Raw genomic sequence first — 139524 nt, 5'->3', positions numbered from 1 at the left:
CCTCCGAGTCCCAGCTTTGGCTGGCAGGCGCCCGAGGCCCCGAGGGACAGCAACAGTGACCGGAGTTTTTAGCACAACGAAGGAGGGAGTCGGAGCGAGGAGAGGCGGGAGCGGAAGGGGCGCGGGGACCAGGCCCGTGGCCTGGGGCGTGTATGGCACAACTCGAAGTGACTGGGGTTCAAACACCGATGTGGCGCCTCTCGGCCAGCCTTCCACCGGGACCCAGCAGCGTTCAGGAAAGGGCCGATGGAGCGCCGCCTCCCTCCGAGGACTACCCTTCGGAAAGACAAGCTGACTAGAGGTCAGTGACTTCTCAACCCCGCTGGCGCAGATCCTGATAAAGGTGTGGGGTCGAGAGCTTCTCTTAGCTCCCACAACAGAGAAAGCAGCGCTCTCTGTAGGTGGGCAAAGCAGAGGCAAGGGCCTGGGGGCCAGTGCCATGGACAGTGGGATGGGGGTGGGGTCCAAGCACCCATTCCGGGGCTGGGTGGCTTGTCCAGTATATCCAGCCAGAGGAAAAGGGATCTATTTTTTAATGGCTATGGCTTTTGGCTTTATCGCATGAAGCAGGCACCCTTTCGTTTAAAGGCACAGAGTCCTCTCTTCCGTCCCACCTCTCTGGGTCTAGAATACAGTGCTGAGTTCCAAGGGGATAGCTGTAAGGCAGCAGTCTCAGTCCTGGGGCTTGGAAGCGCTGCAGAAGCTAGGTAGGGGGGCTCAGCGTGGCTCTTCTGCAAGCATCAGACACCCAGGGCCAAGACCCAGACTAGCCCCTGCAGCTACAGGGTGTAGGAGGCAGCTCAGATGGTCCCTGAGTGTAGACAGTCCAGGTCCCCCCCCCCTCAAGCAGGCCCCAGGCCCTGCCAGAGCTGGTCAGTGTCCCAGATCCTTGGGCAGTGTGAAGTCCCTGAAGCTGTAGAAGGAGATGTCTCCATGATCCACCACGGCAAAGATCAGAGGAACATCCTGGCTCTGGTAGGACAACCGCTTGAGGGTGCAGAGGTCTGGGACTGGCTCATCAAATCTGCAGGGATAAAGGTTAGACTGAGACCTGGACATAGCCTAACCACAGGCTTTGAGACCCCAGCCCTCTGTGGCACCCAGGGAAGGGAGACTAAGACAGGAGTTGGGAGTGCAGGAAGTCTGGCCCCTGGGCTCTCCTCTCTGCAAACGGCATGGCTCTGATAAGTTCAAGAGAGACCCTGAGGTTGGGTAAGGGGACTAAGAAGAGTGAGATCCTCACTGAGGTCAGGACTAAAATGGTATATGAGACACTACCTGAAAATGCCAAGAATGAGGGCTGAGGACTGGGAAGCTTGGGTTCCCATAGCACAAACTGGCTGTGTGGCCTCACGTCAGTCACATAATCTCTCTGGACCTTTCAGGGACTGGCAAACTGGTCAGGGGTGTGAAGAGGAGGTCTACTTGGTTTACAAAATAACTGGCAGCAGCCAGGGGGCAGTGCTTGCTGGTCTCGTACCCACTGATGCACATCCGGGCATAGGGCTGGCCAGGATTATTCTTTCGGAATGTGGCCACAGCGTCAGCCTGGTAAACATCAAAGCTGATCTCCAAGCCCCCAGACTTCTCCAGCAGCCTGAGAATAGAGTAAGAAACTTTAGGGACTCTCCTGCTCCACCTTTTCTTTGCACACCACCTTTCCTCTCCCTGTTTCAGGAAGCAGCCTGTCCAGGGGAACTGGGGTCCTGCTGTGAGGTACCACTTGAGGGGTAGGGGGAGGCTCAGCTGCTTATCTCAAGGTGGGTAAATCCACCTTGTCTCTCACTTCTCCCTCTCCCCTAGACACATGAATAGTAGCCAGGATAGGGGTCCCTGGAATGATTCCCTCAGCTCATACCCAACTTTAGGAGTCACATCCCAGCTGCCAATTCCTGCTGGCAACCAAAGTACTGTGTAGACAGGCACTACCTGGAAACTCACCGAGCACCTCCATCAACAAGGTGTGTTGTCTGCAGCACAGAGATATGTTGAAGGACTGCGGCTATAAGGATAGTGAAAATAAGTCATTGGGGAGGGCAGTCAGTCATCTACAGACTCCCCTGACATTTCTCAATCTGCTGTCTAGTTTAAGATTCCCAGATTTACATGATTTTCAAAAGTCTAGGTATGTCCATGTTGTTTATCTGAAATATAACTGATTAGGCAACACTAATCTAGTTACTTATAATCTACCATGTTCCTATAAGGCCTGTAAGTAGTTCTGAATCCGTTAATACCATTCTTGCCCTAATACAGTGATTTTCAACCTTTTTCATCTCATGGCATAAATTGCTAAAATTCTGTGGCACACCAAAAAATGTATTTTTTTGATCTGAAAAAAAAATAAGGTGTAATTTTGATTCATTCACACCAGACAGTTATGTTGTGTTGGCTGTTACTTGACATTCTAAGGTAAAAAAGATTAGTGCCCCTGACTAAATAGTCAGGTAGTGCATGTTTTAAAAATTCTTGCCCTGGCTGGGTAGCTCAGTTGGTTAGAGTGTTGTCCCAATACACCAAGATTGCAGGTTCGGTCCCCAGTCAGGGCACATACAAGAATCCACCAACAATGCATAAATAGGTGGAACAACAAATTGATGTTTCTCTCTCTCTAAAATCAATAAATAAAAATTTTATTTTTATTTTTTTAAATGTCTCTTTATTGACTTCAGAGAGGAAGGGAGAGGGGGAGAGAGAGAGAGAGAGAGAGAAACATCAGTGATGAGTCATCATTGATCGGCTGCCTCCTGCATGCCCCTGACTGGGGATCGAGCCCGCAACCCGGCATGTGCCCTGACCAGGAACAGAACCACGATCTCCTGAATCCTCGGTCGATGCTCAAACACTGAGCCAGGCGTGGCCAGGCAATAAATAAAAATTTTTTAAAAATAAAAATTCTTGCGGCACACCAGTTGAAAATCACTGCCCTATTAGTTCCCTGTTGACACTGCAGGGCATACAGTAAACCTTCCTTTTATTTGGCCAACATATCACTTCCTTGTTCCCTCTAACAGATTTGGGAGAACAGGGTCACAGCGAATTGGTGGCAGAGCCATCCACATGCATTTTGTGTATGATGTAAAGGACGTGGTCGTAGTTTTCATTTCTTTTCTCCTCTGGCACTGACTCACTGCCTCTAAACCTTCCCACATGGGTCCTTTTGCTGCTTCCCAGAACAGGCTGTCCCTGAGGGTTTCCACTTCACAGGACAGCTCTCCTCCCTCGTCTTTCGTAAGCCTCAATCAGTCATGGTCAATCGTACCCTGTTCAAAGTCTTGTGATTCCTTACCTGCCAGTGACCTATGGGGCTAAAGCCAGGTGAGGGGGTACCTGGGGAGTCTGCCTGGCCGGGACGCAGCAAGGGGGTGACAGGCTGGTCCCACAGGTGCTGGGGGCGGTTCTGGGTCCTCTGCAGGTGCCTTCTCTGCAGCAGCTGCTTGTACTCCTGCCAGCTGGAGCAACGCTGCACCTCGGGATCTGCGTTTACATCCTCCCTCAAGTGCTGGGCTTCTGCCTGTTGCTCCCGTTCCCGTCTGGAGAGCTTCTCCTTCCGCTGGTTCAGCTTCTGGCACCAGGACTCGGCGTCTGTCTCCCGCCCTGTGACATTGGCTGGGAGCAGCTCTGGGGCTGGGGCAAGCAGGAGGGTGTGGCGGCTATCTGAAGCCATGTTGGGGAAGGAAATCTGCTCAAAGTTCCAGCGTGGCTTACAAGCCCCCTTGACCCCATTCTCTACTTTGCCACCTTCCAGGCTGCATCCCACTACCTCCCTGGCCAGGCCAGGGCAGGGCTCCAGGGACCCCAGAAGCTGGAAGGGGCTTGACTCCTGGGGTTTCTCTGGGCACCGGCTGTTCTGGTTGCAGGGAGGTGGGAGAGAGGAAGGCAGGCTCTCGGGTGTCCCATCCACTCCCTGTAGGGGGTTGTCCAGGGCCTTGGTCTTCTTATTAGTGGACCTGAGGGATGTGGGGAGGAAACACAGCGCATCTGCTCCTGGTTGCTGAGGTGCACAAGTCCTATGTGTGCCCAATGCCTCCCTGAGCCTATGTGGGAGCTGCCCAAGCCCAGCTCTTAAACCTACCGGTGCATTCTCCAAGGCCCCAAACACCAACACTCTCCACAGCTCTGCCCACCCCACCCCAGCTCCCTGGGTGGTGGCATGTGGGGAGCATCACCGAGAGCTCGAGCTCCTCCTCTTCCTCTTGCCGTTCCGATCCTCCAGGTGCTGGGCACTGCTGTCCAAGTTCAGCTGCCTCTCATAAGGGGACAGGACGGAGCTGTGGGGTGAGAATGAAGTGAGCAACAGATCCACCATCTCAGCCTGGTGCTCCCAGGGGAGCCTGTGAGTGACAGGCCCAGCAGACAAGTCAATGGGCCAGGGTCAGAGCCACGCCCAAGGGCTACGGCCCAGGCAGACCTGCCCGCAGGGTACATAGGGGTGGCCACAGGGGCCTGCCCATGCATCTCTGGATCTCACCAATGGCATCTTTGAACAGAGGCTCCCTGGAACCAGGGCTCCTGCAGAGCTAGCAATAAATGATTAATCACTGGTGAGAAAAATCAAGGACCAGAGAATACAGAAAATAAAAATGAAAATAAAACCCATGGATACCACTGTAACATTTTTGTTTCTTATAAATACCATACAGACTGCTTATCTCCGTATTTGGTGTTTTCTAACCAAAATGACATACTGCTATGTAATATTTTTGTTTCAGTCAATAATATATTATGGACATGGCTCCTTATTTCTATAGCATTCTTCCCGGCCATGATTTCTTTTTTATGGCTCTAAGGTTGCACTGCCCAATATGGTAAACCACTAGAAATAAGTAACTAAGTTATATTTAAATCCATTAACATTAAATAAAATTTAAAAATCAGTTGCACACCCTAGCCAGTTTGGCTCAGTGGTTAGAGCATTGGCCTGTGGACTGAACGGTACTGGGTTCAATTCCAGCCAAGGGCATGTACCTCGGTTGCAGGCTCGATCCCCAGCCTGGGTCAGGAGGCAACCAATTGATGTGTCTCTCTCACATCAATGTTTCTCTCTCTCCCCTCCCCTTCCATTCTCTCTGAAAAGCAATGGAAAAAATATTCTCAGGTGAGGATTAAAAAAAATAAAAACTCAGTTGCACAAGCCACAGATACTGGACAGTATAAACAACATTTTCATCATCACAGAAAGTTCTAGTGTGCAGTGCTGCTCTAAAGGATAAACTAATTCGTATGACCATGCCCTCTGTTGGACTCACAGATGTTTCCAAGTTCACTGATTTTGCAAGGTGATGGTATTTTGTATAAGGTCCCCACTAAATGTAAGTTGTGTAGGGCAGTGATTTTGCTCTCTGCTGTTTCTCAGCAATGGGCACAATGCCTGGTACCTGGTAAGTAGTCAACAAATACTGTTGAATGCGTGGATGAATGAGCATTCTCACAGGTGATCATCTGCAGACATCTGTGACTGTTCCCTTAGGATATATTCCAATTCCAGAAGTTAAAGCTCTATTCTAGAGTTTTTGTGACGTACTGAGAAACTACAAAGCCTATACCAGTTTCCACTCTAAGTCTGGAGCTCTCTGTGGCTCTCCCCAATGCTGGATTACTAAGGTGATGACCTTCAGAGGCACCAAACGAAAGAACATCTAACCTAGCAAAAGGAATGCTAAATTCTATTCAACTGCTAATTCCTCACTTGCTCCTTCATTCATGCCTGCACTCAACAAATCTGCTTGTACACCTAAGTGCCAGGCCCTGTCCTGGTACTGCATCTCCATGCTCACAGTGAACTGTAGGTAATCAATCATTATCTGAAGCGAACGGGCTAAAGATGGGGCTCAATTTGACAACCCAGGATAAGCTGAAATGACCCAGATTGTCCCAACATGCCTCTCAATAGGGCATTTCCAGCAAAGGCTCCCAGCCCATCTCCAGGTAACTGCAGCTCCAGCCAAGGACTCCAGGTAAGCAAAGGCCACTTTTTGCTTTGGGGTTAGTCATTCCAGGTCCCAGGACTAGAACAAACGGGAGGGAAATGGGATAGGGATTTACCTTGGTTGGAATCGTCGAACCACATAGCCCAGTCTCTTCAGATGGCTGAAGACCTCAAAAGAAGAAAAAAAGAGTAAAGGTTATATGTCCACTTGTGAAAATACCACATAGTTTCTCCAGACAGAAGCCATACCCCACCCCCCTCCCCTGCCCACTCCCAGACTCTAAACCCCAGAACTGGTTGGACCACACTCCATTATAAACACCCTCCCCAAACTAAGGTCTCAGTATGAATTCCTGTCTCTTGCTTACCTTACATGGCACAACTGACATATAGCAGTTTCTTGATTTAAATGCAAATCTCAAGAAGCTGAAAGCCAATGGGCCAGGCAAAGAACTACACCCTAAAATATTTGACACTAAAGCTGACAAGTGAAGTTCCTGACTACAATGTGGACAAGATGGTGGCAGAAGGTGGGGGACACCCCACTCCATCCCTCCAGGCAGGGGTGGGGTGGGAGTGGTCTTTGGTAAAGACCCACGTTTACTCTCCTGTCCCCATATCCCTATGGGGAGATATGTGCAGGAATGTCTCCCACCTTGCTTGATCTCTCATCCTTCAACATAGCTGACCACTTCCCTGAAAGACCTCTTGGCTTCTGTGATGCCGCCTCTCCTGGTGTTTCTCCTGCGTTGCTAGACTCTTCGGTCTCTGTTTCTGGTGTCTCATCTCCTCCCTGACCTCCTCATATTGGAGTATCCTAGGTCTCAGATGCAGCCGTGCACTCTGGCCACACACCCATACAGCCCACTGGTTTTAAATACCACCCATGTGCTCCTGAAGGCCACACTTATGTCTCTAGCCTTGTGGCCCTCTCCCGTGTTGTTTTGTTCCTAGCACTCAGTTCTGTGAAGTCAATCCTTCTCTTGCTTGCTGATTTATCATTCATTGCCACCACTAGGAATGTAAGCACCATGATAGCAGAGTTCTTGCCTGTCTTGTAGCCCTAGCATATGGCTCTGTGGCTAGCACCTTCTATAGACTTGTAAATACTGACTTGGACAGGAGTGGCTCCTCTCCTGGGAGAGGGTGGCAGATACCTGGTACTGCAGGAAACTCACGGTGTCCTCAGTCAGCAGCAGCTGGTAGGCCTCCTGGATAGACAGCGGCAGGTCTTGGTGGAAGAGTTGGATGGAGCCCTAGAAGTGGGGCCAACAGTTCAACTTGTAAGCCCTCACTGCAGGGGCACAGCCACTGGGGCAACTTCCTGACTTTAATATCTGTGCCCCTCCCACCCAGCCCCCCCGCAAGCGTCACAGCAAGGATACTGTCAACCAGGAAGGGGGGAGCAGCACCAACACCAATATGAACGGGAATCCTGCAAGGCATTCTTGTCTTCTGCTCTACAAGTCAGGTTACAAGCTCCCTGAATACTCAGTTGTGTGTAGTTTTTCTCCAAAAAAAAAAAAACACATGCTCTTCCGGTTCCTGGGTCCCAACCCCCTTCCCCACCCTCCTGGGGCCCCACTCACACACTCCAGCAAATACAACGCCTCCTCGGGGTGAAGCCGCTGCCGGCCCTGCTCTGAGAAGCCCATGGTCTGCCAGAATTTACCCTGTGTGGGACCCCAGAGCAAACGTCTCCAAGAAGCCCGGAGGGGAGAGAAGGCGGCTCCCCTGCCCCCCGAGCCCCGCCGCTCACCGCAGGAGACTTCAACTCCACGAACCCCTCTTCCGGTCTCCACTCGGCGGCCACCAAGCTGCCCCTGGCCAACAGTGGGTTGGGGTCCGTCTCAGTCCACGCGATAAGTCTACCCGGCCCGTCCGCGCGGCTGGTCGCGCCCCCGGCCCCCGCCCCCGGCCCCCGCCCCCGGCCCCCGGCCCGGCCTCCTCACAGGCGCTCCACGCGCTCCTCCGCCAGCAGCTGCCAGAGCTCCACGCGGCACAGGCGCAGCCGCTCGGCCTGCGCGGCCGAGCCGTCGGGGAGGAAGTCCTTGGGGCCATGCGAGCGCTGGGGCAGCTTCTGGGGCCGCGAGCGGGCGGCGACGAGTTCCCGGGCACTGGGGCAGGAGGAGACGCGGGGTCAGAGCCACGCACGCGGGGACGCCCCGCCCAGTCCTGAACCCCGGTCCCCGTCCCCCCCGGGCCCCCCGCCACGGGCCCCGTGACTCCTCCAGGCCGGGCCGCGCCGCACCTGAGCACGCGCCCCGCCGGAACCTCCACAGTTGCGGGCTCCGGTTCGGGATCCATCGGGCCTTCGCCTGCGCCTGCGCGCGCACCGCCCATGCCCCGCCCACCGCCGGGGCGCCGCGTGGCCCTAGCGCCGGCCGGTCGGACCTGCGCTCCGCTGGTCTCCCGACCGACCCGCCGGCTCCCGGCCTTCCCAGATGCCCCGGCTCCTCGCGTAAATTTACCTCAGTCCCGGGGGCAGGGGGTCTGCAGGGTTCTGGATTTGCAAGAGCTTCTCTCCCCTGCCCCTAGCCCTCCTCTGGGCTCCTCTCTGGTAAAACGTGAGGAAACTGGCGTCCGAAAGTGCAGTGTGAACAGTCAAATGCGTGACCCTCCTCTCCGCCGTCCTGGGCTGCTTTGGTCCCCACCATCTGGCTGGACAAGGACGGAAGAAGAGGGGGCTTAGAGAAGGGGGAGCGGTGGGTTCCCCAATTCCAGCTTCGCAAGCTGAAGGCCACCGGGGGCTGTCAGTTGCGGTCTGGGTAGGTTCGGGTTTCTTCAGGGTCTTCCATTAGGTCCCTTTCGAGGGGCCTGGAAGCCGGGTTTGGAGGACCCGGGGGCGGGAGGCGCTGTCCGGCTCACGATGGTGCTGAAGCGCCACCCAGCCTGTCATTCGCACCTCCTCAAGGCTGGGGCCCACCCCGCGGCCGCCGCGGGCCGCTCCCACACATTCCGCTAGGTGGCACCATTGCTCTGACCAGCCTGGGGATCGGCGACTCCGGACCCCGGCGGAGGACGCTGCGGGAGTCCCGGGAAGGACAAGGGGCAAAGAGCACGGGGGACTTCCCCAGAGGGGTCCCCGGGTCTCGGTTCCCAGACTCCTTAACATCACGTCTTCTCTGCCATCCAGTCACACACCCTTCGGTCTAAACTCTAGAGAGCCCCGGGTGGCCGCGGCTCGGCCACTGGAACTCCAGGGGCACGAGCCCTCGCCCCCCGCACCCGCCGCTTCACCTGGGCGCATGCGCTGACCGGCCAGCTTCTCGGGCCCCCGCTGGCGTGACGGGGGTGGGGCCTGGCGCGGATGGGGGCGGGGCCGTAGGCCCTGACTGACAGCTCGACTGCGCGGCCGGGACGGTCCCTCCGCTCCCGATCCGGCGGGAGGGAGGGGGGAGGGGCGGGATTTCCTGCGGGAGGCGCCGAGCCGGCCGTGGAAAAGGCGGAGGAGAAAGGGGGCACGGGGGGCAGCGGAGCCGCCGTCCGAGCGCCAGGGGCCGCGCAGGGCCGACCGGACCCCCGGCGGGGCGGCTGGGAAAGGTGAGGCTGCGTGGCCCGAGGGGGGTCAGCGCGCCGGAGGGCGGGCACAGACTAACTTTTCCTGCGGGACCCGCGGGCGCCTCGGTCGCTTCGCTCCTTCCGTCCTCCTTCGCGCCTCCTCATTCCGTCTTCCCGCATCGGTCCCTCCGGCGCTGGTCCCAGTCGGTCCCTCCCGCCGCTTTGTTCCCCAGGTCGGCCCGGGCCGGGTTGGGGTTGGGGGTTTGCGCGGCGCTGGGCGGGCATTCCGGGGGGCGGGGGAGCCAGCCCGACCCCAGGCACTGCCAGGGGCGCCCTCCCCCACCGTCGGCCGCGGGCCGCGAGAGGGAGTGCCATCTGGGTTGGGCTTGGGACGGTTTGGGGAGTGAGGGGTTCCCAGCCAGAGCCCCAGGCCTGCCCGGGTGTCATGCCACAGGACTCGGGCAACAAATTCGTGGCCAGTGAGGAACTGACGCAGGTTTTTCTGCATGGAAGTGGGGGCTCTGGGCCTCAGGTTCAGGCTTGGGGGGGGCCAGGCAGCCCCATTTGCCAGCAGTGCCCCAGCTCTTGTCTCTGTTCTCTGCCCAGCTGCTTTTCCATCCCGCATAAGGGGTGAGGACAGGTCAGCAACAGGTGCTGTAAAGCCTCCCTGTCCGGCAGGCAGACCCCCGCCAGAAATGGGGGGCCATAAACTCCGCACTCCACTCTGAATTCATGAAGAGCCCTGCAGCTAGAGCATGCAGCTATTATAGCAAAGCGTGGGGAGGGAGGAGTCTGGGGCAGGTACCTTCGACAAGGAATGACCCCTCCTGTCTGCCTGTGCCTGACCCTCCCAGGCCCCACCCCCTGGAACGCCAGTTGTCCGTGGGTGTCAGCCCCTTAGGCTGTGGAGAACAGGCTGCTGCCCAGCCTGCCCCAGGTTGAGATGCTGCCAGGTGCCCTGGGGCCCCAGTGACTCAGCCTCCCCCTCCCAGAATGCCACCTCTCCCCCCTCCAAATATTCCTCTCATGCAGGCAGCTCCCTTCCAGCTCTGAATGCCTTAGCCCCCCCCTTGGCTCATAAGGGCAGCCAGGGTGTTTTGGGGGCTCCCTGGAGGCCCTGCCCTGCTGTTCCTCAGAGCCCTGCTCCTGGGACCCTTGCGGGCTCTGGCCCAGCCCTCAGCGGAGGCACTGCATCTTTTCCAGACCCCTGAGACCTGTCCACTGCTGCTGCACAAGGCCCGAGGGAATGCTGGCTGCTTTCTGGGTGGGTATTGGTGCTCCTGAGCCACGCTGGGAAGATCGGCGTGCCCAGTCCCAGCCCATCCTGGGGCTGTCGGAAGCTGCAAGCTGATATCTGTCCAGATTTCCGAGCAGCCTCCACCCCCTCAGAGATTGGCTTTCCTGCTTGTGGCGATAGCTCACGAAGCACCTTGTTGGAGTACCTGTCAGTGCCTGACAAGAACCTACTGCCTGAGACACCAGACACACCCTGCCAGGACGCCTGGCCCTCCGAAGGGCCAAGGCATGGCACCCTGACGCCTTGGCTTAGACCAGTTTTCCTGCCTTTCTCCTGGACGTCTGAGCCCAGAGCCCAGCCCAGGGATCAGGATGGGTCGTGAACAGGACCTGATCCTTGCCGTCAAGAACGGAGATGTGACTGGTGTGCAGAAGCTGGTGGCTAAAGTCAAGGCTGCAAAGACAAGTGAGTACTTGATGGGGTGACTGTCCAGCTGAGATCTCCTGAGACCCTCCCCTGAGTGCAGAGAGGGCCTGGGGGTCACTGTGACCTTGGGATGTAGGGTGGGAGAACTATCTTGTTCTATACAAGGAGTGCCTCTGTGTGTGAGAGCCAGAGAGGAAGTTGGGTCCCCCTTGCTGTTGTGTCTTAGGCAAATCACTTCACCTCTCTGGGGCTCAGTTTCCTCATCTGTAAAGTAAAAGGGTTGAAGTGCATTCATTCACATTTTTTTGAGTGCCTATCGTGCACCAGCCCGGCTCTGTTCTAAAGCATCAGGTCTCAGCAGTGAATGAAACAACCGGAATTCCTGCCCTTGTGGGGTTTTCTTCCAGCAGGTGGTTTTTCAGATTGTTCTCTGGAGCCATGGGGTTTCTGACAATGGATTGGGAAAGACAACAAATAGAGTTCCATCCCCCACCCCTCCACCACCACTTCAGCCAGGTCATCTCAGCATTTATGTCTTAGTTTAATGGGGATGTCTGTAAAATAGCTTTAAAGAGAGAGTTCTACTGCCTAAAACAAAGTCCAACACTACCCAACCACTTGCTAAAGCCCCTTTCCCCTGACTTACCTGCCTGTCTTCCCTGGTGGGGGTGGCCCAAGCTATTTTTCCGGAGGTTTCTCCTTAGCCTGGGGTCTCTACTCTTGACAGGGTTGTGGGGGGCTTCATGCCCAGGTGGCCATACCTGAGCCCCATCTCTTGGGAACCTCTGCTGTGAGACCCCAAGGAGATTAGACCTCTGGGCTTCAGGGTGAGCTCTCTGGGCCATCCCAGGAGGACACTGGCCTTGTCCCTTTGAGTTTCTATACCAGCAGGGGCAGGAGGTAGCTCTTGCCACCACACTGGGGCTGGAGGAGAGAGGGTCCCCCAAGTACTGAGACTATAGCCCCAAGACACACCTTGGCTAATGAAAAATCTAATTATCCCCACCCACACCTGCTAGTGTGGGTGCCAGAAGGAAGGATTTTAAGGGCCCAGGAACCAGAGGCTCCCACTTGTATACCAGGGCAGGAGACCCAGGGTATAGGGAGGTGGAGCTGTGGGGGGGGTCCCTGTGCACTGGTGAAGTGGGTATAGGGTGAGCACAGTGAGAGGAAGGTGCTAAAGGTCCCTGGAGGCCCAAGAGTAGGAGCCACTCACCTTCTCTCCTTACCTCTGTGTTGTTTTTGGCAACCTGCCCAGTGGGGCTTTGGTTAAGCTGCTGTTGGCCTCATAGCCCTGGGGCCTCAAAATGAGGTCCTAAGGAGGACAAGTGGGTGGGGTCTGGTGGCTGGTGGTGGGAACCTCGCAGCTGGGTTCCTAGGCTCCAGGAGGGTTCCCTGTGCTCAGAGGAAAATGTCTGTGGGGGAAGCAATCCCTTCCCCGAGCCCCCAAAGGGACTTGCACAGAGTATGGTCACAGGCACAGAGTGACAGGGTCCTGGGACTCCTCCTGAGGCCCTGTCACTGTACCTTCCTTCCCAGTCCTCTGAGAAGCTGGGAAAGCTGGTAACCAAAAGGAAATCACAGGGTGACATTTGCAGACCCTGCAGTTCATGAACTGTTGTGATCCGTCTAATTCCCTACCTCTACATCCACTTGACAGATAAGGAAACTGACATTCAAAGAGCCCAAGGTCACCCGGCCATTGTGTGGCAGATCACAGACAAGCCGTGCTCCCACACTTGGCTGCTTATCAGAATTACCTAGGATTGTTCTGAAAGTGCAGGCTCCCTCCTTCCCCCCTACTCCCTTTTCTGAACTGTCTCCTCTGGCCAGCGGAAATGGAGTGGGCTGGGGGTGGCCCGCTGAGCTCACATCCTCTGCCCAAGCCTAAATCAGGAGTGACCCTTCCACCCCTCAGAGCCAGGCCGGGAAAGAAGGTTGTGCTGGAGGGGAAGTGCCTGGAGCCAGGCCAAAACCAGGACCCTACGCCCTCCTGCCAAGGTCCCCAGTCCAGTCACTGTGAGCCTCTCCCCCACCGCCTTTCCGGCCATTGTTCTGCAGAGAACAGAGCCACCCAGCCTGGCCCTGCCCCTGTTCCTGTCTCTCCTGTCACATTGTCTTGGCACTCCCCAGAGGCTGCACCTCACCACCGAGCTGCCCCATCCCTGACAGTCCAGGCTGGCAGCAGGTGGAGGGACTTTCTGTATCTCTTCCATGCTGACCTCATCATCTTTTCTGAGGCTCAGAGAGGTAACACAGCCAGGAAGAATTTGAACCAGGCACTTCCTGGTCCCAGGGCCCCCGTTCTTTCCACTGCCCTGAATGGTTCTGTGTAACAAGGACTTTCCAAGGGGGCTAGAGGAAGACTGGGTGGCCTGCGTTTCTTCTCAGTGGCCCCCACTTCTCACTTCTTAGGCACTCCTTGGTTCTGTATTTACTTTTTCAGCAGAAGCGGAATTCAGCTCAGCCCTCAATGTAACTGTCCCCTCCCTCCCCATCCCATGCTCTGCTTGTCATTTCAGGGTTGGTCCTTCCCTGTTGGAATGAGGCCCTGTCTTGCTGGGGTATTCAGGGGCCCACCAGGGCCTGGGGGCAGGCCTGGACCAGCATGCTTGGCACCCCGCCTGCCTGGGTTGAGCCAGGCCTCCTCCTTCCCTGCAGGGGTGGGTTCCAGCAGGAGGCAGGGGCCGCCTGTGACAGGCATTCCCTCACCCCCTCTGATGCCCTGACTCATGCATGGAACACACCTGCATGAATCCTGTCCCTGTCTCTGAGGGGGATGAACTATCATCCCATGCCTATAGCTTCTCTTGCCACCACCCAGCAGAGAGTCTCCTGCCTGGGGCCTGTGGGTGCAGAGATGGGCCAGTACGGGGACTGTACCAGCTTTTGCTGGAATACAGCCTCTTGGTGATAGTGGCTAACGTGTAAGGGGTGCTAAGTGGTGATAGCTCCCACTTTCTGCATGCTGACAGGGGTATTCAACCCTTGTGAGCAGGTTTTGTGATCAGCCCATTTTTAGAGATGACGACACTGAGCCTAAGAGATTAAGTGACTCGTCCAAGATCACACAGCTAGTTCGTGGCAGAGCCAGGGCATAGTGTAGGTCTGTCTGGCACCACCTTCTCTACTGTGCTCCATTCAGGGATATTGTAGGGCTGGGCACTGTGGCCCTGGCATCTGCCCTTCCACTCTTGAGCCTCTAGTGCCCCTCTCCTTCCTTTCCCAGCCCCCTTGGCCAGCAGGACAATGAGACTCGTTCCCTGGCCCGTTCAGGCAGGAATGCTAACCATGCGCTCGTGGGTTTGTCTGTTGAGGGCATGGCATGCCAGTCCCCCCTCCCCACCTCCTTGGCTCTATAAATGAGCTGGGCTGGGGACCCAGGGAAGCTAGGCCATTGCTGCTGCAGCTCCCTGCACTCGGTGCCCTCGAGCTGATGGGCCAATGGGCCAGGGTGAGGAGCAATAGGGACAGGACATTAGAAGGCCATGGGGCAGGTGCTCTCCTGCACTCCAAAAGGTCAGCTGGATTTGGGAGGTGGATGGAGAGGGAGCACTGGGCCAGGGTGTGGCTAAGGGCAGATCATTCGAGGGTGCCTTATGCCTCCTTCTCTGAATCCCAGAGCTTCTCGGCTCCACAAAGAGACTGAATGTCAACTACCAGGATGCTGACGGGTGAGTGTGTGCCCTGCGCTTCCTGAGGGCTGGGGGGGTGGAGGGCGACGGGGAGACCCAGGCCGAGGGCCCCTTCCCCTCTCAGGCTTGGTCCTTGGAGTGTGCTTGCTGAAAGCTCTGCACCCTGCCTGTATAGGATGGGAGGGAGGGGTCCTGCCCCTGAGAGGGGAGGGGCCCTGGTGCCTCTCTGGGGGCCTCCTTGGGTCAGATTGCTACTGGGCCCCCTTTTCTCCCTAGAGTATAGGAGCCCTCAGGCTCCTGCTCCCACGGCCCCCTCCCCTGGGCCGGCTGGGGGGGGAGGCCAGACAAACAGGCCTCTCAGCCCAGACACTGAGCCCTTTCATTCTGCTGCCCGGCTGCTCTGCGCTCCCACGGCAGGGCTGGTGGGGGCGGGGGCACAGTGGGCAAGTAACCCAGGCCTGCCAGCCCCCAGGATGGGTCTGATGTGAAAGACAAGGATTTGGGGGGTAGGGGCTGCTTATTGACACCCCCACCATGTGTCCCACCACGCCAGATTCTCTGCTCTCCACCATGCCGCCTTGGGGGGCAGCCTGGAGCTCATAGCCTTGCTGCTGGAAGCTCAGGCCACCGTGGACATCAAGGACAGCAATGGTGAGACCCCTGTGTGCCCCCTAGCAGGCCCTGTGGTCAGAGCTTGCTTCTGCTACAGCATAGCAGTGCCGGTAGATGTTGGCGTAGTTTCTCTGGGCTTGTAAATGCTTTACTCTTTAATCTCCATCGCTTACTGGGTAGTGGGTGGTACTGATATCCCAATATCCAGATGAGGTTGAGGTTAGGTTGTTGTTGTGAGTCACCAGATCACCCATGGTGGGCAAGGTGGGATTCTGGCTTCAGCCTCGTACAGCCAGACCTCTTCTTGACCAAACCCAGGTGAAGCCAGCATTGCTTCCGCTGGGTCTGTCTCCCTTCCAGCTGGGGTGGCTCCAGATCCTGCTTGGTTCCCTCCCTTGGCCCCACATCATCTCTCAGAACCACCTTCCCTTCTGCAGGCATGCGCCCGCTGCACTATGCCGCCTGGCAGGGCCGGCTGGAGCCTGTGAGGCTGCTGCTGCGGGCCTCCGCGGCTGTCAATGCCGCCTCGCTAGACGGGCAGATCCCGCTGCACCTGGCTGCCCAGTATGGCCACTACGAAGTGGTACGTGAGCCCTCCCGCCCACAGGGGCGCTGGGGCAGGGGGCCAGGGCTGGCACAGAGGGGCTGGCGAGGCCAGACCCCTCACTCGGTTCCCTCGTCACCCCCAGTCAGAAATGCTCCTCCAGCATCAGTCCAACCCATGCCTGGTCAACAAGGCCAAGAAGACACCCCTGGACCTGGCCTGTGAATTTGGGCGGCTCAAGGTGAGGCCTGCAGCCCTTGGGGCGCTGGGTTCTGGGTGTCTACGGGGGTCTCAAGAGGAGGTTCTATGTGGGTGCTGGTTGCTGCAGGTGGCCCAGCTGCTGCTGAACAGCCACTTATGTGTGGCTCTGCTGGAGGGTGAGGCCAAGGACCCATGTGATCCCAACTACACCACGCCCTTGCACTTGGCTGCCAAGAATGGCCACAGAGAGGTCATCAGGTAGCCACCGCTCCCCCACCTTCATTTCCTCATCCCCTTCCTGTGGGGCCGGCAATGTCCCCTCGGTGCCCTGCCCTGTTGCCCTCTTCACCCTTGCTCTGGGTCACTCTCCCATGCCCCCAGCAATTGGCTTCCTCTCCCGCCCCCACCACCCTTGTGACTCCCCTCCCCTCCACAGGCAACTCCTGAGAGCCGGGATTGAGATCAACCGCCAAACCAAGACAGGCACGGCGCTGCATGAGGCTGCTCTGTACGGCAAGACCGAGGTGGTACGGCTGCTCCTGGAGGTGGGTGTGGGCACCTGGTCATCCTGCAGGTGCACACAGAGCCCCACCGGATGCCGGGTCCGAGACCAGCTGTGGAGGCTCTGAGAGGTGTCCCCCACTAACATGGTGTTTGGCATGGGTGGTGGCCAAGTGGCTGGAAAAAAGATGGACCTGGTTCAAGCCCCAGTTCTGCTTCTTACTAGCTGAGTGACCTTGAGCTCGGCCTTGACCTTATTTCTGAGCTTCCATTTTCTCATCTGTAAAATATGGAAATAGTGCCTACCTCCTGGGTAGTCGGGAGGACTGGGGGAAATGACAAGCAGAGTGATTAGTGCACGCTCACTCTGCCCTGTGTCCCTAGGGCGGGGTGGACGTGAACATTCGGAACACATATAACCAGACGGCACTGGACATCGTGAATCAGTTCACCACCTCCCAGGCCAGCCGGGAAATTAAGCAACTACTGCGGGGTGCGTGTGGCGGGGAGAAGGCCCAGCCCAGGGATCCTCCATCCAGTGGGTATCAGGAAGTGGTGCAGGAGTGGATGTCACTAGTTAGGGCTAGTTAGAGAATGCTGTGGTGGTGATCAGGCAGGGCCCTGGGTGAGGGTCATGGAGGGGACCAAAGGGGTAGGAGGACATCCTAAGGACCCTCAGATGACACTTGTCCTCCCTCTTCTTTTAGAGGCCTCAGGGATCCTGAAGGTTCGAGCGCTCAAGGACTTCTGGAACCTCCATGATCCCACTGCCCTCAATGTCCGGGCGGGGGATGTCATTACGGTGAGGACCCAGTGCAGGTGTTCCTCTGCGGATATAGGTGGTTACTGCCACTTACTAGGGTACCTACTGTGGACTAGGCTCTGTGCTAAGGTCTTTATATGAACTGCGTCATTGATCTTTTTCCCAATCCAGGTAAGGTAGGTGCTATCACCTTTCCCTTTTCAGAGATGACAGAATTGAGGCTTAGAGAAATTAATGTGTCTTCCCAAGGCCACACAGCTAGCAAGCAGTGGTGCTGGGATTTTAATCTGGGCTGACTCCAGGATTCTTTTGTATGTTCTAGAGGCACATGGGGGATTGGGCTGGATGCTGACAGCAGGGGCAGAACTGTGGGCTGACGTGAGCATCAGAGACCAGCTTCTTGGGGATAGGGGACCACAGCTGCAGGGCTGGCCGCCTGCCCTTGCTTGGTACAGGAAGTAATCATTGCCTCCCCTTCCCCCATCTGCCACAGGTGCTTGAGCAGCATCCCGATGGCCGCTGGAAGGGGCACATCCATGAGAGCCAGAGAGGCACAGACCGTGTGGGCTACTTTCCCCCTGGCATTGTCGAGGTGGTCAGCAAGCGGAGCATCCTTACACCCCGCCTCCCCTCTGTGCCCACCCCCCTGCGCCCAAACTTTTCTCGGACACCGCAGCCCCCTGCTGATGACTCCCTGCACCCTCTTGCCTATGGCCAGCTCCCTCGGGTGGGCCTCAGCCCAGACAGCCCAGGTATATCCTTCCAGCGGGCATCACTGGCACCAGGGTGGGCGTCTGGCTGCCAATCAGCTGTTGGCAGGGTCAACTGGGGCTCTGACCCCTTTGCCTCTGCCCCCTGCAGCAGGTGACAGGAATAGCGTGGGCAGTGAGGGCAGCGTGGGCAGTATCCGCAGTGCTGGCAGCGGGCAGAGTTCCGAGGGCACCAACGGCCACAGCACTGGGCTCCTTATTGAGAACGCCCAGGTAGGAGGCAGGGGGCGTTAAGATGGGGCAGGGCTCCCCTCCTGCTGCCACTTCCCTGAGCACTGAGTCGGCTCTATCCCTGTGCGCAGCCCCTTTCCTCTGCTGGAGAGGACCAGTTGCTGCCAGGACTACACCCTCCATCCCTGGCAGGTAGGCAGGGTAAATGGGACCTGGATGGGCTAAGAGAGGTGCAGGGGGGAAGGCTGAGGGCTTGGCACCCCTTCATCCTGCCACCCCTGATTCCATTCCTGTCCCTACTCAAAGACAACCTGAGCCACCGCCCTCTGGCTAACTGTCACTCTGGGGAGCAGCTCTTTACCCAGGATGTGAGGCCGGAGCAGCTACTGGAGGGGAAGGTATGACCTCCACTGGGGGCCCAGGGTTAGATGGGCTTCAGTATGGACTTAAGTCCCTTCTCAGGTCACTCAGGCCAGGCCCCTAGGGGAGGCTGGGCAGATGGCTGGGCTCTGGCCTCGGCTCCTCCTCAGCAGACTGGACTCTGTTAACTTTACCCCCATCCTGACACACCACAGGATGCCCAGGCCATTTATAACTGGCTGAGTGAGTTCCAGCTAGAAGGCTACACTGCCCACTTTCTGCAGGCTGGTTACGATGTGCCAACTATCAGCCGCATGACGCCCGAGGTAGGTGCCCCTGCAGGACAGCAGTGGAGGGTCCAGCGGACAGGGGAGGAGGCCTGATTGCATGACTCTGTGTGGCAGGACCTGACAGCCATTGGGGTGACCAAGCCTGGGCACAGGAAAAAGATTGCCTCAGAGATCGCCCAGCTCAGCATCACAGAGTGGCTGCCCAACTACATCCCGGTGAGTAGGCAGCTGGCTCGGGGTCCCACCCTCTGCTGTGGCTGTGGTGCCTTCCCGGGTTGGGGTGGGGGCTGGGTGGGGAGCCCACTCCAACCAACGGCAGTGCTCTTCCAGGCGGACCTGCTGGAGTGGCTGTGCGCGCTGGGGTTGCCGCAGTACCACAAGCAGCTGCTGAGCAGCGGCTACGACTCCATGGGGCTGGTAGCCGACCTCACCTGGGAGGAGCTGCAGGAGATTGGCGTCAACAAGCTTGGTGAGCCCCAACTGCACTATGGCCTTCTGGCCAGGCACCCACATACCTCCAGGGGTCTCCAAAATATTTTCAGGGTCCAGGCCCAGAAGAGAACGGGGTTCAAGAGAAAAGGGGGGATGCTTTCCAGCCCCAGCTAACCCTGCCACCTATATCCACCTTCTCAGGTCATCAGAAGAAGCTTATGCTGGGTGTGAAGCGTCTGGCCGAGCTTCGGCGGGGCCTGCTGCAGGGGGAGGCCCCAGGCGAGGGCAGCCGCCGACTGGCCCGGGGCCCAGAGCTGATGGCCATTGAGGGGCTGGAGAACGGGGATGGACCTGCTGTGGCTAGCCCACGCCTCCTCACTTTTCAGGGCAGCGAGCTGAGCCCAGAGCTACAGGCAGCCATGGCAGGGGGTGGCCCTGAGCCACTCCCCCTACCCCCTGCCCGGTCCCCAAGCCAGGAGAGCATTGGAGCACGCTCACGAGGGTCTGGGCACTCACAGGAACAGCCTGCCCCCCAGCCCAGTAGTGGAGACCCCAGCACCCCACAGGAAAGGAACCTTCCAGAGGGCACAGAGCGGCCCCCTAAGCTTTGTTCCCCACTTCCTGGCCAAGGGCCTCCCCCTTATGTTTTTATGTACCCACAGGGCTCACCCTCTGGCCCAGCCCCAGGGCCACCTCCGGGTGCACCCCGGGCCTTCTCATACTTGGCTGGCTCCCATGCTGCTCCTCCGGACCCTCCTCGGCCCAAGCGCCGGTCCCACAGCCTGAGCCGGCCTGGCCCGGCCGAGGGGGAGGTAGAGGGGGAGACTGAAGGGCCAGTGGGCAGTGCCTTGGGCAGTTATGCCACCCTCACTCGGCGACCAGGACGTAGTGCCCTAGTCCGAACCAGTCCTAGCCAGACCCCAGCTCGAGGGGCTCCACGTAGCCAGTCCTTTGCCCTTCGGGCCCGACGCAAAGGCCCCCCCCCACCTCCACCAAAGCGCCTTAGCTCTGTCTCTAGCCCCACACCAGAGCCACCTCCACTAGATGGGAGCCTAGGGTCCAAAGAGGGGTGCCCGGGGCCCCGAAGGCGAACACTGAGTGAACCAACTGGCCCATCGGAGCCCCCTGTCCCACCTGCCGCAGCTGGCCCCGCATCAGACACGGAGGAGGAAGAAGATCCAGGGCCCGAGGGGACACCCCCATCCCGGGGCAGCTCAGGGGAAGGGCTCCCATTTGCAGAGGAGGGGAACCTGACAATCAAACAGCGGCCAAAACCAGCTGGTCCCCCACCCCGGGAGACACCGGTGCCCACCGGCCTCGACTTCAACCTCACAGAGTCAGACACTGTTAAGCGGAGACCCAAATGCCGGGAGAGAGAGCCACTGCAGACGGCACTTCTAGCCTTCGGCGTGGCCACTGCCACGCCCAGCCCCTCTGTCCCCCTGCCCTCCCAGACCCCCAGCGAGTCCCCCATAGCTTGTCCCAGCCCTCCTCAGCCTGACCCTAGCAGCCTTCCAACTCAAGGAGCTCCAGCCCCTCTTTATCCCAGCCCCCCGACCCAGCCCCCTGCACCCTCCTGCCCTGGGCTGGCTCTGGAGAACTCAGCAGGCAGCCGGCCGCACGTGGAACCAGAGCCCCCAGCTCCTGCTGCTGCCCTCATCAAGGTGCCTGGAGCAGGTATGAGGCAGGGCGTGCGGGGACCAGGCACTGTTTACAGGGGTTGTGTCTAGTCCAGTTGAGTCACAAGCCAACCTTTTTGTTTCTGCAGGAACAGCTCCTAAGCCTGTGTCTGTGGCCTGCACCCAGCTGGCATTTTCTGGCCCTAAGCTGGCTCCCCGTCTTGGCCCCCGGCCTGTACTGCCGCCTCGGCCAGAGAGCACTGGGGTTGCGGGCTCTGGCCAGGCCCAGCAGAGACTGGAACAGACCAGTTCGTCCCTGGCAGCTGCACTGCGGGCCGCAGAGAAGAGCATTGGCGCTGAGGAGCAAGAGGGGTGAGGGGTGCTAGCTGCTGGGTGTTAGGCAGAGGAGGGAAAGGTGGAGGCTAGGAAAGTCTCCTCCCATATCCTCTTTCCGGGGGTCCTGGGATTGTTGGGGAGCAGGGGTGTCACAGGCAGATCCTCAGTCTGGGACTCCCCTGTTGGAATGGGAGGAGCCCAGGTTTTAGAGTCACTTAGTCATCTGACCTGCAGGGAAGCTGGTGGCACATGAGGTTGGACAAGTCATTTCCCCCCTCTGAACCTCAGTGCACACGTGTAAGGAAGGGACAGTAACTCCTACTGACTCTGGAGGTTGTGAGAATTAAGATTCTTAGAAAGCTCTTGGTACCAACCAGGCACTTAGTAACAGCTCTCTTGCCCTGGGCCTGCGGGGTGATCTGATACTTGGCTGATCTGACCCAGTCCTTCTTTCACGCAGCCCCACCAACACCTCTACCAAGCACATTCTGGATGACATTAGCACCATGTTTGACGCCCTGGCTGACCAGCTGGATGCCATGCTGGACTGAGCTGGACCAACCTGCAGCCTTCAGCACTGCCCACTAGGACTTGCAGTGTCCATTGCCTCTGCCCTAGCACCGAAGAAGCTCTGCTACCATAGCAGGGTCCCTCCTGCTGCTCCAAGCCCGTGGCTGTCAGCACTGCAGTTCTAGGGGGGCCATGGGAATTTGTCAGAACCTGGTAATAGCAAACCCCCCCCCCGGTGTATAATCTGAGCAAAGAGCCCTACCCTTTGGACAGGGACCCTGGTAAGAGCTTCCTCCCCAGGGAGAGAGGTGGTGGCAGAGCATCTAGGGTGCTGCCTCTGCCTCCCCACCCCCCTGCCAAGTGTCTCAAGTTCCTGTGCCAAGGTCTTCTTGCCACCTACTGTGCTGTCCTGGTGCTGAGGCTGGAAGAGGCAGTGTGTCTGGCCGGGTCTCCACAGGTGTACATAGGACATGTAAATAAACCACCAAGGGCCTGCTCAGCGGTGGTGGTAATGCCCAGGCCAGAAGCTGCTTCCTCCCCTGCCTGCCTGAAGTGACACAAAGCTGGTGGGGGTGGGGGCAGTGGGATTAATAGACCCCTGAAGTCCAAACTTTTTCAACTGTAAATGTTATTTTTTAAGCAGAGAGAAATGCATATATTTTAAATGGAATTTATTCTATCTATAACTGCCTGAGAAGATGCAGTGGGGGAGGGTCTTCAGACCACAGCAGGAGTGCCCACTGCCCACCTCAGGGCTGGAAGCCTGAGCTGGTTGGCCAGGCCCCAGCTCTGTAACCATTAACCTCTTACCCCAACTAACGCCAATGAAAGTGTCATTCCACATGATTGGCCTGTGTGTTTGGATCTGTGCTACGGACCTCTGAGCTGGACCCCTGGGCTCCTGTTGGTGTGGAAAGAGGAAGGCTTGGGCCCTCTCTCCTCCCCTTAGTGGCTTCCTCATGGACCAGCCACAAGCTTTTCTTAAGCAATTTATAAGTTTTAATACAAACCAGTCTACATTCCTAAAAGGCTCATTTCCAGTAAAAAATATACACCAGTAAAAACATTCTCACAGGAGAACTATGCAGGGGGCTAAAAGGATCCCTGGGCCGTATCCCCAAGACTGACTCATGCCCAGCTAGACAGCAGGCACAGGAAGAGGCTCTAGGACAAGGTGGGGGCCCTTTTCCACCTTTAGGTCTCTGTGAGGCTCCCCTACAGAGGGAGGGAGGGGAAGTGCCTGACCACATCCAGGTCCCTACCCCAGGAAGACAGGGTGGGAGGACATGGGGAGGATGCACCATCACCTGGCCTTCCACAGCGTCCTAGAGAGTTGACTCAAGCTCCCCACCCCCCAGCTGCTGCCAATGCTCTTCCCAAAAAGGTTGAGGCCCTGGCCCCAGGGTTCATGGCCTGCCCAGAGACCCCAGAGCACAGAGCTGGGTTAAGGGACCCTGAAGAGGGACAGCCCATAGGAGGAGGGGGCTGAGAGCCCCTCTGCTAAATACATGAGGTCATACATTCAAGAATGCCCCTGGTGAGGCCCAGAGAAGGGCCAGGACTGTCTTGACATGGCCTTTGCTCATTAGCTTCACAGTAGCCCCAGGGTTCAAGATGACAGCTGGGTCTGGCCTGGGGATCTGGGCCTCCAATGCCATGGGGCACAAGAGTAAACCCTGAAACATTCATGATACCAACTCCCCAGACTCAGAAATGGGTCTGGTATTAGCCCCAGGGTTCAGGGCCACTATGGCCACTGTGGCCAATGGCTCAGAAGGGAGAGTTCATGCCAAGCTTGGTTTCAAACTGCAGCTTCTGTCGCTTCTGGTAGCGGACCCGGACCCTGGTGGGGCAGGAGATTAAATCAGGGGTCAGGGCAGGACACAAGAGGAGGTAGAGATGGTTAGCAAGAAGACAAGGGAATGGTGCCCAGAGGGTTACAGGCTTAGGGCACGTGCCCGGGCCCAGAGGGAGTGACTCACCGAATCTCATGCAGCTTCACAATCTCGTTGGTGACCACCACAAGGACCAGGGACAAGCAGCCCAGTAGCCACGTCAGCAGAGGCACGTCCTCCAGGCCAAAGTGGACATGGCTGTCCCTATGTGTCCACAGCTGCAGGTCCACCGCCGTCTGGACCACTTGCCCCAGCAGCCTGCAGGAAGGAGGTGGCAGCACTATAAATCTGGGTCTTCTTGCTCCCTTCCCTGCTTTTCTCAGTACAACAGTAGCTCAAGAAGGGCACCCTTCAATCTCTGGCCCAAACCTTACCCTCCAACCATAGCCTCCACTCCCTCCTCCCACCCTCCATCTAAACCATACTCACACCACAGGCACCGTCACGGACCACCAAAGGTTCGTCAGGGGGCTCTTTCTCCACAGGGGCTTGGTGCGATGCACATGGGTGACAGAAATGAACACTGGAGAAAATGGGGTAAGGGGGTGTCACAATTGCCATGGCCCGAGGCCTGGTACCCAGGGTACCCCCACCAGCCACCACTGGCCCCTTTCCAGCGCCCCTCACCAGTGTGCAGGACAATCAGAGCGGCAGCGAGCTTCTGGGCTGGTAGCAGCCCGTTGGCAAAGTCACCAAACCAGGCTGGGGCCGTGTCGGCATGGCTGCCAAAGCAAGGCATGGGCTCAGCCCCTGTGGGCCCCAGGAAAGTGGACTGGGGGTTGGGGTGGGGGCCCGGGGTGGGACCCACCTCGGCAGCATGATGGAGGAGCAGTTGGTGAGGTTGCGGGCCCGGGAACTGTCACAGAAGCTCTGCAGTGTGAAGCCAAAGCAGATGAGGCAGGAGCTGATGGTGAGGCTGAACTTGAGCAAGAAGCAGAGCAGGAAGTAGTGCTGGGTCTGCAGGAGGAAGGAGGCTGTCACTGCAGAGGTGACGGCCCTCAGGACTCGGGACTTGGCACTCGGATTCAACGGGCTCTTCAGAAAATGGGCAGGCCCCGGGTGGGGGGACAGGAGCACAGGCTGCCCGCCCCAGCGAGGATCTTTCCCAGCTCTACCACCACCTCCCCTTTGGTTGGGGACACTGATGGAAGCCCCATCCTGGTGGCACCCTTCCTCAAGGATCAGCCCCTTCCACACTCACATTCCTTGGGAAAGGCCCAGGCTCACAGGCCCCACTTCACTTACCTTCTTAGGAATGGAGTGAAGGTTTTTCCCTGTTGCCATAGACATGATGGAGCTATGGGGGGGCTTCCCCAGCAGAGAGATGCTGAAAAGCAGAGACTGGGTGAAGGGCAGCAACTGTGACCCTCTGGTTCCCAATTCCCATGTGGAGAGCCTTTTGGGAGTCTTGGGAGTGAGGGCAGGGTTGGTGGGCAGGAAGGATAAGACAAGGGGGCCCTCCTGGTGCTCAGAGGAGGTGAGCACTGAGCAGGGCTCCCTGAACAGGTGCTCGGTGACATCCCAACCCTGCCTGCCTGGGACGGAGGGGCGGCCGGCTTCTCACCTGAGCAGAGGATAGCAAAAGCAGGACAGCCACAGGATGTCGGTGGTGCTGAGCAGTGGTGGCAGCTGGACTAGGCAAGAGAGGAACTAGACCAGGAGAGCCAGGAAGCACAATTAGACTCTGACAAACAGCAGGATGCTGGGAGCCCCAAGGCTCCCTCGCCCTGTGCCCAGACACTCACGTCTTAGCCTAGAGGAGCCAGGGCTGGAGGGAACAATATTCTGCTCATGGGGTCATCTCTAAAAGCCCAGAGGTTTCAGAGGGGCTTTGGGAGCCCCCAGACTGTGCTGCAACCTCCCAGCCTCCCAATTGGTCTCACTCAACTGGCCCGAGCGAAGAAGCAGGGAGAGGACAATGTCCCTGCTGGCCTGGCTCACCTGGATGACCACGAGAGACAACTGGCACTGCAGCAGGAAAAGGAAGCACTTGCGAATGCCATAGGTGGCATGCCGAGCCTAGGGACCAGGAGGGACAGATGTGGCCTTGCTCAGACCCTATAGCTGACAAACCTCAGCCAAGAGCCAGATGCCCCACTGCTCCTGCAAACCCAACTGCCTGGGAGAGCTGCACCTGGAGGTGAACAGGCCTTTGGCAGCCCAGATGCGTCCTGTGTCGTGACGCCCCTAACCCAAGCAGGCCCTGTACCCCTGCCCCTGCCACCAGCCCCAGCCCCTACCTGCTCGATGAGGCGGATGATGCTGATGGTCTCCTCCTGGCGGAAGGCCAGGGAGCAGGGCAGGCTGTTGAGCTGCCCTGAGAGCTGCAGGGGAGAAAGGCCATCGGAGGCCTGGGCCATGTTGGTGCTGGTGGCGTAGCCAAAGGTCTCCCAGGAGCAGCGGGATGGATACAGGGGGTCCAGGGCAATGCTGAGCATTGTAGGGGGAAGCAAACCCATCAGTTGTACTAGGCAAGACCCCATCTCCCACGGGACAGGGCGAGCACCTGCTCCCTCTTCTCCTCACCATGCCCAGGTCCTTTGGTCCCCTCAACCAGGGCAAGAATGGCCATAACATATGCCCCCGCCCCATGCAAGCCCAAGTCTGGGGTCCCCAGGAGGAGACGTGGGTCCCCCTGACCTGATGTCGCTCTGGAGGAAGAGGCAGCTATTCCGCAGGTTGGCAGAGCTGCCCAGGCAGCAGGTCACCTCCCCGTACTCCTGCATAATCTTGATCATCTCACACATGGCTGCAGGGCAAGGTCGAGGGCACAGAGTCAGGCAGGGGGAGCCCCATCTGGGGCACTGGGCAGAGACCCATAGGACAGGAGACGGGGAAGTGGGCTCCCCTTTGGGACCATCCTACCCAATCGTATGACACTCTGACTCCCTGGACTGTGCACACCCACAGCTCCAACCCACTAGACTTCCCAGCTCCTCCCAGCCAGGTCTTTTTGCTCCCTGCATGGGAAACCAACATCCCCTCAAGAGCCCATGGGGTGCCCAGGCCTTGGCAGAGCTCAGTGGAAGGGACCAGGCTGCACAGTCACCATGGCCACAGTACTCACTCTCAGGGGTACAGTCGGTGAAGAGGGGCACTAGCAGGGGCACGTTGTCGATGTTCTGCAGGTGGGGCCGCACCTGGTGGATGCCCCGGGGCAGTTTGGCCTGGAGAAAGCAGAGATGCCAGTGGCCTCAGAGTCAGGGACAAGGGTCCCATATGACCCTCCTTTCTCTGTCCTGGACCAGCCATGTACCACTTTCAGGGGACTGGGGGGCAAGCCCTGCTGACGTACTCGGTTGCAGTCCTCCAGGAAGCTGGGGAGGTCACTGTCCGTGGGCTGGAAACTAATGAGGTCTGAGTGACCCTCCTCTTCCATCATCAGGAGTCCTTCTGCATCATCTCGGGACACTATGGAGAGGAAAGCCCGTCCCTCACCATGGAGCCAGCCTTCTGGGGGCCATTCCTTGCCCTGCAGATGGCACAGAACTTCCTGCCTGCAGGTCTCCTCTCCCGTGGACTGCCGTTATTGCACGGAGATTAGAGCCATTTTCCAAGGGAATGTATGTATCAGGAGGGCTCCATGGGGCTCTCTCTAGTATAGCTCCAAGGGGGGAGTCACTCACACCCCCCTCATCCCCACCACAAACCTTTGCCCTCACCCTGATTCAGGTCATCATGCAGGGAGCCAGCGTGGCTGGGGCTGGAGGGAGGGATCTCGGAGCCAGGCATGTCGCCATTTGGTGTGAGGGAGATGTGGCAGTTCCAGCCTGTCTCCAGGCCCATCTTTTCTGCAAACACCTGCAAAAGGCAGATGGCAATGAACAGATGGACCCCAAAAGCCCGGGGGAACAAGGGTCAGTGGCGGCAGAGGGGGTGGCTCTCTCTACCTTGCTTTTGAGCTCATCCTCCAGAGAGAAGTAGACGAAGCGAATGCAGGCATTGACCAGCCCATCAATGAGGCGCACGATGTCCAGCCGGGCCTGGTACTGGGAGGACACCATGCCCATGAAGATCTGGCCGCTCAGGGCCTGCATGCAGTCTTCCTTCTCCAGCACCTCCCCGATCCCTTCTTCAGGTCGGCACAAGGCACAAAGACCAGCCGAGACACAGCCCAGTCAGGACACCCAGGAACCAGCAAATTCCAGGAGGCAGCCCGGGGCCACACACACAGATGCCACACCCAAATCAAAGAGCACAAGGGGCCCAGAGACCACACACAGTCACACACGCACACAGCCGGGACACATGAAGGAGCCAACAGACACATGAAGGAGAAAAGACAATGAGAGGCACTCATCAGTCCAGTGACAATCCTACGAAGTAACAACAGCCCAGCCCTGGTTGGGGCAAGGGGGCTGATCCCACCCTTGACAACGGCTTCAATTCATAGTCTCTTGGGTCAAAGACCCTGTGTGTTTGGTGGATGGGGAGGGGTGGGGGGTCAGGGGAGCTTTGAGTTCCTCTGTTCCAGCAGGGTTTGTGACCTAGCCTTTTGTCTTGATTCAAATAAGCTAATGCTCTACAACTGCTGCTGTTGCATAACTTTCAAAGAAAGTGATGTTCTAAATATCGTCCCACTAGAGCATCACAAGGAACCCGTGAGGAGGGCAGAGCAAGCCCCTAGTTTATACATAAGACAAAGGGACTCAACCACATCACCAGATGGTGAGTGCCACTGCAGTGTTCCGAGCCCAGGGCTGTGCCCACTGACCCCTCTGCTACAATGGGTTCCATGGGCCTCAGGAAGCCCTCCCTGCTCCTGGCCCCCAACAGGGCGGCTACACACGGTACCATCGGAGCTCCAGCTGTTGCGGCGGGTGCTCGGCTTGATGGGGACGGTGCTGGGCAGCTCGCACATGGTGAAGATGCTGCTCTGGCCAGGTGCCTGCACCAGCTCGATGCACTTGCCATTGAGCTGAGAGGACAGGGTGCAGCTCATGGGCTTATAGGCGAAGGCGGAGCAGTAACCCGACAGGCAGGCTCGCTGGTAGAAATCCAGCACTTTCTTTCTGCCAGGGAAGCAGGGCAGAAGTGAGGTGAGTGGTCCTGGGACACCCCAGGCCCATGAGCCGGGAAGGCAGGCAGCCTGAGCGAATGCTCTGGCCACTGGCGTGTGCTTCCTCACTCACCTGTCAGAACCCGAAAGAGGGTAGATGTCAGCTCCATCCCAGAAGTCTGTGCAGGCCTCCAAGACCACGTCCGCTGTGCCATGGGACAGCATCTGTTCTGTGCCTGAGAAGGGGATAAAAAGGCCAGACCATGAGTGCCCCAAGCCACCCTGCCCCTCACTCTGCCCTCACAGGTAACACTGCCACTCTCAAAAACAGCGCTAAAGAGCTCCTGCGGGTGGAGGGAACTATCCAGGCCTCACCATAGCAAGCCTGTGCAGAACACAGCTGGGCTTGCAATGCAGGCACTATGCTGCCCATCCTTCCGAGAGTCCCATCCTCTGCGACTGCCACCATCCCAGCCCTGTCCCTCAATTCAATCCCTGCCATATGTGAGGTCTTAGGAAGCTGTCTAGTGCTCATCTGCCCTAAAAGGGATGAGAAGAGCCCTGCCCAAGCTCCTGGAAGGTGTGGGCCAGGCGCGGGAGGCTCACTGGTGGTGGTGTCCTTGATGAAAAGGCTGATCATGTGGCTGAGCGGGGGGCGCCGCTTGGTGACACAGGACAGCCTCCCCAGGGAGCTCTCCTTCACCATCTCGGCACTGGGGAGCCGGTAGAGCGCCAAGTGGTTCTCCTGCTTAAAGAGCTCCTTGGCTCCAGGGGTGAAGCCTGCAGGAGGAGGGCAGCATCAGGTCCTCTGGGCCTCTGGGAGGAAGCCCACACCACTGCCCCCCTCCCTGACATGGATGAAATCCACGCTGGCTGGCTCCTCCCATCTCTCCATCCCACAGTTCTTTCTCCAGACTAGGAAGACTGTCAGACAGCAGTGCCTGGTTACAGGGGACGACCAGGAGCTAAGAGGGTTCATGGTGATCTGGATAAACATCAGGCCTGGAACTGGTCTGTCTGGGGTCGGTGGCCACACACCGATGAGGCGGGCGAGCTCACAGAGACCCCAGGGCACGTGGACGGGCAGCACGGCGCTGTGGCTCTCCTGCAGGGCGATGTTGCACAGGTGGTCCGAGAACAGGCACAGCCGCTCGGTGATGCTGGCGTTGCACAGGTTCAGCAGCACGTTGAGGCCCAGGGGCTTGAGGGAGGTAAGGTGGAGCTGCCAGTTGGAGTCATCAAACTGGATGCAGGGCGGGTTCTGCTGGTCCTGTGACAGGCTCAGCATCTCCAAGTGGTAGTCACACACAAAGTCCTCGGCTTCATAGGGCTCGCTCTCCAGCCCAGGCTGCATCTGGGGGAAACATGGAGGGGAAAAGGGGCCTCAGACTGGGATGGGTGCAGGGGTGCCCCTGAGAGAAGGCCCCCCCCTTCCCAGCACAGCATGCTCACGCTTCTCCACCCTTCCCAGGAATCCCCACCCTGTCCTTCTTGGGCTTCTGGCTGCTTCTAGACTTTGTGCTCAAGGACATTGGCAATGCCTAAGAAGGGGGTGACCAGACAGGAGGAAACAAGGAAGGACCTTTTTCACCAGGGAAAATATTTTAGAGGGAGCCACTGGCTCTCTGTCTTTAGACGGCAGTGATTAGGAAGAAGGGGCCTCCTCCCACCAATGGCCTTCAGTGAGATCTGGAGAAAGGGCAAGGGCCCACTTCACAGAGAAGCCCCAGGCGAAGCCACAGGAGGCGTCCTGCCTGGCCACGCCTTGAGACCCGAGAAGCTGTGCTTTAGGCACCACCCATGCCACTGGGCTGCACCCCTTGGGCCCCTGCAGTCAGGGAGGCCAGGACGTCCTGAGCCTGACCGTGGGGGCTGCTCTCTGCCCTCTCCTCTCACCTTGCCGGGCTCGTCTTCACCGCCCTCCGTGTCCCTGCTGAAGCTCACGTTAGAGCCGGATGGGTGCTTGCTGCGGCTGTGTGCTTTATGGTGACAGTAGGGTTCAGGGGGCTTGGGACCATCAGCAAACCAGTCATCACGCTCCTGCTCATTGGAAAGGTGCAGGGTAGTGTTCAGGGTGCCAGCCAGGAGGGCGTCTCGTTCATGGGCCTGAAGAGAACAAGGAGACAGTCCCGAGGCCATCTGGACCAGGAAGGCAGGGCAGTGGCATCCCTCCCTGCCTTGCCCGGGGGCTCCGCCTGAACTGCCCAGAGGCAAGTCCTAATGGTGCCCGAGCCCCCCTCCTAGCTTTATGCTTCCCCAGGCCACCGGCCGCACCTCCTCCTCTACCTCAGGGTGGCAGAAGGAGCGGGTGGACAGGTCATCCGTGAGGTCCTCGTGGCTGCTGTGCGGAGGTTCCACCTTCCCGCTGAAGAACAGCACGGTCTCTGGGCTGGGGTTTGGCCATGACAGGATCCCCTGTTTGTCCACACAGCATAGGACCTGCAGGGAGAGATGGGGTTGGGGGAAGGTGCTTGGCATTCCCCAACCTGCCAGGGGACACTTAAATGGCAGACAGGCACCCAGACGCAGCCAGAAAGCAGACCCACTGAGGTAGGCTCCTCCCGCAGGACCCTCCTCACCGTAACGGAGCCCAGGCTGTGCAGCAGGCTGGAGCTATGGCTCAGCGTTGGTGACGTCCCCTGGATTACCCGCAAAAAGTGGCTCCAGATGCAGCGTAGCATTTCCTGGTGGGAGAACATCCATGAGGCCATTTGGGACTCAGCCACATTTCCCAGGAGAGAGCCTCTGGGGCCACCACAGGAAACAGTCCAGGGGACATCAGGAAGTTGGGGTGAGGAGGCATCTGTCCGGACAGGGCAGCAACACACTGTCCATGTGTGATGGGGACTAGGGGCTCCAAGAGCCCACTGGAGGCTAGAAGGTCATAAAGTCAGGGAGTCCCAGGGTTCCAGAAGGGACGTAGGGCAGAATCCACCCCGGGTGAGTGTACCTGAGTGGAGATAGCTTCTGTATAGCTGCTGAGGGTATCCTCGGAGAACTTGGCCAGCTGCACAGAGAAAAGGGGGTGAGCCTCAGGGAGGACACTGCCGTCCTCACACAAGCCTCCAAGCTGACAGGTGCCCCCTCGCCCCGGGGCCTGGCATGAAGGCTCTTCTGGATGGAGAGGCTCACGCCCTGGAGAACTGCCCAGGGCCCGCCCATGCGCTTGGGCCTGCAGGAGGGCTGGACTCCCACTCCTGCTCACTGGGGCACCGCCGACTCCCTCTTTTGTTCCTGCTTTTGTTCTTTTTGCAGGTTCCCCCAATGCCTTGGAAAAACCTACCAGGGAGCTAGGGGACCCTCTGCTCATCTGAGCCAGGACCCGGGCTTCTCCACAGGCGGTTGCCAGAACCCAGAGGACTGGAAAGAGCAGGGGGAGGATGGGCAGGACGCCATTCACCTGGGAGAGAGAGAGCCACACTGAGGGCTCCCAAAGAGCTGCTGGCCCCAGGGAGGGAGAGAGGGCTCCCCACCCCCCAGGTCACTCCCTGAGTGGAAGGGACAGCTGCGGTGGGCAGGAAGGGAGGAAGGGAAGCAGGTGCTGTTAAGCTGAAGCCTGAGGGACCCCCTGGGCTGCAGAGGAAGGACAGTCAGGGAACACACGGGGACCTGGCCTTCAGGAAGGGAAAGCATGACAGGGAGGAACAGAGGGTGGTTACCTGCAGCTGGAGGAGTGTGTACTGCCAGGACGTGATGCCAGGGGCATTCAGCATGAAGCGCAGAGCATTGGTGATGAGGAAGCTGGCCTGTTGGGAGCGGGAGAGGTGCAGCCTCAACAACCCCGGCCCCAGAGAAGGACCCAGGCTCTGAGGCTCCCCTTCCTCTGCCCTTTCAATCCCCGACACTGGCTGTCTCACTCTGGGACCCGTCTCCACTCACACGCTCAGCTGAGCTGGCTCTGAGGCTCCCCTGCTTCCCTCTCCCCTGCAGCCCCGCCTCACGCACCAGGACCACAGGCATGGTGTAGTGCAGCATCACCGACTGCACCGTGAACCTCTCATTGTCCAGAGCAGTGATGGGGCGGGACAGGGCCATGTCCAGGCACCATCTGCAGAAAGAGGTGACCCTAGGCTCAGGGGAAAGGCGAGACACCTACACTTTCACTGAGCATCACTGAGGCCTGAGATTCCTTGCAATTCCTCAGCTCCAGCCAGTGGCCCCTGGAAGAGTGGCTGTGCTGGCCTCCAGAGCCATCCCCTCAGAGTTCTGACTGGGCGAGGAGTGTTCACCCAGTCTGAGAATGCTCACAAGACACTAAAGAGAGGAACCTACATGGAAGCCTGTCCTAAGGGCCTCAGTGTGGACAGGCTCCTTCTTTGTCACCTGCCCCCTGCTCAAAGAGGCACTGGGGAAGAGGAGAGGTCAGGGGCAGGGCAAGAGAAAGGGAGGGCAGCACCCCTACCTGATGTTGTCAATCACAGGGGTCTCAAGGACGCGGAAAAGCCTGTGCTGCTGGGGGTTCTGTGGCCCTTTCTTCACTTCTCCCCGGGGGGAAGGGGGCGGAGAGAAAGGGGGAAACAGGTCTCCAGGCTCCAAGACGATGTGCTCATCATCCTGCCAGGTACAAAGGGGAGGGGGGAGGGCAGTGAAAGGCTTCTATCGGAGGCCACCCTTCCCTGACAGTCCCAGCTAAGTAGAGACGTCTCATGAGGTTAGGGACCATCAGTGAGCAAGGAGTCAGTTGAGGTGGGGCCTGTGGGACTGGATTCCTGGCAGCTTGAGGATCACGGAAGAAAGACCAGGCCAAGGTGGAGAAAGACGTCCCAGCCCTTCTCTGTTCCCCTGGAGCCAGTGCCAGGAAGCCTATAAGCTGGCCAGGAAGCTTTAGGATTAAGCCTGGGGCTCTCCCACTGTTGCCTGTGGACTCTCCCACAGCATTTCCAGGGAAGGAGAAAAGCCTCAGCTACCTTGATCCCCCTCAGAGAGGCAAACGATTCCTGGCCAGGTCTCAGAGCTATGATGTCTCCTTCTACCAACAGGCTAACTGGCAGGTTGACCAGATGTCCATCTCTGTAGGCCCAGTGCAGGGACCAGGATGGTGCAAAGGGCATGTGGAGGTCAGGATACATGGCATCGGGCCACTTGATCTCCTTGCCATCCCTGAGGGTATCTGGAGAATGGAAAAAGGACACCACCTCACCCAGGGCCCCACACACCAGCCAGACCCAGCACACACCACGGAGCTCTGCCTGCCAATGAAACCTCTCTCTGAAATCCTGTGTCAGCCCAGCCATTCTTTCCAACACGTCTCCTCTCTCAAGGTCGACTCCCCTGTGAAGCCTTTCCCAACCATTCAGCTAGGCACTTCCACCTCCTTGGAACACCTGAAGCTCTTATTCTCTGTACCCGTGTTCCCCTCAGATATAACACTGATGAGGGCTTTGAAGGGTGTGCTGAGCCCCGTGGGGGTACAAAGGTAGAAGGTGAGGACAATACAGTCCCTGCCCTTGAGGAGCCACAATCTAGGAAGGGAACTGAGACACAAGGGCAGATAACTCCGAACAAGGCAAACACACGTGCTAAGAGTGTCAGGAAAGATCCCGGAGCTGCAAGAGCACAGAAGAGCTGGGCAATCAGAGATGGCTTCAGGGAAGAGCACACACTGAAGATGAGCCTTGAAGAACAGGCAAGATTTCTGTCAGCTGGAGACAGCGAGGAAGAAGCGTGCCAGGCAGAGGGACAGCAGGACAAAGGCACAGAGACAGGGAAGTCCTCAATGGGTTGGAGAGTGCTGAGTAGTTTTAACAGGAGGACAAGAAGCAAAAGAAGAAGCTGGAGAGGAAGGTTGGAGCCTGTGCAAGAGGTTCTGGGAAGCCACGTGCAATGGCTGTGATACGCAAGAGGGAGCCACTGATGGTTCATGAGCAAGAGACTAAGCTCCCGGAGAGCAGAGCCCATCTTCCCAGTACTCTCAGTACCCAACACAAGGCTGTGATGAGCTAATCATATCAGATTCTCACTAAGCACTTCAGCCTCCACTGCCCAATGCTGTTAGAGAAAGGTCTCAGAAGAGGAAGTGCTGCTTTTCTTACAAGACCACATACTCCTGGAAAGCAGGAACCACCATCTCTCAAAAGAGCCTAATGCAGTCAATCCACCTCTGGGACTTCAGGAGCACAAGCCGAGTGGCTGGATGAGCAGAAATCTGCCTGCCTGAGCGATTCCCTTCTTCAGGAACTGGCTGCTGCTCCACCTTGGGCTCCTGGCTCTCTGTCCCAGTTCTTGCAGGTATCTCAGACTTGTCTGGTCCACCTTCCCACCTCCCCTCGCCCAGTACCATCAGACAAGGCAGGCTTGGAAGAGAAAATCTCAACTGTCCTCACACCAGGAGAGAGGGTCTTCCTTGTTAGTCTCCCAACTGGCAGAGCAAGCCTACAAGCCAACTGGGCTGCCACTAGCCTTCATGCCTGCCCAGGCCACTGCCTGGGTACCCACAGCAGCCCCACAGCTCTCAATGTCCTGCTCAAAAGAGGGCAGGGCCTCCTGCTAACTTCCTCGATGCCAAGAGCCCCCAGAATGCTGACCAGAGGCAACGCCTATGTGCTGGGGCAAATCTTCGGGCTCTAACCCATCACAAGGCACCTTCTCCCACCCAATATGCCTGACCCTCGGTCTCACCCTGGATCTGGTCGATGATGCCTTGGAGTCTCCGCTCTACCTCCCGACGTTTTAGCCGATCTTGCCGCCCGATGAGGATGAGGTTGAGAAGCAGCAAGAGAAACAGCGCCGAGGCATTCACCAGTTCCACCCCGTGGCTGGCAGGAAGAGGAGGGGGCTACTCGCACCAGCCCAGCCAACACAGGGCTGGGCTCCACACTCACACCCCACCAAGTCCTCCCGAAAAGTGTCGAATTTGGTTCTGCCACCAGCTAGCCAAGTGACTGAAGAGCCCTAAATGACTCAGGCGCCAGCTGTGGGGCAGCTTAGGGGAAGCAGCCCCTCTCCCCTGGGCTGTCCTAGGTGGGAAGGCAGACTCTGTTGAGCAGGAGAGGGACAGGCCCAGACCCCGTGGTGGGCAAGGCTGGGCAGGAGCCGAGTACCTGCCGGCCGGCTGGCCACCATAGCAGCCCAGCAGCAGCAGCGCAGCCAGCAGCATGAGTGAGGCGCCCGGCCAGTGGAAGCAGGAGCAGCGGTTACTGTGGTGCAGGAAGCTGCTCCTCCACATCTCCTGGGGAAGGACAGGGGCCAAGGAGTGAGAGGCTGGGGTCAAGCACGTGGGAAGGGGCTGCCTTCCCCCCTATACCCACCCAACCCAGCCCCCGTGGCTGCCTCCATCTTCTCGTTCTGTCCTTGGCCGGGGCCCAGCGGTCAGGCTCCTCCAGCAGGAGGGGTCAGGAGATCACTCTGGAAGGAACCCAACTTCTTTCTGATTTTCAGTGATGCCTCAGTGGGGCCCTGCCACCCAGGGCAACAGGGTGACCCAGCACCCCGAGAATGGGCCCCAAGCTTCTCTGCCATCCAACCAGGCTTTGGCCTACCTTCCAGGTGAGACACTTCTTCTGCTCCTTCAGGTGTCCTTCCAGAACCGCCTCCAGCTGCTCCTTCAGGATGCTGAGGGCCTTCTGGGTGGAAAGGCCCAGGGCTACCGGGGGCTCGCCCTGCAGAGAAGCAAGAAGCGCTCAGCACATTCCAGGAAGCCCCAGGTCTCTCCCTTCCCAGGCCCTGCCTCCCTCCTCCTGAATCCTCACGTCTTCCTCCACTAGCCCTGGCCCCTCAGGGTGTAAGCATGTTTAAATCTCCACCAAACCAAAGGACAGTCTAGTACACAGTCTCCTACTCTTCGAAGACAAGTTGAAAACAAAAACAGAAACAAAACTTCCTATACTCAGTGCTTTCTAACTCACCTTTCACTAGACTTTCACCCACTGCCATCAGCATCCCCCAGCCCACTCAGACTGTTGTCACTGCTGACCTCCCTCCCGGTCTGCCTCACTGCTGCCACTTTTTAGATCCCATGTTTTATATATATATATGGGGAGAGGACTAACATGGAGATACTAGCATTTAATTGTTTCAGTGAACAATGAAAAAATTGTCCAGAGAAAAAATTAGGGAAAAAAACCCATCTTCTGTAACCACCATTACATAAAAGGAAAGGATTGCAACATGTAACACCAGGAAGGATGCAATCTCAGAAAAAAAGGCAGCTGTTCCCAAGACAGGACGGTGACCCAGCTATGTCTACTCCCTTCTCACTGCGGATGGTGGGCAGGGTAGTCCCCTGTGAGACACTAGGGACCACCTACACGGGCCTATGTGACTCCTGGTCTGGCCTCTCTCCTCTTTGAAACCTCCCATTCCTGTTTTCTCCTCCAACTCTGTTCATCCTACGACATCTTCACGACGGTGTGTACATTTCCAGGAGAACCTCGGCCACAGTCATGGATGCAGCCACCACCAATAAACTCACACCTCCATCTAGCCTCTAGCCTGACCACTGCCCCAAATTCCGATCTGTGTGCTGAGCTGCCCCACAGCTGTCTTGCAGGCACCTAAGTCCACATGTCCTGAAATCGCCACTTGACCATCCCTGCCAGAATCTGCACTCCTGCAGTCACCATCCCGCTAGGCACCCAGGCCAGAGCTGGAATCCCCCTGGCTCCAACCCCACCCTCCCCCTCCCACCCCCCAAATTGCTACCTTCAGTCCCTACCTTGTCCAGACCAACTGCAGCTCCCCGCCTGAGTAAGTACATGACTGACCTCCTAACCTCCTTCACCTTTAAAGTCCAGCCCAGGGTCCTGCGCAAGCCCCGCTATCTGCCGGCTCCTGTAGCTCCTTTCCTGCCTTTCCTGATGCAGGCCACACTCCTTTTTGTATTTTCTCAGCCAAGAACACACTCCCCACCCCAGATAACTGCTACCTCTCCTTCAAGACTCAGCTCAAACATTACTGGCTCTAGAAAATGTTCCCTAAGCCCAGGGCTGCACTTATAGGCAGAGTTTTGCATTCCAATAGCACCCTGAGCAGCCTGGCTCACAGGCTGCCTCGTGAAGAACTGTCATTATAGATTTGTCTGGTTCTCCCACTAGACTGCCAATTCCTTGAAAACAGGTACTAAATTCTTCCATCTCCACACCCCTCCCACCAACTGCTAAGCCAGTGCCAGGCACACAGTAGCAGCTGAGCGAATACCAGCTGAGTGAATGATGAATGAATGAATGAATGCATATGGGTAGCACACAGATCCCAGTGATACCTTATCAGGGGTTGTCAACCCAAGATCTGTAGCAGAAACACCTGGAGCTTTTAAAAACATGAATGTCCAGGTCCCACCCTAGGCCTACTGAATCATAACTTCTGGGGGTAAGGCCAATCCCAAGTTGAATCCAATGCACAGGTCCCCAGCTGGGGGGCGGGTCCTAGGAACACAAACCCCACCTGAAGAGCAGAAACATGAGCTCCCACCAGGACATGTTCCTGAGCGAGAGGAGCCCTAGACCTGGGGCACCAAGAATGGGACTTGGGGTCATCTACTGAGCCCTGACCACAGTCACTGGACTGGGGACACCCTGGCTGCCTTGGCCCATTGCCCTCCCACCTCCACCCCTATCACCCATCTTCCTTCCTGGGGTCTGCCCTGGCTTTGCCCACTAACATTCTGGATTTCCTCCTCCTGCCTGTCTCCGCCACTGGCAGCCTCGCCCCTCACAGGACACACATCTCCAGGACCAAAAGAGGATGCTGAACTGGGGGGCCATTTCCCGTGGCTGCAGACCTGCCTCGGTAGGACACACCTGAATGGAGCTCTCACCCAGGCCTACTGCCAGCTTCCTTGGCCCGGGGGACGATGACAGGCTCCCAAGAAAGCCTGGCCCCAAGACCTCCCAGATCCCTTGCCTAGAACTCACCTGATTCCACTCTCCACTGTGGCTTTGGGGGATTATGGAGATAAGAGCTGCTTCGTCCCTGAGGGGAGAACTGCTTATTTGAGATCAGGAAGAAACAGCCCTCTGGGCAGGGGGCCCCACACCCTAGCGTGGGTAAACACTGAACTCCTAAGTACCCACATCCCTTGGCAGGGATCCTGGGGCCTCCTCAAGAGGCCATGGTCCAGGATGAATGAGCGTCAGGTAAGGCTGAGGGCTGTACCTGCCTCTGTGACTCTCGACACGGAAGGGAAGGAAGCCTCTGGAAGGTCTACAAGGGGATGACAGAAAGAAAAGGGGGCCACAAATCTTACGGGGCTGCAGGTCCCCCAGCGAGCTAAGAGGTCTGCAATGAGGACCAGGCTGGGGAGGCAGAGAAAGGCTAAGAGGAGCCACCCACAAGCCAGAGCAGTGTCCCCCCTCTAGCCAGGCCTTTAGAAGTTGAACGCTCAGCAATTACCCTCTGCTTGCCCTGTGGCTGCCCTGACATCTGCTGCCTTATTCCAGGTGCCCCAAACCCAGGGCCTCCTCCTCCCCTGCCCAGCCATCCACGTGCTCTTTCTCTCTGCACCCAGGTTACTAGAACCTGTGGGCTGCTGCTGTCAGGTGCGGGAAGTCTGGGCTATAGGAGGGCAGATGCTCTGGGGCAGGGCTGGTGGAGGCGGGAGGGTGCCTGCAGAGCTCACTGCGTGCATCTGCCCCCGCATGTTGTGTCTGGCCAGGAGCACCAACTCCAGACTAACGATTAAAGACAGCATGGCAGAGGAAAAATGAGGCATTTTGTAATTACATGCCAGCCAAAAAAATGCCTGCCCGCACAGGCTGGCCCTGGGGCAGAGACACAGCTTGCTGAGCCAGCCTACTCTCCATGCCCCAACCCCGCATACCCAACTGCCATGGCCACCCAGTGGCAACACCTCACCCCGCTCTGGCAGGAGGGGCCCAATCCCAGGAAAAGTCCCTGTTTCTCTCCTGGTGCCATGCTTTTCTCCCTCATGGTGCGAGAGCCAAGGCAAAGGAAGACCCTGCTGGAAGACCTTTACCCTTTCCCAGGGAAATTCAGAAAGGGCGGTGGGCAAGCGGGCTCTGCCAACCCTTTTCAAAGCATGAGTTAGGCTGGGCACCAACGGGGCGACTGTGCAAAGATGGGTACAGTCTGTTTGAGAAACAAGAACCCAAGTCATACTGTGCAGTCCAAGGTCAGCTTTTCTTGCCCACCAGGACCAAAAAGGGTGAGGAAAATCTGCCCCAGCCTTAAGTACCCAAAGGTACTTCCTGCTTTGCAGATGCTCAGAAAGCCCAAACCCGCACCACCAGGCGCCTCCAGGGCCATCCCCTGGGCGAGAAGTGATGGCTACACGAAGCCTTTCCGCCAGAGGGGAAGCCAGGCCCTGCTTCTCCACTTACACTGAAGCTTTGCAGGTAGAACCAACCCAATTCCACTGGTTTAACTGATCAGGTTCAACTGGACCCAAGAGAGAGCAACTCAAGGCTCTGCGAAGCTCAGGCTCGGGAGAGGCTGGCAGCAAAGCCCCATCAAGCCCTGGGCTGCTTTTCCCTGTTCCATTATCTGAGGGAGATGCTGGCAGGGCTGTGGGGTTGGGGAGCAGCAGGGGGTGAAAGAACCCTGTCAAATCAGAACCACAAGGAATCTGCTACTGAACAGGACCAGCTCTGCAGAGCCCGGAGCTGAGCATATGGGTTTGTCTAACGAGCCAACACACCTGTGCTCTCGGCACCACCCTCCTCAGGTTTCTCAGGTGGCCTAGAGCCAGAAGCCCCCAAGCGCCCAGCCCCTGTCCTTTCAGGACTCACACGCTCTTTTCCTGCTCCACCTGTTTTGGGAGCAAGCAGAATCAAAGTCCCCTAGGCTCAGGCAGACAGTCTATGAATTTAGACCTTGACCCTTGGCCTTAGCAACAGTAGATAACCACTAATTAGAATGTGCCGGCCCCTATGCCTGGTCCCAATTGTCACAGCCTTCTTGGTCAACACAGGTGGGGATGGGACCCAAAGCTGGACACCACATAAAGCCTGAATCACCGAAGCAGAGATCCAACCACTAGACACCAGGGTGTTTTGTAGCAGTCATGATAAATCTCTTCTGAGTTTGGCCAGACATGAATCGACGCTGTCTACAGCCAGGCCAATCAAAGCCTCAAGCTTCCTCCCTTCCCCACTCTCCAGGCTCAGGCTGACCTTGGCACCTTCACCCATCTCCTTCTGCCTGCAGCCACCAAGACCCAGGAAGAAACCACCCCAGCTCTGGTTGCCCCTGTCTCAGTGACCCCTATGGTCCAGTGAGAAAAGCCCCCTTACTGGCCCCAAGGATGGCCAGCACCCAGACCCAGAGCTTCCTGTCACCTCTGAATGGAGAACAGGTCCCAGTATCTGGGAGACCAATGCCCCACTGGAAAACTTGGCTTCAGTCCTGCTCTGGGTGACCTGGGAGCCTGGCTGGCAGATCCTGAAACACACTGGCTTTCTGGCTTCCATTCCCAGCCTCCTTCCACGGTCCTAGCTACCCCGTAATCTGAGCTGCCTCCAGTGGGCATCCAGGCTTGTGGCAACCGCTACCCCAAAGCCTCCCGCACAAAGCAGGGAGCACGCATTTGGAACAGAAATGTGAACCCATGCTGGCATACTCACTTTGTTGCGCTTGCCCTGAAGGGGCATCCATAGTTCTGCCTGCTTAAAGAGCATGAGCCACAAGGAGTCAGCTACAGAACTTCCAACACGGCCCTCAGAGAGGGAAAGAGAGAGGGTGGGGAGAGAGAGGAGAAAGGGGAGAGAGCTAGAGAGCAGGGAGCAAGGACCTGGTGCTGCAGTCACCGCGCATGCAGCCCAGTGGAGCTCCAATCTGCTGATTAATTCAACCTATTTCCAGTCACGCTGCAGACTGAGGGAGGGAAGAGGAGGAGGCAGGCTGCACAGCAGCCCTGGGAGGAGGGAGAGGGAGGGAGGAGAGAGGGGGCTGAGAGGAAAGTTTGTAGATGCTCTGCCAGATGTCCCAGAGATTGGCCGATTCGTAGAGGAGGCCACTGCGGGTGAGCCGAGGGGCAACACGCAGCCAAGGGGGTGACAGGAGCTGTGCAGGACATGGCTGCTGTTGTCAGGGCAACAACAGGCATCAAGAAGCACCTGGGCTCCTTCCCAGACTACCTTTCCTTGGTCCAAGTCACTGGACAGGGTTAGGGGCCCCAGTGTGGGCAGCCTGCCATCATGAGGACTCCCCCAAATCCCCAAGACTCCCAGCATGGAGCCAAGCCAACAACAGCTCTTTCCACAGTGAGAGCTGCAGGAAGGAGGGGAGAGGGGACTTGCAAGTTATTAATAGAAGCACATCCTGCAAGGAGGGGGAAGGACCGGCCACTGAGAGGTCTGAAGCAGTGACTTTTAGGAGGGCAGAGCAGGGGCCAGGGAGCAAGCAGAAGAATCCAGCAGAAGAGGGAAGAGCCAGCTCCAAGAGGAAGGGCCTCGGAGCATTCCAACACCTAGGACCCAACACCTGCCCACCAGGTGGTACTTGGATCCGAACAGCCCCTATTCAATGCCAGCAGCTGCCTAAGTGCTGCTGGGACCAGGAGACCCCAGGGCGGAAAGCGGAGGTCAGTGACCTGGGGCTCCTGTCTCAGCACCTCCCAGAGCATCAACAGAGCCTGAGCATCTCTCTGGGCCCCTGAGTTTGACATACAGGAAGCTGTCAGCACTTCCCCTGGGCAAAGGAGGGCAAAAGGTCCTGGGACTGTACGGGAAACTTCTCTGCCCACGTCCAGGCCATCCTTAGGATGGGGCTGCAAAACCCAGAGGGAGAGGAAACAGCCTAATGGTCCAATAACCACAGAGCGCGGGCTGGAGCCTGAGCATGTTCTCCAGGGCCTGCGTTTCCTAGACGACACCACACTATCTCAGGCTGCAGCAAAGGGAAGAGTTCCAGCCAGCTTCTCCCCTCCCCCTTCTCCAGCACAGCTCCCTGTGGGTGTGTTGTCATCGTCGCCCCCCCCCAACCCAGGGCTGAGTGGGAAAGAAAAGGAGGGGCCCCTGCAGTCCAGAGGTTACGGGCAGGAAGTCTCCCCAAAGTGTGGGCCAGGGGGAGGCAGGGTCAGCTTCTGAGCAACCACCACAAGGCTGGCTGCTGCCTGTGCAGTCAGGCTGCAGCCCTAGCAAACTGCAAGGAGAGAGGTTCCTGTCCCCTGTCCCCTGCTCGCAGGTGGCACTCCCCCTTTAGCTTTCTACTAGGGCACTACTCCATGGGAACCAGGGACTAAGCAAACACTCTCCCTCCTGTGTGAGAGGCCCTAGAAATAACAGCTCACAGGGTCCCACCCCAGTGTTCTGCTGGAAGCCTGTCCCACACTGCCTACTTCAGCAGGCGAAAGGGCAGCTCTGCACATCCACCATGGGCTGGAGGACTGGAGGCAGGGGCAGGGAGACTCTGGAGGGGACACTGAGAATGGGTAGGTCACAAAGAGAAGGGGGACAGGGTGCAGAAAATCAATCAGCAATAGCCAAACTGATCCTGGGCTACAGCAGGGGATGGCAGGCACCCTTACCACCAACTACCACCATCGGCTCTCCCTCTCCCACTGCTCCAAGAAGCCCTGACTGCCAGAGGCCACAGCGATCATCTGGAGAAGCCCAGTTACACAACTTGCAAGGTGCCTCAGGTACAAAGCCCATCAGGTTCTATTAGCTGCTTGTATTAGCAATTGCTCAACTAGACCATAAGCCTCTCCAAGCCAGGGGTCACCTCCCCAGTGCCCAGAGTTCAAAAAACCCAAAGGAAGCTTTCCATAAACACGGCTGCTGCTGCTGGTGACATGCTTTCTAGGTCAGCTATCCAGGAAGAGAAAGGAGAAAAAAGACAAATCCTCCAGGAAAAATGGTCCCTGAGAACTAGCCAGCCTGGACTCTCCAGTGTTCTTCCTCAGGCTTGAGAGAGAAGCCAGCCCCCCAGTCACAGAACCCTGCTTCCCCAATTCATGAGGAACTGGTGCTTCAGCAACAGGCTGGAACCAGAGCACAATACTGTCCTCTGTTTTCCGGACAGTCAGCCTCACCCAGGCAGGCCACCGCATCACACAAAATCATAGCCTCGGGGAAGGTGGGGGTGCTCCCTGGACTTGAGCAGTGCACAACCCTTGCAACTGTATGCAGCAGTCTTGCACCCAGGCTAGGGGAGAGGCAAGTGAAGCTTTCCCTGTGTGCCAATCACTGCTGGGATAGACACCTGCAGAGAAGCCAGAGGCATCTGTGAACAGGATGCCGAACAAACCTGCTTCAAGTTCAGGTCCACAGGCCTGTTCCACAGCTAGTCCAGGGGCACATGAAGCCTGGAGCTGAGTAAGTCAGCACTCAGCCAGGCACCCCCAGAGGGAACAGCTCCCTCTCCAGACTTCCCAAGGTCTCTTTGGCAAGAAGATCACTATCCATAAGCTCCAGTTAATAAATATTCACCAGGCCCTTGCTACATGCCAGGGACTATGCTAAGAGCCAGGGTCAGGTGGATTATTCAACACAGTGTGGCCAGCATGTGATGCTGAAAGCAGGGACCTCTGGAGAGGGGAAGGAGGCTTTATCAGGAGAAGGTGATGCCTACTCTGAGTCTTAAAGAAAGAATGGTAGGAGTTTGCCAGGAAAAAGGATGGGGAGCCTTTTAGGGTAACTGCCTAAATGTGGAGCATGTGCCCGAGGCAGGGGGCGCTGGGGACACGGGGCCGGTGGCCAGGAGCGGGACTATGGAGGGCTCTATATACCACACTACAAGTTTCAGCAGGTGGCAAAAAGCCACTGATGGCTTTTGAGCAGGGGTGACGGAAGGTCAGCTCTGCATTTTCAATAGCTTTCTCTGATAGCCACGAAGAAAAAGGAGTCAGAGACAGAGGGACCTGTTAGAAGGTGTGGCAGAAGTCCAAGCAGGAGACGAAAGGACCTCCTCGAGGGCCGCCTTTGCCCAGGAGAGGGATACTCTGACTGACGGCAAGTCTGCCTGATGCAGAGACGGTGTACCTGGAGGCCCGTGCACCTGAGGTCAGGCTGGGAGGGGGAGACCTGGCCTCGCAGCTGCTCACCTCCTGCTGACTGCGCAGCTGTGTTTGCAGTCTGACCGGGGAGCTTTTCTCTAACCACAGAGATGGTGCCCAACAGTACTCAACATGGCTCAGCAGGTTGGGGCAGAGCCCTAGCGAAGAGCAAACAGATGGAATTACACACCCCTGGGCAAGAAGTGAAAGACTGGCTCAGAGCCAACCCAAATCAGACACCCGCTGCCTTGCTGCTGTGTGAGCTGGTCCATCTCCGTCCTGAACACACGGCTCCGAGGCTCTGCTTTCCAGCCGAGCCTAGCACCCTCTCAGAGGGGAGCACATTCACACACCACAAGCCCCAGAGCCTTGCCCTTCTTTCGCTTTTGGGTTAAAGCCCCCCAAGGAGGCTCTCCCAGGCAAACACAAGCAGGGAGAGTCCAACAGACACACAGACGATACCCACAAGGGAACGGAATATGGCCTACCGCACGCTTCTCCTTCAGGTCCATGGGCCCAGAGTACTGCAGGCATGCCCAGATGAGTGCGGTCACCTCCGAAAGGAAGGCTCCTCCCCAACATGAACAAACCCCGGTGACTCTGTCACAGTCACAGCATCTGGGGGGGAAAAGGGGAGAGAAATCATATCAGTCAGGGTGGCTGGAACGGGTGGCTATTATAAAACACGACAGCATTATCCAAACAACACAATGGCAGATGGAGAAGTGGTGCCACTGACCACAGGGGCCCCGGCCAGCCCTGTCCCAGAGCCTGGCTTCCCCAGCCATTAGCTGTGGACCAATTACACTCTCTGAGCCCAGAAGGGAGAGGGCGTCAAGAGGATGCTGGGGGAGGGGGGTGCAAGCTTTCCATCTTTTAATCCTCATTTTCAGAGGTGCATATGTTTCCTCCCATGTGTGCATCTTCACTCACTGACCCCCGACAGGAAAAGCCTTGGCTTATCAGCTTTTTAGAAAGTGAAGGTAACCTTTAAGGTAAACCGGAATCTAGAAACAACTCAAATCATCAGGAGATTGGTGGGGAGATGATAAAGAGCAGAGACATGCTCACTCCACGGCTGCCACCAGGAGCCTGGCATCCATCTATCTCCATGTGCTGGGAAATGCACGCGACCCACCAACACATACATGCCCGCGGAGAGCCAGGCCTCTCGTGCGGTTTGCTGACAGGGCAGTGCCCACCAGGACCTGGACAGACATCCACAAAGACATGCAATCAAGACTGACTATAATCCCTACACAACCCCTGACGCTCACCCACCCATCCTGCAGCCAATGACTTCATTATTTCAGACCGGGGCATGATTGGGTAAAGAGTGCCACTAAGTCATCTGCTGTGGTGCCAGATGACTCCTTGTGGGGGAAGTGCTAACCTGCTGACTAGGGCAGTTCTTTTGGGGGCCTGTAGCAAAGCCTCGTTAAGAGGAGTTGGTCGGAAGCCTGGAGAACTGATCCATAAAAGTGCTGTCTAGGTACAAAAAGGGCTATGTCCAGAGGACCCCGGCCAGGAGGCCCAGGCTCTGCTGCCACCAGCTCCTCTCTGAAATCCCGTCCAATTCCTTACACGGTGGCATCAGTGCCGATGTCACCAGCCAGTGCTGCCAAGTCTCTGCCTGCTCCTGCCTTTCCAGCCAGGGCCTTCAAAGCTGAGTGAGCCCCAAAGGGTCACAGACAGACAGCGAAGCTGGGAGCAGCCTTGCCGTGCAATGACATTCGGTGTTTGGCAGATCCATTTCTCCCCAAGGCCACTGTAACTCGGGCTGCTCAGGCCCTGTTTACAAGTACAGCTCAAGGTCCCCATGACACCCCATCCCAGCAGGGGCTGGATGAGGTAGTTGCCACACAGGGAAAGGCACCGGGAGCCAGATGGGAATTGTGCTTGACTCCTGCCAACACTGCGAGTAAAATAACTCTGCAGCCAGCTGGAACCACAGAGGTTCAGAGAGGGCAGCCAGGAGCAGGCCGTTTTTCTGAGAGTCTCTGTTTTCCCATCACTCCATACATGGGATTCTGGGAGAGAGCTGTCCTCAACTGTCTGATCTGAAACCAGCAGCCGTGTCCTTAAAGGGCCAGTTCAATTCCTGGCCCACTGAAAAAAAAACCACAGGCTTCAAAGCCAAGCACCCCGGGATCAAATTCTGACTCCAACATGTATCAAGTGCTAACTGACCTTAGCAAATTACTTGTCTCTCTCAGTCTCAATGACCTTGTTCATAGAATGGAAATGATAATACCTATTTCACAGAGGTGCAACAAGAATTACGTAAAATAGTATATGCAGAGGGTCTAGAACAGTATTTGATGCATAGTAGATCTTAATACATAGGTGTTGTTACTGTTATCGGCAGACAAGGAATATGATCAAAGTACCGCCAAGGTAAAAAAAAAAAAAAAATGAGGACTCAGAAGTAAGAAGAAAAAAAGAAATAAAAGGTATAAAGATTGTAAAGAAATAAGTAAAACTGTCTTTATTTGCAGAAGACTAGATTGTATATGTAAAAAATCTTAAGGAATATACAAATAAGATATTAGAACAAGTAAGTGCAGGATACAAGGTTAAAATACAAAATACAAATATAAATTAAATGTTGATAGGCTGTTATGAAATATAGAAAAATTTAAAAATTTTAAATATCACCTATAATAGTACAAAAAATATGAAATACTTAATGACTTTAACAAATATACATATAAGACCTGTTTACTGATGAGAGAAATTAAAGATGACCTAAATAAATGGAGCGATATACCATGTTCATAAATTGGAAGACTCAATAATAAGATGTTATCCCCAAAATTATCTATAGATTCAATATGATCTCAAAGTCCCAGCTGACATTTTTGTAGAAACTGGCAAGCTGATTCTCAAATGTATATGGAAAGATAAAGAATCTAGAATAGGCAAAACAATTTTGAAAAAGAAAAATAGTTAGAGGATGATTTCAAGACTAATTTAAAACTACAGAAATCAAGACGTGGTACGTGGTATTGGTGTAAGGAGAGACATACAGCTCAATGGGACAGAAAAGAAAGTCCAGAAGTATACACATGCATATGAAAAACAAACCTTGACCCTCACCTCATACCACACACAAAAATTACCTCAAAATGGATCACATCTACATGCAAAAATTAAAACTTCTAAAAGAAAATATGAGGGCAGGGGGTGAACTCTGTACCTTGGGATAAGCAGAGATTTCTTAGAACACAAAAAACATGATCTATAAAAGAAAACAACTGCACATATTTAATAAGTGTAAGGAATGATCTTGTGTTCAAAGAATATTAGATGTGGTCCCTTCCCTCAGGGATTTATATAATATAGCCAGTTTTGGGCTATTGTGAAAAGAGACAACAAAAAGTCAAGTTGGCATTGAAATACTAAATGAGAATTGCAAATAGGTGCTGCAGGATATGAGGGGAAAAGAGATAAATGGTGGGGAGGGGAGCCAGGGATTACTTCCCAAAAGAAGCAAGGCCAAAGCTGCTCCCTTAAGCAAGCTTAGAAGAGAGCGAGCAACCCAAGCAAGAACCAACAAAGGCACCATAGAAAAAATGCAGGAGCCTATTGGAAAGATGGGGATTTAACCTGTTTGGTTAGAGCAGAAGGCAGCAGACAAGCCATGAAAATAAATGTCTGGATGCTTCCTGCTGCCAGGTTCAGAAACTAGCATAAAAAAGGACTTAATGGGTGCCCAAGGTGCAGGCTGAGGGTGAGGTAAGGGACTGGTTGTCCTTCTTATCACTCCTAATAAAGCTTTCATTAGCTGTGCTGCACTCTAGCCATGCCCAACACACCAAAAAACACAATTTGGCAGGCTTGCATTCACATTCAGCTTGAAATGCGCCCAAAGAGTACTAATGGATGGATTGATGTTGTGCTGGAGGAAGGTTTTTTGTTTGTTTGTTGTATGTTTTTTTATTGATTTCAGAGAGAGGGAGAGAGAGATAGAAACATCAATGATGAGACAGTCATTGACTGGCTGCTTCCTGCACGCCCCCTACTGGGGATCAAGCCCAAAACCCCGGCATGTGCCATGACTGGGAATCAAACCATGACCTCCTGGTTCATAGGTCAACACTTAACCACTGAGCCACGCCAGCTGGGTGGAGGAAGGTTTTTAATAACGAGCCTCAGTGTTCTACGTTTGTGGTGTCCCAGTCAATAATTTTATCAATGACTTGAGTGAGGAAACAGATGGTATGCTAATCAAATTCTTGGGTGGCATAAACCTGGAAAGTAGACCAAAGTCAAGATCCAAAAAGATCTCAACAGGCTGAAATGATGGGCCAAATCTAATAGATTCAATTTAACAGTAATAGTTTCAATATGGAGTCTTGCACTTAGGTTCAAAGGCTATTATATAAGGCTACTATAAATGCAATTTCAATAAAAGTGGCATGGCTGCCCAAGGTTCATTCACAGTTAGGCCACATTAACAGACATGCCATGTCCCCGGAAAGAGAGGGGTAGGGTAGTAAGTGTGATTTCCGTACCTATCAGAACAGACCTGGAACATTTTGTTCATTTGTGCGTCACACACTTTAAGGAGGACAATGACAAAACTGGAATGCTGCCAGACAGTAGCAATCAGATTGGAGAAATTATGACATGAGGAATGGTGGGAAGAACTGAAGACACTTAGATAGTACACCAAAACCCCCTTGGGTAAGACCAGGACTAGAAGGGTGTGAGAGCTGCCAGGAGAAAAAGGGCCAGGCTTACTCCAGGAGGCTCCAAAAAAAGAGACTAGGTCAGCTCGGGGAAGATATAAGGAGGCAGATTGGGACTCAAAATGAGCTATATCTTTTACATAATTAGAACTGCATTTTTTTAAATGCAAATAGGCTGCTCTGAGAGGCAATGGGTTCACCGTTACTGCAGAGATCCAAGCAGAGGCTGCGAAATTTTGAAGAAATACATCAGGTAGCAAATATGAAAGAGATGACTTTTTTTAAACTATTTTTTAAAGTATGTTTTTATTGATTTTTTAGAGAAAGAAGAAAGGAGAGGGAGAGAGAGAAACATCGATTGGTTGCCTCCTGAATGCATCCCAAAGAGTGATAGAGCTCGCAACCCTGGCATGTGCCCTGACCAGGAATCAAACCAGCTACCTTTCAGTGTATGGGGCGATGCTCAACCAAATGAGCCACACCAGCCAGGGTGAGAAAGAGATGACTTTTTATGGTCTCTTCTAACCCTGAGACTATGAAACCAAGAAAGCCAGTGGCTTCAGCATATGAAAAGATGTTCCATGCCAACTTCAGAGATGCTTTATGTTCTTTTTAAATACACCTTTGAGTCTCTCTCCAGTATCTATCTTTCCCAAGTGTTTCCCAATATTTTTCTGCTCTACTAAGTAAGACTTCTACCACAAATCTCTTTTTCAAGAGGATCCTGAAATTAAGAAAACTGGGTTAATATAATTACACTAAGATTTCTAGTTTCCCAAAGGCCCTGAAAGGGTCTCTTCCCCTTGGGTGTCCCTCTCCTGGGTCACTTTTGGCCTTTGGAGCTATGGAAACCCAAAGCAATCAGTGCGAGATGTGCCCAGCTTGATACAGGCCTCATGCAGGTCTAAATCTGGCCCTTCCCCTACTCGATTCACCACACCATGTGACCAACTGTTTACTACTGTCTCAGCAGCCACAGGCAAAGCTTATTATTACACAAACCCCTGATTATCAACCAAACCACAGGTCCATTCTGAGGCAAAACATTCCTGCTGGAGCCGTGGCCTAGCTTTAGTGTCCTTTAGTTCACCTGTGCTATTGTCAACAAATCCAGGCCTACTGGGAAACCAGGACTCAAACAATATTTTTAAAAGAGCCTATCTTTTAGGTAAAGAAAGACACTGTCATGGAAACAACACAGACACGATAACAAGATAAAAAAATATTGACACACCGATGTATTATAGAACTGTACACCTGAAACCTATATAATTTTATTAACCAAGGTCATCCCAATAAATTCAATAAAAAAGAAAAAAATATATTGACACACATCTACCAGTGGAGAAATGCCATCCATGACGTGGAACCTTCTCATTTGAACACCAGGAATGGATTTAGAGGCTTTGTGTCTTCCCAACTCTGACTGCTATTGTCACAGCTCATACTTGACTTGTCCAATGAGGTTGAGTGAAGCCTTGGTGTAGGTAATATTTACATTAGCACTCCTCCCTCTCCCTATAGAAATTGTCCCCCAAGCCCAGCATTAAGGAAAGAGCAGTGGTGGGGGATGGGAAGGAAACCCAAGGATTGTGACCCTCATTCTCATTAGTCCTGCAGGAGTTAAGCATTCCAAAAGGCTGGTTCTCAGCACTTGGAGCTGGCACTCCCTAGCAACTTCTCAAAATAGAAATGCAAAGGGCTTTCTGTTTTCCCCCATCTCAAGGTCCAGTCCTGGCTCTCCTAGTCTAATCCTTCTGATGTCAGGTCACCACAGACAAGGGGCAGGGTGGGGGTAGCGGTTCAAGGTCAGTTAACTCTCAATTATTTGGCAGCTGATTATCAAGGGGATGGTTTGTACTCTACCTCCCTGGTCAACACACTACTCCACCGTATCCAACTACAGACAGTTTTCCTTTCTGTAGTTCTTTTTTTTTTTAAGATTTTTAAAATTGATTTTTAGAGAGAGAGGAAGGGAGAGGGAGAAAGAGAAACATCGATGTGATTAGAGTGGCTGCCTCCTCCATGGCACCTACCTAAAGTTGATCGAGCCCACAACCTGGACATGTGCCCTGACCGGGAAATGAACTGGCAAACTTTCAGTGCACTGGAGGACACCCAACCAACTGAGCCACATCGACCAGGGCTCCTTTCTGTAGTTCTGATAAAAAGAACCAGTGAGCAAGGAGGCTAGAGCTAACATGACAGCTAAAATAAGACTTGCAGAGTATTTGTGGAGCTTATTTGAACATGCTACCCCCAGTTCCAGGCTTAATGACAGTCTACTTTCTGATCTGTTCTGATCTTTACAGTGATTTTCAAAATGTTTTAATCCACAGATCACTTGTATTTGACTCTTTATATAATGACCTTACTTGTGCCATTGTTTTTTTTGTGTGTGTTTTTCCAAAAAAAATTTAAACTATTTCATTGGAATACTAAGGTCAGCTCTTCTTTTACCAAGATTACTATAAAGATATACCACAGTGGCATTTCTTCTTTCCTCAGTGGTTCTCAACCTTCTTCTGCTTCTGCACTGTTCTTACACACATATGCCCCTTAATAACATCTCTAATGACACCACGGTGGTTCCCAAAAATAGAGGAAGAGGCTACTTTGCCCTGACTCCACCCTCCCTGCCTTCCCTGATAATCATGGTAATCATTTATGCCCTCAAATACAGAGAGAGACCACAAGAAATATTAATACAAGAAATCAGCCAATGAACTACCTGCTGGTTACTTAAAATTAATGAATGCAAGAATGTATTAAGAACCTGGTAAGTGTTACACCCCTTTAGGGATCCCTTTATACCATCTCATTTAATGTTCCCAACTACCCTGCAAAAGGCCCAGAGAAGTTAGGGAACTTGAGCTCCTCAGATCACACCCGGGAAACAACTGGCTCTGGCGAATGAACATAAACAACTGAAGGATCTGGACTTAGCTCCAACCCTGCCTCCGGTGACCCTGGCCCTGCCTCTTTGCCTCTCCCAACGGTTAGTCACCACATCTGTAAAATAAAAACGTTAAAACTCCCCTCTTCCCACAGATAAGACGCACAACACAAGAAACATATGTGTGTTAAAAAAAACAAAAAACCTCCCCTCTCCTCACTCCCATCTTCTAACCGAACCACGCCACTAAAGCGAGAGTCTTGGATAAAGCGTGAGAAAACTATGCCCTCTTCCAATGCGCAAAACATTTCCATACTAGAAGGAAAACAGATTCAGCGCAGAGCTCCCTCCTTTTTCCCCCCAAGAGCCACACGAAAATCCAAAGAGAGAGCGGGACGTAGCAGCACGTGACCACATCCATGCACACGCCCGAGCGCAGCCCGCGGTCACACACCGGTGAAGAGCGCGCCGGGTCGCCTCGCATCTGCCACGGGCACCGGGCAGGGGCTCAGGCCCGGGCCCAGGAGGCGCTGGGGGACCCGAGCCGCAGGGGCAGAGGAACGAGAACCCAGCAGAAACCAGTACTGCGGTCCTCTGCTTCTAAGGAGTCAGTCAACGGGTCTGAAAAGATAGAAGGAAAAGGGAGGGGGGAAAAAAGAAAAAGAAAAAAAGAAAGCAAGCACGGCACGCTCCAAACTGCAACGTAGCTGCTCAGGGCAGAGAAGCCCCTGGGCTGGCTCCATCCATCGGGACACGGGGACCCCGTCAGCGCGCGGGCCAGGGCAGCAGCTGCGGGCGCGCAGGGGAGACAACAGGCTGTGTTGGGGTGGCGGTGGGGCCGGGGATGGGGACTCCCAGAGGCCTATAAATACACCAGACAGCAATGGCGGGAGCCCTCTGGGCCAGGGCCCGGCCGCGACATAACCGGGGGCAGGGTCTCTTTGTTGGCGGGAGGCTTAGATTTCGGGCACGGGACCCCCCCAATGGGCCTAGCCAGGGCGGAGGGCCAGCGTGAGCACCTGAGGGAAGGACACGACCAGGAGCTGGAGGCAAGAGCCAGCCCCCTTGGCACCCCCTCCTAAGGGATCCCCCAGGAAATTGCCTGGGTGCAGACCCCAGACTCCAATAGCCTCAGCCAAGAATAGAGAGGACGCGGAAGGTGGAGCCCCACGCCCCCTGGCTCCCTGGCTTCGGGCCTCGGGCCTTCTCGTACTTACCCGGGCCCGGGGGTCTGTCTTCCTCGCCTGCTTCCTCTCCCCTCCCGCCCCCTCCTCACTTCGCGTCCCCTCCTCCAGGGGCCGCAACCATGTCTGTTATTGGCAACTCTAAGGGGGCTTGGCTCCCTTCTCTGGCTACCGAGACGCCATTAGCACGCTAAAGTTCTGGGCGCCTATTGGTCTAGGTCCTTGACGTGAGGGAATTCTCGGCTTCTTATTGGCTGCGCGGCAAGCTAGGCTGTAGCTGCAACCGCCCCTTTGGGAGCCTGGCGGAATTAAGTGCCAAGTGATGCCGGCGGGAGAGCTCGCAACCACTGGGCATCCTTGGGCATAATACTAAGGCGCGTTCTGGTCCGGAGGCCCTGGCCAGAGACGAGGGCACGGCTTCCGCCTCGATTCTTTTTCGTACGGAATTATTCTAAAAAGATGGACGGAGACGCTCACCCCCTGACTGCCTTGTTTGTTTTCTTTTTAAAATAAGCCCTTTGGAGAGTTCCCGCGTCTCCTGCTTCTAACCGCCCTCCTTGTTGCTGGGAACAAATGCCTGGAGACACCTCGCGCGGAGACCTCGGAGGGGGTCCCTCAGAGACTAATGCTGCGTCTGAACCAAAGCTGGCGAAGCTAAGGCAATTCTGCCGTTTTCCCTTCAGCTCAGCTGAACGCTAAAGGGGGGGAAAAAAAAAACACAAGTTAAATTTTTTTCCTAGATAATTAGAGAAATGGCTTGGGAGGCCTCTCTTGGGAAAACAAAGCAAGGCCTGTGTCAGTATTTACTTCCGTTTTCCCGGAGATCCAAGTCCGGAGACTTGTTTGTGTGTGTGTTTTTAAATCTGTTTATAAAATTGGAAGAGGGTCATGCGGCTCTGGGAAATAAGAGCTCCTTCCCCCTGTTATGTGAATTTAATTACGTAGTTAAAAATCTCTCTTCTCAGCTGGACAAGAAGGGGCCATTTCAGTACCTAATCTTGTATGTTTGAGCTGTTTGAGCTGTTGCCTAAAACACTAGTAGAATCATGTCACTTTCCTGCACACACAAAAAAACGTACGCAGTTTATTTCAGCAAATAGGCCAAGTCCACATCTCTCTGCCTTCATAAATCAACTGAGACCTACCCCCAGGCTTACCTCCCCACAGGCTAAATAATCCTGCAGCCACACAGACCCACCACCATCCCCCAACGCACCAATTTTCAAACTTCATCTCATGACGCACATAAACTAATTACTCAAATTCTGCAGCACACCCAAAAATGTATTTTTTGCCGATACGACCAAAATAGGTATAATTTTTAGTCATTCACACCAGATGGCCATTGTGTTGGCTGTTGTCTTTTTTTTTTAACTTGACAATCTAAGAAAGAGGGCAGTGCCTCTGACTTAAACAGTCAGGTATTGCAGGTTTTAAAAATTCTCGTGACACACTGGTTGAAAATCACTGAAACCCTCCCACCTCTGCCCCTTTGCCCAAGAGGTTCCCTGTGCTTTGAAGGTTCCTTCCTACTAGTAACCTATGGTCGTTGGCACCAGCACCAATAAGAATCCCCAATTTGGGGGGTGGTAAAGAAGGAAACTTTATTCAGGGCAAAACAGTTCAATTGTGATCCAGCAGGACTGTGAGGCAGCCCTGGGCCAGGCCCCTCTCTGGCTACAGGGCTCTGCCCCTCCCGGTCTGCTCCGCGCTTCTCCGCTCCACTTTGCTGGGGTGGGCTCCGCTCTGCTCTGGAGAGATGCCTTTGCTGTTTCAGCTCAGCCAGCGACAGGTACCTTCTCACTCGTGGAAAGGGAAAGTGCACTCCCAGAGCCACGCGGGACTGACTTATAGGATGGTCCCTGGGTGGCCCATCCTTATACAAATGAGGACTCCAAATCCTCACAGTTTGATTGGTCCAAAAGGTACTGTCCTGATTGGTTGGGACAGAACTGCTCTGATTGGTCGGTGTGGATGTTGATGGAGATATAAATGAGCAGCTCTGATTGGACGGGGAAAGCCTCGGTCCTAATAGTTGGATTCCCACGCCGGGACCTCCTTTACAAGGGCGGGCTCGGAGGGCAGGACCTAGTGCAGGGGCAGGTAGTTCAGGGCAGGCCTCTCCATGAAGTGCGGTTTGTGTGAGAGGCCCCTGTGTAGGCCCTGTTTTCGTTTTTTTGTTTGTTTTTAATTTGAGCCCAGTGAGCCACCGGGAGCCCTTAGCAGGTGTCTTCATTCTCAGGGTCCATACTACCAATAAAGCCAAGATTCAATACACGCCGGTCCTACAGGTCCATCTCAAATTCTCCCTGTCCAAAAGCCTTCCCCGACTTTGAGCCTTTGAAACTCTCTATAGTACTGTGCCTCATGTCATCTCCACTGCCCCCTTTACAAAGGTGTGCTTTGTACAGCACTCTTTTTGTAAGACCTCCAGCTCCCTGAAGGCCGCTGGCTTACCCTGGCAGTTTCCCCACAGCACCTGACTCAGAGCCTAGTACCCAGTTAACGCTTGCTGAATTGAACTAGTCAACTGCATGTATCTTAAAGTCTTCCCACTTCATCCCAGAGGTTTATATGCCTACATTTGGAAGGTTAACAAATGTAACATAGCAATCCTGCCCTGTTCCACCTTGTCCCCCGTCTCCCCACACCCACTCCAGCCACACTTGTTTCTCTGCTCCATTGGGTTTTATGAATCACTCAACAAACCTGAACCGAGTGAGTGCCTACCAGCTTTAGGGGCTGTGCTACAGTCTGCCTTCTGACCATCCCTTCTGTGAGTCTTCCCAGCCATAAAACTTTGCTGAAGACATCAATCAAATCACTCAAGCCAAAACATGTCAATGCAACCACTCTAAATTCACTCTGGCTAGCATTTTTGTGGTTCTGAGGTCCCTATGGCCATGTCTAGTTAGTTGTCTAGCAACCACAGGGAGCTATACCAATCCTTCATTTTTCTGGAGCCTCCCTTGTCTCTCCCTACCAGAATGACCTTGATGAGACGACTAAGGCCTTCCCGTGGAGATTTCTCACTCACTTCATCTGCTTCTATTTCCCTCTCAACATTCCTCCAAGGGAGAGATGCTCCTCTCCCTTTCCCCGTCTGTACTCTCAGTCCCTTCCCCGACTCCAGCCTAGTTCCCATTTCTAGGCCTAGCTTATGTTGTTTGTTGTGCCCAAAGTCCCCTCCTCACCTCCATTTGTCCTTGAAGACTAAGTAGACTTGTCCCTGCTCTGTTTGCTTTTAAGTCCCTGGAGATAAGTGTATCATTTCACTTACCACAGTGTTTTATATCTTTGGCCAGAATATAATATTAATAATGCATTAGTATTCACAGCCTTTCTCTCCTCCTGCCTGCAAAGCATTCTGCCTGTGCACGTTAGGTTCCCAGATCCCGGCACAGGGCACACGATGGGAATAGTAGGTGAAAGATGGGATGGGCAAGGACTGAGCCCCGAGTGGAGCGATTTGGTTTGCTTTGGATAGGGTGGGGAGTTACCGGCAAGTGAGGGCAGGCGGGTTTTAAAAGAGGGTAGGACAAAATGAAGAGAGCCGAGCTAAGGATGTATGGGGTAGGGAGGGGATGGAGGAAGTTTGGAGGGAGGGAAAAGAGAAGCTCCAGGCAGAGTGAGACATTCCTTAGGTGCATAGGTGAAATACCTTTCCCTTATTATTCTGATGCTGTACAAGGACCTGGGAACCTGACAGGTAAAGACAGAACCCTCCTTAGCAGACAGGAGGAGGGAAAGAGAAATGAAAAATAGGATTTTAATGCTTTTTGTAAATCATTTATGTAATTCCTCCTTTGGCATTTTCCTCAAGAGCCTACAATAAAATTTGAAGTTTCTTTGCAATTATTTTTGGATGCCAACTAATGTTTCTTTGTATATAAGTCTGTATAGAGAAGGGACATATCATGGCTAGGCTTTATGTAATTAATAGCATTATATGGATTTATATGTCCTTTCTCTTCCTGTGAGCCCCTTGAGTTCAGGGACTCTGTCCTAGTCATCTCTGTGTCACTACTAATTAACAAAGTACCTGGCACGCAGTAGGGACCTGATAAATGTTTGTTGAATAAATGAGCTGGTACCCAACTATCCTCTCTCAATCTCTAGCATCTTCAGTTTCGTCTTTTTCACTGGATCTTTCTCCCAGCTATATAGACATTTATAGTTAACTCTCTTAGAACAAAAGGAGGAGGGGCGGGCAAGAGGGAATGGGGGGGGGAAGAAAGAGGGAGGGGAAGACGTTCAGCATTAAATGGTCTGATCTGTGGGACACTTTCTGCCATGTAGCTAATGAATCAACTAGCAAGAGGCTCTCTCCCCTTCTGTGATGTTATGTCTCTGTTAGACGAGCCAGTGTAGGAACACCCCCTGATTTAACCTTAGCTATTACAGCAAAGGAGAGTCACTGCTTCATTCCTTTTGTGACCCTGTGGAATATTTAAGAGATATAGCTGAAAAGTTCAATGTCACATGACTTTAAGAAAGGTGTTTCAAAGCTGTTAAACCAGCCTGGAATGAACCCCTTCCAACCTGACCGATGACGTCATACATACTATGTGGGCTTACGTGTCAATCAGTCAGCACTATTTCCCGAGAGCCCTGTATGTGCCATGCCCAGGGCTGGAAGCTAAGCATACGATGGTGAACAAAACTGAGAGGATCCCTGCCCTCAAGTCATTATTCTAGTGAAGGGGACAAGATCTTAAACAAATACACAATTTCATCATCACAGTGTGTGAAACGCTGCAGCTCTCACCACATTCTGGTGGCTGCATCTCGGGTGGCTTGGAAAGGCTTTCCTGAAGAAGTGATGTTTCAGCTGAAATCTGAAGGACGACTGCAAGTTAGCCACTCAAAGGCAATGAGGACAAGCATTGCAGACGGAGGGGGCGGCACGTGCAAAGGCCCTGGGGAAGGAGGGTATGGGACTGAGGAGCTAAAGGGGATCCCTACACAACTGGAACAGGACAGGGGAAGAGTGCAGTGGTGAGAAGCAAAGCTGGAGAAGTCAGGGGCAGCTCATGCGGGGTCTTCTGCACCACGTTAAAGGTTTTGAGCTTTATTCTGAGGGCACTGAAAAACTACTGGAGGGTTTTTAAGCTTCAGAGTGCCGTGACCTGACTGGTGTTTATGAAAATCTTCGGTTTGGCTGCTGAGTAGAGAATGGATTGTAGAGAAGCCCAGAGAGGAAGCTTAGCAGTAATCTGAGCAACACAGCCCCTGTGCTAAGGTGGTAGCAGCCTGGATGGCAAGACACAGATGTGTTCGAGAGATATTTAGCAGGTAGACTAGGCCAAATTTAGTAATTGATTGGACTTAAGTTCAGGGAGAAAGAGGGAGGAATGACTCCTAGGTTTCTACAGCCTGGATCTCATATATAAAAACAAAGTAGTGCTGTTCAGCTCCAGGTATCTAGAAATTTAGAGCAAAGTACTAAACAGAACATCATCCAGAAAACATACTTGTTTGTTTATGAGGCTCCCCTTTATCTAGATGGAGATATGAGAGGTGAGTCACAAAAAGTGCGTAACTCAGCAGGGCTGCTGCACATTTTTGAACAAGGAGTGACATGCTGAATCGCATCCAAGCAGAAACAAGCCCCCCCCCCCCCAGCACCCTCGTAGTTGCAACAGCCTTTCAGTGTAATCATTTGTTTAAAGGTGGCAGGGTGAAATGGTGATTGTGTAAGGCCCCTGGGCTGAAATTGTTTTAACGTGGCTGAGATAAACACCACAATCAGAACTAGAGGCCCTTGCCAGAAATCACAGCAATGGGACCCACATTCTGCAAATGGCTGATAAACATCAATTGTTGTTACAGCCAAAGTTTGGGACCGACCTATGGCCACTTCCAGGCTCTTTGAAAGGATGAACCAATTGATCAAAGCATGCGACAGTTTATACGAGAAGAAACCAAATTTTAGGAATTGTTTTTTTGGGGGGGTATAGTTTGGATCTCACTAGTAAGCAAAGGCCACTGAGTTAAAACGAACACAGAGGTGCCATTTCTCACCTATTCAGTTCGATAAAATAATAAAATTTAATAATGCTGAGGCTTGTGTAAACTCACATTAATACTTTTCTTCTGGGTTTTTTGTTGTTGTTTTGTTTTGTTTGTTAATCCTAACCCAAGGATATTTTTTTCCATTGCTTCTTAAAGAGAGTGGAAGGGAGGGAGAGAGAGAGAGAAATATTGATGCCAGAGAGACACATCGATTGGTTGCCTCCCGCATGCGCCCCACGGGAGCTGGGAACAAACCTGCAACCCAGGCGTGTGCCCCTGATGGGAAATTGAACCCACAACCCTCTGTGTGGGGGCCAGCTCTCTACCACTGAGCAACACCAGTCAGGGCTACGCATTATTTTCTATTACAATGTACATTGTTACAATATCTTTGCTGGGCAGTCTGACAGCAGGTAATAAAGCCGATGAAATGATCAATTCTGTCTTGATTCTCTCTTTAGGAAAGAACTCCAAAACTGTGTGTGTGGGTACACCTCAAACTTACACATTTACACAGTGTGATATGCCAATTAAATCTCAATTTTTTAAACCGGGATGGGGGGAGCGGCGGAAGAATAAGCTAAGCTGTGGGAAGGATTATCCGTGAGGGTCATGGAAGAACTTGGAGCAGAGTATAGATGTGGGAGCAGGGGTATATTTCGCATCTCGGTCGGTGCTGTTGGGTGAGAAACACACCCGTGGGATTGTGGGAGAATCCTGTTCAGCTGGGGGCCAGAAGCAACCGTGAGAACATAAGATCCTGCAGAGAATTCTTTCAAAACTGGGAGCAATTTTACCCCAGGGTCATTTAGCGATGTCTACAGGCATTTTGAGTTGTCCCAGACATTGGGGGCGGCTATTGGCATCTGGTGGGCAGAGGCCAGAAATGTTGCTGATATCCTACGATGTGCAGGACAGAGCTCCACGTCGAAGAGTTGCCTGGTGCCAAAGGTCAGTGATGCCAACGTGAGACACCCTGGTAGCCGCAGGGAGACCCCAGCGGCGCCTCATCCTCCTGGTCGCTGGGATTCCATGGAGGAAAGGTCTCTCTTGTTTGCTTTCCCAGATAACTGATCAGCAGCCCACGGACACCCCAGTCCCACTAGCGACCTTCCAGGGGGGAGCCCCATTTCGTTTCACGGCTGATCCGCAGGAACCGAGCCGATCGCCCCTGCCTGCTGTGGCGGGGGGTTGGCGCGTTTCGTGGACCGGGTGCAGCAGGCAGTCCAGCCGGAGGAGGCTGGGCCCGGTTCCAGAGCACATCATTAATTCCCTGACGATGAATGGGACCGCGCCCTCCCCCGACACCTTTAAACAGAGAAACGGGACGGTCAGGTTTGGGAGGAAGAAAGATGGGTCTGCAGATGATCTAGAAAAGGGGGCCAGTGGAGACGGGAAGCCCGCGGAGACGGCCCAGCCTCACTGCCCCCCACCCCGGGGCCCTTCTCCAGCTCTCTGTGTCCCCACCACCGGCTCCGCGCTTCTCTGCCCGGCGCTCTGCACTCGTTTTGCTCTGCTTCTTAGCACTTTAGGTGTAACTACCACAGAGCACTGACAGCGCCCATCTGGTTCTCACAGACGATCACTGGCTGTTTACAGGGACATTTGTGTCCTGACAGTGGCACCAAAAGCAATAGGGAGGAAAGCTGTCTTTGTTCAGGAAAATACCTGATCAACGTTTTAAGGAAAGATGAGGCCCGGAACACCTAGTTCTGCAAGGTCAACGCCGTAAGAGAGTGAACCCAGATGCTCTACGTTAAAAAATGAACCAAAAACTTGGCTTTGGACAAGAAAGAGAGGAAAAAGCAGAGAGGAAGGTTCGCAGTGTGGAGGGAGGTGGGAGCCTGAACTGTGGAAATGGCAGAGGCACTTTTAGGAAAAAATTCCCTGATATGGATTTAAAGTTGCTCGTGATTCTGCAATCTAGCAAATTCCTGCACCTCCCCAGCCCCCTACCCTCATTAGAAACATCTACACGGATAGGTGCCTGTGCGAGTGGTTGGTACAGTAAAAAATCAAGGGTCAGGGGTACATTTCACATCTCGGCCGGTGCTGCTGGACAAGGGACGACACCAGTGGGACTGTGGGAGAATCCTGTTCAGCCGGGGACCAGAAGCAACCGTGAGAACGGAAGATCCTGCAGAGAACTCTTTCGAATGGGGTTTCATTTAATGTTGTCTAGATTTAAAAGGACCAAGGAAGTCCCCCGCTGTGTCTAACCTACATTGGCATGCTGTCTGTCACAGGGGTCCTCCAGAACTGGGTGGGCCCAATGTGGTGGGTACGCTAGGGGAGGAGGCAGCCGGCTTCCTCCCAGTGCGACGGAACATTCGCTCGTCTACAGAGGGGGACACGTTCCCGCGACAGCATGGACAGCATTCAAGAAACAGTAAAACATCCTGCGGAGCCAGTCAGGACGCGTAGCATAACAGACACGCTTCCTGGAATAGAAACAGCTCCTCTTGGCTCACTTTTCTCCCTCTTAGAAATGCTTTCCTCTGCCGGCTTCTGGGTCACCACTCAGCTCTGGTCGTCTCCCACCCTGCTGGTTACTCCTGCTCAATCCCTTTGGCTGGCTCCATCTCTGATGAGCCCCTAGATATGGGAGTGGGGAGGGCCTCCTCTCTTCTCTGTTAGTCTCTCTCTAGGTGGCCAAATCTGGTCCCGTGGCCCTGAATACCATAGACATGCTGATGACTCCCACGTTTCTATGTCTTAATCTCTCCCCTAAGCCCCAGATTTACTTACCCAACTGCTTACTTGGATATCTAATAAGCATCCACAATCTCCAGTCCTCACTGTGGTGTATTAAGTATCTATTCCTGCATAACAAACTGCCCCCAAATTTGGTGTCTTCAAAGCAATAAACACCTATCATCTCAGACAGTGTCTGAGGGTCAGGAACCTGGGAGCAGCTTGCCTGGGTGACTCTGACTCTGGAATCTCTCATGAGGTTGCAGTCAAGGTGCTGGCCACTCATCTGAAAGCTCAAGGGCAGCTGCAAGAGCCACGGTGCCTGACTCACATGCCTGGTAAGGTAACGCTGGCTGTTGGCAGGAGGCCTCAGTTCCTCATTACGCGGACTCTCCGTAGGGCAGTTTGAGTAACCTCAGGACACGACTACTGACTTCGCCCAAAGCAAATGACCCGAGAGAGAACAAGGTGGAAGCCCCAATGCCTTTGTGACCTATCCTTGGAAGCCGCACTCCATCATTTCTACAATATCCTGTTGGTTACCCAAGACAGCCCTATTCAGTGTGGGAGGGGACCCCACAGGAATTTAATGCCGAGAGGCAGGGATCACTGGCTGTTACACATGGCCTACAAGACCCTTCATAATCTGATCTTACCTATAGTTCCAACTTTATTTCCTGCCCCTGTGCCCCTTGCTGCTCATCATGTTCCAGCCACACTGACCTTCTTTCTTTTTCTCCAATACACCTAGTATGTTCCTGCCTCAGGACCTTTGCACTAGCTACTCCCATAGCCAGAATGCCCCTCCCCAAGAGGTTTTCATAATCAGAATGTCCCCTTCTCTAAGAGGTCTCCCCTGAGCCTACCTAGCTGCCCCCAGGCACCATCATACCAGGTTCCTTTTTTTTTTTTTCAGAGCACTGACCTGTATCTATCTGCTATATTTTCGTATTTATTTGTTCATCGCCCATCTCCTCCACTAGGACACAGCTGCATTTGAACAGGAAACCGTATCTATTTTGGTCACTGCTGTCTTCCCAGCACTTAGAACAGTGTCTGGCACATATTCAGAAGACTTTGACAAATGAGTGAATGGAGGGCTTTCCAAAGTCTGATGAAGTTTCCCATGAGAATATCCACCCACCTCTGAATTCGTGCTTGATTGATTTTAGAGACAGAGAGGAAGGGAGAGAGAGGGGGAGAGAGAGAGAGGGAGGGAGAGAGAGATCAATTTGTTATTCCACTTACTTAAACATGCATGTGACCTGACCAGGGATTGAACCCACAACCTTGGCATATCGGCACGATGCTATAACCAACTGAGCTACCCAGCCAGGGCTGAATTCATACTTTCTAAGCATCCTTCTGACTCAGCTTCCTGAGGTCCTCAAAACCAGCTAGGGATTGTCCTGGGAGACACATGACTTATGATAATATCAGTAAGAGTTAAGAATTGCATAGGGTTTACTATATACTATGCACTGTCTTAAGTGCTTTACATAATACTAACTCATAATAACCCTATAAGGATAGGAATATTACCATTCTCATTTCACAGGTGAAATAAATGTAGCCCAGAAGGTCAAAGTAACTTGACACCGGGTCACATAGCTAAAAGGTGGAAGAGCAGGACTTGAGCCAGGAAATCTGGCTCCAGAGACCAGGGTTTTTGGTGTGTGTGATTTGTTTGTCTTGTGTTGTTGTTGTTTTTTTGTTCCCTGACCGGGAATTGAACCAGTGACCTTTTGATGCACAGGACAACATTCAATCAACTGAGCCACACCAGCAAGGGTTGCTTTTTTTTTTTTAATGGTTATATCGAGCTATAATTCACATGCCGTACAATTCATCTACTTAAAAGGTATCATTCGTTGGCTTTTAGTATATTCACAGAGTTGTGCGAACATCACCACAACAAATTATAGAACATTTTAGCATTCCAAAAAGAGACTCTGCCCTCCCTAGCGGTCACTTCCATTTGTCCCCAGCCTCAGCCAACCACCAGTCTACTTTCTATCTTTATGGATTTGTCTATTCTGGACATTTCATATAAATGGAATCAGACAATATGTGATCTTTTGTGACTTGCTTATTTCACTTAGCACAGTATTTTCAAGGTTCACCCATGTTGTAGCATGTTATCAGCACTTCATTCCTTTTAATTACTCAGTAATATTCTATGATATGGATAGACCACGTTTTGTTTATCCATTCATCAGCTGATGGACATTTGGGTGTTTCCACTCTTTGGCTATAATGAATAATGCTGTGAAGAACATTTGTGTATGAGTTTTTGTATGAACGTGAGTTTTCATTTCTCTTGGGTAGATACCTAGGAGTGAAACTGCCTGGTCACTGGATACAGACACCAGATTTGTAAGCGCATCACTCACAGCCTCTAGTAGTGGAAGACTACTGCGAACCAAATGATCAGTTTGGTTTATAAATCAGCCTTGAGATTCTTAGCACAGTTGGCATCTGCATGACCTGAGGGCCTGGTCATGTGACCTAAAACCCTAAGAGGTGAGGGGTTGCCCCTGAGCTGAAATGATGCAAAACGCCCCCAGAGGAAAAACCGTTGCCAGTCGCAGATACCTCACATGAGGTCCTTCCCCCACCAGGTGGATGCCGGTTCCTTTTCCTTAGAAAGTAGGAACGAGTTTGTGTCGGTTCACCTGCACCTTTTCATCTGTAGCCCCTTCCGATTAAGGGCAGGGATTTGCAAGGTGACTGCTTAGTGTTTGGAGGTGCTGTCAATACCTGGAAATGGAAGATTCCTGTTCAAAAAATTTTTGGTTATTTTAGGGATCGAGTGCCACTGAGGTCTCAGGAGTACCTTCCCCAGAACTTTAGCTCACGCTCACAGGCCCTAAGGACAGCTGAGCCCACTCACAGTGCTGGGTCTCTCCCCCCAGGGAGCTTGTCACAGCTTCCAGGGGGTGGAAGGGAATTCACGAGACTAACAAGCCTCCAAGAAGGGGCAGGAGGGTAAGAAGGAGGTTGCTTTGGGACGTGTCAGAGGGCAGCCCCTGAGACTCCCCCTGCTGGCACAGGGGACCGTGTGCTCAGCGTCAGCGAATAAGCACAGTGCCCTCCCTGGGAAAGCAGTGCCCGGTTCCGTGAAGACAGCCTGCGGCCAAGCAGTTCCTCTGGGTGTAAAGGCCAACGCACACAGGTTGTTGCCTTGGTTCTGTTTTGATTTTATCATGGGTGTGGTTAGCTTGTTGCTCAGAACCAAATGAACTTTAGTATTCCTTGAATGTCTGTACTGGACTCAAGTTCAGATCTGTTTGCCGCTCTCGTAATAAATCCTGGAATCCACTCACTGCCTTTCCTGTGGGTCCTCACCGAGATTTTTTCCCCGTGGCCTCCCCTCTCCCTGGGAAATGGCTGCAGAGTCAGTATCTTCGTATCCATATTGCAGAAGGCAAAAATGTGGGATGACCGGGCTAAGTGGTTTTGCTCAGGATCACACAATATACGAGCTGCGGGTTGAAGCTGAAAATAAGCCCTAAGCTTGTCATTCATCGCGCCCTTCCCACAGCAGGCGAGCTTCAGCTGCTTCCCCAGTGCAGGCCGGGGGAGGGGCACCGTGTCCTGCAGGGAGCAGATGCCTGCGGCACACGGAGGCCCAGCCCACTCCAACGTGCCCCTCCAGCTTCTAGACTAGAAGGGAAAGTCTGAGCTTAACTGGAGGTACAGTGTGTAGCTTTGTTTTATCTTCGGCCGGGCTATTCCAGGCTATTCCAGGCTGTTCCAGGCTATTCCAGGCTATTCTAGGATTGCAGAGGAGCGACTTGGCCAAAGCTGTCACTCTGTAGGCCGCAGATTTAAAAACTGAGAAAGTCATTAAGACCAAATTTACCCCATGAGAGAAAAAGAAGAGAAGTACTTTAAACAAGAGAAAATACACAACACACTCTATTTTTTTCTCCTCAGCATTGCACTACCAGTTGCATGATATAGCTCATAATTCAAGTTCAGAATGATGCAGCAGTGGTGGTCTAGGAAGAGAAACCCATTTTCCTAAAAGGTAAACGTTTGCATTTCCTCTATGAAAGTCATTCTCAATGGGGCCAATATTCCCGGTTCTTAGGAGATAAAAAAATCTTAGGTATTGTAATAATAGCTAGTGAGCCTCCAAGGCTCGACTCTAACCCGATCTTACTGGTTAGTATTTACTTTTCCTCATTAAAGAGAATTTAAATTCAATGTACCTTTTCTCTCTTCGAGGAAATAAGGAAACGATTTTAAAGGTTTAAACACTGCTCTGTGAGAAGGTTCTCTTTCTCCTGGGAAGTCTCCATCAGCCAAAGCACACCGCTGGCGCTGACCTTTCCTGGGAGCCTTGACCACTCACCGGGACTCAGCGTCGTTCTAGTGCTGACACTGAACGCACCCCTCGTGGTTTAAAATCGAGCCTATGTCCAAAACCACTCGACCTTGGAGAGGACCTGCAGACCTGGCCCCTTGCCTGCTGCTGGTTCTCGGAACCTGCTGGTCCAGGCCGCAGCCTAACTTGGTTGCTTGCTGCGGTGGGAGCGGGGGAGGTGGAGAGAGAGGTCATTGGAAACCAGGGCTGGAGGACGGGGAACCTTGATTGATGAATGAGATCCTGCCTGTGAAGACACTTGATCAGAAGCGATCATGCACGTGAAGATGCTTTTGAGCGGCAAAGTATATGAAATATACTATAAATCCTTAGGCCCTAACTGTGTGAATAAGCTACATGCAGGAAGGCGATTTTATTTAAGGGCAACGACCAGACCCCTGCCTTAACTTTCACCCCCAAAAGCTGGAATAATGGATGGCTGTTTACAAAACCCTTTTTCTATCTTTGGGTGACAAGGGCTTCGTGAGAGCGTATAATGTATTATCAGCTGTTATCCCACCTGGCCCTCTGCAGCCTTGTCTCGAATTGCTGGCTGCTTAGCTATTTTTCATCGCAACCCTTCCTTTCTTCTCGTGTCCATAGAAACTACCAGTAATGCAGGGGCTGTCCCTCCGTGAGGCCTCTAAGATTCTCACGGCTTTGCTCTGAGCCGGAGAGCTTCCCCCTTAAGCCAGGAATAGGGCTGGTGTGTGTACTGGTGGTATCTTCTAACTCAAACCCAAAGCATCCCCTTTTTCCGTCTGAATACTGCTTGAGACGTGTTCCCCTGAGAGGGTCCCTGCTCAGGATTTGGCTGTCGGGGACCAGAGGCCTCACGCTTTGATGAACTGGCTGGTCAGTCATTCTGCAGAGTCGTCTGTGTCCCCAGCATGAACAGGCAGAGGCACTGAAAACCCAGCTTTGCAATCAGGCGAAGAACGTGCATCGGTTGTCTCATCACTTTTGTGCCTTTTAAAGGTTTGGCCCCCAAAAGAACCTGTGAGAAAGTTCCTGGTAAGTTCGATGCAGTTAACACTTCAGTGTTCTTGCAGCTACCAAGGCAGCAGGCTGTGGCGGCTACAAGAGGGGCCTGGCCAGATAAACCCACGTTCAAATCCCAGGTCTGATCCTCCTGGCTATGGGGCCTCTCTCTAAGCCTCAGTGTCGTCATCCACAGGATCTGGATAACGGAAGAATCTTCTCATTGGCCTGGTAAACGGGATAATACACAGAAGATGCTGAGCACAGCGCCTAGTGTGTAGTAAGTGGTCAGTAAAAGGTAGACACGATCATTGTGATTATTAAGAAAAAAAAGGGGGAAAAAAACTATTTGGAAGAAAGAGAACTAAGTTAAATTCCACACAGAGTTTTATAAACCTCATGCTTAAAAAATTATCAGGTTTCTTTTGTAGTAGGTAATACATGTGCATAAATAATTTAAAAGAAACAAAGAGGCACACAGTGAAAATCAGGTTCCCCTCCACCGCCTTCCCTCTACCTCCTAGTTCCCCTTCCCAGAGGCAGCTACTAGATGAGTGTCCTGAGCATGCCCTCAGGAATTGTCATTATTGAGAAAACTATTTCTGAGGGAAATTAGTTTTGAAGACACCGGAGTGGGATGGCTTGTCAAACATCAGGCAGAACAGTTTGGTAATCAAGACAACTCGCCCGGCCGGGTGTGGCTCAGCGGTTGAGCGTAGACCTAGGATCCAGGCAATCGGGGTTCGATCCCCAGTCGGGGCACATGCCCGGGTTGCAGGTTCGATCCCCAGCCGGGAGCGTGCAGGAGGCAGCTGATCAATGAATCTCATCATTGATGTTTCTATCTCTCTCTCTCCCTCTCCTTTCCTCTCTCTGAAATCAATAAAGATATATTTAAAAAAAAAAAAAAAGACAACTGCATGTATGGTCTTGTTGGACCTTAAGTTTAGGGAGTGTTTTAATAGCATATTTAGTTCTCCGCAGCCGGGGCCAGACTGGACGAAGTCTCCCTGACTATAATAAGACGGGTGGGCTCAGAAAAGCAATATGATTCAGAAGCAGGATTCACAGCTCCCGAAGCAGAGGGCCCCGCATCTTTGATGGAGGAGGTCAGGGCAGGGCACAGCCAAACTGTGAGATTGGAACTCTGGACTGTGGACTCATTCCCCACATTCCCCATCCGCCAAGCCCACATTGCTGGCATTCCCCGGGGACTTAGGCCACATAGCTGCGCCTTCAGCTGCTGGAGGGTCCCAAGGACAGGTTAGAGAGACAGTGCTCAGGGGCCACGCGAGATGAGCCAGGGTCTCTTCCTGCATTCTCCCCCAGGACTGTTGGAGTCCAGTTTCTGTTCTGTAAAATGCACAGATCTCATATTTATCCGGGATCAACTTGGTAAATTTAAACCTGCTCAAGCCCTGAGACGCACCTGTTTACTGGATAAACAGGGTATTTGTTGCCATACTGTTATTAGGGTAACAGTGTGTATATATAGAGAGCTAAGACAGCTCACTGGCCTCCAGTCTTCTGTCAGACAAACGAGGATTTAATCACCCCGACGTTGGAAACACATTCCAGTACTTAGCTATATATCTAAAAGTTTCCACTGGAATCGAACCTGAATTCACTCACTGGGGTTTGTCTGGTGTCGTGTAATTAATGCAAATAGGGGTGACCCACTTCCATGGGCTTGCAGACCCTCGTTGGCCTTTGTCCCTTTAGCACTAAATGAAAGCCAATGGAGTTCTTTCATCTTCCACGTTCAGTTCCCAACCCCTCAGTTGTCCCTGCGATGCGTCTGCATGCTCTCAGTGCGGCCTCTGAACTGGCCAGGCTGGTGAGGAACTTGCCCGGTGCAGGACCTCGGGGAGGGGCCCAGGCAGCACCCCCCCCCCCCCGCTCCTCGCGTCCCTGCCCCCCCCTCCCCCCCCCCCCAAAGCCTCTGGAGCTGCCGAGGGCCGACTGACTCACCCTGAGCCTGCACGGAAGGTGAAAGTTCCTGACATTCCTAAAAATCGGCTCGAGTGAGTAATGACGCTCCCTCCGGCCTCTAAGCAGTTCTGTTCTTTATATTTATCTTAGCTCAAGGCGATGTGTGTAGAGATTTACTTTTCCTAAAGCCCTCGGTAAGTTGGGAGAGGGTGGAGGTTTGACTTCTTTCTTTCTTTCTTCCCTGAGAGAGGAAGGGAGAGGGAGAGAGAGAAACATCCATGAGAGAGTCATTGATCGGCTGCCTCCTGCATGCCCCCTACAGGGGGTCGGGCCTGAAACCCGGGCATGTGCCCTGACCGGGAATCGAACCTGGACTGCCTGGATCCTAGGCCGACGCTCAACCTCTGAGCCACAACAGCTGGGCGAGGTTTGATTTCTTGGGCAGAGCCAAAGACTCGGGGACGAAGTTGATTCCTAGCCCCAGAAAGGCTACTGGCAAGACATAAAAGCAACTTGCTTTATTTCTTTGGAGCTCAGAGTGGAAGAGTGGAGATGTCATTAGTAAACTCACCCAGGTTTTGTGAACACACAGCTAGACCAAAAAAAAAAAAAAAAAAAAAAGAAGGAATTGGGAAAGCAGAAAGCATTACACTTGATTTATAAGCAATCCTAAACTATTCTTAAAGGAGCCTAAAGAAAGCAGAGAATGTACATTATCAACTATTTCTCTCAACACCCTACATTATTGGGGCTGAGGACTCTGGAGCCTGGTTAGATGAGATGAGTGGTGCCAACTGTCCACCCCAGAGGCCCGAGACATAGCCAGTACTCAGTACAGGTGAGCTTTTCCAAACTGCATTGCTGATACTAGGAAAAGTTAAAGGAGTTATACAATTAACATTATTCTAGTTGCCAATTAAAATTCTTAGCTATACTGTCATATAAAACGAAGCCAATAAATGGTGTCTAATAACAGTGAAATTATTGGTTTTTGCGATGCCATGCTACCTCACCTTCTCCTGTGGTCAAAACTGCTCGGGGAGGGGTTGTTCCCGGTGACAGTCTGGTTTAGGTTGTCCAGTCACCTTGGGAGGGGCCATTGCATCCCTGCGACCAGTCACGTTCCTCTCGGTCCTACTGACAATTACCTTAGTGTCACGATCCAGACGCCGTAATAATAGTAATAATAATGACAGCGAAGGTTTTTAAGAGCTGAGGGCTGGGCTCCGACTTAAACACACGGCATGAGTTATTCCACTCAGGCTCCCAAGACAAAATGTTCAGACACTGAGGATCTCTGCCAGAAGAGAGGACACCAGAAACCTTGCAGCCCAACTATCTAAACCTGAAAAAGTTTGAGAAGCGAAGAGAGTAAAATTCATAACATTGTGCCCTTGGGCCGTAAAACCAAAATGATCGTCCAGCAGAGGCAGAAGACGTGCTTCAGGCAAGAAAGCAAGGACGACGCAGCTTTGGGGGCTGATTAAATAAATCGGAAAATATTACTTCTGTTCTTCGGTAACCGCAAAGAATTGAAACTTGTGGTTAAAGATTTAGGGGTTAGGGAGGGTGAGAGGGGAAGGCGGCCGTGTTCGTTCCTGATTTCTGTTTTGGTTCCAGGGAAGTGGGGTTTCCATTGCATGGATGCAACTGGATATTTCCCCCACTCTCCGCCGCTGGGAAGCAGCAACCAACGTTTCCTGGCTCAGGGCGAGTCCAGCCAGGTCCAATTCATTTTTGGAGCCAAAAGCCAGCATTCCTTTCCAGTTAGTTCTCCAGCCTCCGCCGAAGCTCTGGCCTGTCTAGAGTGACCTCTACTGGCAACCACAGGGAATTGCCCAATTTTCCAGACTGTAGGAATCACCCTAGAAATGGACTCCTGTGGCAACAGATTCTTTCTTTCCCTCATTAACTGCCCTGTGGTTGATGATGACAAGTAGGGTTGACAACAGGAGCAATTCAAAGTTATTCCACTTTGCTCATTAAAACCGTGGAGTATGCTTTCATGTAAAACACGCAACCACCGAATGGATGTAGATATGCCCGACCTCCTGACCTTGGTCACCATCCTGAGCTGGAACGAGACATTTGTCTACCAGGGGTCCATCCAGCCTGGCTGTGGGATGCTCCCTCTCTAGAGGGGCCTTAAGACTTTATAGGAGAAATAATGGTGATAACCTGCAAACTGCTTCGAGATCGCTGGATGGTTGGCAATAAAGGTATGCTCAAGAGACACCAGCTAAAAGATACGGTACTATCCATTAACTTACTTGTTTTTTTATTTTTACAATTTTGTTTTGAGATGCATTATTATCCCCATTTTTCCAGATGGGGAAATTAAGTCACAAACAGGTGCTCTCACATGTCAGAGATACACTCAGCAGGAAGGCCACCCCTGGAACCATCTCTCCTGTGTCCCTCGGGATGGCCCTACTGTCCTCAGGCTGGAAGCCTGCGAGCCACCCTCTGCTTCTCACTCCCGCTCACCTCTCACTTCCAGCCCATCAGCAACGCGCGAGCAAACATCTCCGTGCCCCGCTGCGCCAGCCTGTGCTTTGTCCTGCAGTAAAGACCTCAAGTCTGTCCGTCCCCACAACCCCCTGTCTGTCTCCAACACACCCTCCCAGTCCCAGTTCACTGAGATCGCTGAAACAGGCTTCTGAAATTGTAGTTTAACATTTATTTGTTTACAGGTGTGTTGTCCACCTTCCCCTCTAGGACTAGAAGCTCCATGAGAGCAGAGACCTTGACCTTTGAAGTTAACAGCGCACCCCTAGTGCCTGCTCATAATGCACATTCAATATGTGTTTGGTGAATGAATTCGTGAAAGAAAATTTGCTAATTCAGCAATTTCGTAGTCTATTAAAATACTCATGTCTAGGCTCCAACCCCAGAGGCTCTAATTTATCTGAGATGAGGTCAGGTGTCAATATTTTTTTAATGGTCAATATTTAAAAATTTTTTATCATAGTAATATATACAAATTTACCCTTTTAACCATTTTAAGTGCACAATTCAGTGGCATTAAGTCCACTCGCATTGCTGTGCTATTGTCACCACCATCCATCTCCAGGACTTTTTCATCAGCCACAGTTGAAACTCTGTCCCCATCAGCACCCCCTCCGCCTCTCTTCTGTGGCACATCTAGCGCCTTTCACGCACCCTCAACACCCTGGCTCCTCCCTCCTTCAGTGGCATCGTCCTGGCCAAACCCCAACCTGGCTAAACCAGGCTCTTCGCCTGCCCCGTCTCTACCACCAGACAGCTGAATCTGGTTAAAATCATGCAACCAGGCTGAGTGGCCTCTTGTACACTTACAATCACAAATCCGAGTGGGACCTCAGCGCCACCTGCAAGGTCTCCTGAATCCACGTGACCCCCACAGGCCTAAAGTTCAGTTTCACACCTTCTAATCAATACAAACCTCCCGCACGCCTTCCCCCTCTCACCTCAGGCGTGGGCCCCATTCTTTTAACTGAGAGAAACGAAGCCAGGACTATGGAAAGACTGCATCTGCCCCCACCCCCCGCCCACCGACCCACGCCTGTGCTCACATATGCCGCTGCTGGCTTGTCCATGAAAATGGGTGACCTGCAAGGACTTTGCTCCTCGGCTCCCTCCTCTCTCCTGTGTCCTAAAGTTTCCTTTCTAGTCAATAATTCCCTTCAGCCTACGCAGCATGCCCTAATAGGCCCCATATTTAAAAATCCCTTGCCTGGCCCTCCAAATCTCTCTTTGTTCTGCTCTACTTTATAGCAAAACTCCTACAAAGAGTTGCCAGCACCTGCTGCGGGCCCTTCCCTACCTCCCATTCTCTCCCTTTTCCGCCAATTCTTCCATTTATCTCCACCCATCAGGCTCTTACCCCACCGTACTCTTGAGACTGTTTTTACCAATATCACCAACAGTCCCCATCTCTCCAGATTCAGCGGTGGCTCTGGCCTCAGCTTGTCCACGCTCTTCAGTGACACCGGGCACAGCTGACTGTCCCTCCTTATGGGAACAATTTCCCATCCATAAAACGGGTTTGTCACACTATCTGCCATATAACTTGCGTCTAGGTAAATCTTAGTTTGTAAAAATAATTTAAAAAGCAAAAAGACGTTAAAGACTCAAGTGAATTTTATAAATGGGAAATAAGGGACAAAAAAGGGAGAGTCTTTTATGTAGAAATGTTGTCTTTTTAAGTATAATCAAACCAATTATTAGAGAAACTTCCTAGTATTAAAATTGCTAATGCTCTTTTCTCGTGGGCGTAGGAACAGTGGGGAAATTTCCACCCTTTGGATATATCATTTGCATTTTAGCTCAGAGCCAAAATGGAATTGACTGTGCCTCCTTAATGCACAGAATGTGTTCTGATGAAAGAGAGATTGGGAAACCGAAACTGAAGGAAGAGAAGGGCCAGCCTCCTCTGAACTTGACTCTAGCATTGCTACAGAGACCTGTCAGGACCAGAGTCTGTTTGCTTACCTGGGCTTTTATTTTTATTTTTTATTTACACTGTGGTGCTGAGAGGTGCCACCCACCCAGACCCCGATCACACCGACGGGCTTTACTGGTATTTCTCAGCGGCAGGAAGCTTAAGATCCCAGGGGCGTACACCGGGGAGGGAGTCCCCAACTTCTCTCCTGCCCAGAGCAGTTCACAGTCTGATTCCTGTAACCTAGGACACATTGGGAAGGTCCCAGAATCCCCACGACTCAATTATTCAGTAAGCAGTGTCGCTCAAGGGTTGATCCAAAGGTGAGCAGCCCAAGAATTACCTGCAGCAGCTTGTTTTAAATGCATACTTCTGGGCCCTTCACAGACCTAACGAGTTGAACATCTCTGGGACACTAGAGCTTGCATTTTAAACAGTTCCCCAGGTGACTCTCTTGTGTACTAAAATGTAAGAACTGCTGCTGCATTAGAGAAGAATTGTTGGCCCTTTTCTCCATTTTAAAAACTTCTGTTTGGTCAAAAGGCGCCTCCACTTGGTCCTACCTATTAGAATGCTAGCTATTCTTCAAAACAACTCAGACACCACCTCCTCCATGAAGCCTTCTGGGACTCCCTATTCCCAAGTTCTCTCTCTCCCCTGGAGTCCCTTAACGCCAAGTGCTGGGGCTCCCAGGGCACTTGTCATGCCACATCACATTATTTGCAGTCAGGTTTTATCACCACTGTTAGTTTATAAACTTCTTAGGGACACCGACTTGTTAAAAATTCATTTTTCTACTTATCCACCATCGTCCCTGGTTCTAAACCTTGCACACAGGGCTCCATAAAAACTGGTTGAATAGATGAGTAACGTTTGATAAAACATCAGGGGAGGCTTTGGTGGAAGTGGCACTGGAACTGAGAGTTGGAGGACAGACAGGAGCCAGGTGGCGGCAGGGAAGTCAGGGAGAGGAGGCGTCCCAGCCCTGGAGCAGTTCGTACAAAAACTTGGAGGTGAGAGAATTGTGGAGTTGTTCAGGAAACTGCAGGTCATTCAGAAGAGTGGAGACAAGAGTTCAAAGGGACATGAGTGACCGCTCAGGTTGAGTTGTCAGCAGGGGCCAGCTACAGAGGGCCACATGGGGCATGCTAAGGCTTTTGAACCTTACTCGTGATCTTCTGTTTTAATTTGTATTTTAGAAAGCCCCCTCTGGCTGCAATGTAGATGACTTGGGCGGGGCACAGTGATCCGTAGGCAGCCCCCCCAGGAAGGATGGTGTGGGCCTGATCAGGTGACGAAGATGGAGGCAGGAGGCAGAGGAAGGGAGGTCATGGGGCTTGGTGTCCCACTGGGAGGCTCAGCACCAGAGGCACCCTCGAAGCCTGAGAGGGGTATGTATGCAGTGTTGGGCCATAACTTGAGCAAAGAAAATTCTAAGATGAAAATTTCCAAGATTAGTTAAGCAGGTGGGAGTAGAATTTCAAATGACCAAGTGTAGGTTGTCGCTGGCTGTCTGGTTCTTTCCCACTGAAGAGAAGCTCAGAAATGTGGGCTCAGAGGGTGTGCCCGAGATGGTCCTGAGGCAGCTCCCGAGGGAGAGGGTCAGCAGTTAGGCTAGTTTCTCCTGGGCTTTCAAGGTTCGGTAAATGCCAGGACAATACCCAGTCCTCACCAGCAGGAGGCAGCACCGCAACCCACTGAAAGCAAAGCTAGAAACCCTTTTCCACCATTAAATATAACAAGTTAACCGCAAGCCCCAGCCAAAAAGAGAGACTCCTTGGTGATGAATTTGCACATGCAGGAGTAACTGATGTGGCAGTTTGTCACTAGCAAGTTTTGCTACAGTTACAACAGGTTTTCACACCAGGGCGACTTTTATTTCACAACTTGCTTCTTGCTCCAATTTCTTTTTGCTATTTAACATTAGCCACACACATATTCAAAATCCTACTGCCACTAGTGCGGGGTTTTGTTTTTCTGCACAAAATGATCTTGGGCAGCGTTCTCTCAAGATTCTGAATCTGTGTCTGTAGAATATAATTTTTTTTTTTAAATCAGAAAGACAATGTAACCGATGTTGAAGGGTGTGGGTTTTTCTGGTCACCCACAATTGTTTTCTTTCAACACAATTAGTATTTTTGCTTTTCAATGTTCTCCTTCCAAATCTGGTCCATATGCCCATATTTTCACATAGACATACCCAGAGCCTGTTTTATCAGTGCTGCATTTTGAAAGGAAGTGCATAATTTTTTTTCTCCTGTTCTCTTAGGCATCTAGTCTCTTCTGAGATCTCACCCACTTCCTTAACTTCAAATATCACATTGCACAGAGAGGCAGCTGTGTCTTTATCTCTCGGCAACCCCTATTATTTATTTCTTTGTTCTTCCACCCATCCGTCCACTTATTCACTCCATTCACTCTGCTCCAGGCTGGGAATACAATTGTGAAAAGGTGTAGACCTGCCTGTTGTCTGGAGCTTGTAAAGCCCCGGGTGGGGGGTGGAGGGAGTGGAGTCAATAATGCCGCAATGAGCCCAGCCGGGCGTGGCTCAGTGGTTAAGCGTCGACCTAGGATCCAGGCGTTCGGGGTTCGATTCCTGGTCAGGGCACATGCCCGGGTTGCGGGCTGCAGCTGATCAATGACTCTCTCATCATTGATGTTTCTCTCTCTCCCTCTCCTTTCCTCTCTCTGAAATCAATAAAGATATATCTAAAAATATATAAAATTAAAAAAAATAAAAAATAAAAAAATAATGCTGCAATGAGATTGGAGGTACAGTGGGAATTTGGGGGAAGGAACCCTAAAACTGACTTGGGGGCCTAAAGAAGGGGACAAAGGCCAACTGAGCAGAGGAAACTGCTTGTGCAAAGATATGGACACTCATGAGGTGGTGGCCCCTTCCGGAAACCATAGTGGTTTAGTTTGGTGGGGAGCGTGCGCTGGCTGGAGACTTGAGAGAGTAGGGCTGGCAGGCAGAGGCCCAGATCCATCCATAAGGGTCTTGCAAAGGACTAGAGATATTATCTTGTTAATGACAACTCTCTCCCGGAACACTCTTCCTCCCGGCCTAACCAGGGTCTCAGCTTAAACCTCCCTCCTCAGTCTTCCCTGATCCTGGACTAGGTCAGGTCCCCTGCCCTGTGCTCCCAAAGCTGCCAGTACTAGGAGTGTCATATTCTCCGAGGTGTGTCTTCCCCTTTAGGCTGCAAGCTCTGTGGCAGGTTATCCTGCTGTCTGGGGAGTAGATGCTCAGTTAGTGTTTGGAGGGAACAGATGGAAGGATTGAGCTTTTCGACAGCCCACTGAATATTTCTGCCTGCGTGTCTCCTGGAACTATGGATGAACTCTACATTTCCAAAAGGGGGCATCATCACCTCCTCACCTGCCCCTTCCCTGTAAACCCCTCTCCCCCCCCCCCCCCAGCTACTCCTCTTGACTGACAGCCTTCTTGTTCTCTCCGCTCAAAACCAAGATCCACAACCTTTCCCTCACTTCCCCCTCCTCTCTGCTCAGCAGCTAAGCTCTTCCCTTTTTTTTTTTTCTGGCCACCATTCTAGAACATAATATCAGAGTGGGGGGAAAATATATGGGTTTTAGAACAAGAAAGTCATAGGTTTAAATCTTGGGTCTATTATATTTGGGTTCCCCTGAGTAAATTACTAACTTCTCTAAGCCTCAGTTTCTGAGTCTGTAAAACGGGGAAGTGATGTATCCTGTAGAAACACTGTGACTTTAGTACACATCGGGCAGTAAGTAAAAGGTCCTCTTGTTATTTCAACCTCATATCAGACATCTCCTGTTCAAAAACCCCTCAGAGGTCGCTTATCACTTGCCAATGAAACCCTAAGCCATACATCTTGGCCTCGTATGGAGTTCAATGGCATTGTTTCTGCCTTGCAGTCTAGGCAACTCTCCTCCAGATTACAAACTGCTGAAAGCAGAGGCTTTGTGAGGCCCATCTCTTCCCCTGCATAGCTCCTTGCATGTAGTTGTCTCTCAATACTCTCTTAGGGAAAGAAAAAATTCATTTTCCTTATTTCAATGGGCTTTTTTTCTTCCCTCTCTCTAGAATCAGATGTTTGGTTATTTTCACTTCGGCGCTATTTTGTTGGCTTCCGGAGAGCATATTACCATTAGATGCGTGCTGTTCTCTCCTTTAATTGGAAAGCGCTTTGGAACTGAAAAATAAGAGGTACTTCTCCAAGCACCATCATCTGCCCCCCCCCTCCCCTCCACACACCCCCAACTCACCCCGCCCAGTCCAGGAATCTAACTACTTAGCATTACCCGGAACACACTCCCTCGCACCTCCGTTCCTTCCTACAGGAGCGCTGTTCCCGCGCCTGGAACGCCCTATCCCCGCCTCTCCGCCTCGCGAACTCCTACTCACCCTGCAAGACTCAGCTCAGCCATCACCGCATCTGAGACGGGCGAGCAGCGCCCCCCGCCTCACCCCCCTAGCTTCCTCAGCAACTCCCCAAATAATTCTAACAATACTTGTGGCATTCTTGACTTCCCCTCCACTCCTACAGACCGTGAATTCCTCGGGGGCCAGGGTTTCTGTTAGTCCTTGCGCCTGCCAGATACCTAGCACCGTGCTTAGTACGCATTAGGCCCTTGACTCAATCAATGAACAAACGGATTTGTGGATTCATCGTAACGCTGCAGAGTTTGGACCAGATCCTCAACTATTTCAAGGCCTGACCCTCGATTTGGGGTGCTTCATGCTTGAAGGAGATGCTCCCCGGACCCCCCAGCTGCCTTGGTTTGGTGGCAGGGGAAGGGAAGTGGTTCGGGTGTGCAGAAGACTTCCTCCTTCGGAGTTGCGCCGCAATTCACCGGCTCTGGCACCGAGCGGGTTACTGCGGCTCGGGGGCGGAGCCGCGCGGGTGCCACCTGCTGCGGGGCGGCCTGGCGCACGCGCCCTGGCCTCTAGGAGGTCTACCTGCGGCGGCGGGGCGGCGGAGGGGCGCCTGCGCTCTGGGCCTTTTCCGCTGCGGGAAGTCTCGCGGGGGCGGGGCGGGGCGGGGAAGTTCTCGCGCGACCCGGACGAGGAGCGGAAGTGGGGCGGCTGTGCTGCTTCAGCGACCGGGCGGCGGCGGCTGTGGCGGCGACCAGGGAGGTTGTGGTGGTGACAGCGGCGGAAATAGGCGCTGCCCTGCCGGAGCAGCTGCGGGGTCGGCGGCCACTCGCACCGCTGTGGAGGGGCCGGCCGGGTGCGGAGCGGAGCAGCTGCGCCACGGTGAGTGGGGCCGACGGCGACGCTGCCCCGGTGCCTCTTCCCACCCCGCTCCGTAGCGGGAGTCGGCCTGCAGGGACCCGGCCCAGCCTACCGAGGCCCCCGGGCCTGGGGGTCGGGGCGGCCAGGCCCAGGGCGGGAGCGGAGCCCCCGGGGCTTCGGGCTCCACGTTTCCTCTTTTGGGGCGCTTCCTTCCTGGGGACTGTCCTTTCCCGGCCCTTGGCTCGGGACGGAGCCCCGGACCCTGGAGCAAAAGGCGGGAGGCTCCTAATTAAATTTCACGCCTTCTTCAGGAGGGTTTGCGCAGAAGGAGCCTGGGAGAAGCTCGAGAGCACGGGCTACTCATTCCGTGAGTCAGTCTGACTTGGCCCGGAGGCGGGGGATTCGCTGCGGGCTGTAAATGTGGTGATGGATGCCCCCTCGACCTGCGCGGTCACCACGTCACCATCTCCTGGCGTCTTTGGGCCGAATGTCGGGAGGGAGCCCACCAACCCCATTAATACCGTGAGTTTGAATGTTTGCTGCCAGAGCCAGTCGAGATGCCTTTACTTCTGTGCGCCGCCGCCCCCCCCCCGCCCCCGCCGCTTTGTGAACTACAATCTGAAAAATATTTGTCAAGAAAAATAAGCAGCAGTGGTTGAGTGGTTGGAATGCTCCGAGGAAAGGTTTCAGAAGTGCGCGAGGAGAGGGCGTTTTTCATTGGTAACGCTCTCCATATATGATTCTAAGCCGGATGAACTACAGCTTGTTGGGGGAGTTGTTCCAGGCCGGCTTCAGAGGCTGTGAAAGTACAATTTGCAGACGAGCTGAACCGAGTGCTCTCGAGGTCTCTCGGTCCCGTCGACTCTCAGAAAAGAGCTGCGAAGACACACGAGAGAAATGAGCATCAGCCTCCTTGGCTGTCCTGTCCCTTTTTCACTTTGTACTTCTCCCGTTGTTGCCTTTCCTTTCTGTCTACTTCTCTCTGTTCTTCTCTCTGCGGGCACTAAATGCTTACTCGTGTGATGCAAGTCACTTGCTCCCCCTCCCCCCACCTTTTTTCTAACCTACTTCCCCTTCTTTTTTACTGTCCCCCCTCTGGCCTACTTTTTCGAGGTTTCTGCCCCTTGCGCAGTTCGTCTTCTCCCTCCTGTACGGGTTCCGTGTTCTCTGCGGAGGAGATACCCTCGCGCTTGCTTCTATCCTTCGCTTTGAAGCGTCCTCTGTGTTCCTTCCGTCAGCCAGAAGGGTTGCTAGAGAGCCGTGCGGGACGCGAGTTCTCCCCCTGGGAGCCGGGAGGCTCGCAGGATTGAGTTCATCCCTGAGCAGTCAATACTGCCAGTAGGTCACGAGCACAGCTTGCTTGTCTCGCTTGAGTTTTAGTTGTTTTCTTCATTTTCAGGTCATGCTTTTTGTAAAAGCTGCTTACGCTCTTCTCCCCGTGTCTGTTACGTTAGTAAGGAAGATCCGGCCGGTCTGGGGCTGTATGACTTCTCTCTGGCTTTTAGTGGGGGTAGTTGAGGTAGAAAAGGAAAACCAACCATAGACCTACCTGCATTGCCGTAGAATCAAGATAACGTGAAACATTTAAGGGAATAGAATTTATTTAGAACTTTGATCAGTCAGAGCTTGCCCATTGTAATAGTACTAATTTTTTTTTTAAACCAGGCGTTTAAAATTTTTTAATTTATTTTAAAATTATAGTTGACGCACAGTGTTATATTAGTTTCACGTGTACTTTACCAGACTTTTAAAAATCCGGCTTCTTTTCCCACATGTGTTAGAATCAACCTTTTTTGTTAATGTTGGATTTTTAAAATTTTTTTTTGACAGAAAGAAAAAACTTTGTTCTGCTCCCCTTTCCCTTGTTTAAAATTTTCTGAATTCCAAAATAAAAAGAAGTTAATGCTTTTAATAGGCTTTCTTTGATACTAAAAGCAAGCATTTAAATGCTTGAGGCTGTTCGCTTCCTCAGCAAGTGTATTCAGATGTGAGGGATTACTGGGTTTTAAGTACTACTGGTTGGTAGTACTTAGAGATTTTTCTCAGCAATTCCTGTTACTGTGTTGCATGTTGTGCAGCAGCAGTTCTAATTGTTACCTATAGCAGAAGAGTAATAGATTTTGGAGAAATGCCGTCATACAGAATAGAGACCCATCATGCTCTCCTGAGAGAAATTAGTAGTTACTTGCTTAATTCAATACTTTCTGGCACTATTGAATGACCATTGAGAGTCTTTGGTTTTGTCAAAGTTGACTTTTTCCCAGTTGTGCCAAGTGAATATGCATCATTTTTACTTTATGCAAAGACATTGTAGTGCATTATCTGGAACTCGGAGTTTAAAATCTGGTTAAGGCACCCTTATAGTAGTACAGCAGTGATTCTTAAAATGTAGCAGGCATGAGAGTTACCTGTGAGTCTTATATAAAATTAGGTTCTGGTCCTAAGGCCACTACATTGCAGAACTCCAGAAGGCACCCCATAGTGAATCAGTTTCTGATGCAGCTGGTCCGAGGACCAAAACTGTTGTTACAGAGTACGGCCGTAAAATAATTAGACTGGAATGTGGCTTTAAATTACTCAACTTTTTAATTATACTTTTCTGTGTCTACAGAATAAATATTTAAAGCCTAATAGAATAAGTGACTATAGATGTGATTAGTTTTTATATGTATAAATATTTGAGCTTTGTTAGGACTGTGATGTGGAGCAATTTAATTTTAAAGTTTTTATTTAATAGGACTGTTAACTTGCCTATCAGAGAGTCTGTATGTAGATAGAAGTTCTAGATTTACTGTGAAAACGTGGACTGATATTTCAAAAGGGACTGGTGATGCTAGTTAACACCTCTTAGTGCTTTATGCCAGAGACTCTGCTACAGCCTTTGCTGTATCTTTTAGTAATCAAAATGGCCTTATGAGGTAGATGCTGTTATTTCCATTTTCCAGCTGAGGATACTTGCCTTCTTAAAATTCACTGCTTGGGATGGGCTGCGGAGGTGTGTGCTGGGAACAGTTTAGACATACTCTCATTAGGCTTCAGTGCTGAGTGTACTCCCAACCCATTTTCTTGGGAAATGAACAGCAACATCTCTATTGAAATGATTATACATTGTGTTCATTCTCAGATTTCTTCCTTTTAGTAATTAGTGTTGTGTATCTGATAGAATTTCTTTCTGTCGTTAATACAACACACCCTTTAGAATTCCTTTGGCCTGTGTGCTCTTTTCTGTGGATAGCCAGCCTACTAAGCTAACATCTTCAGGTTTTCTTCATGAGACTCTCTTTGGCACAGAAGTATTGGTTATATTTGGGTTTCATGTCTATCAAACTGTATCTCATAAAGCAGTAGTCACTTAAAACATGATTTTCATGTGTTAGTCTGTTTAAACTTTTTCTAGGAAATCTGTGCTAGATGAGTTGAGTAACAGCAGAAAAACAAGTGTTGAAAACTGTCTTGGTTTTTATGCTGTGGCTGCTCAGTTACACTGCAGCTGTCTGAAATCCTGAATAACAGGCGTTTATACTCTGTTACTACATAGTACCTCGACAGTGACAGTGCTCTGGGTTTCTGTCTGAAACTCCCCTTTTTTTAGATCTGTCCAGTTACTATTCAAGTTCCTATCATTGATACATAGTCCTAACACTTAGACCTGGAGACCCATTAAAGTAAGTGGTCAGGTCTGTGGAAAATACTGATAGGCATGTAGCAGAGATTTTGGAGCATGTGAACAGTTAAAAGTAGCAAAAAAGGAAAGGCAGTTATTAATGCTGGGAAAAATGGAAGGATTGTCCTAGAAAGGAAGGTTTGTTGTAATACGTTGTTTAAATCACCCATGAACAATGTTTCATGTTGTAATATTACTGCTTAAACCAGAATATGTGATATTACTGAGATACTGGGCAAGGGGAAGTTGGCAGGGTGGAACAGGTAGGGCCTCATCTTTCAGGTGACAGATGATGGCTGGAATAAACTAGGAACAACAGAAGCACGTTATTTAGAAATATTTAAGTGAATGCAAAGAGAAAGCTAAAAACAATTGAGAGTGATTGCTTGTGGGTGTTGGGGTAGGGAGCTCCTCTTTTTCATAAAGTTTTTAATATTCTGGCTTCTTAAGTTATATACATGAATTATTTGATAAATAAACTACAGAGGGTATAAGTAAAGGGTTTTTGAGGACATGCAGAAATAAATACTGAGACTAATCTTTGTATTTTTTTATATTTGATAGAATGCTTTCTTTACTTTCCTCTCTTTGGGCCGGCGCCACATAGGATATCCTATGTCTGGCCTGATAGAATAAAGGTTGGTTTGGTTTATGAGTTTACCTGCAGTAGAATATTTGGCTTTTAGAATTTGACTGAAGGACTTTTTATTACCAGGTGATTTCTTTTCCCCTTGGTAATACTCATTTCCTTCTAATCTTAACATTCCCCTCTGGTTTACTGCTTAGTCCCTTTGCAGCTATGCTTGATTAATGCCCCACTTGTTAACTTTAGAACAAAAGGATAAGAACCACTTGTGCCCTTCAAAGGAGTTCTCCGCTAGGTGGTTATTATCCCAGAAGAGTGTCACTATAAATAATCTGTCCCCGTTCTGCTGGTGTTCATGGTGTGTGCTGCTTTTATTTAGCCCGTATGAAAACAGTGATGGACGAAACAAGGATGGGGCTTTATTTTCCTTCAGTTCTGCCGAGGCCTAGGCTGTATCCCACATTCAGGGTGGGAGACTCTGCTATGGCAGTGATTGTCCGTGGTGCCCACAGTTCCCCATCACCTGGGATACGACCAGAGGGTTGTTACAGACTCTTCACCTGCACAATGCAGTTTGCATCAGTTTAGTTAATACTCCTCTGGCTCCGAGCAAAGCAGCTGTTCTCAGGTAACAGAGACTTCTGTTCGACTTTCTGGCACCATCTCCCTGCACTTTCTTTCCCCAGACACAATATCTGGCAGCTCATTCTGTAAAAGGGATTCCTTTCAAGTGTAGATTAGGTCATCAGCTTTGCTCCTTAGGCTAGTTAGAAATAACGTGGAGGCTGCTTCTGGAATACTGAACTTTGGATATCTATTTCAAGGGCTGTTGGGAACCCCAAAGTCTTGGGAATCTTCAGGGAAGAGGGGGCCTTATTTCAAGAGCAGCAAAAGATCCACCAGCAGAAGGCTGAACTGGACCTCCTTCTCTGGTGTCCTGTGCCCAGAGTAGTAAATTGAATGAAAAAGTAGATCTTGTGTTCACTTTGTGCCACTTTCCTTGGAGCAGACTAGGGTTTAGTTTCTGAGAACAGTTAGAAGCAGCCCAGGACCAAAGCCTGCATTGCTTGCTTTTGACTGTGGGTAGGGAACCCAGCATTTTCAGAAAAGCAGTAAAGGTTAGCAGAGGGAAAGGAGGGAGATAGGCCTCTTTAACTGAGGAGAGGAGAGTGCCATCTCCACGGGGAGGTCTTCTTTCAGTGGGCTGCATTTCGTTCTGGAGAAGAGCATAAGGGGTGAGGGAGGAAAGGTGGAGACCGAACAGGACTCCAGCCGGTTCCTGCACACCAAGCGGGAAGGAAGAGGAAGTGTGTTCTGGAATAGCTCGAGCAGCTGCCACCATTGGCCGGCGGGGCTGTCAGTCGCCTGGGCCTGAGGCTGAAAAAAGGAAGGAGATCTGGGTTCTTGCTTGGAAGGGAGGGAGGAGGGTTGAGCCAGCCGAGCCAGGGGGCGTGGGGGCTGGGACAGCAGGCCGATTGGCAGGGCGGGGCTGCCTTCGATCCTAGCCACTTCTCTCAATCATCCGTCTTCTGATTCAGGGTGGCATTGTGTGTCCCGGAGTGCAGGAGCCAGTCCCAGAAGAGAGGCGAGGCTGAGCCCAGAGCGCTGGGTTGCTTCAGCAGGGAAGTCTCCCTTCCCCCTGCTTCGGGCTGCTGAGCACTGAGCAGCGCTCAGAATGGAAGCCATCGCCAAATATGACTTCAAAGCCACTGCAGACGACGAGCTGAGCTTCAAAAGAGGGGACATCCTCAAGGTAAGTGTTGCTTCCAAGCAAATGCTGAGATGGCCTCTCCTTGTACTCTCCTACCTTCTTTGGCCTGATAACGCACAAAGAAGCTGTGCTCCTTTTTTCATTGCCCACTTTTAACATTTACCATCGTGTGAGATGTGGATAGCTGAGATGGACGCTGAGTAGAATATTAAATATGACTTAAGAGGGTGGTGTGTGTGATGTATGGTCTTTAACTGCCTTTGTGTGAATGCCTCGAGTATTTCTTTTTGCTTGTTGATGTTGGTACTATTTCAAGTAAAGTCAAAGCAATACGACTGTCGTAAGGAAGTAGGTCGATTTACCTTGGAGAGTTTTATTAAAAAATTAGAGGATGTTTTGAAAGACCTAAACTTGAAGTATTTATGTAAAAGCACTCAGTCTTGTTTTATAGTCAAGAGATTTTTGCCTTCTGGAATGTGATCCTAGTTGGTTAGAAATTAATTTTCCTTAGTTTAGAGAGGTAGTTAGAAATACATGCCAAAACTCATTAAAGAACTCAGTGTATTTCTATTCTTTTTGAAAATTAATGGAGTTCTAAATAATAAGGTTCAGTTTGCTGTTGTGCAAGTCAGATTTTGATATTCTTAGAAGAAACTTGAGGAGCAGTTACCCCATATTATACTCTAATTGCACAAAAGAAACCTGCTGACAGTTTAGAAAAAAAAATAAGCTTCTTTCTAGTTTGCAGCTAATTTTGAGCCCCACTATTTACAGGAGGATTCACTTTCCACCTGGCACATGTTAATTATGTTGTTTACCTAGTTGACTCGAGCAGCTTGCCCTTTTGGATATATAATTTATTTTTTACAAGGGTGGGTGTTATCTAATAGTGTCAACTCTAAGTGAGGAAAACTTGAATTTTAGTGTTTGCATACTCACCATGTCTCAGGTTTTGACATTTTTCCTCTGAGCCTTAGTCTGATTGCTGGAATTTGCTACCGTTTGTTGAGTATCCCTGAATGAAATGAGAATTTTATAAAGAGGAAGAAAGTGGAAATGTAGAAATATGGTCCTTTTTAAAAGGACTAGTTCTTTTGTTTGTTTCTTTAAGTTATGGAGAGTTACTGTTTTGTTCTCATTGCCAGAGGCATAGAGTTCTCTGAAGTTACTGCACAGTAGTTTAATGTTGGGTGTGTAGGTTGCACTTCAGAAAAGGAGATCTTGAAGAGCCCTTTAAGGAGAAGGAAGCTCTGAGGTCTATTTAGAGGTGTTATTGTGATGCCAGGCTTTTTGAGGATATTCTCAAAGTCAGCACCAAATTGCCAGAAAGCAAACAGACCAGCTATATAGGTTTTAGAGTGACATATGTCTTCTGGTTCTGTTTTCTTAGAGAGCTAGAAACCAGAGCAATTGTAACTTAGACTGCTAAATTACTCTATCATTGGTGTACAGAGGAGGTACTTTGATGTTTTCATAGGTGATTACTATTTTCAGCAGGTAACCCACTAGTGATATCATAAGATTGGCTACTTAAGTACTCACATTTGTAGCCTGTACGAAAACGCTTTGGAGCCACGTTTTGGGTTTTTATTAAATCCAAACTGATTTTTCTATTACGCTTACCCAAGAAACTTGAACAAAACCTGGTGGTTCATATTTTTCTCTTAAGTTTATCCCATTGCATATTTAGTACTAAAGCAACAAAGTAAAACAAAGTGAGGGATTTGAGAATAATTTTAAAGAATTTTTAGACAAGAACTTCTCATGTTTACTAGCACTGAAGTTTTTCCTAGACCGTGAACATTTTATAAGTTCTCCAACTTAAATTGGTAACCTCTTGAACAAGTATAAAACCCTTCTCTCTCCACCCTATAATTAGAGAAGGTGATACTGTTTAACATTCCTCCAGAAAATATCATGATGGGAGAGAAAGGTAATCAGTGTGCTCCCATTTACTCTCAGATTTTCTCTGGGGAGAGAAAAGTACGTATATTTGGTTCTTTCCAATTTGGTAGATAACTGGCATATGAAGTCATAATGCCATTATTGCTTTTGAATGGTGGCCATTAGCTGTTTGTTAGTAATCTTGTGGCTTTACTCCAAAAAAAAAAAAAAAAGATGATACAGTAGTTGCCCTTTGTCTCCTAATTCTGTGAAACAGCTGAGTGTGAAGAGGAGGGCCGTGAGGGACATGGCTTTGTGTTAAGAGCTGTTAGTAAAAAAACAAAAACAAAGGCAGTGTTTTCTTCGATTATTCAGGGAGTAACTGGCTTCATTTGAGTAGCTCTGATTTGATTTGATAACTCTTAGGATCTTAGTTGTGAGCCACAACCTGTTTAGAAGTGGCTAAAATAGCACTGACTAGTTTAACTTGATTCAAATAGGGGTATAGTTGCCTCTCTTGACAAAGGAGGCATCTGCATGTTGGTGTGAATACCTTTTGTTTGGGTATAATGAAATAGAAAGGGGCTTACTGTCTGCTTCTGACTAGACTTTGGAAGGATTACATCCTTTTGTGTCTTGGAGTTCCTAGTTAACTTTTGGTTAATGTTGACTCCTGTCATCCAGCAGACCACTTCCTTACTTTCCATCTACACACTGACTTGATCTGCCTTGAGAAAACTAAATACATTTTACTGGAAGCCTAAAATAGAACTGAATGCTTCAATATATCTGCCTTTGTTACTTTCCCTCTTATGAAAGCTTGTGTTTTTCTTGAGGAGGGCACTGGGGCATAGAAATGGGAGGAATTGCTCTTTTGTTGCAGGTTTCAGGCCTTGCATGGCTGAGCTAAACCTAAATTTCCCCACCATTGTGGGGCGGGCTTGACACAGTCCCAGGAGTTCTCCGCTGACAGGGCCCTTGAATATGAGAGCACGTAAACGTCTGAGCTCACCTAAAAGCTGCACCTGCCACTTAGAGGCTTATGTACACACACTTTAAACAGTGCTGCATAGGAATTAAGAACATTTTGAGCTCTCAAACCTGTGCTCATTCCATTCTAGAGTCAGCTTCTTGTTTTCCTTCAAGGCATACCTTTGACTCTAGAAGAGAGCCATCAGTGGACCATCTAAGTGTCTTCTACTCTGTCCCGCCCTAACTACCTATACTGGCTTCACAAGCTGCCTTAGAACTAGGTCTTGGTTCACACTCAGATCTTTGAAGTCGTCTCTATCTCAGCACTGATGTCCCTGTTTCACTGTCTCCTTTACTGAGCATCTCCTTGAGTCACATCCTGGGATAACTTGCTTTGAGAGTTGGGGAAGAAATAGATGTACTTTCTCCCTTCAGGTACTCTAAAATCAAATAAGAGAAGTGAGATTAATATCTGAAACAGTACATGGCAGTATGTAAAGTTAGAGGATTTTTAGAACAGGAAAACACCTTTTACAATCTATTAATTTAGACTTATTATTTTACAGATGAGGAAACGGTGGCCCAGATCACAAACTTAGTACTTCATAGTGCACTGGTGTTTAATGGGTTGCTGAAGTTGTGTTATACCCTGCAACTGCCAGAGGAATTGGGAAGGGAAGAGATGGGTAAGAGCTGAAGCCAGAGAAAACTGTGAGGAGGAAGAGTCACTTGACCTGGACCCTGGGGGATGAATAGGGTGGGGCTCGGTGAGAACAGCGGGGTGGGGTGGGGGGTATACTTGTGTTTGAGAGAGGAATGCTGGAATAAGGCTGTAGACCATGATGGACACAGTAGAAAATAAGGTAGAATTAGAGTCAGATAAGAAAAACTCAGGAGTTTTATTTTGTCTGTAAGAAGCCTCTGAAGGTTTTTAGTTGCTGATGAAAGAAAAGTGTTCTGTGTGTATAATGGGTATCGGGGAGGTAAGCCTGGGGTCCCAGTCTGGAATGTTGCAGTACCAGGTTGTGAGAGATGAGTGCCTGCATAGGTGTTCCTGCTGTCCGGGGCCTTTGAGTAAGCCACCTGTGTAACAGAAAAGAGTGCCCATTGAGGATGCTTCTGAGAAATAGGGTTTGATTGGTTCCAGTTTCACAACAGCTGGATTTTGGTACACAAGTCCATTTCAGGTGTTTGAATTTGCCAAACTTAAAAAAATAAGAGGTTGGGCTGTTTCTTTTTTCTTCACTATTTTTTAAGTCCTGGTATCAGTATGCTTTTATAGAAGCATTTCTTTGTTGATAAGAATTCTTACCAATCTTATTGACTAAGCCCAGAATGTTGTATTTACTCTTTTGAGAATGAGTTCTCTTATAGCAGGTAATTTGTTTGCCTTTCATTATATTCATTTATCCCCCTGTCATCTGGATGGACTATTTCCAAATAGGTGCTAAGAATGAATGAACTTTCTGTTCCCATACAAGACTTCTTTTGGGAGGATGGCTGAAGACCAGTCATCCCTGTTTGGAGAAAGAAAGAAGTGAGGAAATGCACTGTTCCTTTGGGGTCTTTCAAGTTTCACCTCTGTGAGCCATAGTAGCTGAAGTCATTATTGAACAGCTACCATTTATGGAGCATTTCCTATATGCCATGAAGTTACACGTTATTTCTAATTTGGGGCACTAGAAGGTTGGTGTTATTAGTCCCATCTTATGACTGCAGAAACAGGCTCAGAAATCAAGTAACTTGCTCTGGTTCACACATCTGTTAAGTGGCAGAGTTGGGGTTTGAGCTCAGGTCTGGCTGCAATTCTCCCTCTAGAGTGTGGTAATGCCCCTCTTAACTGTCATGAGTAAACCGGAAATGTAAGGTATCTGCAGCCCTGCTTTGCTCACTTTCCAGGCAATGGCAACAGCTTCTACTGAGTGACTTATCAGACATCCTATCTAAAAGTAAGTTGACTTCAGTGGTGAAAGAAATGAAAAAATAAAAGATGGTAAAGATTGACCCTTACCCTCTGTTGGCCAGGGTAGAGAAATGGGTATTGTCACCTCCTTCCAGTGGAGATTTGCACCAATAAAATCTTTCTGAATGGTGGCTTGGTGATATGTATCAGAACATAAAATGACCTGGCAATTCCACTTTTAAGAATTCTAAAAAAAAAAATTCTTAAGTTTAAAAAAATGTAGACATAAGGATGTTTATTTCTACCATTGGTGGAAGGAAATGCATACCTTTTGAAATGTCTCAACAATCAGACACCTTGGATAAGTTTTTGATTGTCTCTAACCTTGGAAAAGGCATCTTCAAAATTGAAAATGCCACTTGGAGCAACAGACAAGGAAAAGGGGGGAGAAAAATGTAGCCAATCTACTTCTGTCTCTGGCTAGATAGCCAGGAACGTGAGGGCTGAATATGAATTCCTTATCCCTAATGGCAAGGCTAATTCACGTTTACATGGTGCTTTAGCGCTTCCAGGTGCTTTCACCTCATGTTCTGGGGTTTTTCCTCCTGAGAAATGTACTTCTTATCACAATTATTACATTGGCTTTCTGGTATGAGTCCTAAATGAATTAGGTGTGAATAAGTTGGTTTCCACATATTATAAAGTACATGCTGTACACCTGAAACTACTATAATATCTAATGTAAACTGTAATTGAAAAATTAAATTAAAAAGTTAAGGGCAATAGTGTGCTCAGAGTCCCTAACTAAGTAGTTAATAAAAGTGATTTCCTCCCTCTTGATGTTCCAGATCTGCAGAGTTAAGGACCTTAAGTGTGGGCTTTTCTGCTTTTCCTGGCCATCCCTCACTCTGTTTCCTGAGGGGAGACTCTGCCCCTGGTGCCCTTGTGGGGTTGGAAGTCTTTAAGTCAGCTCTTAATCTTTGCTTTTGTTCAGGGTATTAAGTGAAATAAGTCAGTCAGAGAAAAACAAATACCATATAATTTCACTTATATGTGGAATCTAATGAACAAAATAAACAAGCGAAATAAAAGCATATAGACACGAGAACAGACTGACAGCTGTCAGAGCAGAGTGGGGCTGGAGGGCAGGGTGAAATAGGTGAAGGGATTAAGCAAAGAAAAACACCTCATAGACACAGATAACACTATGGTGATTATCAGAGGTAAGGGGGGATGTGGGGGGCAGAATTGTACACTTGAAATCTATATAATTTCATTGACCAATGTAACCCCAATAAGTTCAATAAAAAAATACTTATGGGTAGAAAAGAAATTTCTTCAATTAAATGATAAAATATGATCTTTTGTAAGATGCATTTCATAGCTGTTAAAATGTGTAAAAAAGGGCATTTTCCAATCTATGGAATAACCATACTGGGGGGAAAAACTCCTAAGTAGCCAATCGTTAGGAGGCTACATAAACAGATTATGGTATTTTAAAGTGAAATAAATCTGTAGTGATGTAAATCTGTATCAACACAGAATAATATCTACACTTGTACAGAGAAGTGTTAAATGGACCCTCTTAAAAAGTAGCCATGTAACTAGTATATAGAGTGCTTTAGTATGTCCTTGTACTAAGCTAAGTATTTTACTTGCGTTCCCTTTTAGTCCTCACAATAATCTTATAATGCAATTTGGACCTTCTAACTGTAGGCTTCACAGAGAACAAGAAAGGAGTATATCTTTTCAGTGAGGATATTGATCATTTGTTGCATGTCTTCTTTGCGTCATTATTTTCATAGATATGTATGGTTTGAAACGGATTGCTAGGGGGAAAGAATATATTTATAGCATTCTATTAGCAATATTTCCATTTTACTTTACGTTTAAAATTACTTCAACATATGTTAGTAGGGAAAAAAATAGGAAACTCAGAATCCTGCATTAACCTTTCACTCCAGTATTTTTGCTATTTCAGATCTCATCTAGGCTTTATTATTATTTTTATAATGCTGTAATTGTAGTGGACTTAAAATACAACATATGTTACCATTTTCCATATTAGTTTTACTAATTATTTTTAATAGTTTAATATTTTAAAATATTTTTAAAGTTAATGATCTATAATTGACTTAACCAGTTCTCTGTTGCTCGATATTTAGCTGGTTGCTATTGATGATTTAGTTCGTAATCTCAAAGGAGGCTCTTAATGCATGTTGCTCTGCTGTCCAAGAGGACTGAGCAGATTACCTGCTTGAGATCAAGTTAAATGAGGATGGCCCATAAACCATAGCGAGAATACACAGTAATAGCACAGCTAGTATTTGCTTCATTCTCTAACCTCCTTTAGCACTGAGTATTCTTTTACAGTTTGGCTGTGTTTTATAGGACCACGAAACCAATTTGAACTGATTAAACCTCTTTACTCAGCATCTAAGGTCCTTGACAACAGTACATGTTTTTTTCTGAGGCACGTTTTATTTTGTGCTATTCCTTCAGGTGATTAATTTGCTTATATAGCTGTGTCAGGTTAAGTTAATAGTAATTTTGATAGCTGGGAAATTGGGTGTGTATTCATAGATGTAGAATTCAGTTTTACCTCTTTGGCTAAATGAATCCCTTTTAGAGGGAGATCATCCTAACTCATGTTTGGAAAAAGATGGGAAGACAGACAGACCGGGTTTTATTTAGTTGATGCTGCAAATGTTTAGCTTTAGAGCCAAGAGGTCTGGTGAGAGCTTTTGAGAAAAAGGTAGAGCGACTTACTGAAACATCCTCACCTGACATGTACTGCAGAAATAAAGAAAACTGTCACGTTGGTGACGGTTTTCTCTGGATATTGGGATTATGGTGAACTTACACTTTCTACAGCATGCATTTCTGTCACTGGTGTTTTTACAAGCATATATTAATTTTGTAATCAGAAAAGTGAAAAAAACAAAAACACTACAGTAGTTTTCCAGATGCCAGTTTATAAGTGAACAAACATCTTAAGTCCTATTTTGCTTTCTTACAAGGAAAAATATCACTGTGTATAGTTGCATGGAGCAAATTTGTTTTATGTTGAAACTCTTGGTGCAGGAGGCACCAGCGTCCTCCACATCGTCTAGGGCTATTACATAGGCTTTAAGTAGAATATATAATATATGACAATAAATTAGAAACATGCTCAAACCCTTTCCTTATGAACAAACAGATTAGCCCTATAACTTGTCATGGTGCCCAGACATCTAGTCATATTTAGCTTCTCTTTCTCCTACACTAGATATGAAAGTAATGTTATATGCTTTCTTATGTATTTTTTTAAATATGTCTTTATTTATTTTAGAGTGAGAGGGAGGGAGGGAGAGAGAGGGAGAGAGGGAGAGAGAGAGAGACATCAGTTGGTTGTCTCCTATACGGCCCAACCAGGGACCAAGCCTGCAACCTGGGCCTGTGCCCTGACTGGAGATTGAACCAGTGACCGTTTGGTGCACGGGATGACGCTCAGCCAACTGAGCCACACTGGCCAGGGCTGTATTTAATTTTGATTGGGGTCAGTTTCCAAACTGGGTTAAAATTACTAATGTGACCAAATAGTAGTTTTTCAGAGGTTTAATTATCCGTTTCTCCATCCTTGTCTTTGTCCATATTTAGCTCTAGTCAAGCTTACATTCTATTATTTATCAACTTCTATAAAATGTTTGGCTTTGAAAAGTAAGATTAAGAGGCAGAATAAAGATTTGAAGTTATTAGTGCGTTTTAATTATCTATTATGCATTTAAAAAATCAAGGGTCTTCATTTTACTCTTCTTAAACATTTATTATAATTATTTAATAGAAACGTGTAAAAGAAAGGTCATACTCCCTCCTGTCACCCAGATAACTTTTTAAAAATTAAGTAATCAAAAATCGTTAAAAAATGGTCCAGCCAGCATGGCTCAGCAATTGAACATCGACATATGATCCAGGAGATCTCGGTTCAACTCCTGGTCAGGGCACATGTCCCGGTTATGGGCTTGACCCCCAATGAGGGACATTCAGGAGAGAGTGCCAGTCAATTACACTCTCTCATCATTGATGTTTCTCTCTTTCTCCCTCTCCCTTCCTCTCTCTGAAATCAATACAGACTTTTTTTTTTAAGTGTTAAAAAATGTAAAAGGCAAACTCTCTCGCCAGAAAAAATCACCGCCATTTTTCTGTAACCTTTCAGAAAAAACATTTAGTGAATATAGCCATAGTTACTTTTAGTATACTTTCTGGGAACAGTGAGAAACACATTGAAACCATATTACAAATTTTAATAATGAAAGTAAGCAGGTACTTCAGCTTTGGAAGGAAGGATGGATGGAGTTTCTGTACTGAACCTCTTCAGAGAGCAATAGCTCAAAAGGATTTCGCTGCCATGCTAGCAGAGAAGATCATAATGATTAAGACTTTCTCAAAGTTACCTGTTAAAGCTGAGTGAGAGAGTAGATCTTGAGCCTGAAATTGATGTGAATTTTCTAAAAGTTGTGCTAATATTGCCCACATCGGATAGCCAGATGAATGGCCTCACATAGTGCTGGAAGTGGAAACTAGTTAGCCCTCCTGGTTTTTCCTTGAGATTAACATTATTAGTTTCCTAAATTTCGGTTACTTGTGTAGAAAGAACCAATACTTTTATGTTTTCATTAACTTGGAAATTCATATTCTGTATTCAGAAGCCCTTTATCTGTCTTCTTTGACCACCTACCACTATAACTTCGCCCACCTGAATAGCTGTTGCCCTTAAAGACTGTAGAAGTAATTTTCAAATTTAGCTATTAGTTTGTTGGTATTGTATATTAAAGTGGAAGATTTCTGTATGTTTTTTCCCTCACTCCACTCCTTTTTTATTAGATATTAAAGGCCTCACAAAAATGATGTGCTTCTCATCTACAGACTTTCAAGTAACCTGATGGAAAATTATCCTTGTATTACCTTTCTTTTATATATAAAAGAATAGCAACAATAGTTCAATTGAAATGAACTATAGTACAAATTTCCTTTTAATACAGGTATTTATAGCTATAAATTTCCTTATATACTCTGCTTTAGCTGCATCCCATAAAGTTGGATATGTGGTTCTGTTTTTATTCTTCTCAAAGTATTTTCTCATTTCCCTTGTTATTTTTTTCCTTTGACCCATTGGTTATTTAAGAGTGTGTTTAATTTCCACATATTTGTGAATTTCCCAGAATTCCTTCTGTTGTTGACTTCTATTTTAGTTCCACTGTGCTTGTAGAACATACCTTGGATGATTTCAATCCCTTTAAATTTATTGAGGCCTAGCATGTGGTCTGGCCTGGAGAGTGTTCCACTGTGTGCTTGAGGTGAACATTCATTCTTCTGTTGTTGGGTGGAGTGTTGTATAGATAATCTGTTAGGTCTGGTTGATTTATTATTTTTACCTTGAGTATGTCATGATAGTAGAATTTGGATGAATTCTTAAGACTACTTATCCGGTATCTTGGTGAATCATAGCAACAAATTACTGAGTATCTTCTGGGTGAAGGGCACTGTGCTTAATGCAAAGGGTTCAAGATACACATAATATTTAGTAATTCACTCTTTTAAGAGATATGCTACAGATATGCACTGGGAGTTCTCACTGAAACACACTTAGTCAGACATGAGTATTGAAGAGTTTTCTAAGATAATTTAGAAATGCTCATGACTGCTTTGTCCGTCCAGATATGCCTGACTTGCTGAGACTTCTGTTTCTAACATTAGCAAAGCATATTATCAGCTCTAAAAGAGTTGTTGGTGTTGTCCTAGAACACTTAAACTTGGAAGGGTAATTGCCTTTCAGTGTATTTGGCAGTTATAAAAGTAGACATGAGCTGTATTTGATAATAGCATGACACGTGCAAGAGCTTCAAAATAATTACGGCTCTTCTTTTATATTTCGTAAGAGACGTTAGCCGAGTGCCTTCAAACTCAAGCTTCATTCCCCTGACCCCATTGTCCCTCTTTAAAGAAATGTTTTATGGAAGTAGGTTTCTACTACACATTTGTATGTACAAAATATTGAATAGTGTGTTTAAGTGGAGCTTCTTTTAACTAGAACTTTCCATGAATTGGAAATAGCATGAACTTGCCCTGGCCAGTTAGCTTAGGTGGTTAGAGCATCGTCCCCGAACGCCAATATTGCCAGTTCCATCCTGGGTCGGGGCACATGGAAGAATCAACCAGTGAATGTATAAATAAGTGGAACAACAAATTGATGTGTCGTTCTCCCCCTCGCCTCCCCCCTTTCCTTTCCCTCTCTCTCTCTTCCCCTTTCCCTTCCTCTCTCTAAAAAGTCAATAAATAAAATTTTTTTTGAAAAAGAAAAAATAGCATGAACTTAACATCAATGTTTTATTAACTTCAGAAATTGAAAGGATTAAACCTTTTACTTTCTCCATCACCAAAATATGAATTATGTTTAACAGGTATGTGTATATCCAGAGTGGTATACACTTGAAACTTGCTATCTAGATGTTAGTTTCTAAAGTTAAGAAAGTGGAAAATGAAATAGCTTTTCCTGAAGCCTTTGAAAGAAAATTGTTCAAGTAAATAAAGAAGCTCAAGATTTCCTTTTCATAGACCTGACAGCATTTACTGAGTTAATATTGTTTATCAAATATAAGTATGGAAGCCCCAAAATTCAGTGTTCTGGTTACGGCGAGCATAGAACAAGATAATAGTGCTACTTGTGCTCTCAATCAGGGTCCCCTAACAGGACCCTGTCATTAAGATAAAACTGTTACAGCCCGGCCGGACATGGCTCAGCAGTTGAGTGTTGACCTAGAATCCAGGAGATCGAGGTTTGATTCCCTGTCAGGGCACAAGCCCGGATTCTAGGCGCGATGCTCAGTCGGGGTTCTGCAGGGCGCAGCTGATCAGTGATGACTCTCTCATCATTGATGTTTCAACTCTCTCTCTCCCTCTCCCTTCCTCTCTCTGAAATCAATAAAGATATATATATTTTTTAAAAAGATAAAACTGTTACAGCATCTTACTGAACATAGATTTTAAAAATGAAACTTTACTGTAGAATATTTTTAGATTTACAAAATTATATAGCAGAGTTCCCATATATCTCACAACCAGTTTCCCCTATTATTAACTTATATTAGTATAGTTCATTTGTTATAATTAATGAACCAATATTGATACATTATTATTAACTAAAGCCCATACTTTATTCAGATTTCCTTAGTTTTTTCTAATGTCCTTTTTTTCTGTTTCAAGATTTCATCCAGGATGCCACACTGTTTAGTTATGTATTTGTTCTTTTGAGTCTCTGATAGTCCATACTTAATGACAAATTGTTTTATAAAAGTGAATAAATCGCTGTTTCTGTGGAAGATGTTATTTCTCATGTGATGCATGTTAATGACATTTAAGGTTGGGTCACAAAGTATTTGTCTTCCATATGCCTGATATTTACTGCACTGTTCAGTACTATGGCCACTAGCCCATATATGGCTAAATTTAAATTAAATAAAAAATTCAGTTCTTTACTTGCATTGGCTGTATTTTAAGATCTCATTAGCTACATGTGGCTGGTGGCTACTGTATAGGACAGTGCAGATATAGGACATTTACATCATTGCAGAAAGCTTTTTTGGACAGTCCTGCTATAGAATGTCACCACCATCCAAATAACACTGCCCTTTGCTCAAAGTATTTGGGGTTTCACCTTGAAATTCCAGGAATAATATCTTCCCCTATCATCACAAACCATGGTGGTTACTCTGGTTTTTGGAGGTGAATCCTTTGGGCAAGACTGGGATGGGAGTGGGAACATAGAATGCTGCTGTGGACTAGAGGTAGAATTGGGGTGGGAGCTTCCCTTTCTCATAGTGCTTCCCTATCTGCCTGACTCCCTTTCCTTGTGAACTTTTTATTTCCCACACCCCTTTCTTCACGGCTCTGCACCTTTTCCACCTTCAGCCTGTGCAGAGACAGATATAGGAACCGTCTGCCAGCTAGCAGTGTGTCCTCAGTAGTGAAGATTGAAGGACCAGAAGAGTGCTGGTGGAGTAGCTCTACCCAGTGACCTATAAGATGTGGAGTCTAGCGCTGACTCTTCTAATTTGGGCCCTGTGTCATCGCGTGTGTAATGTGGTCTTGAGTGAAATGTGCAGACAGCAGCATCTGAGGCTCATCCAGAGAGCAAAGGCAGCATTTCTTTGAATTCAGCAAAACCATAATTATTGTCTTTTCAGAATTCTGTTTGACGTAAATAGTCTTAGGCAAAGACTTACCCTTATTGTGAAGTCATTTTGATTGATTGTGTTAACTGGCACCAAAATTTTGCACAATTTACTATCCTCACCTGAAAAACTATACAGTGTTTCAGTGATGAACATTTTTACCAGTAATGTCAAATAATGGGTCAGTTAACCTTTGTGGCTATATTTAAACAAAATTTGGTCAGTTTTCAGTTAGTTATATAGTTCCCTGAACACTTGTTACATATTCTGGTCTTCAGTCATGTTGTTCCTTTTGTCTGGTATAACTTTTGCCTCATGACTTCCCTCATTACTTAGAAAAAGCCCAAGCTCCAGAAGTCTTTTTCTCTCCTTCAGGTGCCCCTCCACTGCCCCGCAGCTCCATTGTGTACCTCTGGCCACCGCGTATTTCTGTTTCTCCAGATCTCAGTGGGCTCCTGTACCTCAGCGTTTGCACAGTGGAGCGGAGGAAGTGCTGAAACCCACACCAGGTTCATCCTGGCTCAGTAGAAATCAAGTTCATAGTTTTTGTTATCCACCACTGCCCTGTCAGAGGTCAGGCTTGCTTCTTATGTTTCTTCAGCTACTTTTCCATTTATTTGGGTGACATAGAGCAGAAATAGGAACTTTTTTTCTTTAACTTTATCTTTATTGTTGAAAGTAGAGAAATAGGAGCTCTTGAATTTCCAGTGCAGTTTTTTATTCCCTTAGTTTGTGCCACCACCTTGGTTAGGTGTCTTAGCTACTTTTCCTTTGAGTCTTTATAAAGTATAATTACACTTTACTGTGCATGTTATTTAAAGAATATTCAGTCGGTTTTATTTTTAAGTTAATGTCCTTAAAATGTTCCCAGTTTCTACCAGTTTTTGTTTTTGGACATTTATTCCATCCATAGCCATGGTGGCATTTTATTTCAGCAAATGGTCCATACACATAAGAAAGATCTCTGTGGAAGGAGGTTCTAAACACTACGACTTTCTCTGTAAATTTATTCTTTAAGTGTATAAGAAAAACAGGGGGGGAAATTACAGGAATAGTTTACAGTAACCCTGATGATTTGTTCTAACTTACATAGTTTACACAACTCATAAAAGGAAGTGCCAGAGACCAGCTCCACAGAGGCCTAGATTTCAAGAAGAGTCTTTTCTTATCAGATGTTCTCTTGAGTTTACGTTGCTGCTAACAGCAAGGTGGGCTGGGGGTAAGAATTTCTTCTTGTTTTTCAAGCTTTGCCAGAACACTGTGCTTAAAAACAATTGTTTGAACCCTTCCTGTGTCCCCATATTTTCAGGGACGCTTTCTGATCTCTTACTAGTGACACAGCTAAGATTGGCGGCATATTCTGTGGTGCCAGACATAGCTGGAGCCAACCTGGAGCAGGTCCACACTGAACAAGATCCTCAAGGCAGAATGAACAAGCAATGCAGATATTCAGTGAGAGCCTGTGGAGTCTTCCTAGGACAGTAATGCAGACGGCTTTGACAGGCTCTTGGAAATCTGTTCACAGACTGACAGTTCAGGTCTTCTGGGTCCTGAGTAGTGGGTTTCAGTCAACAAGGCACTAGTTTTTCTTTTTAAATTTGCCCATAGAAGCCAGTTTTGGGAATGTACATATTGGTAATAAACTTGGAGCTTGAACATTGTTGCATCAATGACCTGTGTTAACATTCTGTCCATATGATATTAAAAAAATAATGTGCGTCTCTAGTAGGACCTGGCTTTAGGCATTGGCTCCATGAGTGGCCCTGCTGCTTCAGCAGTAATATGATGGTTTGTGTGCTGATTAAGTAATGTTGTCCTTAAAGCCAAGGAGTACGTGTGTTTTGAGTTGTTTTTCCAGGAGGAGTGGGCAGGCTAGAGTCAGTCAGTTCTTTAAGCACTCTATCTGGCATGGCCAGTGCCATTCTTTTTCTTTCTTTCTTTTTTTTTTTTTTTTTTTATATATCTTTATTGATTTCAGAGAGAGGGAAGGAGAGGGAAAGAGAGAGATAGAAACATCAATGATGAGAGAGTCATTGATTGAGCCCACAACCGCGCATGTGCCCTGTCCGGGAATCGAACCCTGATCTCCTGGATCCTAGGTCAACGCTCAACAGCTGAGCCACGCCCGGCCGGGCCATTCTTAAATATCTGGTTGGCTAAAGTCACAGACAGTCTGTGACTGACCTAGCTTACACTAGCCGCAGTCATTGTCTCAGCAGTCTTATATTGTGATTACCAGTTAAGCTTGGATGAAGCAAAGGAATAAATTTGAATTTTTCTCAAGGTTGGTCAGAATCTTTCAACATGGTAAAGCCAACCTGTGGTTTTCTATGCCTTCTTAAAATTTTACGTCTTTGGCTCATGGCCTTGTAGTGTAAATCTTCAGTTTTGCTAGAACTTCAAGTCAACTGTACATTTCTAAGATTTTCTTTTCATGTACTGTTATTATAGGTTAGTCAGCAAGCTTTTTTTTTTTTTTTAGACTTTTTTTTTTTTTTAATATGTCTTTATTGATTTCAGGGAGAGGAAAGGAGAGGGAGAAAGAGAGATAGAAACATCAATGATGAGAAAGTCATTGATCAAGCCTACAACCCGGGCATGTGCCCTGACCAGGAATCGAACCCCGATCGCCTGGATCCCAGGTCAATGCTCAACCACTGAGCCATGCCCGGCCAGGCTTCAGCAAGCTTTTGAGTGTGTGCCAAGGAGACAATTTTCATCTGCTAGGAAGTTAGAGTTGAGCTGGTGAGGCTTCTGTATACCTGTGAAACAATTTGTAAAGAAGACGGTTTTATGAAATACATCTTCTGATTAAATGCTGATTTAGAAGATTTGTAGTAAGATAGAATCAGATGTAGTGATTGTGTACTGGAACTAAATAATTTTGGACTCAAGATACTAGGAAATACACAAAATGGTGGCTAGCATCTGAGTAATCAGAGCCTTTCGATGGGGCAGGGAACATGTAGGGAGATGGACTTGAGCCCAGAGATGCCCCACTGAAGTAAATAAAGTTTTCATGTGGGGCAAGAAAATGAGTCCATATAGTCTTGGAAGCCAGGCTCTATACTGGGTACTGTGTCTGCTCTTTAATCCTCTCAACAGCTCCATGAGAGAGCATTTTCAAATATGTTAACAGAGCCTTAGAGAGTTTAATGTGTGTTAAATTGCATAACAAATCAACTAGAGAACTGACATTTGAGCATAATTTGGTCTGGTTCATAATTCGAACTGTGAACTGATCAGAAGGCAGGCATTTGTGTTGATGAAACCGACAGCAGCACTTTCTAATAGGTTCTGGAACAGTGAGTTGATCAAAGCTGTGTTTACTTGAAGTAGAAAGATGACTTTGGGTAGTGCAGGGTGAAGTAAGGAAATACTAGAGGCCAGATACAGCATACGGGTGAAGACCAGACCATTGGGTTCAACCTGAGCTGTGCCGTTTGCCATGAGTGTGTTGTGAGGCAAGTTGTTAACTCCTTTTTGCCAAATATTTCTCATTGGGAAAATGGGGATAATAATATTTACCTCATCAGATTGTTGTGAGGATCAAATTAATTGCAGCACATAAGCACTTAAAACTGCATGTATATGGTTATTATCAAATAGGAAGCCACTTTGTTGCAGGCAAGCTGATGAAATAAGTTAGTGGAAATGGAGAAGAGTCAAAATCTGGAAGGTGTTACAAGGGAAGAAATGCATTGGGCAGAAGATGCAGCTGAATGGGAAGGTTCCAAGGCTTTGAGGTTGGGGAGATATTGGTACCATTAACAGAGGTGGGAAGGTCAGGAATTACCTAACCGGAGAAGGTAAGAGGTTGAATGCTAAACCACAGAAAGAAGTTTGACTAACAATATTGTGGACACTAGAATCTGCCCACTGCTAGGTAAAGGAAACAGTAAAGTGACAGGGCTCGACTCACTCCTCACAAGGTAACTTCCTTCTGCCTCTTCCACAGCAAGAAGCAGCCTTAGTATTGAGGAACATGAGTCACCCCTGAGACTTACTGCTGTAGACAATTCCTGTTTCATTCTCTCTCTCAAAACGGAGTAATGGATGGGTTATAACCCTTTGTGGCAAATGCTAGATTCCACTCCTGGAGATTTTCTAAATTGCTTACAGGACAGTTTAATTTTATTTGTGGCTCATGATAAGAATAGTATGGCCCTATAAATAAAAGATTCAAGTGAGAATTCCCACTTCTGTTATAAGACCCTCAAGTACTGAAAGCTTGTGTTGACTTTATATTCATCGTTAGTCCCTTTATGCTGCTGTGCTTGCATAGTAGGTCTTGACAAGGTTAAAATGATTTCGGGTTAAACAGCTAATTTGTACAGACAGAAGGGTAAAAGCACAGGTACTTATTTCTCCTCAAGTCCAGTGGCGAGGGACTGTTCCAGTGCTGTCACTTGTCAAGGGCAAGTTCTAGTTTTGCCTCCATTCCATCAGTACTATCTCTGTGAGATTCCTAAGGCCTCGTAATACACTCAAAATATGACTAAAAAATTTCTTCATGTGTGCTAACTGGTATATATTACTGGGTATTTTAACTTGGATTCCTTGGCTTTTATTGGTGGTCTGTTTAGTTATTAATTTAATAAGTATTTGTTGAATATTGCAGTGGTTCTTAACCTATTGGGGGGTCGTTCCCTTTGAGACTCTATTAAAAGTTATTTTCCCTCTTTCATATAAATAATCCATATTAAGAACCTATAATAGAATATGCTAGGTGTTGAGACAAATCAACATAAACATAAAACAATTCCTGTCCCCCAAAATTTAGTATTTAGTTGAGTAGAAGTGGTTTGTGCAGATACAGTTATGTTCAAATGTAATAACTGGCATTTTAGTAGGTTTCCATCACTTCTCGGCCTTTTGGCTAAAATCAGGTGTATATTAGGTGTCCAGTAAATGAGATGGTTATTATAATGGTTGCTGCTATTGAATGTTGAAGGCATCACACATTCAGAGAAGGAAGTTGTTGGGGATTATAGGTAGGAAGTAAGAGCACACTGACTCTAAATGGCTGTGATTTGGATAGGTAGAAAAGGACAACAGCGTTTCAGGTGGCAAAATTCACAGAGGGTTGGAGTGCACATGGAGTGAGTTTCAAAGACAGTGATCAATCTAGCAGTCTCTTGTTCATAATTTAAAAAATATATGTGATGGTTTCTGATCAGTACCCAAACCTAGCCCAGTCCACTGCCCAGAAATAATAACTAATTACATTTTGTCTTTCCTAGTTTTTTTTTATTGTTGACACTATTACAGTTGTCCTCCATTCCCTCTCCCTTTTACCCACCTCCATCCAACCCCGCCACCCCTCCCCCAATAATTATTTTATCTGGACACTTTAAAAAAAGCCAAGATCATACTGTGTATGAAATTGCCTTTTTAAAAATATTTTTTCCCATTGTGTTAAGCCACTGTTGTTTGCAAATAACAGAAAACACTACTCATACTCGTCTAAACAATAAAAGGTATGTATTATTGGCTTATAATAATAAAAAAGTTCAGAGATTGGATAGAAATCAGATATGGTTTGATCAGGGCTCCAGCTCAGTGTCTCCATTTTTTTGTAGCTGTGCACTGTTCTACATGTTAGGTTTGTTCTGAGGAAACTGTTTCCTTCCCTCCTCCAGCAGAAGTCCTGAGATTTGGGCTGATTGGCTCAGGTAACCAAGGACTAAGCTGGTCACTGTGGACCTGGAGAGAGGGACTTGCCCTGGGAGATTTGGTTGGGGGTCAGCCCCATCCAAGCCTCATGGCTCTATACAGAGGCAGAATAGAGGTTCAGAAGACCACCCCTTGTCTCCTCCACCCATGCTATTATAAACTCTTCATAAATAACATTTGTAACAGCTGCAGAGTATCTCATTATATGAATGTACCATAGTTTATTTAACCATTCCACTACTGCTAAGCATTTTAGAATGTTGCCTCCCTCCTCGCACCACTATTTTAAGTAATGCTTAGGTGGACATCCTTATTATATTTAGAGATGTTTTAAAGGAAAAATAAGACTTGGTTAGATGTGAATATGAAAGAAAGGGGAAGGGAGAAATAACAGAATGTATTTCTGTAGACGGATGCAGCAGATTGCATAGTAGGGAGACTTGGGAGGACTTGGTTTAGACTACAGCATGCTGAGGGAGATCCGTTGCTCTAGTGGTTCCATTCATCTTTCTGGTCCTTCTGAGCAACTCCTGGGTACCCACTGGTTATTAATTGTTTCCAGTTACTGTGTTCTATTTTATCTTTTAAAGGCTCTAATTGTACTGATGGTGCTTTTTTCTTTTACTCATTTCATTTCTCCCCCCACAGTCCCATTGTACTTTGACTTCAACCTTTCCCTTGTTACAGATGGTACCAGATGCTCAAACCAGTCAGTCACTGTACCACAGTTGTAAAAGCAACATCTTTCCAGAATAGCCTGTCCCTGCTGTCCCCTCGTAGTTTCACTGTGTTTTGCTTCTATTAAAAAATGCAGAACTGATTTATTCTGAGTAAAAGAACAGTGTAATTCTCTGTACCATTACTTACAACAGAATAGAAGTCATAAAGTAAGATTTAGAATTTCTTTGATAAGGTTCTGTCCAGGAAGATTTAAATGATTCTAATTTAGAGGTTTGGGGGCTTTGTTTTGAGACAGCAAACAGTAGGATCTGGTGCAAGATGAGCCATTAGCTTCTGTCGCCTTCATGGACTTTTTCCCTGTTTGAATGGAAGCATCTGAGTGGGCAGCAGACAGAGCTGCAGTAGGACTGGAATCAGACACCTGCCATCTTGTGAAGCTCACATATGCTCAGTATAGCAATCATTTGATACTAGAACTGCCAAGGAATGTCCTAAAAATAAAGATGGCCAGGAGCAGAGGAGAGGCTTACCAGGTTAGTTTGATCTTACTTTTTCTTCATGGTCTGCCATCAGAAGTTTGGGTATTAGGTGCAATACTGACAAGTAAAAAAAATTTATAGCCCTGGCCGGTGTGGCTCAGTTGGTTGGGCATTGTCCTGTGCACTGAAAGGTTGCCAGTTCGATTCCCAGTCAGGCACATGCCCAGGTTGCTGGCTCGATCCTGGGGGGGGGGTGCAGGAGACAGCTGGTTGATGTTTCTCTCTCCCTCTCCCTTTCTCTCTAGAAAAATCAATTTTAAAAAATCTTTTAAAAAAAGAATTTATATGTTTTCATACTGCCCTGCTTTCCAAAAAATGAAAGGAGGTACTCCCTTTGAAGACTGACCTGAGTAAATAAGAACTTGGTAGATTTTTTTCCCCCCTACATGGAGCTCAAAAAACTACCTTTTCTGATTGGCTGGACTTTTCTGTCTGGGTAGGATGGAAAGAGGCTGGGTACTAGATATTTGTATGCGTGATAGTTTAGAGTAATCCTGTTATTCTGAGTTCATTTTCCATGGCATTCTTAATCTGATATAATGCTGTTCCCTCAGCTTCAGTATAAAACCTGGATAGAAACATCGCTAGACATCGATTCTGTGAAGTATTTGTCAAAAACAATTCGGGCAACACTTTGTGGGAGATCTGTTAAGGACAGTGTCAGATAACATGTGGTGAGAGGTATACACAGTGGCTACAAGCATGGACTCTGGAATTGGTCAGACCTAAGCTCCAGTCCTATATCTTCCATTTACAAACTGTCTCCTTGGGCAAGTTATCTGGCATCTCTTTGAGTGCACCTTAGGTTCCTCATCTGTAAGATGGAATAATACCCACCGTATGGACTTGTGAGGATGAAGTGGCCTAATTTGTTTTGGATTGCAGCACATGATAAATGCTTAATAAATGTAAGCTGTGTTATTTTGGTTTTTTATTAAAGGAGAGATAAACTCATTCCTCAAACAGGTGTTGAGCCCGGCCGGGCGTGGCTTAGTTGTTGAGCATCGACCTAAGATCCAAGCAATCGGGGTTCGATTCCCGGTCAGGGCACATGCCTAGGTTGCAGGCTAGGCAGCTGGTCAGTGACTCTCTCATCATTGATGTTTCTATCTCTCTCTCTCCCTCTCCTTTCCTCTCTCTGAAATCAATAAAAATATATTTTAAAAACAAACAAACAGGTTTTGAATGTCTGCTGTGATAAAACCAGACACTACTCTGAAGGACATAGGAGGGTACACCCTGTGGTAATGCAGTTAGTTTCAGTTCACCAACAGAGGTGTGTACAAGGTACAAGCCTAGAAAGAACAGTGGTGGTGATAGATTTCACATGTGATGGGTCATTCAGCCAAGTTTTGAAGAGTGAGGTAAGACCAGGTGAATAAATATGGAGGGAGGGACATTTCAGGCAGAGAGCAAGAGGCATGAACAAAACAGAAGGTGAGGGGGAACTGCAGGTAGTTTTGCTATGGTCAGAATGTGATCTTTGTGGGGAGATGGCAAAGGAAGTTGGAGAGGTGGGCAGAAACTATCATATGCTGAGCTAGCATATATTGGACTTTCTTTTTTTTTTAATCCTTACCTGAGGATATGTTTTTTATTGATTTTAGAAAGAGAGAGGAAGGGGAAGAGAGAGAAACATTGGTTGCCTCCTGTATGCGTTCAATTAGGGATCGAAACCACAACCCAGATATGTACCTTGATTGGGAATCGAACCCTTGACTCTTCGGTGCACGGATAACGCTCCAACCAACTGAGCCACACTAGCCAGGGCTGGGCTTCATTTTTTATTTTTATTTTTTAATTTATCTTTATTGTTTTCAGAAAGAGGAAGGGAGAGGGAGAGAGAGAGAGAAAAACATCAATGATGAGAGAGTAATTAATCAGCTGCCTCCTGCATGCCCCCGACTGGGGATCAAGCCTGCAACCCTGGGCATGTGCCCTGACTGCGAATTGAACCTCGATCACCTGGATCCTAGGTCGATGCTCAACCTCTGAGCCACACCCAGCTGGGCTTCATTCTTTAAGAGCAAGACGTAATTGGGGGATGTTAAGCATGGAAATAACATCAGAGTTGCATTTTAGGACAGAAATTTTTGCAGCAAGTGGTAAAGAGAGGGAAATAAGTCAGGTCATGGCACTGTGCAGAGACATTCTAATTAAAGAGGATGTGTATCTGAGTAATGGAGGGAACTGGAGTGGAGGAAGGATGAGGGAGAAGTTTGGCCAAGGCAGCTTGGTGACTGTGAGCACTGTGAACTGGGAAAGGTAATATGGGAATGAGAGGTTTTTTGGAATATCGTGAGTCCCATTTGGTTATGGTTAATATTGAGGTGCTTGTGAGACATCCAGAAAAAGAGATATATTAGGCAGTTGAATGGGCTGATTTGGGCTACAGAGATTTGCATATATCCCAGTAGAGTATAGACAGTAATGGAAGTGTGTGTAGAGGTGAGCTTTATCTGAAGTGAAACTAGGTTTAGAAAGATACCAAAAAGAACTTCGAGGAATGTCAAACATTTGAAGAGGAACCATCAGTGAGCAAGGGTGTTGGATGCATTCCTGCTGTCTCTGAAACCGAAAGAGGCCGTCGTAAAACTTGATCAGGAATATCCTAGGTTAACTTTGTGGTGTGCAGTCGTTATGTTGACTTTCTGGTATACGTACACACCAGGTCAGCTATCTTTGTGTTCTTTAGCTGATTTGCTCTTAGGACAAGGTTAACAAAAATTCAGAGTTGTGATTTCATAAGAATGAAACTAGTAAAGCATTTTGCAAATGTAACATGCTTTGCCTTCATTGTGCTTTTGGATTCCTGACATGACGATCAAGCAGTGTATCTATCACTGTCCTCTACACAAGCCTGGAGTTTTCAAAAGTGGAAAAGGTATTCCAGAGAGAAAGCTCAAAAGCAGAAGGTGCTGTTGTGAGTGGAAGTGACAGTAGCCTAGTCCCTGTCGCAGATTTTGGAGGTCAAGAGGTGGAATACCTGGCAGTTAGTTATTGGTGGGTGGGTATTGGGGCATACGTTGACCAAAGAAGATAATTTAGGTATTCAGAAGCTTTGAGAAAAGGCCTCTTGATTCTTAATGTAGAAACCAGGAGATCTATGTGATAGAAAGTAATCTTCCTTTTCCCAAAACAGACTCACATACCTTGTGACAGGAATAGATTTTGAAGCGTGGTAACCAGAACAAACTCCTCTGAGCACTTTTATTTTCACTGCTGTTTTCTTCAGTTACCAAACTCAAACAGACAATTCTAAATTCTTTCTGTTTGTCCTCTAGACTTCCTGTTCTTCCCTCCTGTACTCCCCAAATGAGAAAGCCTTTAGCTTTTCATTGTAGTGCTTTATTTGGCTGTCAGTATTTGTCACATTAGTAATTGGGTGATCTTGGCTGGAGGTGGAGGGCTGTTCTGCCCTTTTTAAGAGTGGCCCACACACCATTGTACTCAGGTACCCACAAGGAGCAGAGGCAAGCTGGCTGGATTTGTAATGCAAAACCATGACACTGTGGGTGAGTGGGTGTATAGTTCTAGAATTTTTCAAAGCAAGATGAAGCCCATGGACCTAAGGGGGCCAGAGGGGTAAACTTGACAACACATAGAATTTTCATTTTTGTTTTTCTTATCCTACATCCAGCAATTTAAAATACTAAGAACAGGGATAAAGTGAAAATTATTCCATACACGTATCTATTGCTTATTGGTAATAATCAACACATTAAATAATATCTGATGGGTCCCAAAACTTTATTCTTTTTGTGCATACTGTACATAATAGATATATTGTATATTTATGGTAGCAACATTTTATGGGAGGTGGTTGATGATTTTTTTTTAAAGTCTGGGAAATGCTGAATTACCTCATTCGAGTACCTGTAGCGAGTCCATGTGTCTGTCTGAGAATGTTAGTGTGCCTTCTTTATTTTTCTCATCTCTAAAACTAGGCTAAGGGCAATAAATTCCATCACCAATCTGAAGTGCTTCAGGAATGTTCATGGGAACTTTAGGATTATGGCAAAATATGTGATGCTAACACTTATCAAGAATATATGTAATGCTTCAAAAATATAGGGTGTCCCAAAAAATGTATACACACTTTAACAGCTGATAACTCACTTAATATTTTCACTCCTTTTCAGATTTAACTGATTTGAAATAATGAGTGAAGCTAGACATGGCTTTGAACAAAGAAAATTTATCCTAAAATACCACTAGACATTTTTTTATTAGGATACATAAAAGATAAAGTTTACAGTACAAACTGGCAACAGTCGATGAATTGAGGGCATGCAAATATCTAATGAAATGATTCCCGATGTTGGGGATTCCATCGCTTCGCGTTATCAGCAGTGCCTGGACCAGAACGATCATCAGTTTGAAAATAGGCATTGACAAAAAAATTACTCATTTCTGTAGATTCTTTTAAGTATTGAAAATGAACTGTATGCTAATAAACACTGACTTTAAAATCATTCAAAGTGTGTAATACTTTTTTTGGATACTTTGTATTTATACAGTTCTCCTACAACAGGGAACTTTGGGGTTGCTTTAAACATGCAAAAATAAGCTGAAAAAAATGCCAGGGGTGGGACGACAGGAATCCTAAAATATTTACCACATTATAATTTACAATATTAATTTAATCTCTATGAGTAGAGTTGCTCGGTAAATAACACACATTTATGAACATAATATATTTTGTTCATGAAATCATGTTTTCAGTGATGTTAAAACCTAAATAAGGAAGGGTGGGGTTTTTCTCCCTAATTTGGGGGGAGTTTATTGTCCTGCATGCCTGCCCCAGGTCCTCCCCCATGATTTTTAGGATGGTTCCTCAAACTCTTAGAATATTTCCCTATACCTTTTATCCAAGATTTTTTGTTTTTTGCAAATACAGTCTCACGCTATGTAACAACATTTCAGTCAAGGGCGGACCACATATGTGATGGTGGTATGCCACATAGCCTAAGTGCAGTAGGCTACACCGTCTAGGTCATGCGTGTGCTCGCTGATCCCATAGCAAATCTCTTAATGACAGATTTCTCAGAATGTATCATCTTTCAGCGGCATAAGACTAGATATAACAGAGAAGTAGTATGATGGTGTTTCCTGATAAATTAAGCGGTGGTAAAGAAGTGATAGAATTTATGATGACATTTATGTCTAGGCCCATTTTTCTTAGGACTTCTCTTTCTCTTCCCATGGCATAGTAGACTGTGGACTTCTTTTTCTGTCCGTATGCTGCCCAAAGGAAAAATACTTATTTGTATCTTTGCCACTCTGTAATTTTCTTTGTTTCAGGTTTTTACCCCCTTTTCCAGGAGGCAGATTAGCAAAATATTTTTAGAACAAGACAGACCTGAATATGAATCAAACTGCGGTTTCACTTTTTATTAACTGTGTTTGTGATTAAGACACTCTACCTCTTTGAGCCCTAGTTTGTTCCTCTTTAAAATAAAAATACCCTCTCTGGGAAGGGTTGTCCTTAATGTATATGTAAAAGTCATATAGAGGTACACAATACAGTGTACCTTTTTTAAGTTCTAACTTTAAAGTAAAAAAGAAACTAACATTATAGGGCTCCATCCTGCAGTCTTATTTCATGAGGGATTTGTATAAAGGACAGAAGAGCCAAGGGACTGGAGCAAGGTTAGGGGAGGGACAGTGTGGGTACCACTGGATCTCAGTGTCCTTTTCGCTCCATTACACCTTCCTTTTATGTCACATCATTTCTCACTGTGCAGACACACATGGTAATGGTCGTATTTTGCTGTCCTGTGTGAACTATTGCTGAGTTTGACCTAAATTGCATGGGTAGTGATTACATTTGTGTAGGCTCAAGGATAGTTCTGTGGACGCCTTCTGAAATAGGACAGTTACCTTGCCCATGTTTGTGACTTCATTTACTAGGCTTTATAAGAGGAAAATGGATTGGAAAATCTCCTAAAATCCCATCTGGTCTTTTGATGTGTAAAGGGTTTATAGTTACCAGGAATTGTTCCAAACACATATAAAACTGGTCCCTCTTGTTCAGAATTGTCTTTCTAAGGTGGGGTGGGGGGCGCACACATACATACACAAGTGGTTGCAATCTGTTGAAACCATATTTTTGAGATTTAAGCTACTGAAGCATTTTCTTATTATGTGTAAGAAGAACCAGGCATAAAAGTTCATTATGTAATAATCACATTTCTTCATTTACATTTGAGAGATCATTTATCATTTCTTTTGAGGAAGAACTAGAATATTTTTGTAGCATACTGTCTCTCCAACAAAGGTTTTTCTTTGCAAGACAAATCAGACTGTCAAACACTTACTGGATGCCCTTGAGGCTCCTGCCCTCGAGTAGCTTTATCTAGTAGAGAAGACAGATAATTACTATATGTTGAGACAAGGGTGATGATAGAATTATGATAATAATACAAAGTTCAGTGGTAGTGGAGAAGTGGTCCTTAAGTTAGGTCTGAGTTTGCCACCTTAGGCAGAGGAAACAGCATATACCAAGTCTGAAAATTGTAAAACATCTTGGCAGTTGGGAAGCTACGTGCAGTAGCTTTGGTATTGTTGGAACTTGTATTTCAAGGCAAGAAGTAACAGGAAGGTGAAACCAGGGAGTTAGGGGAGGACGAGATAATGGAGAAATTTGTGTTCAGTGCTGTGCACTTCACAACAGTCAGAAAGCACTGTGAACCTGCACTGAGTGATGGGTGGTGGTTGCTATGTTAGTCAGAGGTGAACACTCTAAAACTGACCCTCTCCCTCCTTTTACTTAAGTTAGTCATTAGATCCTCTGCACACAGGTAAATGTAGAGGAAGAAAGATAGCTTTTGTAAGTAAGTAAATGTTTAAACTAAAAATGTGGCCATTAGGCCTGTTAAGATTAATTCCAAATGGCATTTTACCTAAATTGTTAGAAAAAATACTTATATTTAATATTTTCATTAGACTTTTAAAGACCTAATGCATTTTAAGTATTGCCTACACTATGACTGGTTTAAGTTACATTATGGCCCCTCTCCATTGTGCTTGTATGGACAGTTGAGTGTTTAGTATTTAGTATGAAATACAAAGAACAGTGAACAGGAAGAAAATTTAATTTCAAAGGGAGGTAACAATATAATGAGAGAATTTGTCAACAAACATAGGACTGTCATTGAGGATAATAGAAAATACCACTTCTGCTAAATTGTCTCAAAAAAGTTTATGGCATCGGAAATGGTACCTACAGCTAAGAGCTCTGTTCACTGACTCCAAAGCAAAGCCTCAATTGTCAAGCTTCCCCCACTTTAAATAGAGTTCCTAGTCTGCTTTTGTGTTGCCTCAGTTTTAGATAGGAGCACACAACCGAGGAATACCAGACATTAGAGGAATGAGAAACTATTGAACGATATTAAGCAGAATGGCAGTCCACCTTTTTAAAAAATAAATAAATAAAAGTTGCTTTTCAGAACAATTTTAGATTTACAGAAAGTTAGGCAAAGAGTTTAAGTATACCCCACACCAAGTTTCCACTATTATTAAAGTGTTACGTTAGTATGGTGTATTTTTTACAATTAGTGAACCAATAGTGATACATTATTATTAACCAAAGTCCATACTTTACTCAGATTTCCTTAGTTCTTCCCACATTACGCTTAGTTGTCATGTTCGCTTTCACTCATTCTGGCTGTGACAGATCTGGTTTACATTTTAATGATGTTATTTTGATTTATAGACTTGAGAACCTTTTGAAGGGGACAGAGTGAAAGCAGTGAGGCAGTCACGGTGTAATAATCTAAGCAAGAGGTAATAGGTAATGGCAGCTTGAACAGGAGTGGTAACAGTAGAAGTAGAGAGAAGTGTTTTGATTTGGGATATATAAAAGCGATGAGCCTGGACAAGAAAATCAAGGGTATGAGTGTAGATAGAGAAGAAAATAGGTTCAGGGGATGGAGCCCTTGGGGCACTTTAAAAGTTAATGAGATACAAAGAAATTAGCAAATGAGACCAAAAAGAGTGGCCAGTTAGGTAGAAAGCAAACTCTAGGAAGTGTTGTGTCCTAGAAGCCAAGAAAGTGTTTCAAGGCAAAGGAAATGATCACCTCTGTTTTTTGCTGTTGATAGGCCAAGTCAGATAAGCTCAGAGAATTGACCTTTGAATTCAACCACAGGAGATCATTAATGACCATTGTGAGTAGTTTCAGTGGAATGGTGAGAGCAAAAGCATGTTTGGAGTGGGTTCAGAGCGAATGGTGGGCACAGGGGAAACTACGAGGAAACTTGATGGGGCATGGCAGTGGCTGTGTAAATTTTACAGCAAAAGAAAACACTGCAGGCTGATATTTAACAATAGGTAATATGTATGCAGAAGTATTTAGGAGAGAGTGGACTGATGTTTGCAATTTTGAAATGCTGGACAGGTAGATAATGGAAGGATGTACAGATATATGATAAAGCACATATTGTTAATGGTAGAATTTAAGTGATGGGTAAATGTGTGTTCGTTGTAAAATTCTTTTAACTTTGCTCTGTGTTTGAAAGGTTTTATAATAAAATGTTAGGGGTGGAGGAGGGAACAGGAGGAACGAAATTGGAGACACGGAGTATAGACAACTATATCAAATTTTTTAAAAGAAAGAGATAACTTCTCATAGCTGATGATGTGAAGGGCCCACCAAATACCTAGCATAATGAACAAAATCAGATCCACACTCAGATGCATTATTGTTAAATTTCAAAATGACAAGAAAAAAGACAAGGTTCTAAAAGCATCCAGAAAAAAGAAACAAGTCTCTGTAAAGAAATGATAATGAGGCTGCCAGTAAACTGCAAGAACAACTCCGAATACCAGAAAATAGGGTCTTTCAAAATCTGAGGGAAAATACTGTTGAATTCTATACCCAGTTGAACTATCATTCAAATATCAGCATAGAATCAGCATTTTCAGACAGACAAGCCAAGACTCAAAATGCTTCCTTTCCAGGCATCCTTTCTTGGAAAAGTACAGTAAAAACCAAGAATGAGGAAAATGTGAAATTTAGGAATCAGTGCATTTAACCAAGGAAATTATTGGAGGAAAGTCCCAGAATGATAGACCTTTTGAAGAGAGAAATGGGTGTTCCAGGCATTTAATACCATCCTTGAAAAGTTGTAATAACTTAAAAATGTAGTAAAGCCAGAAAAAATTGTGTCAAGGTCATTAGAACTCTAGGAAAAGGAGAAAGCCATCCAATAGTGGAACTATGATTATTTTTAACCAGCTTAACTTTTTCTCCCAGAGCTGCAAACTATGACTTTGACAATGAATATTCAACTGTAGAAAACAGGGGGCTTTGATTCTAGTCAGTTCAAATTTGACAGCTTAATCATTATAGGTCTATTATGCATACCTATTCATGACATTAATACCCTTTTCCACATGAACAGAGATTACCAAGGTCTAATGACACCATTTTGGGGCTGCAGACCAGTCATACCTTAGGTGATCATAATAATGTCTGATCATTTTTGTGACTTGGGAAACTACTTGTTATTGTGGGCAAGAGAGTGAATCCCATATGCCTGGTCCATCCTTGCATTTCCAGACAAAAGGAATGTTGTTGCTCTTTTAGTTCCGGGACTGACCCAGAATCTCGAAGTGGTACACAGGTTTCCCACTTGAAATGCTACATGAAATCAGGAAGTCCTTGTAGCCTAGAATTGAGGGTCTGACAGACGCATTGTTTGCATTAATACATCCTATTATTTAGTCCGCTTAGTCCCTCTGGTCTCTGCAGGTTGTGACGTTTCTGTGGGATGAAAGTGCTGATTTTCCAGGGAACAGTGTGTAGGTGCTTAGAGAGAGAAAACTAATAGGCAGAGCAAGGCTAGGCTTGTCTTCGTTTGATGGTGCATGCCTGGAGCAGCAGGGTTGTTTCTTCAGCCTCCGCCCCAGCCCTCTCTGCAAACCTGCTCTTTCTGAGCTGTGCAGCTGCAAGAAGGAGGCCACAAAAGCTAGTAAATTGCTAGAGAGGCCTCCATTCCAGCAGTAAAAGGAGGGGTAGTTCATTTAGCCTGTCTATTAACAACAGCTATATTTGCCTCCAATTCCAGTGGAGAGGTCCTTAGAAAGAGTTGTCATGTCATGAACACTAATGTCCATTTTTCTTGATGAAAGTGTCCATATTTGGGGTCTTATAAGACTCCTAATGTCACTTGTGGAAGTAGAGAAAAGTATAAGTAATAACTGAGCAAATGTGTCCGGGTATACCAGTTAAATGCAATATTTTCATAGATTCTGAAGTTTTCCTGCACATTATATAGCCATTTGAATTGGTTGTGTGAAAAAAGTAATACCTGTTTAGTGTAGCTATTTTTAATTGTATAGCAGTTAAACAGTCCCCAAGTTCTCAAAAAAATGGGATCATTCTTCATAACTGAGGGATTATTCTTTTTATATATTTTCATCTTTTGTGTAAATATGGAGAATAATTAAACTTTATCTAATTTTTAAATTTTGTCATCTTGAGAAGCCTGTGAGACGGCATGAAATTTGATATCTCACCCTATTCTGCTTCTGAAAAAAGAGGGGGACCTTGTGGGGGAAGCAGTGAATTTAGATTCTTAAAATAATGTGTATGGCCCTGGCCAGTAATGCTATGTTGGTTGGGCATAGTCCAGAGACTGTGTTTTTCTTTTTAAAATTCCCATTGCTGCCCTGGCTGGTTTGGCTTAGTGGTTAGAGCATTGGCCTGGGGACTGAAGGGTCCCAGGTTCGATTGCAGCCAAGGGCATGTACCTCGGTTGCAGGCTCAATCCCTGGTCGGCATGCAAGCAAGGCAACCAGTTGATGTGTCTCTCTCACATCGATGTTTCTCTCCCCCTCCCCCCCATCTGAAAAACAATGGGAAAAATATCCTCCTCAGGTGAGGATTAAAAAAAAAATTCCCATTGCAGCTTTCTAGCACAGTGCTTTCAGAATAGTAAATACTTTAAACATTAACTAAAGTGCAATTCAAAGAGGATAGTTCCTGTAAATCACTATGATGGTCTAGTAATGACCAGATTACAGATCCTGGATTTTCATACCTTTATCCCCTTTCTCAGTTCCTTATAGCTGTCTTAGCAAGCAGAATTATTTGGCTGCTTAAGCATGGTGGACCTCGAAAAGCAAGGCTCTTTTATAGTTCTTCACCCACTTGGTTGGTAGAATTTGAGTACTTCCAGCAACGCTTTTGCCCTGTAACAAATGTCACTTTAGATAATGAAATACCTCCTTAATGAGTTCCAAAAGATAGAACTAAATTGAGGGTAATTTCAATCAGGGTCCTTGTAGGAAACACATGACACACTTAAATTGGCTAATTTGAGGAGACTTTACTAATGAGACTGTTTACAAGGTGTGGGCAGGGTTTCTCTAGAAACCACCGGGGATAGTGCGGTGCCCAGAGCTAGTAACCGGGTTACCATCTTGAGGCCTGAAGAAGACAGTGGGGTAGAAGGGAGGTACCAGAATGTAGAGGAGGAAAGAACTGTGAGCAGGGCTGAGACCTTCAGTTGAGGGACCAAGACTGTCCACCGACACCTCCACAGAGGGGGCCACCTGCAGGGCTTCTCATTATTGGTGGAGTCCACTGGGAGCCTGCAAGCAAGAGAGCCTGTCTTTGTGGTCCATACAGATCCAGGGCACAAAAAGAGATGGCAGCTGGATCTGGAGAGGCACATGAAAATACCAGCACAGGGGTACCATCTACCTTTTAAAATTATGTTTTCTGCCCTGGCCAGTGTGGCTCAGTTGGTTGAGTGTTGTCCTGTGCACTGAAAGGTCGCCAGTTTGATTCATGCCCAGTGTGGTACCTCGGAGGCAACCAATCGCTATTTCTTTCTCACATCAATATCCCTCCCTCACTCTCCCTAAAATCAATAAAAAAATGTTTAAGTTAAAAATAAAAATTAAATTACGCTTTCTACTCATGGTGGTTTTAAAGGGTAGAAGATTACCCAGCAGCTCTATAGAGCTGTTTTTCTAAAGCTTTTCAGAAAAATTGGTGATCAAGAAGGGAGAACACTGAGCCCCACCTAATCATCAATCCCTTTTGATTCCACCTCCCAAAAATATCTTAACTCCATCTCCTTCCCTCAGTCGCACTGCCCCACCCCAGTCCAACACTGTCACCTTTCACCTGGGCAGCTACAGTATTCGCCCCCTGGTCTTCCTGCCCTTGGTTCCCACAGCACAGTGGAGTGGTTATTTGGGGGTGGGGGGTGAAGAAGGAAACTTTATTCAGGGCTAAACAGTTCACTTGTGATACAGCACGGCTGTGAGGCGGCCCTGAGGCCAGGCCCCTCCTGCTAGGCAGCTCTCTCTGCTCTGGCCTGCTTTGCCCTTCGCTGGTCTGCTCCATTCTGTGCCAGTCTGCCCTGGCCTGCGCTGGCCTGCTCCTCTCTGCTCCAGGGAAATGGGTGTTTCAGCTCAGCCAGGGGGACCAGTCTCTGTATGAAAAATGCAACCTGAATGTCACTCTTCAGTGACTTCTTGTTGTCATCCTTAGCATACCAGCTTGAACTCGCTAATTTGCATACTGCAGCCTTTTGCCTAGATACCACAGGAGATCCTGTGGGTGTCCCCTCAGATTGACTCTGACCGCATCGCCCTCCCCTCAAGCTAGATTTGGCTCTTCTCTTTCTGCTCCCTAACCCGGTACTTAAACTGACACTAATCCATGTTTTCACTACGGTATTGTAATTACCTGGTTAACTGCCTGCACTCACCTCCACCCTGGGAACGGTGTGGACTTACCGTTCCATCCCGGCCCCTCTTTGCCTACCACCAGGTTACCCACTCTACTGACCTGAAGCTAGATTAGCTGCTTCAGAAGTGGGAACTGCGGTGGGAACGAGCTTTTTTTAGATCAGAATGGTAGTGCTTTAGGTGTAAGCACCCCTGGCCTTGGGATTTTCAGTCATAGGTCCTTATGCAGCTGTCAGTGATGGACAGGGCTTTGGTTTTTCTTTCAATTACATTCTTGGAGGTGGCTCTTGGGTCACAGAACAACTGTAAATCAATAGACCCTTGAGTTCACATCTTGAATTGATAAGGCCTTAAATGAAATTTAATAAATTCTGTTGTCATTAATTTGGGGGGAGTGATTTTTTTGGGAGCTTCTGTTTTGTTTTATTATGCCGAAGCGACGGGATGCGAGTAGATCTTGGACAGCGGACCTGGTGAGCAGGTTTGCCCGTCGTCAGAAAATGGTGGCTGCTGCTCCCCTGGCCTGGGAGGTTTTGTTTTTTACTTTGTTTGTTTGGTTTTTTATTTGAGGAGAAGGTTGTAGAATTGGACCTAAGATTGAAAGCCTTCTGTTAGTAAACAAGATAATGACAGTAGCTAAATATATATTATTAAAGTAAAGAATTGGGCAAGTTTGAGGTTATTTTGGTTACTTCCAGTTAGGAAGTTCTGATACCATTAGTAAAGGTTTTACTTTTCAACTTCAGGAAACTTAATCAGTCTTTTAGTTAATGACCACCACCAGTGTGGCCAAGAGAACAGTCCATCCCTACATTTGTTTGATAACAAATTGGGAAGTCCAGCACCTTCATTCCACTCACAGTCCTCCATAGCCGAGCAGAACTAAAGGTGCAAAGAATATGACCTAGTCCCATTCCATCCAGGAAGTGCTCCTGTATCCCTCAATGGGAGTTAGGTCTTTTCAGTGTTTGGAACTCAGATATTTTCTGTTGAATTGATACTTGCCATTGTACCCATAATTTCTTCTCTCCTGGCATTCATCACATGGTGTTGCAACTAGCACTTTACTAGACTCTAAGCTCCTTAGAAGGCAGATCCATTGTGTCCTCAGCTCATTTGGCTCAGGGCTTGTTGCATGGTACTTGCCTAGTACAGGCCATCAAATGATTGCTGAATTTTTCAAATGCACAGAATTTTCTCTCTTGAAAATCCCTGATGTCTATCTCTCTCTCCCCTCTCCCCTACCCGCCCTGCAGTTGAAATTCTGGTATTCTGAGAGCATTTCACTCTTCTGTTGAGCAATCAGCTACACCAAAGTAATGTCTTCCATGAGTCACAAAACACAAGACAGTTATTTTGAATGGAAACTCTTGGTACCCCTTTGATAGAAAGTTTATTTTGGGGTATTGCCTGTGCATTTAGGTTTCACAGCCTCTAGGTCTATCTGGGTGGAGTAATAGCACAGAAGTGTGAACTACCTTCCTGTTTTGTTAAAAATGTCATGAGTAGCCTTCTTAATGACAACTGAACCTGGAGAAATTGATAAGAATATCCAATTTGGTTTATTTATCAGAAAAGGAACATCCTGAATTTGGTTAGTCTTCTTAATTGTTCACCTTCCTTCATGTGTGAATGTGTGTACATTATAATGGAACTCTTCCATTTTTTAAAAATTCAGGAATGGTCCTGAGCTCTTAATATAATCATTTTGCTCATTTGTGTGTGTCTGTCTCTCATCCCTTTTCTCTCTATACATAGCCTAGCTGCCATTCAAAGGAAAAGTAAAAAGGCACAGATCTTCCATAATGTCTCTTGTAAGAATTTTGTTGGAGTGGTTGTAGCTCTAAAATTAACACCGTGCAAAAGTCAATCACAAGTCAAATGTGCAGGTTGAACCAGGCATCTTAACATTCCAGAAAGGGCCCCGTGCTGAGAGGTACTAGCATGGACAGAAACAGAGCTTTACCTCCTCTCCCCTCTAATCCATTTCATACGGAAATTTTCCTTCCCTATTCACCCACCCCATGTCCCCACCCTAATACGTTTTTTCCTTGGAGAAAGTAGAAGCAGGTAGTCTTGTGGAAAAGATTTGGCATACCCCCTTTTGAGGTACCCCACCTGAAAGTCTTTTGGCAGTGGTGCTTAAGTTACAGGAAGACTGATGGCCTAGTTCTTCTGTCCTTTATTTTCCCCTCCTTACTTGGGGGAACAAACTCACAGCAATCAGTCTTTTTTCTAGGGTCTGTTTAAGTGGTTATTGTTTTTCACCAAGGAATTTGATGGTAATGTGTAATGCATGGTGCTCGTTCTGTTGTTTCTATACCCAGCTAGCTCTGTGATACTGTGTACATTACTTTGAACAAAGTCCCCATATACAGGTCAGTCCCTCAGAATAAACTAGATACCATTCTAAGAGCTGTGGAGATTTCACGTGAGAATTGGGTGTGGAGCCAGCTGTAGGGTGTTTCCATTTAGTTTAGAAGGGGACCAGGACATACCAGTACAAAGTAGTGGTAGGCAAGATGTCATAAGGAGTTACATGTTGTTATTGACCATGATCCTCCATTAAATACTATAAAGATGAAACAGAAAAGCGACCAAACTGGTTGTAAGCTCTGAACTGAATCTTGAAAGATCCAAATATATAAGGAAGAAGACAGTCCAACCAGAAGGAAAGCACGAGGGGAGTGCACGGTGCTTAGAGCGGGAGAGGGGCACACCTCACTAGACTGAAGGGCTCACCTGGTGGGGTAATGGGGTGGGTGAGGGCAGTTCAGTATGTAATGGCCAGCTCACAGAAACGGGAATGCCAAGCTAAGGATAATTTGGGTTAAGACTTCTAAACCCAAAACAGTGGTGTTTGAACTGATTTGGAGCACTAAATAGATTGAGATCATACCAATTCAGCCTTAAATTATGGTGCCTGGACATTTGATAGGCCCTCGTCTCTTGATCCGCTAACTGATCCCCATTTATAGCAGCTGCTTAGAGAGGGTAGAGAGATCTAACTTGGGAAACAGAAAAGGAGGTGCTGTTCAAATGGCAGCAGTATAAAAGTAGTGAATTATTTTACCAGTGGAAAATTTGGGAGTTTGGGATTTTTTTTCTTCCCTTCCTTTCACACTCCCCCCCTTTTTCGTTCTTTTCCTTTTAAAAATGTTTAAAGGGCAAAACTTAGGACCTCTCACATTGTGTCACTAGCGGTCAGAGGGTAGGCTTGACCAGCAAATGCCCTTTGGATTTCATTAGTTTGATAAATAGAATTCTTTCTTAAAAGAAAGCATAAACAAGGATTTAGAACTCCTGGATCCCAAAAGAAATTAATCTTGTGGAAATATCCATTTCAGAGGGAACTAAGTGTAGCACTTCATGGCATAGATATTATACTTTTGCTGAGAGAAGTCATTACCATAACGAAAACTACCCCCTTGACTTCATATCGTTACATAAATACTTTTTTTTAATGACTAGGTTTTCCTTAAACCATGTAATAGAACAGCATAATTTGATGTTTACACACAGTTTTACAAATCTGCCAAAATTAGGAGGATTAAAACTTCATAAATGCATTTCATTTCTTCTCAACTTTCTGGTCTTTAAGGACCAACTACCTGTCAAGTGTCTTGACTGAGTCAGACAGTGCTTGGCATGTCTTTTCTTGGGTTGTATTTGTTCAGCATGGAATTGGCCTGGCAATGTGCACTTGCAGACTGTTGCTCTCTGTGTGCTTGGGTAAACAATTCAAGGTTTCTGGTAGGACCAGGAACCTTAATTATTAAACTACCTTTAAGTTGGTCATCTCATTATTAAAATTCAGAATAATTTATCTACAGTGTGGGTGTTTTTCATGATTTGGCACACAGTAGACAGACAGCGTAGCCAAGATGTTTTTCATGTTGAGCAAAAATTGTAACAGATGGAGGTGGTGATTATAAAGCACTTATTTAAAATGTTAGTAATGAGTCAGTGTAGTTTGAGGCCAAGTCAGTAATCCATACTTAGGGAGTCTAAGAAAATGAAGAGCATTCTAATAGTTTCTAATAAAGTATATAATAGGCAACTGAAGAGAACTGATTTTAAATGGCTCTCCAGTACTGTTACCCTAGCCAGGGCCCTGTAGAATTTTTCTTAGGGGTTAAGTCTTTTAAAAGCCCTCTAAGTCATGGCAGTATATCAGTATTGCTCCTTGGGGTTGAATGACTGATCTCTGAAGAGCTGGGGGAAACTCGCAGGCTTATGTTGAATTTCTGTAATGCAGAGACCAGCTATAAGTGGTATTTTGGGGGTTTTTATGTGTAAGAACTTAAATATGTAATTGTTTCCATCTTTCCTGCACAAATGCTGTTATACAAATTGCTTCACAAATTGATAAAGCTTTGAATAATTTTCCCTGAAGAAATGTTGAACCCCTTGCAAGCTGGCTAAAAGACACCTTTTTCTATAATTTGTGTAGAAAATTAAGTGCAGTTCTTGTCTCCTAGTATTGGTATAGAAGGGACAGGAAGGGAGTTAGCTATTGTGATCCTTGAACTCTGCATTTAAAGTCTTTTTTGAGTCAGCACAGAATCATGTGTTTTCAGAATAAAACAGAGTCCTAGTCCTCTGTTACTATGTGTACTGTTGGTGCCCATGGGCAGCATTACATCAACGATACCTAACTTAGTGAAGGTAAAACTCAGCCCCCCAGGATTGCTGAGTTCTGTTAGATCTGATGGTGCTGATGTGCACCACGGAGTAACGGGAGGTCAGTGTGTCCACTGCAGCAGCTGGAGTGTGGCTCTGTGCTGGTGGCTGGGCTGCCTGTTACAGCCTCTCATGGAATCCGCCCGGTTGCCCTGGGAGGCAGGTATTGTCACTACTTTATAGCTGGTGAAACCAAAATCTAGAGAATGGTCATTTGCCCTGGTCACATAGTTCATTGTTGGTGAAAATGGAGTGTGAGCCCATGTGTTCAGCCTCTTGAGTCCTATGCTCTTGCCGTCAAATCAGGTACATCCTAAGGGGTCTGAGACCTAAACCTTTGACCTCTAGCCATTCCTTTTTCTTAACTTCTGAAAAAGCTTCTAATTGGTATTGGTGTAAATGGGAATTTGCGTTGAGAACGGTCTCGGGTTGGGGGTGAGGGATGGGGGCAGGAGCCATTAATGTTACCAGAGTCACTTAATACAGACAAATAGACGGGACATGTGGAATGCTCTGAGCTGTCCAGGCGAAGACAGCTTTATTTCTGGGCATGTCTTTTTTCATAGTGATGGTAAGCCATCATTGTAGGGGTTTCGGAAGTCTCACTGTTATTTTCTGCTCCCTTCCATATGTTGGGGCTGTGAAAAGTTTGTACTTCATCGAAACTTGTCTCTTCTCCTTTCCTAATCTCATCTCTTGATCAATCTGCTTCCGTTAAACCAAAGTGTTTTGTGTGGCCACAGAGTCATAACTTGAGGGAATGTGGAGGTTGGAATAGAACATGCAGCTATGGGGCAATAGCTAAAAACAATCCTTGGAATTTTCAAAATTGAAAATGTGGTTGTTGAACTCGGCCATCTATTTGTTAAGAGGTGCTGGACCGAGTACATAGTGAGTTGCCTTCTGTCATGGGGAAGTGGTGGTGGGAGCAGCTTCCTCATTCTCAGAACTCTGATCAGGCTTTTAAAATTACTTGTGAAGGATGTGAGCTTTCATCTAAAACCAGAGCGGATTAAGTACAGTCTTTGTAGGTGCAGACTTATCCACATATGGTTCTGGTCCCTTTCTCTGCTGCACGGTAGACTTATGTTAATTTGTGTCCTTTGCTATTTTAAACATGTGAGTAAAACTTAATTTTTAAATATCTTTTTAATTATGCCATCCTGGTTCCAAGGCTTGCATGTAAAAGCCGATGTACCAGTAGAGCGGGTGGGTGGACGGGCCTGGTCCCTGAGTTCCAGGGTGGCCTACAGTTGGCAGAGATACTCTTAAGTTCCAGAGTAGAGGGGTTTTGAGGCATGCACAGCAACATTTTGGCTTTCTGGTGAAGTGACATTCTGGATGCTAGAATGTTCCAGAGAACCAAAATTTTCTCTGTTTGCTTACTCACACATTACATTAAAAATAAACACATTAATTCCATATTTTCCTGCCTTCTTGGGGAGAAAAGCATACCAAACACCAAGTAATAATTTTGTTCTGCAGAAAATCATAGTTCTAAGTTGGTTCCAAGTCTGGGAATTGCCCCGAAGTTGGTTTTTCTTGGGGGAGCACTTTTAGGTGCAGGTTTGCCTCTTTTAGTAAAAGTGACAAGAAGAATGTGTTGCTATGTGAACTCCTGACAGAAAGAGTTGTTCTTAAATTAAAAAGGACCTTTTTCACGTGATTACCTTAGTCTGCTTTGATGCCCAAATGGGCCATAATCACCTCCTGACTCTTCCTCTGTCACCATTTCAAGAATTTTAAAGACATTTTGAAAAACTTGTTCAGAAGCCTAAAGTTTATTATTATTGTAATAAAATGCTTTATAAAATAATTACTAGGCCACATTTTTCTTCAAGCCCTTCTTTTTGGTAGATAACAAAACCCTGCTTTAAGCAGCTTTTAAAATAGCACCTTTGCTCCCATGCTGTTGAGTCTGCTGTGATGTCTATGGGGTGTCGGCTCCCTCCTGAGGTCACAGCATCTCATTTAATGCTGGTGGGTCAGCCCTACCGCTGAGGGACTCCAGTGTAGGCTTAGCAGGGAGCGCCGTAAGGACACTCTCCCTCCCGAACCATCTTCCTCCATATGCACTTCGCGATTGGCTAGCAACAGAACAGCTTTGCTGGCTACACCACAGGTTAGTGTTTTTGAAATGCAGATTTTAAAATTATGAGTGTATTTTACATATATTAGTTTGTATCATCACAGTATTTAATATATGATTTTATTTTTTTAGGGAAAAACAGCGATGAAAAGAAACAAGTTTTCATCACTGACTGTAACGGGATTTACCAGTAGCTGACTTTTTTCAGAGCTCTCTAATTCACGCAGGCAGAATTTGCCACCTTATCTTGAACACTTAATTAAACTCAGTCGCCTAGGGGCTGGGCCAGAGGTTGACCAGCATCACAGGCACCAGTGTTGTAAGGCTCCGCAGGGCATAACCTCTGTTCTGAGTGAATTATCTTCGAGGCTCATTTAATGCTGGGCTTTTATGTTGGTTAGCTTTCAGTCTTATCTAAAGTCCCGTCTCACTCTGCAATGCCAATACATACACATCATACACTCTAAAGCAATCTAGGTTCTGATTTTGGCAATGAGTACAGCATTGCTCAGTACCTTGAATAAACCATTTGTAAAGAATTTTGCCAACTTCCTTTTGGAACTTTGTTGTATAGTATACATTGACTACCACTTACTAGTCCATCAACATTTTCCTGTGTTCACCATTTTGGAGTTTGGCTCACACTTCTGTTTTCTCTTTTAAGTTACCTACTTTTTAAAAATGCCTTCTGCCCTTTGCTGTTTGTTAGAAATCTAGAATTCAAAGGATGGCCTTTATACTATACCTGGATCTGTCCTGCAACTTACAGTACTCTACAGATTACAGAGTCCCGGCCTGGCCTAGCCTATCCACGTAACTCACAGGAAGCAGTACTGGAGAGAACACTTATTTGGGATCTGAAAATCTACGTGTGAGTCAGTAGCTGATAACCATGGGTCGTCAGGTCCCATTTCTGATCCTGTGTTCACTCAGCAGAACCCAGTGTCAGGGTTTGCTGTTTTCCAGGATTTTTACTCCCAGGCTAATTTGGTACTTTTCCCCATCACCCTCCGTTCTACTCTTCTACTGAGGGTTTAATGTTAGGTGTTTGGGAGCCTGGACTCTCATTTCCAGGGACAATTTATTTTTCCTTTTAATTTTAACTATCAGAGTTGGCATGATACTGGTTATTTGACATTTCCAGAAGTTCTTCTTACATCCATGTACCTGATAATAATTCAAATAACACCTTTTACAAACAAACCTAAACGACAACAAAATTGTCTTAGTTGCTACCCTTTTAAGAGTGAAAAGGACATGATTGATTTTCTTTTCTTGTCTTATTTCTTTTTAGGTTTTGAATGAAGAATGTGATCAGAACTGGTACAAGGCAGAACTCAACGGGAAAGATGGCTTCATTCCCAAGAATTACATAGAAATGAAACCACATCCGTAAGTTGGGCTCTACTGTCTCCCAAGGGTCATACCTGCCTACTTGTTTCCAGTAATGTTTTTAAAATTGAGGTCATTGCGATGCATGTCATACTTTTAATTCAGTCTTCCCAGGGAATTAACAAAGCATATTGATTTTGCATGTTCATGTTATTAATAATAGTAAATAATAATAATAGAACAGTCAATAACAGTATATGTTTCAGATAAATAGTAGTTACTAGTGATCTTTAAATAATGAAACAATTGTTTCTTTAAAACATTAATTATATACTATTGCATAATAATATTGTATATGTTTTAGATTAATAGCTATCAGTGATCTTCAAGTAATAAAACAGGAGTTATGCAGGTCCATAATTCTTTTTCTATGAAACCCTTGCAGCCAGATGTTTCATAATTCTGCATTTTTTTTTTTTTTTTTTGAGTTTTAGAAAGGGTACTTATCACATAGTTTTATATTGATATGTTTGATTTTCCTGTGGGACCATATCTTAATGATCTTTGTATCCCCAGAGCACAATGCTTGGCATATAATGGGTTCTCAGTAAATGTTTATTGTACTCACTGCTCTTATTCTCCACTTAGTGTTCCCATTTCAGAGAAAACAAAATGCTCTCCTACTCCAAGCTGCTGAGAGCAGTGAACTTTTCTCTTCCTTTTCTTTTCCTTCTTTTTCTAGAGCCCCTCCTTTCATATTGATATGTGAGACAGTGGGACCCTGGGAACCCTTACAGATCACTGTCTTCCCACCCTCACCGTCACCTCTTTCATTGGCCCTGCTCCTACCCCTGAAGCAGTCTTTTCATGCCTAATATGTCAGGAGGAACTGAGGCTTTCAGTGCTCAGACTAGAATGCCATTGAGACGCAAAGAAATTCTGTCTACTTGGGTTAATACAAGTGATGAGACTTTTAGATGACTTGACCCACCTTGGGTACCAGCCCATTTGTCCCTCTCCCCCATTGTTATTATTACAATATGTACTTGTCATTTCTCTTCCCTCAAATACTAGAGCAAGATATTAACCACACGTTATCTCACACAGAGCCTATGTCATCTTCCACAGAACCTACATCATCATACACAGAGCCTGCATCATCATACACAGAACCTACATCATCATACACAGAGCCTGCATCATCATACACAGAGCCTGCATCATCTTCCACAGAGCCTGCATCATCATACACAGAGTTTACATATCATACACAGAGTTTACATCATCATACACAGAGCCTGCATCATCATACACAGAGCCTGCGTCATCTTACACAGAGTTTACATCATAGAACTCGAAGTGACCTTCAAGATTGTCTAGTTTATTCCTCTTTGTCCTACAGGTTAGGAACGCCTCTAGTATTTTTATTTCAATGCCAATAATTAATATAGTTCTCATTATAAAAGACTCACAGTGTGGAAAACTATAGAGCAATATATGAGTTTCTCCCCATACACATACCCCTTTCTGAGGTAATGACCACTAGCAATTAAATGTGTGCCAAATGCTACCTTATAAACCGAATCTGTTCTAAAAAGATGATTCACTTTCTATAAAACGAAACAATCCAGGAGCTTCACCATCAAGCTGTTTGTTGGTTCACGCCTTGGTCAATAAACTCTTACACAGTTCTTATTATGTGGCAGAGACTGCTAGGTGCAGGGAAGTTCGGTGCTATAGTTAAATTATGGTATGATAAAATTTCCATGTAGTTAATATGAAGCTCTGTGAGAGATCACATCCAGGAAGCCTTAGCCTGGAGAGAAGGCGGGGATACCCTGCAGTGGGTAATGGGAAGATATCTATAGAGATGTTTCTATAACGAAGGAACTGTGAGGTACTCAGAGAAACTTCTTTTTACTTCAGGAAGAACCAGACACCTTATAATGGCTCAATAAAAGTTTCATTGAATGATTTACAAGGTGAAAGCCAGCCTAATTTTTTATAAACTTTTTTTCTAGTTTTTGTTTGGAACTTGTACTGTCTTATATCTTTGTAACTACAGGAGTTTGGTCTCTCACCCCTCCCCCCCAATTTATTGCTTTAGATTACCTGGAAAATTCATGTCGTCGTCTTTTATACTCTTGGGAAGTGTGCTGAGCACATCTTTGAGTTCTTGTAGCCACTTAGTGTCAGTATTTTTGGGGGGCTGTGCAGGCTTTTCAGGACAGCGTCATGGAATGCACTCTTCGGGGAGGTGCTGCGGGGTGGTAGCTCCTGGGAGGGGAGGGCTCCTTGGATCCCAGTGCATTCTGCCTCCCTCGGTCCATGGGAGCCAAGTAATATGTGCACATCTATTCCTTTGGTCCAGCCTCAAAATAGATCAGGGGCTGGCTGAACTTCTGTAAAAGGCAGATAATAAATACTGTAGGCTTTGTGGGCCACATGCAATCTCTGCCATGACACACATTTGTCTTCTTTTTAATTTTTTAAACCAACCCTTTAAATTTTTTAAAAACAGTCCTAGATTGTGGGCCATACAAAGACTGGGCAGATTTAGGCCAAGGGCTGTGATTTGCTGACTCCAGCACCAAATGCAATGATAACAAAACCAATTTAAGTTCCTTTTCATTTTCATATTTTCAGACTGAAAGGGAACTCAGCAGAACATCATACTGTAATTTTTGTATTAAATAAAATGCCTGTGGCTGTAAATCCTTATTTTCCTTTGGATTGTTTCAGGTGACAGAGGCATTACAAATCTGACTATTAAGAGAATACAGGAACCCTGGCCAGTGTGGCTCAGTTGGTTGGGTGATTGCTCATGCACCGAAAGGTTGTCAGTTGGATTCCCAGTCAGGGCACATGCCCGGGGAGCAGGCTTGAACCCAGATCCCCAGTAGGGGGGCTTGCAAGAGGCAACCAATCGATGTTCTACTCTCACATCGATGTTTCTCCTTTTTTTAAAAAATATATCTTTATTGATTTTAGAGAGAGGGAGGGAAAGGGGGAGAAAGAGCTAGAAACATCAATGATGAGAGATTCCTCATTGATTGGCTGCCTCCTGCATGCCCTCAACTGGCTATTGAGCCTGTAACCCGGGCATGTGCCCTGACCAGGAATTGAACCTCGATCTCCTGGATCCTAGGTCGATGCTTAATCACTGAGCCATGCCCGGCCAGGCTCGATGATGATTCTCTCTTCCCTCTCCCTTCCCCTCTCTCTCTCAAAATTAATTTTCTTTTTAAAAGAAAGAAAATATAGGAAAGGCTACCTTCCTTGGAAAGTAGTGGTTACTGACCTGATTGGCTGGTTAGCCTTTTAGGGAGAGTCACTCTCATGCCTGGTTCCCCACTATAAAGAACTTCGAATAATTGATCAGGAAGTATCCAGTACTGGTGCTCTTCACAGACTCTGGCTGAAAATCCACTACAAGCTCTGAGTGAATTGCTAAAAAAGACCATGACCTTGTACCTATGTGGTAGTTGGTCTTATAGGCATGTTTCATGTCACGGGACTGCTCTGTGGCTGGATACCCATAAGTACAGTTAATGTTGGTTTCATAGCTATGGGAGAGCACAGAGTACCAGGTCTCTCCTCCTCTCTTCCCTCTCTTCCTCTTCCTTACCCCACCCCCAAAACCTTTAGCTTTTGTTAGGCAGAGGGAAGTTTAAAATGGAGTAGGACCTAATATAACATTTGAGTTAACAAATTAAACACAGACTACAAAATGATTGTTGGCATTAGTGTTGCAAGATGAGTTGTAGATACTGGGGGTGGATCCAACTATGTGCTTTCACATTAAATGCATATGGGTGGGAGCCTATGGGATGTAAAGAATTAAATTGCAAAATAAGCAGCCTCCTCCCATTAGCTTTCTCCTTTGCTATTTGTATTGTAGTATAAACACATCTTTCTAAAGATTTTAAAAATTTTGACCATAGCCATGTAGTTACACATAAATATCACCATTAAAAGAGGCTAATCAAATTTATAAGCAGTATTAAATGCTGTGAAAACTTAGGGTGATAGTATTTAAATGGTGTAACTCAGAGTGAAGCGTTCCTCATATAGTGTGATGGCCCTTACGCTGTGGGACATCCTTGGGGGGAGGGGTACGCGCACACATGCTTATTAAAAATGGGAGTAGATACAAAAGAAATATTTACCTAATAAAGTCTCCAACTAATTTTCTATTTTTCAATCTGGGTGCTTTTAACGGGTGTGTTTACTTTGCAAAAATTCCAATTAGTGTAATTTATTTCACTGCCATTTTTGTTTTTTAATTGAAAATAAAATTGAGTTAATTTTCAACTGGGGGCAAGAAACCCCTGCAGCCTTATCTATCTATCTGTGCACCATAAGGGAAGGTTCTAAAAACATACAAATAGAACTGCCAGCAGTTTCGACCTCTGGGGAGTTTGAGGGAGGAGTCTTGCTTTTTATTTTTACTTCATGCACATCTAGGGTATTTTAATTTATATTTATTACTTATATTTTAAAAAGCAGGAAAGGAAAGAAAATGCCTGCGTGCTGGGAAGCTCTTGGGGGTTTAGGAGGAAAGAGCGTGGTTGTCGAGTAACTTCACCCCACCCCAGGGGATGCCTGTGCGTGCGAGTCCATTATAAACTTGAAAGCACCAGAGATGAAAATAGAAAATATTTAAATGGTCTCAGGACTGTTAGCTCTCCTTCCATAACTGGAGATCCTTCTATTTTATTAATATGTGATTTTTCTTGTGTGGCCTGACTTCCAGGCACTGGAGGACTTACCCTCAAGTTATTTGTAGAAGCAGGAAGATAGATAGTACCAGCTCCTGGCAGCTTAGCATTAGAGGAGCGAAATGAGAAAGACACAAGTAGGTAGGTTTAGGAATGTTTAAAGGTTACTAATGGAATCTTCTGAATGTATCCATCCTAGCAACTCAGGTATCTCTGTTTGGATTTTAGTATAGTGTATTCTTTTAGAGACCTCTTGCCAATGCAGTTGCTTATAGTAAGATAGATATATAACTTAGGTTAATGGACTACTTGGTATCTTTGTTACTATAGTTTGTATATTTAATGAATGTTAGTTACCATGTAAGGAGTTTAAGAATCAGATGGGTCTTTATTAGCTCTAAGAAACATGGTTGCTTTTTAAAAAATACTCATAACAATACATTAAAGACAATGTTGAAAAGAGAACATTGTTTTCACAGTTCATCCATCCTAATTAGTATGATTTTTATGTGAAATACTTAGGCAGCTGTGACTTTAAGCTTTTTAAGAGTGTTCTCTTCCTCCTGGTAAGCCACAGGCCAGTTGCTCCCAGTTTTCCATGAATTCACCCTTTTTCTTGTGGCCAAGGTGAATTAGCATTGGGCTCAGAAGAATCTAACTTGCTTCAAATGAAAAATCGAATTTTGCAACTAGCTGCCTATGCACATGGTATATTATGATGATGTTCCTGATGGCTCCTAAAAGCTAAACTTAAGCAGGGACAGCAGAAACTGGCTTTGAGAGGAATGCCAACCTTAGTTACTAACGGAGGCTGCCCTCTCAGCCTGACCTCTTCCCTTTGCGCTGTTATAAGAAGTAGCCTTGTCTCCAGCTTCTGGGCCTTCCAGCTTTCCTACCCCCATTTCGCATTGTAGCAAAGCTGCAACCTTATCAGATGGCTGCAAGAAGGAGCCTGTCTCCGCATCTGTGGTTCAAATCAGTAGGCCTGGGCTTTCCCCCTTACCTTGTAATGAGTCAGTAGGGAGCCCAATGGGCTTTGGCCCCGGAGGCCCATTTTTAAGTGTCTACCTCAGTAGAAAGAGTGCTTTCTGGAGAGGGGGGTAGGATGAAGTCGTTTGAAGGGAGATGGTCCATCTCTCAAAGGAGGACCTGACTGAACTGCGTGATTGGGCATGTTGAGACTGAAGGGTGAAGAGGGAGGCCCTTCCCCTGGGAGGGAGTGTTCTGTTACTCACATTTCGGAGGCTGCATATCCCGTTTCTTTCTGGGGAAGCAGATGTTGACTGGCTTGCCTTCCTTCCTTAGGTGGTTTTTTGGCAAAATCCCCAGAGCCAAGGCAGAAGAAATGCTTAGCAAACAGCGGCATGACGGGGCCTTCCTCATCCGAGAGAGTGAGAGTGCTCCTGGGGATTTCTCCCTCTCTGTCAAGTAAGTATTTCCTGCTTTGGTTGCCTGGATCCTTGTCTCCAGCTGATCTAAGTTGTGAAGCCATAGGCCTGGTGACACACACCAAAGGTTGCAAGCTGATAGGGGTTTAGCCTAAACAGTATTTTACAAATCAGAAGATTTTACATTAAAATCCTAATTTCTGGCCCCTCTTAAAATTTGTTCTAGCAGCACTGGGTTTAGGTTCCCCATGGAAGCAGTCTGGTTGCTGAGCTGCAGCAGCACTTCGGACAGCACATGCTTGCCAGTTTTCCCTAATCCCCACCACTCCTTAATGATCCATACACACAGCTCTCTCCTCACCCCGTGCCCTTCCCTCTGGGATTCTTGCAGCTCTCTTCAACAGCTGGCTGATGGCCATGTCACCTGCCTTTGCAAGCCTACACCAGGTATCTAGCTTAAATCTGCCAGCACCACCTAGGCCTCTGACATTAATTTAGTCACCACAAGGGTTTGGGTTTTTTTACTTAACCCCATGGTAAATTTAAATGTGGAAGGGAGCTGGTGAACAGGGACTAGGAAAGGCAGGAATTTTATCACCCTGGGAATCACAGAGAATATAAATAGGAACTTAGAAGATTCTAAGCAGATCAGCCCCCCATTTGCAACATAAAGATATTGAATCAAATTGTCCTTTCCTTTTGATTCAGTCTTTTTCTAGTTAATAATATGGTATCACAGGAACCCCTCCCCTAGGAATCTTACAAATGAGTTAGTTCATCATTTATATGACAAAGAAGTGATTAGTTTTAAATTGATTTTTTTTTAGAAGCATCTTTTGTTTGTTTTTAAATTGATTTTAGAGGGAGGGAGGGAGGTGGGGGGGAGAGAGAGAAAGAAAGAGAAACATGGATCTGCTGTTCTACCCATCCATGCATTCATTGGTTGGTTCTTGTATGTGCCCTGACCAGGGATCAAACCCACAACCTTGCCCTATCAGGATAGTGCTCTACCAACTGAGCTACCTGGCCAGGGCTAAAATTGATTTTTTAATGAAGGCTATAAGAATTTATTTGTCATTTAAAAATGATGTAAATATTTTTTTTCAGTTTCAAAAATTAACTGAATATCTTGTTTCATTTTAAGACCAAATATGTGGTTAAAGTGTAGGTTTTTTGAAATTTAAATTTAGATTCCTTTTTCCCTCAGTGAAGATGAGGTGGTTTCAGGTAGTATTTGCAATACCTTACAGATATGTTTCCAGCAGTTTTTAGTCCCAACATGAAAAAGTCATACTGGATTTAAGTTTTTCTCTTCTAACAATGGCTTTTTTTATTTTTAGTAGACTTTATTTTTTAGAGAGCGGTTTTAGGTTCACAGCAAAAGTGAGTGGAAGGTACAGAGATTTCCCCTACACCCCCACACGCCCACATGCTTTTAGTGCTTGATTAACCGGATGCAAATGAGGGTCTGGTAAAGAGCACCTTGAGATGGAAGTATCCGTGTGCTTCTTATTAACTTGTGTCTCATCATCTGCTTCCCTTGTATTTTAAACCGGCGAGTGTAAATCAAACAGTACGGAGCGAGGCATACAAGCAGTCAGTCCTCCTGCTTCACCATGGCAGGTAGCGTTGGCCTGGGGGCCTTGTCTGAGTATCACTAATCACTGCGCACTGTCGCTGCCAGGAGGCTCCCACGCCACTCCCTTATATCAAATAAGAAGCTTAAAGAATTATGCATTTATTGTTTTAGAAATGAGATTTTAAACCAATGTCATTAACCATCTGAATCAACACAAACACCTTCGCAAAGGAGGTTCAAGGATCCAGTCTCAGAGATGGTTCTCTAGTTCCAAGGTGGTGTGAGTCTGTGCTGGGAAACACTTCGTCCTCTCAGAAGCCGGTTCCCTGCACCGTGGGAGTGGACTTCTGTGGAGCTAGAGTGGCGCTGAACATGTCCTTCCTCATAAAGCTCTTTCCCCATCTGTCTCTTTTCCCCCTTGAAGTAGCAGTACTGCAGGTCCTTTCATTATAATATTGATGCGACGTGGTAGGAATTTATCTCTTGCTTATACCAATTCACCTGTGGTAGATCAGTTCTGTTACAAGTCGTTTAGCTTAAAGTAGCAGAACCTGTGGACCATCTTCAAGTGAGGACTTACTGTACTGTCTAAGCACTTGGCATCTCAGTCAGTGGCTTCCTGGGAGCTCAGTGCTGCCACCTGCTGGTTGGTTTTTTTAGAAGTGTTTCTTTTCTTTAGCTTGAAGCTGCAGGTTCCCAAGGAGACTAGTTCCATTCATTTAACAAATCTTGCTAGGGTGCCTTTTGAGGGCTGGGCACTGGTCTGGACACCAAGGACTCAGCAGTGAGGAAGGCAGGCAGAGCCTTCGTTGAGTTGATGTGCCGTGAGAGTGGGCCATCCTGCTCAGTCAGGCTCTTGCTGATTCTTGGGCCACTGTAAAAGGGGAGCATTTACCTTTGACTAGGTGATAGGGAAGCCTTTTCCATGTGGGGGTGCCTGGGCCTCTTTACTTATTGTCCCAGTATATTCTCTTGTTCTGAGACCCTTTCCCCATGAGAACTGAAATCCCTGAATAGAACACATGCCTTTACCCAGGTACAGGAGAACTGCTGAAAGTATGTTCAATTTCTCCTCTTTAATCTTTTTTTTCACTTGAAAATGTAATTAAGTCACACTCCTTGCCTTAAATAGGCTCTATTTCTTTCATTTGGTACCATGTGGGGCACACCATAGGTTAGGACTTTTTTTTTTCATTTACAAATGTCTTCAGAGTTAGACTGATGGACAGGGTTTCCTGTCTGGTGAGGATTCTTCGTGTTGTCACTGGTAGTCATCAGTCCTAATGGAGGGGTCTCGGAGGAGCTCAGTGATCATCCTAAACCTCCAGCCAGGAGTTGTGCTGTGCTACAGTCCTGGGCCCCTTGGGCTGTGAGGATGTGACCGCCTCGGTGGGCAGGTGGGCCTGGGGGGCAGCCAGGACTGAGCCCCTAACCTGGTCTCCTGTGTATCCCTGCCCCTCCCCAGGTTTGGAAATGACGTGCAGCACTTCAAGGTGCTCCGAGACGGAGCCGGAAAGTACTTTCTCTGGGTGGTGAAGTTCAGTTCTTTGAATGAGCTGGTAGATTATCACAGGTCCACGTCCGTCTCCAGAAATCAGCAGATATTCCTCCGGGACATAGAACAGGTGCCACAGGTAAGCCTCGTAAGAAAAGTGGGATCCTTTTTAGCAAGGAAAACAGCTCCTGAGGCAAGCAGGTGCCTCTTCAAAGGACTGCTTCTGGGGCTTCTACACTCATTATTCAAAATGTTATCCTTAATTCATGCTAAAGATTTGGATCTGAAATGAAACAGTTTTGCCTTTTCCAGAGGCTGCTCCTCTGAGTCAGTGTGTTGCTAGTTGACCACCTGCATCTCTAGGAAGGAGGGTCTTTAACACACACTCCAGTATTATTTTTTCCCTGGAAGCAAATTATGAGGAGAGTCATACTTGTGAGGGAGTGAGGCCCACGCTCGCTCCTGTGTTCCTAGTCTTGGAATCCTGCTCGTATGCTCTGGTGAGCAGCACCTTGTTTTATTCCAGCTCTTGACTTTTTGACTCTCTAAAACCTTCAGGATTTTACAAGTGATAAAGTGGTAGGAACTGAAGCATTTTCAAATCCCGAGACTTTAAACAAAACCTGATGGCAGTTTCCGAAGTTCTTTCCCCTTAAAGCAGCACTTGCCACTCTCTGCTTAATAATATGGCTCAACTGGCCACCAAAGTGAGACCTGCCCCAGTCACTTATGACGCTGGTGAAAAATCACAGTCCCACAGAGAGCAGACTTAGGCCATGTAAGACTAAAGGGAGGGGGAGGAGAAGTGGGGTTCACTTCAGGAAATGTGGAAAAGACGGCTGCACCTGTCGCCTCGCTCAGGGCGCTATGTGTGTCTCTCCCTGCCCCCACAGCAGCCGACGTACGTGCAGGCGCTCTTTGACTTTGACCCCCAGGAGGACGGAGAGCTGGGGTTCCGCCGGGGAGACTTTATCCACGTCATGGATAACTCGGACCCCAACTGGTGGAAGGGGGCCTGCCATGGGCAGACCGGCATGTTTCCCCGCAATTACGTCACCCCTGTGAACCGGAATGTCTAGGAATCAAGAAGAGATTATTTAAAGAAAGTGAAAAATGCAGACACCTACAGAAGAATTAGACCCACAGCTGCCTCCGACAGCAGCCGTGCGGGAGCCCCGGACACCTGGCCGGGCGCCTGGCGACCCTCTCGCCTGGTTGGAACTTTGGGGGGTGGGAGGGGAGTTGGATATAACAATGCCAAAACTTACCTATAAATTAAGGAAAAGAGTTTTTATTACAAATTTTCACCGCTGCTCCTAGTCCTCTGTCCTTTCACCTTTTCTCTCCTGTCAGTGCATGACGTTTAATACCACATAAGCTCTAGCTGATACCAATAAAAGAAAAGAAACTGAGTGGGCTGGTATCTTCTCTATGCAGAAATGTCTTGTAGCCGGAACGACCGAAAGGACAGCCATTGCTGGGTTCTCCGTGGACTCGCGAGCACGGCGGGGAGCCCTTTCTCTGTAGCCCGCCAGAGGGCGAGGGCTAGTCAGGCTCTGCCCAGTTGCCCCCACCCGTGCATTCTGTCAAAGCTGGAAGTGGGGGTGGAAGGAAGGATGCCGCCCCTCATGACTCCCTTAGAAAGCTAAACTGAAAACCTGTGTCTCTCTCCCAAGTCGTTTTCCCTCCCAAATGGTGTCACCCAGCATGTTGTTTTCATGGTGCCTTTTCCTTATTTCAAGGGTTGCTTATGAAGGGTGTTTTCTCTTTGGTTTGTTTTACAATAAGTTAAAGACAGTCCAGAGCTCTTCGGCCCATTGGCCTCCTCCTCTGTGTAATACTTCTCCTTGGTGGGGAGGGAACAGGGTAGAGAAGGGGGTGAGCAGGAGGGGGGTGGGTCTGCTGCCTGTCCTGAGCAGGAGCTGCTGAGGTTCAGCATTAATACCTGTGAGCCCCCCCGGAGTAGAAGGGAAGCCCGCGTGTCTGGAATCTCTGCCCGGGGAGCAGTGTGACCAGCTGGCGGGGCAGGAGGACTGGCTGCAGCTTTGCCCGCACTGGACTGGGTCTGGCTGAAGGGGTCAGCGTCCTTGGCCTTGCCATCTCAGGTGTTGTATGCCCCCCGGAAACCCCCTGACTCAAACCCTGGAGCCAGCAAGTTTCGAACAAGGAAAGCCCGGGGAGTTTAAACTGTCTCGCTCTCCCTCTGCCAGGATGTACGGTGTTCCTGCACTGGGTAGAAATGAGTCTTCCCTTCCTCTGCCTGGCTCTGAAAACCAGGGTGTCTGTTCATGCCTTTTATCTTTTGTATCCCCACCTAACCTCCCAGGTGAGCCTTAGGGCAGCATTCAAGAAGCAGCTGGGTGGTTTTCATGTCTCCATTCACAGCGGGCTGTGTTTATAGCTGCTCCACCCCAGCCCCAAAAAGGAAATGTCTCCGTGAACAGGGAGAGCAGAGGGAAGACTGGAGATACAGGAAGCCCGAGTCCACTAAAGAGCTCTGTCCGTCTCCTGTCAGCTTCATGTCCCTCGGAGCCATGTGCCTGTGAACTCTCTCTCCACCCAGTCCCCTTCTCACAACACAACCAGGCCAGGAGTTGGCGACGGCCTTGGGTTCCAGAGCGGTCGTTGGAGTCTCCCTGGACTCTGGTTATGGAGTTGGACTCGGGGCCCAGGAGGCGGCTGCTCTTCTGGACAGAGACCTCGACCTCTCCTCCCTCCCTGACAGCTTCCCCTTTCCTCGCTGGTGATCAGGGGAGCTGGCATTCTACACCTGGACCACGTGATTGTTTGATTTTGGAGTTGGTGTATATCATGAAGCCTTGCTGAACTAAGTTTTGTGTGTATATATTTAAAAAGAAATCAGTGTTTAAATAAAAATACCTATGTACTTAACCTTTAACTGCGAATAGAATTTGGTAGGTAGTGATTAACTGTGAATAATAAACATACAATGACTTCTTCACTCTGGACCCTCTTTTCCCTTTGCCGTAAAACCTAAACACTGTCAGGCTTTAGGGAGTCGGGACTCACGTCCTTCTTTCCCACTCACCCAGCTCCTTGGGCACAAGGGGGAGTGATGCCCACCTTGGCTGTTACCAGAACGCTGGGGGAGCTTGTCCACAATGCAGATTTCCAGGCCCCGCCCTCATACACTCTGGGATTGGGGTTGAGGGCACAGCAGGCGTTCTTGGTGTTTCTGATGGAAACAGTAGACCACACTTTAGAAACTTTGTGAGAACAAAGAGCACAGCTGACCTGGCTCTTGTCCCCTCGCCCGCCTCCCCCTCGCCACCTCCCCCACACACACACACACTTGAGTGAAGGCCAGGACAAGATGACCTGTGCCGAAGCAGTTTCGATGTGCTAAGTTGCGAAAGCGTACTTGTCTGCTTTTAGGGTGAGCCTAGGCCGGTTCACCCCCACACAGCACTGGCTACAGAAGACCAAACAAGATTTGTTTAGAGAGTGAACAGAAAAGAAACGAAACCTGAGGAATTTCCACATGTATTCTTAGTCTAGTTCCTAACTAGAGCCCAGCACCCAGCCTCAGCTGCGACTGCCCAGCTCCGACAGGGGCATTTTCAGTTCCTCCTCTGCAGTGACCATGCGTGAGAAGGAACTCGCCCAGCACTGTCCTGCGGGGGGCTGCTGGTCACATGGTGATCCTAGGCCAGCTCCCATGGAGCTGAGCAGAAATATCCAGAATGGGGCCACTGAAGCAAAACAAGGCAGTGACTCAGCCTCGTGGAGGCTCTTTGCTCTTCTTTTTTTTTTTAAAAAAAATAAAAACTATATATATATATTTATATATTGATTTCAGAGAGAGGAAGGGAGAGGGAGAAAGAGAAACACCAATGATGAGTCATTGATGGGCTGAGTCATTGATTGGCTGCCTCCTGCACACCCCCTACTGGGGATGGAGCCCACAACCCAGGCATGTGCCCTGACCCAGAATCGAACCTCGATCTCCTGGATCCTAGGTCGATGCTCGTGCCCTGACCCAGAATCGAACCTCGATCTCCTGGATCCTAGGTCGATGCTCGTGCCCTGACCCAGAATTGAACCGCGATCTCCTGGATCCTAGGTCGATGCTCAACCACTGAGCTACGCCAGCCGGGCTCTTTGCTGTGTTTGACAAATGGCCTCAGAATTAATGGGACATTGCTGCTTTTGTGCAGTCTCTTTGGTTCCATATTTCTTGGTGATCATAACCCCCTCTGACCCCTGTTGTGTGATTCCTGGAAAGGTGTCTGGGTGGGGGCATTTGGGAAGACATCGTGGAATAGCTCAGCTGCATTTAATAACTAAAAGCTACAGGTGGTGAGTGGCCATGAGGCCTCCCCTTCCCTCTACAGAGTGGCTCTGCTGCAGCTGGAGCTTACGGCCCTCCTGACATTCCTCACACTTAGTGGCCTGGGCGTCTGTAACAGGCCCGTCTTCCAACATGACTGGAAGGATATGGTGACCGCCCCTCCCCAGTGCTCCAAGGCGATCTCTGCAGTGCCAGGGCCTCTAAGGTGGCTCGTTGGAAAGAGGGAGGTGGCGGGCATAAGTGGCCCACCTCTCCTGGATTTATCCCGTTGACCTGCTTATGGTAGGTGGTCTTCAAGGTAGAACGTTTTCCTTTCCCACGGTGCTTGGATAACTAAGGAAAATGAAAGTGGA

At 48.3% G+C, this 139524-nt stretch overlaps 4 protein-coding genes across 7 annotated transcripts; 2 read left to right on the top strand and 2 right to left on the bottom strand.

The window, feature by feature from the left end:
• Positions 1-516: 516 nt before the first annotated feature.
• TSEN54 (tRNA splicing endonuclease subunit 54) lies at positions 517-8272 on the bottom strand. Its single transcript, XM_087826352.1, has 11 exons — positions 8181-8272; positions 7882-8046; positions 7689-7752; positions 7519-7602; positions 7087-7185; positions 6046-6098; positions 4170-4271; positions 3331-3950; positions 1942-2002; positions 1481-1597; positions 517-1024 (listed from the first exon to the last, which is right to left on the bottom strand). Exons 1-11 carry the CDS (start codon positions 8270-8272, stop codon positions 874-876), a joined length of 1608 nt encoding a protein of 535 aa, XP_087682478.1. The 3' UTR covers positions 517-873.
• Positions 8273-9405: 1133 nt separating this feature from the next.
• CASKIN2 (CASK interacting protein 2) lies at positions 9406-22857 on the top strand. Its single transcript, XM_087826337.1, has 20 exons — positions 9406-9472; positions 10634-11132; positions 14716-14767; positions 15282-15379; positions 15778-15923; positions 16030-16125; positions 16213-16343; positions 16522-16630; positions 16971-17079; positions 17294-17388; positions 17843-18101; positions 18211-18332; positions 18422-18482; positions 18597-18688; positions 18866-18976; positions 19055-19156; positions 19271-19409; positions 19574-21049; positions 21141-21363; positions 21788-22857. The coding sequence occupies exons 2-20, from the start codon at positions 11039-11041 to the stop codon at positions 21876-21878; spliced, it is 3606 nt and encodes a 1201-aa protein (XP_087682463.1). The 5' UTR covers positions 9406-9472; positions 10634-11038; the 3' UTR covers positions 21879-22857.
• TMEM94 (transmembrane protein 94) lies at positions 22814-53472 on the bottom strand. 4 transcript variants are annotated; one of them, XM_016212436.2, is made up of 32 exons: positions 53431-53472; positions 45112-45241; positions 36210-36329; positions 35772-35899; positions 35350-35486; positions 33639-33841; positions 33134-33285; positions 32677-32779; positions 32391-32477; positions 32015-32131; positions 31682-31738; positions 31311-31415; positions 31006-31170; positions 30628-30837; positions 29770-30085; positions 29338-29511; positions 28865-28967; positions 28527-28744; positions 27623-27804; positions 27395-27533; positions 27028-27143; positions 26800-26899; positions 26373-26481; positions 25973-26162; positions 25674-25751; positions 25297-25382; positions 24978-25059; positions 24541-24689; positions 24360-24454; positions 24162-24255; positions 23820-23990; positions 22814-23680 (listed from the first exon to the last, which is right to left on the bottom strand). In XM_016212436.2, the coding sequence occupies exons 2-32, from the start codon at positions 45133-45135 to the stop codon at positions 23608-23610; spliced, it is 4083 nt and encodes a 1360-aa protein (XP_016067922.1). In that variant the 5' UTR covers positions 45136-45241; positions 53431-53472; the 3' UTR covers positions 22814-23607. The 4 variants fall into 4 exon arrangements, with proteins under 4 accessions (XP_016067922.1, XP_016067924.1, XP_016067921.1 ...); XM_016212438.2 differs by lacking the exon at positions 53431-53472 and having other exon boundaries at positions 31018-31170; positions 45112-45235; XM_016212435.2 differs by lacking the exons at positions 45112-45241; positions 53431-53472 and adding an exon at positions 41250-41386.
• A 31309-nt stretch (positions 53473-84781) lies between these two features.
• GRB2 (growth factor receptor bound protein 2) lies at positions 84782-137821 on the top strand. The gene is made up of 5 exons (XM_016212429.2): positions 84782-85038; positions 125639-125736; positions 131703-131825; positions 134830-134998; positions 135753-137821. The coding sequence occupies exons 1-5, from the start codon at positions 84961-84963 to the stop codon at positions 135936-135938; spliced, it is 654 nt and encodes a 217-aa protein (XP_016067915.1). The 5' UTR covers positions 84782-84960; the 3' UTR covers positions 135939-137821.
• Positions 137822-139524: the final 1703 nt, after the last annotated feature.

Source organism: Miniopterus natalensis, chromosome 17 (genome assembly GCF_054644295.1).
Source record: "Miniopterus natalensis isolate mMinNat1 chromosome 17, mMinNat1.hap1, whole genome shotgun sequence".
Classification (NCBI taxonomy): Eukaryota; Metazoa; Chordata; class Mammalia; order Chiroptera; family Miniopteridae; genus Miniopterus; species Miniopterus natalensis.
The sequence above is the reverse complement of the archived record's forward strand: the minus strand, read 5'-3'. Positions and strand labels throughout refer to the sequence as shown.

What these genes read in the sequence shown, in the direction of transcription:
- TSEN54 (XM_087826352.1), bottom strand. Translation starts at nt 8,272, where the DNA reads ATGGGCGGTGCGCGCGCAGGCGCAGGCGAAGGCCCGATGGATCCCGAA. An exon ending in TGAGTTTCCTGCAGTACCAG is followed by an intron (nt 6,099 to 7,086) that starts GTATCTGCCACC and finishes TCTTCTTTTGAG; the next exon opens with GTCTTCAGCCATCTGAAGAG. An exon ending in GCCCGGATGTGCATCAGTGG is followed by an intron (nt 1,025 to 1,480) that starts GTACGAGACCAG and finishes TTATCCCTGCAG; the next exon opens with ATTTGATGAGCCAGTCCCAG.
- CASKIN2 (XM_087826337.1), top strand. Translation starts at nt 11,039, where the DNA reads ATGGGTCGTGAACAGGACCTGATCCTTGCCGTCAAGAACGGAGATGTG. An exon ending in AATTAAGCAACTACTGCGGG is followed by an intron (nt 17,080 to 17,293) that starts GTGCGTGTGGCG and finishes CTCTTCTTTTAG; the next exon opens with AGGCCTCAGGGATCCTGAAG. An exon ending in GGCTGCCCAACTACATCCCG is followed by an intron (nt 19,157 to 19,270) that starts GTGAGTAGGCAG and finishes GTGCTCTTCCAG; the next exon opens with GCGGACCTGCTGGAGTGGCT.
- TMEM94 (XM_016212435.2), bottom strand. Translation starts at nt 41,303, where the DNA reads ATGCTCTTTAAGCAGGCAGAACTATGGATGCCCCTTCAGGGCAAGCGC. An exon ending in GAGGGTCCCCTAGCTCCCTG is followed by an intron (nt 31,739 to 32,014) that starts GTAGGTTTTTCC and finishes TTCTCTGTGCAG; the next exon opens with CTGGCCAAGTTCTCCGAGGA. An exon ending in AGGATGAGCTCAAAAGCAAG is followed by an intron (nt 27,534 to 27,622) that starts GTAGAGAGAGCC and finishes TGCCTTTTGCAG; the next exon opens with GTGTTTGCAGAAAAGATGGG.
- GRB2 (XM_016212429.2), top strand. Translation starts at nt 84,961, where the DNA reads ATGGAAGCCATCGCCAAATATGACTTCAAAGCCACTGCAGACGACGAG. An exon ending in AAAGAGGGGACATCCTCAAG is followed by an intron (nt 85,039 to 125,638) that starts GTAAGTGTTGCT and finishes ATTTCTTTTTAG; the next exon opens with GTTTTGAATGAAGAATGTGA. An exon ending in GATTTCTCCCTCTCTGTCAA is followed by an intron (nt 131,826 to 134,829) that starts GTAAGTATTTCC and finishes GCCCCTCCCCAG; the next exon opens with GTTTGGAAATGACGTGCAGC.